The following is a 136,050-nucleotide window of genomic DNA, read 5'->3' on the forward strand; positions in this document are numbered from 1 at the left end:
TTGGTAATCAGAAATGTTGAAAATTATTTGACCAAATGTTAAGCAGAAGGTATATCTCAGGCAAGATAAGGTATGGCGTAATGCTTGCTGAAGCTCTTTATTTGGCTTAAGGTGGGTCAAGTAATATTATATTTATTCTCCTAAGCTACTAGATGACTAAAAAATGCAAAATATTATTCAAAATATTGTTTTTATCGTTGGAGTAGCTGCATTAAGCATCACGCCTTACCTTATCCTGCGTTGGACTTAACATTTGGTCAATGTATTTCCCCACGAAGGCACGAACGTTTACACTGCAGTTTGCGAATGTTGCCTTATATTAACAATTGAACTCACCCACTTGTGTAGTTTAGTAACTGCGAACTTTGGTTCGTGACTTTGCGATTTACAAGTTACATTTTTATTAGTTTTTGGTGTACTGTTTAAGCTAGTATATCGTGGTAGCCAACTAGAAAGACAATAAGTGTGTTGTCTCCTCCTTAACTTACTTTTTTAACTGTCAAGAGCCACACGTAATAAATTGAAAACAACTTCTGCAAGTACTGTGTAGTGATCACTAAAAGATTACATAAAAGGCAGCTTGTGAATTGTGACCCATGGATATTCAAGCCTGTAGCTCTGCACAGTATGAACATGTAAAATTGCTTACTGCAGCTTACTACTTTTACAAACCATTATTAATATGTAATATAAAGCATTGTTTTATAATCTGAGTAAAAGAATTCAGTACATATAAATAATGATTTTTCACTCCTCCATCAAAGTGAAAAAATTGATAAAGAACACTTTTAGAAACTAAGATAAGACAAACTAAGCACACCACTCTAAAATAAGCATGTGCATGTTTCTTAGAAATAAGCACATTGGTGTGTTCTAAAACACTGTACCCAAAAATAAGCACAAAGGCAACCCTGCTTATCCCCCATATCAGTTTTATTTTGGCGAATATTAAATATAAATATATTATAACATATAATGAATTGCTGTAAATGGCACAAACATCCATTCCGATTTATATACTAAGTTGCATAGTTGATAGTTCCAGGTTTGTACAGTGCCTTTAGGGTGATAATATTTCTTTAAAGGGTAAACATGATAATAAATATTTTCAAAAAAAGTTGAAAAGTTTACCATATGGTTTGAATTATCCCGCAGCTTTTTCACTATGGAATTTGAAAGTTGATGTCCACTGAAGTCTTTATCAGTTTACAAACAATAAACACAACGATGGTTACAAAACCTTAGTTCCTTAATTTGAATGAATCACACAAAGTTATCAACACTAATAGCAATAAACACAGAACAAATATTAAACTAAATTTACACCGCAACAGAGTAGATGTTACCACTAACACAGGCGCATCTCAAATGAAGGGCAAACAAGACACGTTTAAACGAGACACGTACATGCTCTAGGCAAAGCGCGCCACTAGGAGCAGTGTTTAAATAAAATAAAACACTAAGGTTAACAGAATTAACACAAAAAACAGTCATTGCACAATATTTTTTATTTCTGTCTGAAATAGTGAGGTTTGAAATCTCAAAATTATAACAAGCCTTATTGGGGGCCTTAATGCTAATAATGTTGCTACGATGCTGCCAAATTGCAGAAAAGGTTTTTTGTTAAATGTTTTCGATAGACAAAATTATAAAGTATTGTTTCATGTACATTTGGAGGGATGGGTGGTTAGATTGTATCTTTTTTAACTAATATATATATTTTAATCCAGGTGGTATTGCAAAATTTACTATGGTTAAGACAGTAATTGCATCAGAGAATTGTTCAACCTATATTGCAACCTATAAAGAGAAAGAAGTTGCATCTCTAGGGATTCTTTTGGGAAATGTAAAGTGTTGTTTTATTTTAATAAATTTAAAAAATGTAATAATGAGTAGTTATTCATACATATGTTAGATTTTTTGTTTCTTTTTATAGGGGGATTGTGTTGTCAAGTTTGTAAAATCAGAATTAAACTCTGAAGTTTCATCAACTAAAACAGATATAACAGTAAGTTTCATTTTGTTTATGCTAGCAATAGAAAAAACATTTGATTAGAAAAGAACGATAGCAAATTCATATGTGATATATTTGGCTTATAAATAATATTTATATTGCAATGTAAAATTGAACATAGGCATAGCTCCTATAAAAGTAATTTGGTTTTACTTAGTTCAAATAAAACTAATTTGGGCGCTTTTGAGTTCACATATAGCTACGTATCTTGCATAAAACTAATTTGTGCACTTTTTGTCCTTATCTCATATAAAAACTCATTTTGGCACTGTTTTGGTTATAAGTAGTTTGAATAAACTAATTTGGTCACTTTTTGGTCATACATAGCTCGGATAAAACTAATTTGGCAATTTTTGGTCTGTACATAACTCAGATAAAACATGATGAAGTAGAAATAGGCTGCTGCGTTTAGGAGACAAGAAAATAAGTGCCAAAAATTTTGTACAAATGCGGAACACTGTTGTGATATATTTATTACCTTGTTTGATTGACTTTGAACAAAAGATGCCCGTTTATATAAATAACCTGTTTTGTTGCCTAGGTTGATGAGTCTCTGGTGTGTGCTAACGCTCTTGAACTAAATGACATATTGCCAGGAGGAATATTTGTTGTTGGTTTATATGCAATTTCTAGTTCTATTGCAAAAACTTCAAATGATCTTCATAAGGTTTTACTTTCATAAGTTGATTGGTATTTATGTGACATTTCTACCTTATTTTGTTGTTTTTTCAGTGTATTTATGCTGCACACAAATGTATTTGTAATCAAAACCAAAAAATTGGTGTAGTATACCCAAGCAGTATTTCTGTTCTTTGGACTGCTCTCCACTTTGACATTGTTTCAGGAAAATTACTGTTCGGCAAGCAACTTGACATATTTAACAGAATTGTAAGTTAACATTATACTTAGAAATGATATTTGTAACTTTAAAGGTCAAAAGAATTAACAATATTTTCTGTCTAACTGCATTGTTTGCAAAGGTATACATATTTTATGACAATTCAACCAGCAGATATAACACCATACAATCATGGTTTACTTGTTTCCTAAGATTAAAAGCTATGATTATTCAAAGCATTTCAAAGCATTTTTTAACAGTTCTATTTTAATGCAAGTTAAATCATTCGAAATTACACAATATGAAATTGCTAGGGATGTTCAAAGTAGAATTCCAGGGTATTCTGGTACTTTGTTGTTTCAAACGTAGAATAACGATCCAGAATATCGATTCCTAGTATGTTTTTTTTTTAATTTACCCTCAATTTTGTTTTGAGAAGGGATTAATCCTAATATACCTTGCAGGGCCCACAGTCACAGTATTGTATCTCAAAACAATTTGCTCACATGTGTATATTGTAATAACAAATAATCTCCCAAATGTTCAACATTCATGTCCAGGTTATTGCCAAAACCTAATATTTTGCCAATATAGCGAGTACAATGCAAGACTACACAATATACTCATCAGAAATTTGCATAACCTCGCTGAATATTGGCCTAAAGTTGAACTTAAGTAACCTTGTAGCGCATTTTGTCCAAGGCCAGCATGTTTTACTAAGGAATGTTACTTTGGCAAGTAACTCTGCACCTAGCATTACATGTTAGTCGCTTTCCCAAAAAAGCTTGACACATAACTTATAGGTGAAGGGTATTGTGAGAGGCAAAATAAATTGTCAAACATAAAACGCTGACATTGCACAACAAGGCTATATTAAAAGCAGGTACTATAAATGTCTTTATAAGTATAGCTGATTTAAGTTATGCAAAATATTTATTTTCGGGACTTATGTTGTTTTTGCCGCTGTTCTTTTTTTTTTGCTTGGTATGTTTAAGACCGATTTATGTCCGAAGCTAGACATTGTAGAATGTTAAAACTTTCAGTGGCATAGAATGGCATGTAGTTGCGTATAACAGGTTTAGGAATCTGCACCCCTAGGGACCTTTAATTGGGGGGAAAAACAATAGTGTGACATCATCGTTTTAATTCTTTACAGCTATCTATTCCCATCTAGCAATGTAATACTTCCAATGCAAGATTCGTTCATATTCGCTTGTTTGTTCTGCTGGGGAAGCAACAAAGCGACTGGCAGCATGCCGCGCGCTTTAAGTAGTGCATGTGACTTCCCTTTTAGAAAGAGCCTTCTCTAAGTATAATAATTTATTTCTTCCAAACTTATCAACACGAGGCCTGTGCAACTTATTGTACAAGGACCGCAGCAAACAAAAAAAACAATTTAGCAGGTCGCCTACTGAAGTTGAATGCACTTTAAGGGATGACTTAGCATGGTGTTATACAACAATAAACTTTCGATTTAAAAGGTGGCGTATTAGGCACATAAAAAAGTTTTTATGCACGTGTTTGTTTTGCTGGATGTTAATTGTCTTTGTCTGATTAACTTTTTATAACGTCATTACAAATCACTATGTTATGATGTCTTACCCATCACTAATATATGACGTCATTATTCAATAATGATAAACGGAAAATATGGGAATTCCTTAAGTTAAAAGTTCCGGACCCCCTTTTTGATTTTCTCGATGCGCCCCTGCCCCCGACCTTTTTATGATTTAGTGCTTATCTTAATTTTTAATTAAATTTTTTTTTTCAAGAACCCAGCCAAGCCTGTTGAATTAAGATTTCAATCTCCCTGTACCAGATGGAGTGTGCTAAACTCTTACATAGATGTTAATGTAAAGCTTTACATTGGTGACATTAGTGGTTCACCAGAAAATCAACTAAAGGTGATTATTTTGTCAATTCATTTCTTTAAGCTTATAACACTGTTTTGGGTTTGTTTAAAGGAGTTTATTCAATCTTTTTGCAAACGTATTTTGGCCAGTATTGTTGAGATAGATGGAAAACTATTGATAGATAGTGATGTTTTAGATCCTGAGATCATCAATAAGGGTTCCAAAGGACGTAAACAAAAACCTAACAAACTTATAAAATGTGGAAAAACCTTTTCTTGCAAATTTTATCTTCAACATGAGGTAAACAGTTTCTCTTCAAATTTTTATTTTTTTGTGGATTCATATCTGTTTTTTTAATTTCTTTCTCGTAGAATAAAACAAAGAAAAATATGTCTCTTTCTATTAAAAAAAAAGATTTTTATGTGGAAATGGTTGGTTCTATTTTCGTTTGTGCATATGCTCCATTAAAAGCGACTGTCGGTGATGCTATTCAAGTAAAGTTTTACAGTTTAAATAAAAACATTTATATTAGTTTTAACAACATATTATAGTTACTTAAAGCAGATGCAATCAAAAACCTGCACCACAGATGTGGCTTGTTGGCAGACTATTTGCATTCTCACAATCAAACCCTACAGTCGAAATGTGAGTATTGAAATTAAGATTGATTAACCAGGTATTTATATGGGCCAAAAATTTATTTTCGGGACATATCTCATTTTTGCAGTTAAATGTTTAAGACTGATTTTTGTCCGAAGCTGTATAGAAAAAGTATACATCATAGAATTCTCAAATTTTGAGACAAGATGTAGAGTGGTATGTAGGTGTGCATAAGAATTTAACGAGTCTGCACCCTAGGGGCCTTCGATTGGAAGACAAAAAACCTAAAATATTGTGATGTCATCGTTTTAGCTCTCTGTAGCTATCGACTCCCATCTAGCTGTAGAAAAACTTCAATATAGAATTCGGTCATATTGGCTCCCTTTGATCAGCTCGCGAAGCGACAAAGCGACTGGACGCCTGCTGCAATTCATTGGCAAAAGTGTAGTATACCATAGGCGTAAAACCAGGGGTCGGCAACCTTTTGCTAGTTGCGGGCAAAATCAAATTCAACAAGTTCTCGGCGGGCCGTACTGAATTTCCACTAGCAATTTTGTTATAAAAACGTGTGACTTTCAAGCACTAAGAATTAGGGTCGGAACTAAATGTTCTATACTTTTATGCAAAAGTTTAATTGAATATAAATGTCCATTTTACACTGAAAAATATCAACGCGCGAAGTGCTAAAAAAATTGCGTATGGTTTTAATTGGCAAACTTTTAATTGACAGAAAAACGTGAGGCATTGCGCACACACAAAATAAAATATAAACTTAATTGTGATACCCTTTTTGTTAATGTTTATCATAAATGACGGAATACATCAGAAAGAGATTAACTGGTGAAACTTTCATTCTACATACAGTTTGCACTTCGATAGTTTTCATGCGCACTGTCCTTTTGTCTGAGACTACCTAAAAAAAAATGTATCTTAAAGTGGAAAAAGATTCGCGCTAAGCGCAAATTTTTTTGCATTTTTGTATGGTTAATATAGTTAAAAATATATGGCCTTTGTGTACAGTTGGAAAATGGGGTCGTGGGCCGGATGATTTAAACTGGCGGGCTGGATCCGGCCTGCGGGCCTTAGGTTGCCGACCCCTGCGTTAAACCATCTTAAGAGAATGATCATATTTGCTTTTTAAACATGATAGCTGGCCAAAATTTAATAACATAGCCATACGCATTATCAATGTAAATTCTATTTAATCAAATATATGTTTCGATCATTCCCCAAATACCCTTGCTGTTAGGAAAATAAAATAAAATAAAGAAAAAAAATAAATGAAAAAAAAATTAAACATAAAATAAAGACAAATCCTTGGAAATATACCCCCGGCAAAATATACAACAAACGCACCCCGGTTTAATTTTAATCTGTTTTGGCTGATGGGATTAAATAAACACCACGCAAAAATAGACAGCAACAAAGATACAATTTATGAAAAAATAGTTTTCATATGAACAACTTTTTCAAAAATAAGTTTGTTTAGTTTTTAGAAAGATATGTTTTTATAATCATTTTTTTGAACTTTAGGCCCTAAAAATAAAAATGACTAACCAAGTGAAAAATATCATTTCTTTTAAATTATTTTATTTCTCCTTTAAAACAAACGCATTTGTGTTGCTTAACATAATGAGGATCAGAACAATTTTCAGTTGCATAAATCTGGCAGCAAAAAACAGTCAATTCAAATTTATAAGTTTTTTGCTTCATATCAAATGGTTTCTATAGTAATGCGACTCAGTGAACGATATTTTTTTCTATTACTTTTTTTGAAAGCCCAGCCAAGGCTATTAAATTAAGATTTTAATCTTTGTTTTGGTCAGTATTACTGAGATATTTAAAGAACTAGTGATAGATAGTGATGCTTTAGATATCCTGAGATCATAAAAATATAAAATGTTAAAATTAGGAATCATAGCTGTGGCAATTTCTTGAAGGATTCTACAGAATTCTATTTATAATTAATATAAAAATAAAATACTTAAAAGTCATAGTTTTTATATCAAAATTGTTTGTGGAAATTTATTACAGCCCGCCTAGAACTTGCAGAGTTTGGTCTGGGCTGCGAATAACATAAGGTTGCCTATAATTTTTGCTTGGACTGTATAAAACTACTTGCGCTCTTGAAAGCTTATTGTTACACATTTTATGCGACCATAGGCTAGCTGCATGACTCCAAACTGGAAATTCTGCCAAATTAATCTAGTGTTTGCAATTGTTTAAATTTCATGAAAAAATATGGTTGTTATATCGTAATTAGCACCCTCCCAAACTTTAGGTTTAACAAGATAAACACATATATGATTTTTTGTGTTTGTTGCAAACTTATATAATGTTTATGGGGAACCAAACAGCTGTTCTGATAATTCTCTTTTAAATAAAAACTTTGTGCATTCAAAATTTCCCGCCTCCTTGGATGAATTTAGATTAGATTTATTTTGCCTATTCGCAACTGAGTTTGACTAAACACGGCATGTTTTTAAAGGTTACCTTTTTTTATGACGTAAATTTGTGACAGCATCTTTCTTTTTCCATGTCGCCTTCAAAAAAAGCCTGTTTTCTTTCCTGGTTTAAAGTTATATATGATTCTTAATAAGATATACATCATTTAAATTTATTCTCTTCTATTTTATTTTTTATGTACTATGTTTTTGATGCAATGAAATAAATATCTAAACTGAAGTTAGTGGAAAACTTTTCCAAGAGGGTCGGAGAGAAAATAGAGAAAACCGCACCAGTCTAACAAAACAATAATGTTTTTTTTGCTTAATTTTTTTGGCGTTTCTGTTTTCAAGGTCAAAGCATGAAAAACACTTCAAAAACAGTACATTTCAAAAATGTTGCAATCTAAATAAATAGCATCAGTAAATATTATTATTTTTTACCACACCCTGCCACTGTGACATGCATAGAAGTAACTGAACCCCGAGGACTACAGCATGTGTTAGTTATGTAAAGATTTTGAATCAGGAAACAGGTAAAATACTTGATAGCAGATGTTGTTTCTTGTTGCAAGATGTTAAAGCTTTAGATTTTAACCAAAGAATTTGGCAATATTTGATGTTTTATGTTACATTTGTACTGTTCGCTTAAGAAAACAGTGTATTTTGGTGATCAATGCAGCACTGTTCTCTATCATATTTTTTTTAACAGATACTTTGCCAAAAAGAGTCTGTTTTAATCATGACAACATTCAAATATATGACTACATGTTTCCTTGGGAGAACATAGAACATTGCATTGCAAATGTATCAGTAAGTAATTATAAACTGTCTTAAGTACTTGGTGTCGTATCCAGGGGTGTTTGGGGATCTGGCCTCCCTTTTTATAAGTGCCAATATAATTTTTTGGTTTGTTTTTGGCAAGGTGTAAATCGCTATGCGAAGCGGTAATATTTTTTAATGTGATTGGTTAAGCTAATGCGAACCAAGATCAATTGGTTAAGCTAATGCGAACCAAGATGCCGTCATTCGTTTCTTTGCACATTTGTTGACCGTAGACACAGGACATTTTTTCTCTGTAGAGCGCCTTTCTTGATTCATTCAGGTTGGCCGATCTTCAAGTGTGAATTTGACACATCAGCGCACAGAATAGTTTATTCCAGACTCACAATGGCGTTTTACAACTTTAGCATTATTTTAAAAAGTGGTCCATTTTTATGAAATAACAGTTTGTACCCGATTCTCAATTAGCATATTCTAATACAGGGGCGGGCAACTTCTCCAGTCAGCGAGCCCAAAATTTCAGAAAAATTCAGAAAAAGATTTCTGAATCGCTACATTAACTGTGTATTTATCCACCTATATAAGGAATAAATCTTATGTTGTTGTACTCTTTGAACAGGGCAACACTTTCATTGCACAGCAAACATACTGCTTCCTTGCCAACTTGAGTAAAAAAAGTACTTGAGCATCCAATCCTTGTTAAATTTGCGACATTCCTTGTCAACTTTTTTTGGCAAAATCCAAGAAAAAATATTTATTATAATTTCTAAATCTAATTTTAATCCAAAACAAAGATTCAACAACGCAAAACTAAAAAAGACCTAACAATCACTATTATTTGGCATAGTAAGCAAGTAGTGGGAGATTGCAGACACATCATCATGTAAGACTGGAAACTGTCTGCGAGCCGCTCAAAATCCTGCCGGGGACCCTATGTTTCCCGCCCCAGTTCTAATACCACTAATTAGTGTGCAATTGGTGCATTTTTTCCCTCAACCATGGCTTGTATTTTAGATGACTTGGCACACAGCAACAGTGCAGATGTTGCAATAATTAGGGTATATTAACACCTGCAAAAACGCCTTTGTTTTATATTGCAGGTGGCGAAAGGCATGTTTTTAATTAGCAATGTCCCATACATGTAACTTAAGAAATTGTGCTGCTGATAGTGGAATTATGAACGTACCAATTTAGGTGTCCAACTAAGGTTAGCGACTCCTTGCTAAGAGTTTACGCAGCTTCCTTTGCATCTATTTTAAAGGCTCGCTTTAAAATTACTGGGTGTAATTTCTTTTTATGATTAGGTTTTTTTTCCTAATTTATCATTATGTTACTATTTTACGTCATTAGGCACTATGCTCAGATGGAAAATGGTTTAACTCAATAAGTTAAAAATTCTATACCCCTTTTTGAACATTTGGATACGCCCCTGTATGTACTGTAAGTTCTATTTAAACTCAAAAAACAAAAAAAATACAAATCTTTATTCTCTTATCAATTGTAGGAAATTTTTGACACTTCTATATCTGATGTAAATTGCACTTTGGAAAGGTTTGCAGCAATTGCAAACAAAACTAACTCAAGCAGAAATACTCCTAAAAAAATTAATAATTGTAAAACAGAAGAAGCTGAAAAAAATCAAAAATATAATCCAATCTTTTTTCGTAAGTTTCACTTTTTTTGCCTTAACAACAGTGCACAATTGCTGTCATATATTTTTTAATATTGTTTGATGTTTCAGGTACAGTCGTTGCTGTTGTCATTGCCATGTTAGCATTTCTGCTGTCATATTTGTCTATGTTTGATTAACTGTTTTTCGTGCAATATTCATGGTGTGATTTTATGCAGTGAAAATAGAAAATAGAATTAATTATAAAAATGCCCATATTGCATCTTGGTGTATGACTGGGTACAGTGTTTCATGTTTGGGTTGTTAAATTAAAGTTTTTTGCATATGTATACAAGATATGTAAAAGGTGCAACAGAAAATATGTATGTCTCCTCCACAACCTTTTTTATTTAGATAAACAATTATTTTATTTGTGCGTTGTTGTTTTTTTGTCGATTTTTAATCTGCAAAATTAATTTACATCATTTTGCTGCCTGCCATCTGTTGCAGTAACTGGGTGCTTTATGAAGTAGTGAGTTGAATGTATGCTGGGCATTTAATATGAAAATTGACCTTACTGCTAAAAATATCTACATATTTAAATTTAAGAATTTTTTGTTCAATTTTCGCTAAACTAACCTTGTTGAAAAAATGAAATTACCTTGTTGCACAAATGATCCAAATGATTTTAAAACATTCAGAGGGTCTTTGTTTACAGTGTAAGGTGTTCACCAGTAATTTTAATGTAAGTCTTTAAAGAAACAAAATTAAAGTTTTAAGCCAAAAAATGGAGGTTTACTACCATTTATATATATATATGTATTGTGCCACAGGTATTGTTAAGATATTTTAGCATGTGAGAAACATTGTTTTATTGCATTTTGAAGAAATGGTAATAATAGATGTTGGTGGTGTTATTTGTACAGTTTCTAACATAATAGTAAAAAAGCTATATATCTTTAAATTAAAATGCCTGAAACAAGCCCTGCCTTTCAAACCCTAAAGAATATTTTGCAAACCAACAAATATGATGACCTCCAAAAGTATTGTTTGTCAAAGGAACTTGAAAATTGTGTAAGGCAAAAATGTGATGTAATCCAATAATCTTTAAAGAATTTTTTTGTAATATTTAATCTAACAGGTAGCGAGTGAAGGTTGGGAAATGATCACACTTTTAATAGAACATTTTAAAAAAAATAAGACAAGCAGAGAAGTTCTACCTATTTTCAGAAAGTTATTTACCAGAATTGCTAAAATAGGAAATTCCAAAGAACTTGTACTTTGTATCTTGGAACAATATGATCCTTTGGTAGAACTTGCTATAGTGGAGTTACTATTTCCTGCATTAGGAGCAGGTATGATCACAACTTGATATATTTTTTAAATAAAAACTAATTATAGACAACATTAACAGTTTCTCAGCACCTGATTGTGTCAGACAAGAAAAACCATTGCTACAACCTGAACATGATATTTTCATCATTGTTATATTACCTTGAAAGCATAAATTTACCAACCAGTGAAAATTTTGAACCTCAAAATAAATGCAGCCAAGGTTTTGAGGAAATGAACAATTCTCGGTATGGGAAATAATTGCAATCAAATTACTAAAACTGTAATAAGTTTTGTTTTAGGTTTATGTTCAACTGTGTGGAAGTTGCTACACCATTGCTACAAATTCAAAGGAAACAGCTTGAAGATAAATTGATAAGCGAAACACATTTAAATGCTGTTAAGCAGGAATTCATGGCTGTAAGACACGAGTAGGGGTGTGCAAAGTAGAGATTCGTATCCAATTTTGCCGTTAACTACTGTGCTTGCTTTATAAATGTAACCAATGCGGCTTGAGGGTTTTTACAGCTGTCCAATTACTTGCAGATAACCTTCGCTTTATTTATAAAGTGTCAATCAAATGTTATCCGCAAGCGGCTAATGTGTAATGCAGGTGCAGAGATTCTGGAATTTCCTTAAAGGCGTTAAGTTGCAAAAGTAGCTTCCTATCGAAAAACGTGTAAAATGTCCTACGAGGTTTCTTTAGGTCAATGCTCAACAAGTTTATGCGAGATTTAGGCCTGTGGCTGTGCCAAACTATTTATCTTCTTTTTAAGAAGTGCAACGTCGGCGTGTTTTCCAGCGATCAATTACTTAACTATAACCATTGTGCCTAATCATTAAGTATCAATCAAATGTTATTGGGTGAGTGGCATAACGTGTAATGCTGACCAGTCAGGTCTATAAATTGCCATTTTTCTGCGTTAAGTTGCAAAAGTAAAGTTCCATTGAAAAACATGCTGGCCTTGAACAATATACTCTACAGGTTTACTCATGGTCAACTTTTGGTCAATATTCAGAGAGGTTTCTCACAGCGTAATTGTTAAGTAATAGCAACTATTAATAGCAGTAGTAACTTTGTATTTTTGCAGCATATTATACAACTGGCTTATTGACATATCATGTTTGTAATAAAGTAAAATTAAAACACAGCAATGTCTTTTAAAACGAACTTTATGAAAGAATTTATGAAGAGTTTATTTTGTTACATTTCACTTACTTTATGGGCAAAAATTAGGTTGGGGCAACAACCTGTTTTTTTATAATGTTTCAAATGTTTTTTATGTAGTTGTGCAAATATTTAAGTAACTGCTTCAAATAGCAGTTGTTTAGAATGCTAATCATTTGGTATTTAAGCATAGATTTATACATATATATATACCCACTTTTGTCACTAAGGGGTATAAATATTTATGAATATTTCACCAAAAAAACTAAACAATTATTTAAAAATAACCGATTATTCTACAATAACTTGGGATTCTACTTTGAACATCCCTAGACACGAGTTTACCTTGGTCAAACAAAATTCTAACATATTTAATTTAAACAGTTTTGCTGCGGGTTGTTGGAAAGAGTTCTTCACCTCAATGTTTCTGTTGAAATAGACACCAGCAAAGTTGAGGAGAAACATTTGACTCATGAATGTGACAGTGCAGCTGGTTTGTAGTATAATATTGTGCAAAACCGAAACTTTTAATTGGTAAAGCTTTATTTTGAAGATGAAAGAAAACCATCTGATGTGGCAGCTTATATTGCATCCCTTTCAATATCACTAACCTCATCATGGAACCTTATTCAAGACATCACCTGGAAGAAATTAATCTCTCTTGAATACAAATCAATAATTGAAAAAGTTGAGCATGGACGGGCATGTTTGCTCTATCTTCTTGCAACTAACCCATCATTAACATGCCTAGTTCCGCAAGTTGGTATTTTTTGTGTTGCTGTTAAACATATATATATAGGTATACTAAATAGGGGATTTAACTGCTTCAATATTTATGTACATATATGCTTCATGTAAAACTTTGTAAGGCAATATTTACAATGTGGCGTTTTAGCATTGTTATAGCGACATAGGTATAACTGTTTAATGAATTTTGTTTTTTGTGAAACAACGTAACAAAGAGCTTTTATCAAACTTAAAAAATGTAGTCTACATTGCGCATTAGCTAAACTGCATCCACACAACTCAAATTATAAACCAACGGTTGGTTTTGCTAAGTTTTGATTCGGTAAAACAATAGGCTTGTTACAAAGTGTCAGTCTTCCTTATTATATGAAGTGACATCACAATGCTCCATACTGAATCATGTGTGTCCTATATCACATTATGTTGTGCCATCTCTGTGTAGTTGTGCTAATTTCTCCAGTCAAACTGGGGTTGGCATTCCAGAGTAATCAAAATTCATAACAATACTAACACTCACGATAGCCACGGACTCCAGCAAAAAGACTGAAATTAGAATAACATCATCGTCAACATAAAGCACAGTTCTGAATAGGGTCTAAAATCGCCCAAAATAATGAAAATCATCGGATTAACAACCTTTTGCCTACCCCATAAGCCCACCCATAGTTTCATTACTAACTCCCTAATATTAATTTCAACCCAAACTTAGGGTGCACAAATGTTAATACCAAAACGGCTGATGCTAGACTGGTAGCTCTAATCATCCCATACTCTCTCCTTAATGTTTTAGGTGTTATTTGCTCCAGGTTCTCAAACTATAAGTCATAAAAAACATAAGAAACATAACATTAGTTTGCAAAACATTTATGCGTTGTTGCATCATTGTCACAATAATTGGTATACACGGGAAGTAAATTGTTCTAGGTTCCCTGTTTCTGAGGTTGTTTATTGTACTGTTAAAGACTTTAACTTTTTGTTAGCAAATAAGAAATATCGTCTTTGCTTAAACCACAATGGGGAATTCATTAGTTTTCACTCTTTTGCTTTACACTTACCATTAAGTTTTCGGCTGTTTGATTTACAGATTTAAAAATAAAGTAAAACCCAGAGAACTTGTATTTGTCTGAGCTTCCACCAAGCTATTAGCTCACAATGTTAATATGTTAGGGTTGAAACAATGCATATAAGTAACAAAAAAGGAATAATTTAGCATCTTTACTATGCTGTCCAAGCTTTTAAGTGTTCAGCAGAAAAGTCTAAATAAAAAGGCACATACACACAGAAAGTATGGAATTGTCTGAAGGACAAGTTTAATGTTTAAATGGTTTTCCAATACCTGCCATAAACTATTTATTACTATTTAATTTTTATTTTCATTTCTGAAACCTGGGTGTCATTATAACACTCCAGGGGGCCAAGAGATAGTTAAAATTTTAACCTCATGTTCAGTTGAAGTCGACTGTTACAAGTTAGTTTATTGTGATATCACAGTTAACCAATTGGAAAAAAAGCTAATAAGATTGCTGCTAATTGTATTATTTATATTTTATGAAGGGTGCATAACCCCAAAAGGGTTGAGAACCACTTGTTTAAAGCAATATTTAGTAGGATTTTGAACGTAAGTCCTTTTGAAATGAAGTAAGTCCAAGTCAAGTCCGTCATAAAAATAAAACCTTTACTGAACTAGTAGAAAATTATGAGCAATAACTCAAGTAAAAGATATCATAAACGCAACATATAGTAATCAATTTGGTTTACATGCAAAACTAAAGATAAATAACACAATTATAAGAATGCTCGACTGAAGTCACGTCATTGACTTAAGTCATTTCTAGCGTTAAAAGACTAATTATAATACCACAATATCAGGGTTAAGATTTCGCACTCACCTGCTTGCCAATTCTAGTGCAATTTGCCCACAATAAAATTCCAATTAAGTTATAAAAGAAAACCCCAAAACTATTTCAGGTAACCAAAGGATTCTATTGACCCCAGATAAGAACCCCTGCTTTGGAGGGTTCTACACCATGATAGCATTTTTAATAACAATCTGTGTTAATGTAACCTAAGTAATTGTGTTAGTCAGGTGCAGATTCAAAGCAGTACAAGCTTGGTTGCAGTTATACCCACTTTTGTAAGATAGTTTTGGGTGGAGTTGTGTGTAGGAACAGGGTGCAGCAATGCTGTGTTATTCCTTGACTTATCTCCTTTTAAAATATATAGCTCAGTTTGTAGAATGGCCGACCTTTATGGCGGAGGTTGTGTATTTACACATCACCTTAAGCCAGGTGGGAAACGTTGATAGCAAGGGGGATTTGCTGATGCAGCTTTAATATGCATGGCTGGAATAAAATTTTTGCTGAAATTTTTGCAGCTGAAATAACATTGTTTCTTAAATTTACATAGATAAAAATGATTTACTATCCTAAAAACCGTAAGCGCGACAGAATTTTTGTGCATTAAGGGTTTACGCAACTGATCGCATTTTATGGGGATTTGACACGAAGTGCACGCCAAAAGCCATCTCTTAAAGTGCAACTGCACTGAATATTAATACAGGCCTAACTTTTTAACCTGGAATTGTGCTAGATTTCCAAGCCTTTCCTTGCTTGTTCGAAAATCCTTAATTGAATGAATGATTCAGGTTTTCCCTAAACATAATTATACTGAACATATAATAATTCTACCAAACAAATTCTTAGATAAATTGCTCGCTTAGAATCTAAAATATATGATTTTTTCTGAAGGTTATTGATGCCAAGTTTGCATTTATTTACCACTTACCATCCATTTGTCTACTGATGAAATCTAATAATCCATTGATTGTTCATAAAGGTAATCTGTTGTACTGTTTTCTGTTTAACAGAGGTTACATGTTGTTTGTGACTTTAAATAGGTCTGCAGCTATGTAGATTTGTTGTCAACCGCCTTGAGCCACTAAGTTTAATAAGCAGAGTTATAGAGGACCATCTGAAAATAAATGGAATGAAAACACCATCAAAAACCTTACTACAAGTTGCTATCAGGGTTGCTACAAATTGTCAGTCAAAAACACTTCGCCAAAGAGCAGCTCAGTTTCTCACATGGTATTCTATACTTTAAGTTACCTGACAATTAGTTTCCTATATAAATAACATTTTTGGATTTGTTCAGTTTTATGGAAAAATTTGTATGGAATGACCGTTTTAGTTTGTTACATTGGCTTCTTGAAACAGAAAATCATGCTGGTGTTGTTGGATACATGATTACCTATGTGAAGGACAAATTGTCAGAGCTGTTGCAGGTGGGAATCATAAACCTAGTTAAATTACCATAAATGTAAAATGCACTAATTGTATTTCTAATTAGTGTTTGTGCAAAATTGTTCATTTGTAAAGTGAAATGCAAAGTTGATCCTGATCATGTTTTTATTAAAAACTGTTTTAGTGTTCTCTTAATACTGTACAGTTTATAGGTAACACAAGCAGGGTGACCAGTTGCAAAAATTAAAAAATGCCAAACTTTCTCAAAACAGGCCGAATATAAAAACAACCAAAGTTTTCAGCTAGCAATTTAACAACATCATCAATTTTTTTTAATGATAACATTAGTGAACAAAAATTTTAATTTAGCAATTGTAATAAATTATTTATATTTATTAAAAAATACTTAGAACCAAAGTTTAATTAAGCATTTATACTACTTTATCTATGTTTGGTCTGGTTGCCCAAAATATATAACATTAAATTTGAATCACAGCAACATGTCTTCTATGAACCTAAAAACACCTTCTAAAAGTTGTGTCTTATCCTGTTTCTTGGTTTTGTCTTTATTGCTTTAAGTAAAGAAAATATTATTTTATTGACTGCTTTTCTAATGATAACAAAAGTTAAAGCATGTAAAGCCAAATCTTTGAAAAATGGATGCTGTGATATGCATAACCAAAACTTTTCAGTGTTATTAACTGGCATTCCCTCTGCTTTAAAAACTATTTCATTTTCCAAAGTTGATTTGATTTAAAATACATTTTGGACTATTTTTTGTTAGATTTTTAAATATGGGTTGTGCAGATGGCAACTTTTTTTTTATTGTACTGCGACTTACACCAACATTTGATAGCACCTACCCTAAATCTTAACTACCCCGGGAGCTCTATCCAAACCTTTATCTCGAATAAACTTTTCACATTCTTCCATAAACTTGACTCCAAAATCTGTATTTTATTGATAATTCACTAGAATATTATACAACGCTTCCCCTTACAAGCCGTCTTGTTTAATACATTGTTTGAAATGGTAGTGGAGCAACCCTACCTTGATCAGGGTCTACATTAGAATTCATGATTTCAAATAACTTCTTAGATGCATCACATTGAATAGTTCATTTGGTAAACCATTTTAGAACGTCTAAGTGAAGAAAAGCAATATTACAGGGTAGCACATTTATCTTATGTTTAATGCAAGAGCCAGAAAAGTGACAAATGCATGTGATTTATACACTTTGGTGAAACAGCTTGTAATCTTGTCCAACTCAAATTGTGACATCCTAACATAACAAATGCACCATCACAAGCAAAGCCTTAATTGGCTTAAAACTGCTTCTGCATTACTTTTAAATAAAGGAACCAATCCTAACAGCTTAGTGTTTATATCTTGCTTTCACTAAAGTAACACATCAAAACACTTAAATAATTTTGTACAGAAATGTCAGCAGATTTATCTACTATAAGAGCCAACTACTTATTTTGATATCTTCTTCCATGTTTTCTTTAAGGCAGGGCTTATAACATTTGTAATCGGACCTACTCATTTCTATGAGGTGACATGTTTTCCCAAACACTTCCACTGCCCTGTTAAGAAACTATTTCCTCAAGGTGATTTTCTGATTTTAAGAGGCATTGCTGCAGCTAAAAGGAGTTTTGCTTTTTTGACGCCATTATCTAACTCAGGGTGGTCCAAACCTATGCCCGCGGGCCACATGTGGCCCGCAACAACTGTTGAACTATTGCAATGTGTACCTTAAGGGTTTACTGAAAGAAAAATAAGTGACCAACAAACAGCAAGCATGTTCGAATTGTTTGGTTATAATTACATATTTTCGATAAATAAACCAGTTTACTATCGCTCATCAACTTCGGATCCAGGGGGCGTCAAGAACTCCTAATTTTTGGTATGTGGAACCGCTTTGAAAGTCGCAGTACGTCCTATATGAAACTTTTTATAACGGCTGATTTACGAACTTATAATTTATAGTTGCTTTTTTTGTTTTCCGTCTTTTTAATATGGACAAAACATAAAAAGTATGACCATATATTAATAATATTTTTGCAAGATAAAATATATCGCGCTTCTGAAAAGCACTGTTTTACAAGTTTTCACTGCAACTAAAGGCTAACACCCTGACCTTTTCCATGTTTGATCTAGTTGAAAAAACATTCTACGCTTATCAAATGCAGTCTTCTAAATTAAGAGTTTTGTTAAATACGCAATTTTTTCGCACTTTGCGTGCATCATTTGGGCACAAGTTCGACGAAAAGAGCAAGTTTATGGAGCTTATATGTCATCCAACGTAACTCTTTGACGATCCTTTGTGGTGTCATTTTTTAATATTTCATGCCCCGACCAAACAAAAATTTTTGATCCGCCCCTGGCACGCAGTGTAGCACTTTTTCCGCGATGCTGTCAACCTTGGACCACCCTGATCTAACTTATTAAATTTTGGTGTACTGAATTTGTATTAACTGTTGATCTTGCTTTGGAACATGTTTTTTATGCTTTACTGTTTTTTCGTGGTCAGCTATGTCACTAAGCTTTCCAATCAAAGTACAATGACCAAAAGCTCTAAAAATGCCCTGTCATTTTTTAGGCTTTGTAAATAAATTTAAAAAAATTGTATATAAGAAAACTTGTTAGACCAATTTAGTTACACTGTGACTTAGGAAAACGTCAGAAACCAATGATCTCACATAAAAGTAATGGGCGACTTTATGCTAAAAAGGCCTGTCTTAAACACATAAACAGGTGTTGCATGCCACATGTTACATTTGTCTGATCTAAATCTTTAAGATAAGAAAGCACAACACCATTTTAATTTTCGGATTATATGGTTAAACAAGTTGTTTAAAAAACAAAGCCAATAGGAAAGAAGGATCCATGACTTCATCGCCTTTTTGGCAATATGTAATAATTTTTTTTCTTTTTAAAGGATTCCAAATGCTATCCAGAAAACATATTTTTAAAATCTAAAACTTTTAATGACATGTTGTGGATTTGCTTGAGGTTACCACTTGCCTCAGAAACTGACCTTCTTGTGGAGTACGATCGAATTATGTCAAGCCTGAATCTTTTGCGCTTTGTTTTTATATGTGACACCAAAAATCAGGTAAGTGGTAATATTGTGATCAGTGGCCTGCATTGCAGTAACACAGGAGCAAGATATGTGGACATTAAAACATTGCAATGAACGTATTATAATAATGGTCTTGAGCAAGCAAAATGCCCAAGGCTTTAGAATTAAATACTTTGGACAAATGACTTCGTCTAAACTTAAATCATTGTAATAACTTGGGTTTGAAATTAGGTGTTTTCATTAAATATTTTTTAATAAAATTGAGTTATTTATTTCAATTTTTGCATGTAAAACTATTCGCTTGTTATATATAGCGTTTTTGTTATTTTTAGTTGATTACTGCTCACAATCAGAGAGTTTACCAAATTTTATAATTTAGTGTTTATTTTTATGTCAATTACATAACTTGAAAATGACATATTTAACACTGCCAAAGGATTATCATAAAGTGGGCATGTTTGGATGTTCTATACCAAGACACTATTCCTAATAGTTAAGACATATTTCAACTACTTGATCATATTGATTCCCTGGAATCTCATTTAAAGAACACCTATCTGAAAATATTTAATATTAGATTTTTTTACAAAATAATCAATTAGGTTTTAAATGATTAATCTTTTTTTAATCCAGACGCAGATATGGCAAAAAACAAAGGAGATTAGAAAACTGTTTCTCGATCCTGTAAGGACAGACATTAATCTTTCCAGAATGCATTTCCGTGATGAACTAAAAAAACAATCGCTTGCACAAAAAGGTTTTGTTTCATTCTTGAATATAAGTAATTTAAACGAGTATGCAAAATGGACTTTGTTGTAGGAAAATCTGGTGATGGAATCGTTGAACCTGAATTTACAATAAATGGTTTAGGCCTGACGCATCTTTCCCCTGGTGATAGGACTCAGGTAAATAAAGTTAATCAATGTGCAATATCGTGTCATGTGGAATTGAGAAGACATGAATGCAAGGTTGTGGTATACCACTCTTTGGGTTCTTTTAATCCTAAAGGTCGGGCATGGGGAACCACTGACCCATGGCTCATCACATGGGGGCGCAAACGACTTGTTTTGATTTATTTAATATTAAGTTTTGCTTACACTGAGGAGTCTAGAGACCTCCCATTTGTCCACGGAATGTTTAATATCCGGTGCACATTTATTAGCACCAAGCCGGTCAAGCGCTTTTCGCCGCAGATCGCTAACGTTTTAATTAGCCTCAATCTCGTTAGACCGTACATATTAGTAAACGGTAGGACTAAGTATCACAACCAATGTTTTTTTAGGGTGTATTAATGAACTGAAACGGTCTCTAAAATTTCTTTCTCTGTCTCTAGAAATATTTCCTAATTTTGTCATACGCGCGTTGTACGATTCTTTTACGCGTTTTCCGATGCAAATTTCGCCACCGTAATTTCCTTAAGCGCAATCAAACTGAATTTCTTGAGAACTGACTTCTGCGGTTTAGCGCACGTGTTAAACTAAGCATGACATCTATCTAATATAGGCTTACGTGTTTTAAGACATCTTGTTACGTCATAACTTTGTGAGCGCGACTTAAAAAAAATATTGTTGCCAAGTTGGTAAGACTTTTTGTTCAGTGGCTTCTTGTAGTTTAATCACGCTATTAGGACGAGTTTGCAAAATATCGCGTTTATTACCACGTAGTGCAACTTTTAAGGGCGATATATTAAACAGTGTGTTTATCCGCGCAAAATTTGGGGCAGTAATTGTTTAAAAAAATATATATTTATAGGGTTAACAAAATGTAAATTTGCTTCGGAATTTTAGTGTACGAAGCGGTATTTAATTTACATCACCACGACAACGCCGGTAGTTCTTCATCTAGGTATTTATATGAAACATATTCTAGGTCTCAACTGCTAATATGGAATTTTAGCGTGTTGTCACTCGAGCTAATTTAAAAACACTTAGTTATAACGCTTTTGGTCGTATTTCCCGTGTTAGTCATCCAATCGTTTACCTCGCGCAATTCCGACTTTGTTGAAAAACATGTACCGCTGCCTGTTTAACATTATTATAAAGGTCATCTTCATAAAAGTAATCTTTATTGTGAACAGTGCCTTTAAAGCTATATATTATGTACGTACTCGGGAGAGGTTGTTTTACTACCTAAAAACATATCGAATTTATTATTTTTTTCCTTTAGATGTTACAAAGTGCCATCCACAGTTTTGATATGATGGAATCAGTTTGTGCAAGAGTTGAAGAACTAATCGACAATCGGTCAACTTAAGAGATTGTGGTTAATATTTATCGGACCGTAACAAGCTCGTCACAGCGCCACAAGAAATCCGTACAAACAGTTCATAACGGTGCGAATACGGAAGGTTAACAATTATGGAAAGCGAGTGTTCCACATAGAAGCCTTTCGTTTGACTAGTTGTTATTGTGATATGCAACGAAGTCCGGTGAACTCGGCCTTGCATAGGATTGAACGGGATAATAGCCGTTGATGTCCAAACCGTCTTCATGTATCAGAAATCGTGGGTCCTGTTCAAGCTCGTACTCGTTTTGCAAGTAACTAAAAAAGAGTCGCGATTCTTATTCACTATGACGAAAGTTCTGCATAGGCTAAATCCGATTAACAAACCTTGGCTGTTGCATCATGCGAGCCGCTATTTCACTGCGGAGAATTTCTTCATCAATATATTCTTGATTTAAACCACCATTTTCAATAAGAACCTCATCGTCGAAGTCTGATAGTAAAATTTGTATGTTTTAACTTTAACCTAAAATAAAATTCGAAGCCTAATCAAATTACTTGGTTCATAAAGGAGCATTCCGTCATCATGCAGGTAGGGAGGAAGATCGTCATACATGTTTTCAGCGTCGTCCTGCTGTTGGCTTTCAACCATCTCAATCCACTGAGAGTTGTGCCAACGGAACTTTTCCTGCTGAATGCGCTTAGCCCAGTCGCTGTCGTATTCCTGATAAGAAAATAAACGGTGGTCGGCAACGTTGGGTCTAATACCTTTATCCGCATACAAAAAACTATGCCGTTTAATTTACTGTTGTTTAAAAATCTTTTACTGTTTGTTTAAAAAAAATAATGTTTGGCATGTCCGGGACAGGCTCAAATCAATATCGTCAATCTGGGAGTGACAATTAGGATATGTTTGAATAATCTCTCTAATTTGACAAACGTGTTTTGCTGTGATTTTCACTTTACCAAATCGCGCTTTGACCGAGGAATTCTCTCGATATAGCTAAATTGTTTACGTACTTCCATATCGCCGGGAGAAGCATCCGCCTTACTATAATTAGCCAATAAAAATACCTTGGGTTTTTCCTCCTTTGCAAATCGAATTTGCTTTACTTCACGTGTTTACTCACTATAACTCTTACCATAATTATATCCAAAGTGTTATCACAGACTTTACGTATCTCGGAATTTCGATCATGCATCAAATCGATGAGGTATGCAGGAACCTATCGAAAAATTATTTGAAACCATACTAGCATATAGATTTCACAATACAACGAACTTTACCTGGGTTTTAGAAATTATAACATTTCTCGTTTCTTCGTGCCAAATCATCTGATAAAAAACATAAGCGATCTGTAGAACCAACTCGTCATCTTCTTGCTTGGCTTTAAAAACAAGGCATGGCATGAATGTTGTAATATGAGTGTTTCAAGCTTACAGGGGGGGGGGGTGAAACAGGGGCGTAGTCAGAAAATCAAAAACGGGGGTCCTGAATTTTTAACTTTGGGAATTCCCCTATTTTCATCTGACGTTGATGAATAATGACGTCATAAAACAGTGGCAGTATGACGTCATAGAATGGTAATTGCAAGACGTGATAAAAAACGTCCAGCAAAAGCGACCACGTGCGTCGTCGACAATCCTGTCAGGCGCCAGCTGCGAAATCACGGTGTGCAATCGTTAACTTCAGGCAAAATGAGCGCTAAATTACAAGCACGTCTTTCACCACCTGCAATACTAAATGAAGATATATTGGGGATAATCTTCGCCTGCTCTTTGATATTATCGATTCCTCCGATTTTTTGCCAAATTCCGAGTTCCATACTATCTTTGGACATTTACAAAGCGTTTGACATTGTTGGTTGGGATTTTATTTACGCAGCATTAGGAAATTTAGGCTTCGGACATAACCTAATAAACTGGATAAAATGTTGTTATGCGGAACCTACCTGTAAAATAACCAACAACAACGTGTCCGGCAAGGAGACCCATTATCTCCGACGCTTTTTTTGCTATGTATCGAATGTCTAGCAACGGCGTTGCGAAAAGACGAATTTGTAGGAATACAACTGAATAACGACGAGTTTAAAGTATCTCTACTTGCTGATGATACGTTAGTCTTTTTAAGAGGCGAACAGAAAGATTTCGAACGAATATTTGGTGTGCTAGATAAATTTGGAGACATGTCCGGACGTAAAATTAATATGCAAAAATCGCTTGCATTCCATGTAGGAGCCAATCGCTCTTCGACAGAAAAACCTTACGCGAACAAGGCCTCGAGTGGCCAGAACACTCATTTAAGTACTTAGGTGTAAAAATTGCACTAAAAAACCCAAAGGAACTGTTTCCGCTTATCTTTGGTGAAGTTGTATCCTAAAAAGCTTAGTGATTCCCACACTAATTTACAAAATTAGTGTTCCTCCGGTCAACCTGCCCGAAGCATGGATGCGTAAATTAAAACGAAATTATTTCAGTTTATATGAGGGTCTAGGTGGGAGAGAGTTAAGCGAACAAAAATATGCGCAAATACCGAACACGGAGGAGCAAGTATGTTGGACGTTGCCGCATATATTATGTCGCTGAATATTAAATGGGTGTCAAAACTTTTTGACGACGAGTACAATGCACCGTGGAAAACGCTTGAAAATGGCGTTTAACAGACAAAGAACTCGCATCGAGGCAATGTGCTAAACTAATACCTTTACGCACTTCTAGAAAGGCAATATTAGACTGTAGGAAGTATATGACAATAACACAATTGCAAACACTCAAGGCCCGTCCTTTATGGGTAAACAAAAACGTCCGACTCAAGACAGAAACGTTTTATGCAAAGCCACTTATCAATGCGGGAGTTTTGACCACAATGATCTACTAAACGACTCGGGACACTATATGACCTATGACCAACTGGCAGTTAAGTACAAATTCCACCCAACCAATATAGATTTTAAAAGCTTTATTAAAATGATCGCTGCTCTCCCACCTGAGTGGAACCACTCCACGGCAGGATCTCCACCCGATACTAAACTAGTCAACACTTTAAGGCAGATACTTCAGGTATATAACTCATCAAAAACTTTATACAATGAGATAAAAACATACACTACTGATCGTCCCCATAAAGAACAACGCAAGTGGGAACGGGATTTAAATCTGGTACCGAACACAACTCCTTGGGACAGGTTATATGAAAACACTCGTAAAGCCACAATTGAAACTAAACTGCGATCCTTTCAAATTAAACTTAATCTTCGTGCGTTTGTGAACAATGATGCGCTATTCTCTTTTGATATAACTGAAACCAACCGGTGTGTTTTTTGCAATTTAAATGTTGAAACAATTTCTCATGTGTTTTTCTATTGCGAACATGTTGTAAAGTTTTGGAAAGAAGTCACTGCTTGGATTTCAGCAAAACTTTTTATATCCCTACAAACCGTTCCAGTAACTGTTCTGTTCGGTACTGTAAATGAGGATGATTTGCTAAACTTTACTGATTTGTGATTTATCGATGTAAATACGCCAAAACTTTTCCTTCTTTATTAATGTTTAAGAACATGGTAAAAACAGTGAAAAAATCAGAATACCATATTGCGCTAGGAAATAAGAATCTTGCTGCTTTTCGAGTTAAATTGTCCAGTCTGTAAACGCATACCTGTCGCTTCTTATTAAGTGCTATCCATCTTTTATCTCTCGTGCGTCATTTTCTTCCGCCGTGCAACTTATTATTGCGTAATAATAAAAAATAACTAAATAAAAAATACTAAACGAAGATCGTTTTTTCTTGGTGTTATTATGCCACGATTAGCGTAACATCTGCGCCGAGCTGTGTGCCAAGTCAGCTAAATTACAAGCTGCGGTTGAGGGGAAATAAGTTGTGTCCATTGCACACTTAACACGTGGTCTTAGACTTAGAGTATGCTTAAAGAGCATAATTTTGCGTTAACCATCATTACTTAAAAATGGAGACTTTGAAACGCGCACGACAGTCACCATTATACCTCCTTTTAAGAATCTGCTTCAGTTAAACAAATGTCGATGTTACACCAACATCGGGTATTAGCGCAGAGACCGAACAGCGAGGAACATACTGCGCCTAACTCGACATTTTTTAGCGAGAAAAAAACAAAGAAGGTTGGACTTAGCGTTGTCAATTGTCGAATACACACTTGCTAATCAGTCAACCTAAACAAATAACGAAAGAGAAAAACTATCCAGCGTTTACGGTCGACCAAACAAGAGACGAAAAACGGCGTTTTTTCGCTCGATTTTGGGTTTCGCATTAGATTAAGACGCGCGACCCAATTACTTGAAAAGCAGGCTTTAAACAGTTTGTTAAACCATGACAAAAACGAACAAAAAACGATAATATCACTTACAAAAAGGGGGGTAAGAACTCCCGCCCCCTGGATACGCCACTGGGGGCAATGGGTAATGTATAATATTTTCAACCTTTATAAGTAATACATATTACACTTATAAATAATACTAATAATCGCATTTTGAAATTCCAGGGGGGGCAAGTGCCCCCCCCTTGCGGGCGCCCATGCTTACAGGTTGGCCTACAGTCAGTCCTGCAATACGTCCGACTAAAGCAGCAAAATTCCGCATGAACTAACAAATCTAAGAACGCAGATTTAATTAGTGTGAGTTAAATCGTGAATTCAGTCGGTCAGGAGTGTAGAGAGTTTCTTCTACAAAGTTTATCTTCAGTATGAAAATATTCTGATACACTTCTCTTCAATAACATACTTGGTGGCCTATTTATTTTTAGAAGATTTCGTCCCAAAAGGACTTCTGAGGAAAACAGTTGAATATCGAACTATCCGCAGTATCGTCATCTCTTTATGTGAAAAATATTTCCAATGCGAGCATTATGATCGTCTTTCATTAAATTATCTTTATTTTGCCTTGATTACTGCTAAATAACATGCGCAAAACAATGTTGATGGACGCAGCAAATTAGTTACAAACTCTTTATCACACTAAACTCGTCTTTTCTTTCATCAAACGATTAATATTTTGAACAGGCACCTAGCGTTCTATTCTAGTCATTTATAAATTAGTATGGTCTTACGTTCAGATTTAAATTCGTTTCTTTTCTACTCCTCGTGGTGGAGTACATTTTTCCAGAATTGTTGTTTATTTACAATTATTCTATTTGTTTTGTTTTTTAGAATTTGCAAAAATCTTAGACGTAATTCAAACGGGGCTAAAAAGGTATTTACGGTCAAAAATTCCACAGTTAACCGCCATATAAAACAACCATGGTTACCGTTTAATAGATTGATGAGGTCTTTAATTATTTCCGACTCTGCTAAAACAGCAGCACAATTGCCATCAATGGAAACAGTCCCTAGAAGAATCACAGCAGCAAGAACGAGGTCATCCTCGGCTTCATCTAACACATTAAACAATTAGATTTTATAAGTGAATAATTATTCCATTACACAAATCAAAGCTTTTTTACCTGGCTTAAGAACCTTCTGAATAAAAGGAATTAGCTTGCATTCATGCAATATTTGTTCGAAGTTAATATTGGGTAGATTAATATTGGCCAAAGTTCCCACACATTCCAGCACCAGGTCATCGTTTTTTTCTTTTTTTATATTATTAGCAAATTTTCCAATAAAATTCTGATGAAAAAACATTGCAATTTTGTAATTTAAAGCTGTTTTATTGTAGCTATCCTGTTAATTACCTAACACATAATTCAGCCAAAAATGTCATATTATTTTATGAAAATCACCACAAATAGGTTTTTAGTTGGTCCAGTATGATCTGACATGTTGCGGATCATCTTTAGGAGTAAAACATCTTTGTATTTGAATGCTCTTTTTACAAGATAGGTCAGCGCCATACCTTTCTGACATTCACATATCATCTACACCATAAAAAGAAAAATAGAGGTAAAATATATAATTTGGAGCAGCATATATTATTTTGACAGCTAGGTACATTTTAACAAACATTTGCATACAAAATTATAATTATGCAAACATGTGCCTATTAGTTAAAAAAACAAGACATTTCAAATAATGCAATTTAGCAATAATAAATACAGCTAAACCTACATTAAATGATATGTGTATTACCTTCAGCAATAAAATTGACTTACTTGAGTGTTTCGCTTTTTTGTTGCAATATTGATACAAAGTGATGCCTGTTCAATAGGTATGGCACCTTCTGGAGCATTAAATACCATATCCAACAACTAGAAAAAATAGAGCCACAGCATTGCAAATTAGAGTTTAAGTTCATTAATATAAACATGTATACCTGTGGAATACAATCTGTGTATGAAAACATTGATCTTGCTTTATCATCTAAACTGAGTTGATAGAGCAGGTTGAGAGAAATAGTACTATGAGCTTCATTTGGCGATCCTAACAATGTTAATTAGGTATATATGAAACAACCACTGAATACGGAAGTTGGTGTGCTAAGATCAGTGCTCCGAAACCAGTGTGCAGCAGGGTAAAAATACTTTTTTTAAAGGCACTGTCTTTCCTTATATTAAAAATGTTTTTTTTTTACCTAAGGAAAACTCAACTACCAATCGATTGGCAGGTCAAAACAATATTCTACAACATGGTTTCCAACCTTTGTACACAAGTGGAACCAGAAAGATATTATCCATAGCTCAAAACCAAGTAAAATAATAGTCATTTTTGTTATTATTCGCATCGGTTCGCAGTATTTTTTTTTCTTGGTTAACGTTTAACAAATCTATCTTGTTTGTCAAAATTTTGCACCTTCAGGGCATACATGTTTATAAACATTGTATTAGTTCTTGACTGCATTGTATATTTTTGTTGGGGTCAAGTGTTCGACTGTAAACCTACCAAGTTTATACTAAAACGATGATAGATAAATGGAAAAATATGCAGTGCAACAGAGAGCGAAGTGACATTCTATTATTAAATGCATTCCAGGAAAAAAATTGACTGATTTTATTTCTTGATCTTCTCATTTTGCAGTTTTTATGGCTCTCTTAAAAAGTCTCAACTAGCTCAAAATCATAGCACTTGCCTCGATTACCCTCCATGGTGTAGATCAGAGGATATAAACATAACATTAAAAAAAAACTCGAAAATTATATTTTGCGTGTTTAAGCCTAAATTGTCTTTCGGAACACCTACCAAGAACAAAAAAATAAGGGTATTGAACCATGTAGTTTTAATTCTTTAAAATTGATTAAATTTCTTTGGTTTACTTAAAGCAAGCAAACAATGATTTTGAAAACTTATGTGATTGGTTAGCTATACCACAAACAGCTTAAACAACATGCTAGTGTAACTTCTGGGTATAAAACAAATGCAAAATAAGTTTTAAATAAATAAAAATTTACCATGCTTATCAAACTATTATTCTAAATTAGCTTACAACTAGTATTTTTAAACCAGTGGTGGGGAACCACTGATATATTTTTTAAATAACCCAATAATAACAGGATAAAACTAACTTACGGAGCATGTTAGCTACCCGAGGCAGAAACCCAGCATTCATCATCTTTTGTCGCAGTTGGGTGTCAAAGGATAAATTGAGCAAAAGAAGCATTGCAAGCCCCATTAAATCAGCACTTTCACAAGGAACAAAAGGAACCAGCAACGATATAATGTTCATGTTTGCCTTAATAAATCAAGTTTAATTAAAAAACTAAGATTTTTGTCTCTTTCTCTGGGATGACAAAATCACTGACCAGCAATATGCATTACATTTTTGATGACCAACTTTCCTCTCAAATATACAAAAATATGATAAAACATCACGAAAGAATAACGGTTTATTAAATTATTGTTATACGTGGGGCTGAGGAGCCAATGTAACAAGCATTCAGCAAAATTTCGCATTTAATTAACATGCAATAAATGTCTCACCTACGCAATAAATTGTTTGCCATCCCCGCTATATGTTAACTTAGAAGACTAGTTCTAAACCAGGGTTCAATCTAACTCTTAGGTTTGCTAAAGCTCCTTCAGGAAATGGCCCAAATATCCTTTAAAACAGGGCTTCCCAAACTTTTTCGCTCGCGACCCCTTTCAATCTCCTAAAATTTTTCGCGACCCTTCACGGTTAAAATGATAAACAGTGCGAAATATGCATTTGTGATAATTATTGAAAGGCAGAAACTGAAAACAAGCTACAGATGCTCAAAGCTTACTACATTACGATTACACGATGGTATAAACCAAACTATCTAACAACCTATTCTTGAGATTAAAGTAGTTGCAAAAACTGGGTGCAACCCCAGGTTCCAGCAAATGGTGCGAACTAGCTGAATCCCATCACTGCTATATAACAGCCACATTGAAAAGCAGCGTTTTTTACTTGTACTTATGACGTAGCAATTCAATTTTCAGACAAACAATCACAAAAGAAAAAACAATAATTATAAAAAATTAACACAATGTATAACTTTTACTTGAGAACTTAACCATTGTACATTATGAAAAAAACAAACACGTGAGCTACTTGGATCTCAAAATTCGGTGTATCAGATAAGATGCAAAAATCTGTTGACAGTAACGAGTAATGCTGCTAACCGGTTCGCTGATCTCATAAAATTTCGTGGGACGGTTCTACAGAACCGGTGCGAACCGGCTGAATCCCACCACTGGAACTAGTGTTTTCTTTTATGACAAACGCGATTCATGATATATGTGTACTTATTCTAAACAAAATAAATCTACTTTGCTATTACAAACACTTTGTGATTACTAGGGATGCTCAAAGTAGAATATCGAATCCTTGGATTCGAATCCAGATGGGATTCGAATCCAATTCTGCCGTTTATTTCGGGTAATTGGAACCGATATAATTTAATGTTTTACCGCCGATTGTCGCGCCTAATTGCACAAACGCGTGTGGTAAGTTGGCCTGTCGCCGCGGCGACCAATCTATAGTGCTTGCTTTAAATGTAACCTCGTAGTGCAGTGTCAGCGTTTTTTCGGGCGACCAATTAACGTTCGTCTAATAATTAAGTGTCAATCAAGCGTTATTGGGCGAGCGACTAACGTGTAATGTCTGGTGTGGAGTTCGCAAATTCCCTAAATGTGTTAAGTTGCAAAATAACATAGCGTTGCAAAACGTGCTGGCCGTCCACAAAATGCGCTATGGGGTTACTTAAGGTCAACTTTAGGCCAATATTCAGTGAAGTTATGCAGTTATGCACAACGTAATTGTCAAGAATTCGTTATGTCAATAATAACTTTGTATTCTTTGCAGTACATCATTTGACTGCATAACAGATCATGTTAGTCAAAAGAGATTTTTTTTATAATGTACACGTGTTAGCAAATTGTTTGTGGCCCTGTAGGGTAGATTAAGATTAATCCCTTCCCCAAACAAAATTGAGGATAAATAATTTAATAAAAATATACTAGGATTCGCTATTCTGGATTCGTTATTCTAGATTCGAAACCTATTATTCTAGAATACCTTGGGATTCTACTTTGAACATCCCTAGTGATTACCACAGAACCTGTGTTTGCATCAGGTAAACCCTACAATTTTATAGTTGAATTCTTTAAAAAAGTTACAATCAAGATTATTTAAAACTCAAATCACAAAACAACTCTTAAAAAATTTACAACATTTAAATCCAATATAAGTATTTGACCGGTTAAATAAAGTGTGGTCAATTGACCGTATTTGACCGGTCAATTGACCGGTCAATTGACAGGCTTGCCAACCCTAGTTTAAACTGTGTTTTTAGTAACATTGCTAGCCTCCCGACCCGCAGAGTTATTGCGTCATAAACCGAGTTGACGAAACAAAAAGTTATGCATCCAGCTGTGCCACGTGATAACGTTCGTCCGCTGTCAATTACGAAGTCCCACTATTTAGTAACAGAGCTCAACCTATTTACGTAGAATATGTTTTGCGTAACTACACCAGTTTTAGCAACCGTGTTTCGAATTAAACTTCTGAAAACTTGGTATACCCTCTGCGACCCCTGAAGTTCGTTACGCGACCCCGCAAGGGGTCGCGACCCCCAGTTTGGGAAGCCCTGCTTTAAAACATTAACACACAGCCTAATTAAATTTATTTCAATTTTTTTGAATTTCGCATTTAATTAACATGCATTAAATGTCTCGCCTACGCAATAAATTGTTTTCCATCCCCGCTATATGTTAACTTAGAAGACTGGTTCTAAACCAGGGTTCAATCTAACTTTTAGGTTTGCTAAAGCTCCTTCAGGAAATGGCCCAAATATCCTTTAAAACATTAACACACAGCCTAATTAAATTTATTTCAATTTTTGGCCCAGCACAATGTTAGTTACTAGCCCTTAGTTTGAGACTGACTATTGGTATAATTTTGTTATCGACTCATGTCTTTAAAGGCTCGATTCTCACAACTGATCACAGAAATACTTTTGTCAACGCGAGTTTGGTAGGTTAACAAAGGTTATTAACAACTGACTTATAGAAACTGTTGTTTTTGTGGTTTGTTTGTAAAATCAGAGAGTCACTTAGTCTTCAGACTTAATCCTACATCGAATTGAAAACACTTAATTTGAATAAATTAATTATATTTTACCACCGCAAACTTATAACATCTAAAGAATCCCAATCATTTTGGTTAGTGTAGTTTTTGTAAAATGTTTAATAATAAGTGATACACTACCCAAAGAAAAAAATGTGTTGGCCATACTAATTTTGCCTCAGAGGTTGCTGTTTTGGGGTATAGACATATGGGAAATAGATAAAACATGACCTTTAACACCTACCATTTCATCTTTATTTTCCATAAATATGCTTAGTTTTTTTAAGAATGATAGGATGAGAATAAGAAGGTCAGTGTTTTTTCGAATTTCAAGTGCCTTCATTAGAATCTTAACAATGCCACGGTTCTTCATCTTAGCCTCAACTTTAATATCTTCCGCCAAATTAAGCAACAGATAAAATGCAACTAAAATAAAAAAAAATAATAATTTACTAATTCTAGTTTCTTATGCAAAGTAAAAAATGATTAATAAAGTAACATTTTTTAATTTTGAGTTATAGATTTAAAAGAATTCTATTGTTTTTACCTCGCAATAATTGATTTTGCTTTTTAATAAGACCTTGATATTTCTTTTGTGCCTTCTCAAATTCCTTTTCAGCACTTTCACTTGGGTGGTCTTTGAGGGTCTGCTTACGTTTTTCAACATCCTCTTTCCAAGTTTCATGTTGTATAAGCTCATGTTCAGCTATGGTCATTGAAAGTGCCCCAATCTATTATTTCACAACGATTTTTCAAGGTAATAGTAATATGTTTAATGAAATACAATAACATTCCATTACAAACATTTATTTTGTACTTGCCTTGTAATGTGCAATTATATGGTGGAATTGGGCAAAGGCAGAAAAACAAAAGAAAATATACATAATGTTTGTAGAAAGTTCAACACTTTTTCTCCAATCTTCTCGCAACACTCTAGTTAATGCACCAAGCACTGTGTCTGCAATTAAAAACATTCATAAAAAGCATGTGAAAGTATAGCCCAAACAGAAAAGTCAACTCAATACATAACAACAAGAACTATTGATTAATATATATATATATATATATTTTAACTTTATTTTAACAAATTTTGACTAAAAAGGAATGCATTAATTTAAACAATGTATTGTTATATGAAGTACTTCGTTTATATTTTTTGCATATCAAAAAAAAAAAGCTATAAAAAAGAAAAAATACACTGCTAATACTGCTCCATGCACTTGTCCAAATCTAAGATAAAAAAATAAACCTAATTTTGGTGGCTCATGTATACTTTGTATTAGCTCAATAAAGAAATAATACAGTTAAAATGTTGCTAGATGTTATTGAAAACACCACTTCAATAAACTTTTAAAGTGACTGATAATTCGAAACCAATCACAAACCAACCAAATCTGTTGATCGAAGATGCAAGCAAGGCAGGCTAAAAAAACAACTGGGACTGTCACTCTAACTAGGGCGATTTTTTTTGTTGACTAAAAAAGTAAGAAATTTTTACCTATTAGAAATACGTTGAGTTGTTTGAAGTACTGCATTAGTGTCTAGGCATCGTCAACCACATGTTTTACTGATTACCGGTCAAACACAAATCAGTTATTTTTTATGGTTTGTGCAAAACTTTTAAAAATGCTTAGTTGATATTTTTGTCATTTTAAAAAGACAAACAATTATTAAAAGGCCAAAGAAAAATTTTCAATACATTTGTCCAAATCAGAGATAAACAATTAACCTAATATGATAACCAGGCCTGGGCGGTTAATTCTCTAAGCTTGCATACACCGTAGGCCAGGGGTCGGCAACCTTTCTTATGTAGTGTGCCAGTTTATGAATAATGTCAAAATATCAACAACTTGCATGCCAAACATTCTCTTTGTTTGGTTTTGCACTGGTAACCAGGACTGTGGAGTCGGTTGAGAACAACCTGAGTTCGACAACGACCAAATGTGCAATTTCATCGAGTCCCAAGACAGACTCAGACTGTACAACCTGTATTGCATGGTAAATGTGCCACCATATTCTATTCCACCTTAACAATTTGCAGTTATCAGTTTCGAAATGCGGTACTGCGCATCGCACACATCAAACTCAGGTAGTTTTACCTAGTCTTACTCGAGTCCGATTCCGCAGCCTTGCCGTGATCTCACGTCTAAATTACGAATGATCTGAAATCTAATTTATGTATCTTGGGAGACGCCATCAAACCTAATTTCATAAGTTAAATTCTGTTAAGATACCCTAACCCTGCTGTAAAAAAAACGAACTAAAAACAATACTTTGCCCCTATTTTGGAATATACTTTGACGCTTTTCAGCCGATACCTAGAAGTCTTAACTATTAGTTTCGCTTTTAGCTTGGTTTCTCAGTCGCAAAAAACACACCCGTTTACTTTTAATGTAGAACGCTCTGCTTTTACGCAGTAAACATCACGTCAATTTTTTTTTGCGACGTAATACATACGGTTAGTCATAAACAACAAGTTTAACGCCCAGAAAAAAAGTGTTAAAAACAACAGTTAAGACACTAATTTGTGACAGGAATTTGAAATGTGTGCAACCATTTAGTTAGCTAGTGTTAGTGATGTAATGGTTGCACTTTCTTAAGGTGGTATAACATGCGCGTTAAATCATTTGGCGTGCCCTGAAAAATCGGCACGCATGCTAGAGGTTGCCGACCCCTGCCGTAGGCCTATATTGCTCTTTAATGAAGCTATACAATGCAGTTAAAATGTCATTGAATACAAATCAAAACTATTTGTTTTAATTTTGTAAATGATTCATGTGCATTTTTAATCAATTTTAACATGAAATACTTTTGACAAAATTCTGACTTTTTTTGACAAGTCAGAAAATAATCGCCCTAATGATAACACCATTGCTTGCTACCATTGACGCAAAGTTTGAGGTATGTGTCAAGAACATTCCTAATGAAAACTTGGGGTGCTCAGACCCCCTAAAACAGGGGTTCCTAACCTGTGGTGCGCATACCACTAGTGGTACGCGAAGGGTGTTCAGGTGGTATGCGAGTAGCTTCCGTTTTTTCACAATACCCTGGATTCACAACTTTTATATTTTGTTTATCTGGTTTTGTTTACGTAAAAAAAATTCCCCTGAAGCCTATTCTTATTGTTACGTAACTATTCCTGTTGTTTCGAAAAACAACGCGATCTTCAAAGTATAGGACATGTTAATTGTCTGCAAGGAGCACAGTTGCTTTGTGAAGCCGTACAACACAGTGGGACAGTGGGCGTTATTTATGTCAAATAATTGCTCTTAATAGAAGCTTAAGCTACAAATATCGTTAAATATGCCTCTAGCTGTAAGCAAAACTGGATAACAATGATTTGATTGAATTAGTAGTTTAGTAAGGAGTGGTACGAGAATGTAAAAAGGTTGGGAATCCCTGGCCTAAAACAATGACAAATCTTCTGCAAAATACTTCATATTTATGTTGATGCGTATGATTTGAGGTAATATTTCCACATAAATTCTGACAACTTTTTTTTACTTGAATTAAAACAAGAAAGCATATTTAGCTAAAAATTTTTAGTGTCGCTTTCATAAGCAAAACTCGGCTTGTATACTTCTTGCATCCAGTTAGTACAAGAAACTTAAGTGGGATCGATAGGATTTTTTTTTGGCCCAGTTTCAAGTTGATGAATATTTTCCTTCCGGCCTTATGCACAACTCAACATAACCTGTACCAGATTGTTCAGGCTGAACATAGCTTAAGACACTTGTAAAAAGTGGCAAATATATATAAATTGGGCTCAATATAAGTGAAAAATGTTTGCAGTTACTTTTTTGAAGTTGCAAAAAATACAGTTTTTTTTATACCAATCGCCTGGTGTCCGGCCCCTAGATCAGCATTAATTATAAGAGATTGTTTTGACTAAACATAGCTCAAGTCGCTCGTAAAAAGTAGCATATAGAAATAAAATGGGCCCAATAACTGCAAAATGAACAAAAATAAATAGATTAGACCTTAAATCGCAAAATCATGAACTATATTTTTGAGTTACTTAACTAGACATGTGTAGTTTTAAAAATAAGATAGAACAGCATTAAAGCTAAATTAACAACCCAATGTTAAGGCAAATATTGTAGCAGAGCTTGCATTACCCGGTTTACAACCACTAATCTTAACCCTCAATCGTAAGGTGTATATTTATATTATAATCTAAAAATATTTGCACTTTCACCAATCGATCATACTCATCTAAGATGAATATAATTATACAAATCTGATTGACACACAGAGATGGTTTTAGAAACATTTGAACAAAATGCCTGATTCTGTTTTTTTTTTTAACTTTACTTCGTTAGTTGTATTTTTTAGGTATATATTTATAAAACAAAGAAGATCATTATTAACATACTGTGCTGAATTAACTCCTCAATATTGTCTGGATTTCTTGTTAATTGCAAAAGTAGAGCAGATGCTTTAATTTTAGAAGGAACTCCCTCATACAGCAGCTCAACATATTCATCAATGTTGTTTACGCTAGCCAGTTCACCATCAAGCAAGGCCGTGTCATTCATACAGTCTGGAGTTGGGTCCAGCAAACCACGGAGGGGTTTTTTTGTCAGAGATTTTTCATTTGGTACTGAAATAAATTAAAAAGTTGCACTGCATTAAAGTGAATTAAGTTGTTCTGTTGATTAGAAAATATTTTGTTCATTTTGATTTCATCTTTTGTATTGTTAACAAGAATTAAAATTCATCAAATGTCTGGGTGTTTCTTTCTTAATAATGAAGTTTGGTAGGTGAAAAAAAAATAAACAAAGTTCAATTGAAATAACTTAAGAAACCTACATTTGGCTACTTCTTTCCTGTTCTGCAAATAATATAACAGCTGTTCAACTTCAGGAAGTTTAGCAGGATGAATCAGCTTGCATTGCTCCAGAATTTCTTGAGCAAGAGCTGATATATCAGTGCTACCGTTTAAGCTCTGGAGGCGAATTCTGCAGCATATAAAAAAGTAAATATAAAATTGTTTCACACAAATAATCTTGTTGCATTATTAAAATTGTTGTAAACACAGAAAAAATTATTAAAAATGTCATAACAATACAAAAATTTACAGGGTTTTATCATCTTTCCATTTTACCTAAACATAGCAAAATATTTTGAACACTACATGTAGTAACAGTAATTAGTTTGGAAATCATATCTAAAAAAATAATTTGTCAAACATTTACATCAAAAAAGTTAGTTGCATACTATCCTGTCACCACCTTTGCTTCCCTGTCTATCAATGCAAGAAGTAAAATATGAAAAAAAGTTAAACAACCAAAAATCGTTAAGACTTGATATCTACACATTTCACATTTCATGACTGGGTGTAACTGATGTGTCCTTCATATCACTGATGATGGCATGAGCATTTGCCGAAACGTTTGGATAATAAAGCATGTCGCTTTTTATGTCTATTTGGGCCGTTATTTTCACCATTAATCATATCATTGTGTTTTGGTATATATACCAGCTACTGCCAATTTGTAAAAATTATAATATACAGTATGCATCTATATTTGCACATTTGTCACTAAAATATATTGTACATCAAATTACTAGCTAGGTATGTAGTTGCTTTAAAACTGTTTGCTGCTCTTAACATTTTTTGCACTTTCTAAAATTCTTGATAATAATTAATATAGCTTGAAAAATATGTCCAAATAACTTCAACAATTTTCTTCCAACCACTATCTTACACTTTCTTAATCTTTCCTTTAGCTGAAACACCACAGAGCTTTTCTTCATCATAGTTACAGTCAGAAAAATAGCAACAAATAATAATTGATTTCTCTGTGGGATGAACATCAAGCTGATAACAGTTGTAAACTCTGTACCTGTAATAAAAGTCAAATGTTTGTTAACTTACACTTTTTGACATTCTTTTTTTTCACCCAACATCGGATCTCCCATTTCACCAAGGATTGTTGCTTCCACTTCATAATTTACAATGATGGCTTTCTCTGTTGGGTGTACATCAATGTTGCCACCTTTTACCTTACTGTTTTATAAAAAAAATATAAAAAACATAATTCTTTTCTCTTTAGAATTATAATTTATGTTATCCATTGGATATTATTATGTGTAAATCTGTTGAGCATTAAAAAAAAAAATTATATTTATCTGTGCGTATATGCATTTGGAATTGGATGTTGGTGTTACGCCCCACCACGACTTGTGTACTGGGGCCTGGCCCCTAACCCCATAGAGTTGCCCGGAAGGGCGCAACAGTGTGAGTTATATTTGGTTGGCGAAGGTTTCTGGCTAGATATGTCTGTCAAAACCACAAACTAAAATTCCAATCAAAAGTATATTGTTATAATGTGAATTAAAAGATTGTCAAATAAGTGGCTTGTTTTGCACAAGTGGCTGGTTTTGCAGAGCGTGAGAACACCGCCAGCAAGACTGACTGTTTATAGATTAAGAGATTGAAAGTTAAATGACAGGTTTGAAATGAGGCACGTGGCGCAATATGGAAAACATTATATCATGAAATATTATATTATCCAAGAAATAATACATTTGATTATGCAAAAGCTAGAACGCGCTAATCTAAAACCCTATTTATCAATTCGCAATATGACTTAATGATAATACGACTCTAAGATTTGGCTTATGGCAATTAATTAATTTGGGTGTTAAATGTGTTGATAAACACGTAACAGTTGGGTTACATCAGGGGTCGGAAACCTAGAGCTCACGAGCCATATATGGCTCTTTTTGTGTCGCTTTTTGGATGAAAGAATCTTTGGATGAAAAAATGTTGCTTGCAGCAAAATCTAAGCTATTATTTCACTAACGCTTTCCTAATTTATTTCCTTACAAACAGGATTAGCGCGAAGCACCAAAAATTTGTTACACATAGTAGTAAATTTTCGGTGCTTCGCGCTAATCCTGTTTGTTGTTCGAGACTACTATCCCATCCCGTTTAAATCTCTTAGTATCCAAAAGGTTCTATTCTTTCAACGGAACTCTGTAATCAAAGTTGTGCTAACTTAGCTAATTCATTTTTGGTGCAAAATATGTTCTGTCCTTTAAATGAGAACAAAATAAACGGCCCTGATCAATTTACTATTTTTCCAACCTATAACTAGATGTAAAAAGTGTTATGCAGCTCTCATGGAATAAAAAACAAGAATATTTGGCTTTTATGGCTCCCTTAGCTAAAAAAAGTTCCCGACCTCTGGTTTACATCCAGGCTACGTTTTAAAAATTTTAATATACACAGTGTAGTTACTACACTATTTTACATTACTAATGATCAGTATTAAAAAATACTGCTATCAAATCGCAAATTAAAAACTACTTTTAAAAAAAAATAAAAAATAAAACGCTGATAATCACCACCTATTCTAAATATCAGTGTTGCACACTAGCCACTTTACAATAAACTGATTCTAATTCCAACCAAGTTGAAAACTTGCGAAAAGTCCATTTAAACAAATTAATTTGTTTGTTTTGATGTACGCAACTATACTTTTAATACCTTTACTTTACCCCTTGCAAGTAATATTTAGCAAAGCAAATACCAAAATTAACATTTAAAAGTGATCTGTTTTAGGTGAACAAAGTTAGGGAAAATAAGACACTAAGTCAACAAATTATTTTATTAAAACAGTCAAACGTCATATTAAAACATGTTACCTTTGAACCATTAAAAATTGTGACTTAAGTCGTTTAAATGCTTCTAAACATTGCGAAAACCTATAAATCAGTTGTGTTAGTATCAGTAATGGTTAGATATACCCAATAAGTATGAACTTGGCCAACATTAACAGAAAAATTTAGGTATTATTAAAGTAGAACATTACTCTCAGTTTATGTCGAATTATTATAACCACTTGGCAGAGATAGATTTGTGGTTTATATCTAGGTAATTGAAAGTCTGAATATATATATGCTTGCAAAAAATCTTGGAATTCCGTTAGGGGTTATGATTATAGAATATCTTCTGGAGCTTATTTAGTTTGCAGATTTGTATGCCTTTACCTCATCAGAATTCTGCTTTAAAATTTACCAGTATATAAATCTAACTAATCTCTTTTAAACATGCCAAAATAATTGATTAGAGTCAGATAAGTATTGATTTAAACCAAAGAGTCTCTAACAATTAATTTTTTGTTATTGCATCTACATAATAAAAGAGAAAGTTTGTGAGATGTGTGCGTGGCAACATGTTCGTCCAGTCATTTTCCAATATATTTGTGTTACATCACAATGGAAATGTTACGTCACACTCAATGCGATTAACAACATGGTACAATGTTGCCAAGATTGTGTTTAAGCATGTATCCCAAGCCCAGTGTTAGTTAGTTAATTTAATATAGGTATATTTAGAAGTTTTTGTGGACCCCCGGTTGAAAACCACTGTTATAAACTGTGCTAACAAACGTGTGCAACGTTCCAAGTAAGACTTAAGTTTAACAATGCCAAATTTAGGCAGAGTTCGCAAAATATTGCGTTTGTTGTCACAGTAAGTGAAGATAGTCCAAGTTTAATTTACCTGCCAGGAAGAAAAAAAAAACTAAGTATATTTTAAAGATAGTCCAAGTTTTAAACGCAATTACCTGCCGGGAAATAAAAAAATAAAACTAAGTATATTTCCTTAGTAAAGTAAAATTTTAATGTTTCCAACTAACATTATTATGTTTAGGAACTTATTGATGCCTGTTACCGCGTAAAATTTAGGTAGAGTTCGCAAATTTACGAAGAATTTTATTTTTATTTTTAAGCCGTTTGTTAGCGATAGTGATTGAGGCCAAAGCCTAATGACTTCTTACAATGTGTTTTCCCACGCAATACTTAGCAGAGTTCACTTAGCAGAGTTCGCGAAAAAAGCTTTATTGCAGCAGTTAACAGTAAGCATTTATTTTTTCAATGAGGATTTTTCTCACGCACCGGTACGTATTTTTTTCTCAGCACCGGTACGTATTTCCTTAAATAAGACGCTATCAATCAAGTCTAAGTAATTGCTGCTGCAACCTACAGTTTTACGTTTGGGAGTCATTCTCAATTGACAAATGTCACATGTTTTCGTTACTTAAAATATGTATTACATGCTTAGCCAAATGTTGTGCGCTATAGTCGAATATTTAGTTGTACCATTTCATAAACATCACACAGCATTGCAGTTTGGTTGCATGTCAGATCCAAGGGGCGCGCGTGCGACTTCTCGCAAAACTTCTTGACGAAAAGGGTAAAACGTTTTTAAACATTTATCAGGCAATAATCTACGTGACCGTTAAAATCAAGTCAAGTACGTTGCCTTGGTAAAAGTAAAATTTCCTGTGGCCCTTGACACGGGGTTCAGGCTTTCCACTAAGACTGCCCGGCAAAACCTCGCCTTACTGTATATATACCCTACTTAAACGCCGGGTGGGCCATTCCGTGTCAATTCACACAGTCAAGAAATTCAACCTCTCCGATTTTCCTTAAATTTTACACACCTTTTTACTAACCTGTATAATAAACACCTGCAAAATTTGAGCATAATTTGTTGAGAAATGCGAGAGTTATGAAGCTTTTAGTTTGGGGGGGTCTGCCGAGGGGGCGCAATTTTTCTATTTTGGACCATGTTTGACGCCCTATTACTGCTAAACTAAATAAGGTAACAACCCAATTTTTATACAGGTGATAGTACTTCTACCAAATATTAAAAAAACAACATAATTTACATTGTTACTCTAAAAGGTCAAAGGTCATAGACATCCAAAGTTGGCCTTTCCGAGCACTCGGCTAAAATTTTTCCTAATTTTAAAACCTCGCCAAGACGCCATTTTTGATTGGATTTGGCTAAAAATGGGTTGAAATGTTGTTTATAGAATTCTCTCTGAACTGCAAAAATTTCAGTACAAAATATTAAAGGGGTTGGGAGATATTTATTGTAAAACATGGGTTGAAATAAAAAAAAGAAAAAAGTGGGGTCCTTTTAATATCCCGGTTACCCATGACCCCAGTGAAAATTGGCACTGAAATTTTGTCCACATATTTACTAAGATATGACAAGTCTACCATGCAAAATTAATTCATGGTTCTCAATGTTTTCTGATAGAAATTCTGTGTCAAATTTGGACAAAAACACGAAAAATTACAAATGAAAAAAAATTAAAATGTATTTGTAATTGTGTTTTTACCAATTGTTACCTCACAAAACACAAGTGTTATACTTGCGACTGTAATGTACAACTTAATAACTGAGTATTTTTATATTTTTTGGCCAGATTACTGTATAATTTACAAAAAGTCATGCATTTCTTGCCATGCACACTGCCCCATTTGTTGTGCTATGTAAAACCTGAAATGGCAATGAATTTATAACTAGAAGCAAACTATAACTCAATTTTATACAATTCAAAATTGTGAAATAATAATTTGATTGTGACATAGATGCTGACATAATTACATTTGGCAAGAGTTTCGCCAAATTAAGCCAATGGGGTTGCGGACCAAAAGTTTGAGAACCCCTAAAATAGAGGTGGTCAATTTTTTAGTTTAAATACAATATATTGTTAAATGTTATAAACAGTTAGACGGTCGCACCAGTTTTTTATCTTTTATAATAAGTTTAAGCAATAGGCTCATATTAATAGAATAAAATTGACTGAGCATCTAAAAGCCTGGATGACTTTATTAAATCAGTGTGTGTCCCCTTTCTTGCTTTGAAGACCCATTGCTTCATTAGAAATTCATAAAAAATATACTCGAAACAAAATAAACAGAATTTAGCTGATGATGAAGTTGTAATATTATTTGATTTTTTGAGTTGTCCAAGATGCCGTGTAGGGGTTCCATTTGTACATCAGTAAATGTGATGGGATTGGTGGAACTACTAAAAGATTTTTTTGCATGTGCAAGTCTTCAAGCAGCAACCAACAACCAAATTTTTACACCACAAGATCTTTTCCAATGGGCACAAGATCTCAGTTCTGGGATTTAATATATTTTGGCTTTTCCTCAACTATTATTAAGACCTCAACACAAAATTTGAATTGGAAAAGATATGCATGGTGTAAAACAACAACAGGCAAAAGATCACACCATAGCTTCATTCCACAATCATGTCAGTCTTTAAAAATGCGTTGACTGTCAGATGATATTTCATTTGTCCTTGTGGATGTGAAACAAGGTCAATTACAACTGCCGAAAAATGATACAAATGTAGGCCAATATATGGCTTGCAGATTTCATTCTGATTGGTACAATTTGGTTGTTGGTTGCTGCTTGAAGACTTACACATGCAGCTAATCTTTTGATGGTTCCACCAATTCTATTACATGGAATTTTGCCATGAGAATTAGCAAAGAAATGCCACTCAGTTTCAGTTTCAGTTTCAAAATCCATTAAATGATTGTAAAAATACTTTTTTGTGGGTTTTGTATTGTAAAGCAGCACCATCATTAAAAAATATCTTTTTTTTTGGAGAACCAAGTGATTTGATAATTATTGGAATTATTTGGTCAATGAATACATGCACTGTGCTTGTTAAACGTTCCAAATAATCTGATATTGCAAGCGCAAGCTTTTTGACGTTAAAGCTCCATATTTTTTGTAGTATATTACAAAAGGGCGAAAGATTGTTGAGTGATTACTATTGAACCGCTCCACGACATCTTGGACAATAAATGAGTAGTTCTCAGCAAAATCGAGTAATATTACGACTTCATCAACAGCTAAATTACGTTTAATTTGTTTCAAGTAACTTGATTGTGATTAACTAATGAAGTGATGAGTCTTCGAAGAAAAAGGTGTCACACAATGATTCAATAAACTCATCTCGGCTTTTCAGATGCTCAGTTAAGTTTGTTCGATCACTATGAGGCTATTGCTTGAACCTTATTATGAAAGATATAACTCTGATGTCTTCATCTAACTGTTTATAACATTAAACAATATATTGTATAAACTAAAAATTTGATAACCTCCATTTAGGGGTTCTCAAACTTTTTGTGCCGCACCCCTATTAGCTTAATTTTTCAAAATCTTGCCCCTCCCATTTTGGCAATGTAATTATGTCAGCATCTATATCACAATCAAGTTGTTTATTATTTCACAATTTTAAATAGTATAAAAGTGAGTTTTAGTTTGCTAGTGTAAATTCTTTGCCATTACAGAAAATAAGGTTTTACATAGCACAACAAATGTGTCAGCGTGCCTGGCGAGAAATGCAATTTTTATAAAATTATACAGTAATATGGCAAAAAATAGAAAAATATTCCAGTTATTAAGTTGTACACTTGTACATTACAGTTATCAAGTATAACACTTGTGTTTTATGAGGTAACAATTGGTAAAAACACAATTACAAATACATTTTAATTTTTTTTTATTTGTAATTGTTCATGTTTTTGTCCAAATTTGACACAGAATTTCTATCAGAAAACATTGAGAACCATGAATTAATTTTGCATGTTAGACTTGTCATATCTTAGTAAATATGTGGACAAAATTTCAGTGCAAATTTTCACTGGGGTCATGGGTAACCGGGATATTAAAAGGACCCCACGTTTTGCTTTTTTTCATTTCAACCCATGTTTCACAATAAATATCTCCCAACCCCTTTAATATTTTGTACTGAAATTTTCGCAGTTTAGAGAGAATTCTATAAACAACATTTCAACCCATTTTTAGCCAATTGCAATCAAAAATGGGGTCGTGGCGAGGTTTCGAAATTAGGGAAATTTTAGCCGAGTGCTCGGAATGGCCAACTTTGGATGTCTATGACCTTCGACCTGTTAGAGTGACAATGTAAACTATGTTGTTTTTTTAATATTTGGTAGAAGTACTATCATCTGTAAAAAAATTGGGCTGTTACCTTATTTAGTTTAGCAGTAATAGGGCGTCAAACATGGTCCAAAATAGAAAAATTGCGCCCCCTCGCCAGACCCCCCCAAACTAAAAGCTTCATAACTCTGGCGTTTGTCGACAAATTACACTCAAATTTTGCAGGTGTTAATTATATAGAATAGTGAAAAGGTGTGTAAAATTTAAGGGAAATCGGAGAGGTTGAATTTCTTGACTGTGTGAATTGACACGGAATGGCCCAGGTGTTTTGTCTAGTTTTAAATAAATCACAATGATTTATTGCTTTACTGTGTATATATGTAGCATTAAATAACATTGCTTTTATACAAGGTAAATTTACTCCATTGCACAATGTACAAGGACAACTATTTTTAGCCAAATCATTGGAACAGAATAAAGACTGGTTGGTTTTCTAGTGTAGCTATTTCTAAACTATTTCAGTTTCGTTCATTCCTGCCACAGAATGCTGCATTCCATTCACGAAAATGAGAAAACAATACAACCATTATATCCCAACTATACATTACAATATTTTATGATACTTTGAATGTACAAGATTCATCTGAGCTGTGTGTTGTGATTTAAGAACTTCCCCCATACCTGGTTAGGAGAAAAAAATCTTTAAAAGCAACAACCAATTGCAAAATTTATTTTAATAAACAGCAATGTTTAACACAAAATTTATAAATGAAAACTGAATTCAAAATAAACCATTCGCTATAAAAATTCTGACTTTATATTGATTTAAAATCTGGTCAGCAACTGGGTTTGTTGTGTATTTGGTTCAGCAATTATTGTTGCCTAAACAAACATGCAAGTACAACAGCTGCACCGAATTGTTGGATATGTAAACTTCAAATAAAAAACATGACAAAATTTGAATAGGTATATGACTAAGTTGCATTTTTGTTATTTTGAGACATGAAATTTATTACGGTTATGAGTTTTATCACATACTGTACATTTTGGTGCCGGTCAAGAATCCTACCACTTATTTGTTTTTACAGTAATGAAACGGGTTGTCAAAAATAAAGTTGCAAGGAAGAAATACATATGGGAGAATAAATATAATAATAGTATTACTTAACAGCAAAATAATCTAGCAAAGCTAGCAATTCAGGTCACACACTGACCTGAATTGCTAGCTTTGCTAGATTATTTTGCTGTTACTGATCAGGAATTAAGGTCGACATTTATCTTGCAAGGGTCAAGGTGATTTCTATTATTCACATATTCAGTGCAACAATAGTATTACTTGACCCATTTAAACCCAAACACTAACTCGCACCATGGCCCTAATAACGTTAGAAATGCAAACCGGATAAAAATGTGGTAGGATTGATGGCCTTTTATTTCTTGGCAAAAACTAGCAACACTGATCAAGATATTATAATCACAGAGTGTATTGTATTACAATTATATGAAAATTTATTTTCTTGAACATGTAACTATAAAATATAATTAAAAATGATTTACCGCTTGAGATAACGAGCATCTTCAGTTTGCATCATCATTTTAAATCACTAAAAACAAGCCTGCCTTTGTTAAAAAAAAGAATGCTAAGTGACACTACCATAAATAGCTCATTGGCTACTGCTAAATGATAAAACAAAATAACATGTGTTGTTAATTTGGCATGAATTAATAATATTACACATTAAAACTATGACCAAGTTGTTGAACTTTAGATTGTAAAAAAATCGAAGGTTACCAAGTAGGTTTAACAGTTTATGCTAGCTAACAGTGAAAACACACAAGGCCAGTTTGCTGTATTAGTTAATAAAATTTTAAACTAGATGTTTATACTAAATAATTCTCAGTGGTCACATCGGTCAACACTACACACTATTAGAATAGTGTCTTTCCGTCACTCGTCACACTAGGCTGAAAAGCGTATAGCCGTGGGCCTATGCCTACACTTGGTCGGATCATCGCGAAATCTCCCAATAATGTTTGTTTTCTTGTTAACTGCAGCGGTTGGTCAATATAATTATTGATTTGAACAAATAGAATACTATAATGTATTTGTTTTAACTTGAGTGAGCATAACCAGAAACATAATGGGTCTGGGAAAATATATTATATATATATATATATACATGTATGCTTTTAGTAGTTTGTCAATTGGGCGGTTCTCTGTCGTTTGTGTTGCCATATTTGGTCTAAAATTAGCAGTAGGGGTGGTGCGTGACCCATGGAACATGCGAATATCGCGCCACCTGTTGGCTAAACAGAACAAAATTTTGGTTTTGGTTAAGAGATTTTGTGTACATAACTTCGTCAAAAAAGTTCTACAGCGTACTTTGGGAAATGGTTGATTTATTACAATTTTTCACTTTTCTAGGTGAAAAATGTACTTGTTAGCTTGATATTCGTAAGGCGTTTTGATAGTCGTTAGATACAGTGAATTTTTTTTGTGAAGAGAGGAAATATCTACATATTGAAGGTTAAGTTTGATTTATTTGGTTCAGCGTACTGGCTAGCCACGAGTAATTTTCTTAGAAATGGCGTTTAGAGGACCAAAGGAACAGTCTGTTCCTCAATCATTTTGTGATCATATTCTTAGATTTTAAGGAAAGTAGTAGCCTATGTCAACTTTTAAGACCGGAACATCTAATAAGGGGTTGTTCTCTGAGGACCAGGACTGCGGACTCGGGACTCGAGTCCGACGTGAGCATGCGCAGTACCTTTGTTAAACTGTTATGGTCGCCAACTGTAAATTGTAAAGGCTGAATAGCATATGGTTGATATTTTCAAACCATTTATTGTAAGTGGATGAATTATATGACACCCCTTTGAGTGGATAGCTGAATATCCGCCGAATTTAGTTACCGGTACGTAAATTGGCGGAATACAGGCTGTTGAGTCAGAGTCGAACTCAGGACTGAACGAAATCGCACATTTTTGTCCATGTAGGTACCCATAGCTGTAAGCTTTCCAAAGAAAACAACCTAGAGTGTTTTTAGTTGATATTCGAAAGATATTGCGGAAAAACAAATCCGTTCCATGGGTCCCGAACCTCCCCTAGAGCAAATAGCAATAGAAAATGTTTATCACGCTAAATCGTAAGCATATACCAGTGTTTCTCAAACTATTTTTATTGGGACGCCTTTGAAATATTTGAATTGGTGCATTTTTGCGTAACAATAATTTTCAATGCACATGGCAGGTTAGGTCTAGGATATAATAATACTTTTAAGCATTCTATTTCCGTAATTGAGGGAAGAGCAAAATGTACTCATTATGCGACGCCCTTGAAAAATTAAAACGACGCACAGTTTGACAACCGCTGGCGTATGCCGGTAGGCGTACTTAGGATACGACACACCAAAGCATGTCTGCCGAATGACTTGTCCAGTAGCGAGTGAAAGCGATTTTGTCCAACCCCCACCGATTAGGCGCACGAAACTTAAACTAGTCAAACTCAAGCTATATTGTACTGCATTGAGTTAGAGGCAAATGAAATGGAAACCTTATCAGTAATGAAGCTATAAAAACCCATCACGCGATTAATACAGCAACGCAAGTACTGGGGTACATCCGCTGGCCTATATAAAAAAAACAGTTGTGCCTGACACATGTTATGCAATTTACGACTCTCTGTGGTCGCTTTACATTCAGAAAGTGACTAAACAGATCTAATAATTTTTATTATTGCACTGTTGTCATTCATGACAAGCATGTTAGGATTTAAAGTCTACACGTGGCGCCGTGCCGAATGCCAATTTTGAATGCCTATGTTTTCTTCCTGTTAAGTTGAGGGATTACCAGTGTTGTAAACAAGTTATTTTCAACTAACTTAAGACAGTTTTTATCAACCTTTTTTTGCGGCGACCCAAATATTAAGTGTAAGTATGAGGACTAAGGTTTGGCGACCCAATTGTTTTTCTGTGTAAGCGAACAAGAAATAGCTTCTAGAATTTCGAAACTATACGTTATTTGTATTGGTTCTTTAATTTTCCTAATTGTGAAATTTTGCTCAGAAACAATCTCAACAATCACTGCAGTCATCGACCCAAGTGGGTCGCGACCCATCGCTGAGAAGCACTGACTTAAGACCTAGTCAAGCCGCTGTTAAAAAATAAGTCACTTGTAAATGGTAGGCTAAACTCGTCCAAATATGAGCCAACCAAAAATAACAAAAACGCAATAACCAACAAGCAATTGTTTTATTTGCAATATTCGAGTAGGTATTATCTCAAATTGTGTCCAAATTCATTTGAAAAACAATGACATAAGTGCACTTAAGTCAAAAGAAGACGCTACCACAATGCCATGTGCGTGTTCTCTTTTATTGCATTGGCTCCCAGACACGGCATTCTGATTCACATGTCATAGAATCGAAGCCCGCAGTTCGAGTCTAAGCTATGACCTTCGATAGGTCAAGGCAGGGCTTTGGAGCCGGAGCCCCGGAGCCGTGCATTTTTAACGGAGCCGGAGCTGGAGCCGGAGCCCCGGAGCCGTGCATTTTTAACGGAGCCGGAGCTCTACGTGAAATTTAAATGGAGCCGGAGCAGGAGCTGGAGCCAGTTGTTTAAAAAATAGCTCCGGCTCCGATGTATTTCATAAGATGCTATGCTACTAGCCTTCCACTAATAGCTGAATTCACATAATTTAACAGCAACCGTTCACAAAATTAAGAATTGTTGCCTCTTTGGCGCACCTTTTTTAACTAACCATTGTTGTGTTTCGTTTGTGAATATTTTAAAACGCTAGATATTGCAAATTAAGCGTCCAGCCTTAAACTTCAGTTCTTGTCGTAATGGAGCCGGAGCTGGAGCCGGAGCAGTGGTGTCAATAAGCTCGGGAGCTGGAGCTGGTGCTAACCTATGACAAAAGAGAGCTCCGGAGCTGGAGCCGGAGCCGTTTAACATTTACGCCTGCTCCAAAGCCCTGGGTCAAGGGTCACATTGGATGGACGAGTGGCATTGGGTGTGCGAAATCGCTCCCAGCGCGACTTCATTTGCTGGTTTGGTGTATTGGGCAGCTTTGGCGGTTCTTCATGATTTTATTGTCAATGGGGGAGATCCCTATAATTTTTATTATCCTTACAAAATACTCTTTAACAGCTTTTGTCAGAGTAACTTTCGTATTTAGTTCCTATGATATTGAGAACACCCACACGCGTTTGTACGTCGTTACATCCATCGCCCTTCTCTCACCAAACATTACGATGGCCCATACAAAGTCGTTCAGGCGTCCAACAAAAGGCGTTACTCTCGATGTTGAAGGTCATTTACAAATATCGTCGGCTGCCAAAAACCGACTCACGCCGATTTGACAAAGCCTGTTGCAGTCACGCTGCCTCAAGCCAGAAAACGATTAAGACGCAAGTACTGTACGTTCACACCCCGCAACGCCACGAGGCTTGATACATGTCCCCTTCCGGGGTGGGTCTGCGGCGTTCATTGTTGCGTGTTTGTTTACGATCAGCGAAGCGTCCAATTTACTTTTTATCTTATTAGAGTGGTTGTGTTTTGTAAGCGAGTGCTGTGTTGCGCTTGGGCTTTTCTAAGACTCGTCATCTCTAACAAAGCACCACGGACAGTTTTCAATTCGATAAAACAACAGTTAAGACCCGAAACAAGTAAACAAGTGTACGATTCCCAGTAATCGACTTTCAAAATGACCACAAAGCCATGGAACAATACCTCTCCGTTCCATCTCGTTTTAGTATGTCTCCGTTCCACCTCGTTTTAACATCAGCGTCATCATGCGATATATACAAGAAAATTGATCCATTTGCTGGAAAAGACCTGCCTCAACTTTCCATCCGTGTTGCAAAACAGTTGTGGACATAACGACACAAGCAGCAAATCTTATTTCTTTTGCGTCCCTTGAAGAAAAATAGCCCAAAGATTCTGCAAACATCCACTTTTGGTCTTCCATGTACAAAGTGTATCCCACAGTTCCAAAATTAGTTATTCAAAACAGGATTCCATTTGGAACAAATGGACTGCGTGAGAGTTGATTTAGCGGATTCAGGCCGACATACGTCTATGCCTAGGCCAGGGGTGTCCAACAAGCGGCACGCGTGCCAAATGTGGCACTCGACCAAATAAAAAAAATGACACGCAAGCCTCCCTAAATAACTTAATTTGCTATTCAGCCAATTGTAAAAAATACCTAATTTTTTAATATTCAAAATATAAAACAATCGCCGCAATCACGACAACTAGCACTTACTTCTAATACTATAACATTATATTGTAGTGGAGGTTAGCATTCACGTAACTATAAAGTTTGGTGTGAATAAACAAAAATCAAGTTAGCTCACCGACGGACATTTAGATGCAGTAATGCGCACTGCCTACCTACACGTTTATTTGTAAAAAAAAGGTTTTATAATTAGAAAGAATTTTATTACTAGACTTTGGCACGGGAAGAAGTTATAGGATAAAAATTGGCACGCCGGCATGTTAGAGTTGGACACCCCTGACCTGGGCCCTAGACAAAATAACGCCTCGATCGTAAAAAACTCCGCTGACATTAATAGGGCGACTATTTTTACTTTTACATGTTTTTCTTTCGCTTTTCATTAGTTTTGCATACTCCCCAGTACGTTAATATCTGAAAAAACTTTCTGCTTTTGTTGTGCCGTTTGTTTGCAACGCAATCTTGTATGGCTTTTTAAATATTTCGACCTTAGGGAACTACTGATGCAGAACCAAATCGCCGGATGTTGGGTTCTAAAATTAAAAGCTAACTAATGGAGTCCTTACAGCTGGGGTTCTACATTCGTCGATTCACAGCGCTACAATTTTTCTTAAACCTCCTTCACAAGGTACATTTTGGCTTCAAAGCTGTCTTGTAACTGTTCCCATGATAACCACGTAAAATCCATAAACAAGTTTACGTACTATAATTAAGCTAGATAGACGGACCAGCGTAAAAAATGAATCAAGATTCTATTTCGAATCAAAAACAAAATAGAATCACGTTTATAATATACAACAAGTAACAAATTTGATGGGATTACTATAATGACTAGCACAATAAAGAGCTTGCTAAGGCTATCACCAAACTACCATATAGGTATGAAAGCTTGTTTATAAAAGTATTCTCTTTTTTAAAAACAGTTCAGGGTGTGTTTCTTCTGCTTCAATGTTCAACGCCCTTCAACTGAAAAAATAAGTGAACAGATGTTTTTAGTACAACATGATTAAATATAAAACACATAGAATTGTTGAATAAAGGTCTTTGTCCTAAATTATAATTCTATTCTTGTGCAGTTTAGTTAACTTGGTTCAAATCTAGCAAACCAGGGCTAGTGAAGTTAAAAAACTTACTATAATCTGATATGTCGATTGTGTCTGGTAACTCTGTGACGTTTACTTCAAACCGGTCTTGAACATCATTTAAAATTTTTGCATCAGTTTCATCGGAGACAAAGGTAATGGCAAGGCCTTTGGTACCAAATCTTCCAGCTCGTGCAACCTAGAATAGATGAATGGTATTTGTTATAAACACAATAATAATAATTAAATGTTTAAAAATTTAAAAGTTGTCTCATAACAGTTGAATTGCATTCAACACAAATTTCAGAATGTGAACAGCAAGTTTATAATCATAGACAAAATACCTTTTATCAAGTTTTATTAGAACAAATTCTCACCCTGTGTAGGTAAGTATCAGAGTCTTCAGGCATATCGTAGTTGAACACAATGTTAACTCGCTCAATATCCATTCCTCTTCCAAACAGGTTAGTAGCAACCAATATTCGGCGATCAAAATTCTAATTTCAAACAAACCGATATTAATAAAATATATCTGTATTACCGAGAGTTTCAAAACTGCAAGTATATGGAAAAAAAGTTTATATCTTAAAACAGTTCCGCAGCACCAGTGGCGATTCAAGAAATTTAAGGGGGGGGGGCTAATTTTAACTTAGGGAATTCCCCAATTTTCCGTCGATCGTTAACGAATAACGACTTTAAAAAAAAAATAATCAGACACCGCCAATTAACATCTAGCAAAATCGAACTTTAAGGACACAAAGCACGTGCATCGTTAACCTCAGGCGAAAAACTAAACCAATCTGATAAATATGTGTGATTGATTTTGGTAGAATCAGGTTGTCACCTGCAAAACTAACCAAATGAAGATCGGTTTTCCCCGGGTGTTATTATGCCACGATTAGCGCAACATCTGCGTTGAGCAGCTGCGTTTGAGAGAAAATAGGTTGTGTCAATTACACACTAAAGACGTGGTTTTAGGATATGCCGACAGAGAATAGTTTTGCGGTAACAATCATTACATAAAAAAGGGCACTTTGAAAGTCACAGTTAGCCATCTCTTAAGACAGTGGTTCCCAAACTGTGGTATGCGAGAGTCTTTCTGGTGGTACGTGACTAACTTTAGCATACATGTAAATTTGCGAAAACCTTTAAAAGTAGTATTGTCCTCTGTATATTGGTATTTAAATCATATTATTATTGAACTACTATAATTTCTTCTAAAATAGAGGAATAGCGAGAGAACTAAATTTTGTTAAAAATTTAGGAACATGTCTAAACGAAAGTACATCAGGGTCACATAAAGTACGGGTTTATAGCTATTGAACACAATGGAGAAGCTCTTTCACAATGTGTATTTGTATGAAATATGTTATCATGCTTGAACCGAGTGATCAAACTAGTAAATTTCGTCAAAACATCTGCCCTTAGGTGGTACGCGAGAAAAAAAGTTTGGGAATCACTGTCTTAAGAGAATCACTCTTTAAGAGAAGCTTTAGTTAAAAATGCAGTTTTTACACCAACATCAGATATAGACGTTTTTAACGATAAGACGACTTTACTTTGCGTTGTCATTTGTCGAATAAACACCCTTGTTATGTTAACCAGCCAACCTGAACGAATGACGAAAGAAAAAAAAGGCCTGCGTTTAGGTCAACCAAACAAAAGACGAAAATCAACGTTTTGAGTTTGATTTTGGTTTAACATTAGCTCAAGACGCGTGACCCAATTACAATAAAAACATTAGCGCTTCAGTAAGTTTGGTAAACCCTGACAAAATTAGCTTTTGTGCTAGTTACTAGAAAAGAGAGAGAAAAAAAATATGGTTACCAAACATATGGCTTGATTGCAAGCAATAAAAAAACAATATTTTCCAAATTATAAAATGAGTCCAAGCCAAACTCAAGGGAGGGGTATTTATTTGGCCCCAATTAACTGCCCTGTTGAATTCAAGAACCATGAAGATAAGATGAAAAAAAAACAGAGTTAAAATGCATTGCATGTGCAGTAGAAAGAATATGCACTTGAACACCAAAACACATCTACATTTAGATACAAAAATAGAATTAAATGGTGAAACACACAAACCTTAAAGAGTTGGTATCTGCTGAGTCGCTCCTCCTGATTCATTGCTCTGTGTATGTCAATGGCAGGAAAGTTTTGTTCCTTGAGCAGCTCACCAAGAGCAATGCACCTTTGGACAGACTTCACGAAGATTACAACCTACCGAAAAATAATTTAGCTTCAGAACTATTATTCTAAAATTATTAACCATAATAACCTATAGTTTGTCAGTGGTTCCCCACCTAGTTTTTGGACCAGTAAAATTTCAAAACTAATTGTGCAGATCGGTGTACGTTTAACTTGGTTCTATTTTTTTTTAGTTTAACTTTAAAGCAGTTGGGCACAACACTTGCAGCAAAGTAGACCATTAACTCTATGCGACATCACAATACTGCAAATTACAGAACTGTCCAAGTTCTAAATTAGATGGACAAGCCTTCAACATCCTGAATTTTGCAATAAAGATATAAAATTGTAATAAGTTTGGCGGTCCAGCAGTAAGGTTGACGCGAACCAGTGGTTGAGAACCACTGGTTTATATTATACCTGATTAAATTCTAGGGCGTCAAGCAGATCAAACAGCTTTCTATTTTTCTCGTTGTCCTTCAGCTTAATGTAGTGTTGTTGCAGACCATGGAGAGTTAACTTCGCTTCATCATCAACATACACTTCCATGGGCTGAAATTAAAACTTTTACCATGAAAGAAAAATTAAGATATTTCATGTCAAGAGAGTTTTCTAAGCCAAGCTATAATGCAGTTATTCTCATTGTAGCGTTGCTGCTAGTTTCACTTCACATAGGCTTTTTTAACTGTTTACCATTGCTTTACCTATGTGTCTCAAAATCAATTAAGTTAACCAAGCAAACATTACTCTTGTTTGGGCAATTATTTCATACAAGAACAGAATACATATTGGAAGGGGTCAAATGAAATCTGAAATACAATTCAAATAAAGCGTGATTCTACATATATATAAAATGTAAATAGCAATTGGTAAAAGTAGGAATAGGTTAGGGTACATGACAAGTTGTATTTATTTAATAAAATGTTGTAAACAAATATCTAGGCATAGTTATGCCTAAAAACGTTTTAAAGGAAAATAAACCATGGTATTTAATCGCTTGGTGGGTCAGACCCAGCCCACGGGCTGCTCTCACAGCATATTCTAAGTTGTTTTCATACACATTGAATAACTCTACTAAATATGAATAACAAATGAAACCAGTTTTTAATAATAACATCAAACGGTGAAGCTTTCTTGAGTAGAACCCACACTGAAATGATTCAAAGATTCCAGTTTGAGTAATCAAGGTAAAACTCAGTTGCATGGCGAAATATCTTCTGGTATCATGGACCATCCAAAGATAACAATCCAGAGAAGGGTGGGATGGAAAAGGGGTAAGGAAAGAAATAACTAATGGATAGGTTGTTGGGCAGCGAGAAGTATAGTGGGTAAAACAAAGAATGGGGGTTGTTGGTTGAGTGAGGAATATAAGGGATTTATAAAACATGGTAAGTAGGTAGTATAGAAAGTTTGCAAAGATAATCATTTCTGTAGGTCCTTGGCCCCCCTGGACAACCCATTAGGACCCCCCAGGGTTGCATGGCTGAAGATAACAAGACACTTTCATTTCAGAAAACCATTTTTCAAGAAATTGCTTCAAGCAGCAGGAATTTTAATTACATCTTGCATGAATTTTTTGCAAACTGGGCGAATATCTTTGCTAAGTGTTGCACTGAACATCATCACTTGTTTCTCATGTGGAGTTAGACGGAATATGTCTTGAACATCCCGGCGCATATCTGAGAAATAAATGAAATCCAAAGTTTAAAATTAAATATGGGTTCAACTCATTTTTAAATTAGGCTTGTTTATAAAAAAATTGTGATCAAGTCTGCACATGGTTTGTTCTAAGATATAAGATTAGCTTTGGAATCCTAGGATTCCTACCACAAAAGGTAATGCTAAAAAAGAAATAATCTAAGTGCAGCCTGTTAGTCAATGATATAATAATAAGCATTTTGTTGAGCCCTTGACTCAAGTCTATAATATAGGTTTTGTATGAATTCCTTGTGGTCATACAGTGATATATTCTGTGTATGATGGATAAGGTTTCAATAATAATTTTCGAAACATTAAGCACACAATAGGTATTGTGCCAATTCACACATCCAGTATCATGTGACTCTAGCTTCGTAAAAAAAGAAAAAAAAGACAACACCAACCCAGCTGCTCAAGCATTTTGTCACATTCATCCAAAATGAAATGCTTTATATTCTTTAGATTTAGAGAATTGGATCTAATCAGAGCAAGTAGCCGCCCTGGTGTTCCAACCACAATGTGTGGGCAGTTACTCTTTAGGGTTGCCTGGTCCTTTGTGATTGGAAGTCCACCAAAAAACACCGCAATCTAAAAGCAAACCACCATACTTTTAATCTACAGCCATTCTGGCAAAAAAAAAAAAGACTTCGGAAAAACAAATGCTAGAGAATAGTTCAAATTGTACAACACATGTTGTTTATAAAACAGTTCTATTCTATTAAGTAAAAATAGCTGTACCTTAATGGTTGACATGTATTTTGAGAAGCGTTCATATTCTTTGCTGATTTGAAAGGCAAGTTCCCGTGTGTGGCACATAACCAATACAGAAACCTACAAATAAAAACAGATGATTAAACAAAAAATTACGCCCAAAAAACACAATAAGTTTAAAAACATTTTTACAGAAAATATTGAAGATGTCCAGCATTACCTGTCCATCAACAGGTTCCAACTGCTGAAGAGTTGCCAACACAAAAACTGCAGTTTTCCCCATGCCAGACTTTGCTTGGCAAAGAACATCCATTCCAAGCACAGCTTGGGGTATGCACTCATTTTGAACTATAAACCAAGGGTTTATCTTTAAATTTGGTGGCAAGTTTTCACAAACTAGATGTTTAAATCAATTTTTTTAGATGAATAGTCCCAAGAATTGAAAATACAGAAATGTGGTGTTAACTCTTTCAGTTCAGTAAATTCCTAGTATCTCTACTGCAGTATTTCAATGTTAATCTTGCTGCACACAATCAAAAATCAAACTGCCATACCTTCTGAAGGATGTTCAAAACCACAATCAACAATAGCCCGCAGTAACTCTGGTTTTAGAAGAAAATCTCTAAATCCAGAACTGTGAATAGATACATATGTTCCCTTGACATCTTTTTTTTGTTCCTTTCCTTTTTCTGCACCCAATTCATTTGTGGTTTCATGCTCCTCTTCTTCATAATCCAATAATTCTTCTGCATCAGTCATAGTTAAATATTTGGTTCTGAAAAAATGTAAATTGGAATAAAATCAGATAACTTAACCATGGATAAATCAGCAGACACTGCAAACTTTTAAATTACTTTACATTTAGACAAAAAAATCTTAATTTTGTGCTAATATTAAACGTTCACTTAATGAAAAATAAATCACATTTAACATCATCACCTGTACAACATTTTTACAAATTGATTTTTAATTGTTTATATCTCCATTGAAGGCGTCTGTTAAAATATTAAATTGTACTTAGTCTAGGTCACCTTTTAGCATGTACATTTCTGGTTCATTATAGAATGACCATGACGTAGAAAGTAGAGATTGACCGATATCACTTTATTGGACAGATACTGATGCTTGATTTTTACAATTTTTTTTTAATGGTACTTGATACAGATTTTTTTTTATATAACTGGGAAATGCTAAAAACTTGAATTAATTAAAAATAAAATCTCAATTATGTTTTAGTTTGATTACCTTTATTAATTATTATACTATTACCCTATTGACTTGACGTGATGCCAAAACTGAAATTTTTTTCATCAAAAATGGGTAAGTTGTTGGGTTGTACAGGAAAGATTATATAATATTTTGGGGTTTCAAATTTTCAATTTAGGGAATTCCCCGTTAATGACAGCGATTGTAATGATGTCATATGCCTTTCATGGCGCAACGGTGAAGAAGCGATGATCTATTTCCAAAGACATCGTCAAAACGTAAACAAAGCGGACGTAGAAAGATCATTCGCGCAAAGCGCGAAAAATTTTTTGCACTTTCAACGTTAAACGGCCAAAAAGTGTTTGAAATGGACTTTTGTATAGTTTGTCAAAAAGGGGGTGGGCGGATCCAGCCCGCAGGACGTAGGTTGCCGACCCCTGTCTCACACCGACATTTGATATTAACGCGGACAGCAAAATTCGAGAAACATCAGCACCGCCTAACTCGACGTTTTTAGCGAGAAAAAGGCGGAGACCGCTTGATTTATTGTTGCTGATTGTCGAACACACACTTGCTGATCAGCCAACCCTAACGAATAACGAAAGGCGAAAGAGAAAAACTATCTGGCGTTTACGATCGACCAAACAAAAAAAGAAAAACGGCGTTTTTCCTTTGATTTTAATTTCGCATTAGCTTAAGACGCGTGACCTAATTACATTAAAGACATTGCCGCTTAGAACGGTGTGTAAAACCCTTACAAAAAAGGGGGGGGGGGTCCGAACCCCCAAAACCCTCCCCCTGGATATGCCACTGCATTAAGCGGTTATTGTTTTGAGAAAATACTTGAAAGTTTGTTCATTTTTTTATTACACTGACAGCGTACTCCTATTTGACAAGAATAATCACAATTCGAGAAGGGGTGGATTAGACTCATAGCCACAAAATCGTTTTGTTTCAGGCAAAACAAAGTGAAACATATATAGTCAAAATGTATTTGAAATTGACTCTTGTCTAGTTTGTGAAAGGGGTGGCGGGCTGTAGGTTGCAGACTCCTGTCCTAGGTAATTGGCTAGATTCCATATATTTTGTATTAAAATCTATTGTTTGTTTTTGCTACTTTAACTATGAATCAGTTTAAATAAAAACTCTCAAGACCGAGCTCTGAGCAACATGACCTGGTAAACGACCAGTTATAATAGTTTACATCAAAATATTGTGTTTCATAGCTTATGAATTATAGCTAATTACTAGATTGTAACTAGTCTGGCTAAAACACTGTAAAAAACCTTCTCAGGCAATAAAAAACTAGTATAAGTTAGTATAATCATAAAGATGCAAAGCTGACCACTCTGATAAAACTGTATGAAATCCTTGTGGCCATGCAGAGATACAATCAATACATGATGGATAAGGTTTCAAATATACTTTTGAGACAATTAGCACACAACAGAAACAACGTCTATTTTCAGAACCACTATTATGTGACTCTTTGTCTCTTTACCAACTGGCCCTTGCTTGCAAAATGATCAAGTCTACATTTCCGTTTTTTTAAAAGAAATTTGTGTACACACTTCTATTTCTCACAAAAGCTAAATTGTGACAGGTTTTCCAAATTAAGATGGACACTCAAGATCTTGGCGTTAAGTGCCATAAAATGCAGACTGACAAATGCATGTTATTTCTTATGTTTTCCTTTAACTATTTCAACAGCTTTCCTCCTAAGTTTGATCAATGAATGTTTTTTATGTTTCCCTTTTTCACTATGTCAACAGCTTGGCGCTGGTCTAGAATCCTACCACATTTGTTTTAACACTTAGAAAAAAAGTTGCCATTTGTCATAAATATGTAGGAATAATACTTGGCCCACCCAAACTCTCACCCTAACCCAAATTTGTTAGCAATAGAAACTCTGGACGAAACTGTGGTAGGATTCTAAAGTAGCGCCCCCAACAGCTTTCCTAAGTTTTAAACAGGGCTGGGGAGCCACCGTAAAATAGCATTAGCTCCGGCTCCAGCTCCGGAGCCATCAGGCAATTATTAAATGGCTCCGGCTCCAGCTCCGGAGTAGTAAAACTCATATCCCTTGGCTCCGGCTCCAGCTCCGGAGCCATCAAACATACACCCAATGACTCCGGCTCCAGCTCCGGTGCCACCAGTCACTTATTCAATGGCAAGTTTTAAAAATTGCTTTTGTCTCACTAACGTTGGAGATGGAACAAAATATAATTTCTTAGCTTTAACACCACAAATTGAAAAATGGCTCCAGCTACACAAAAATAATAAAAATGGCTCCAGCTCCGGCTCCAGCTCCACAAAAATAATAAAAATGGCTCCGGCTCCGGCTCCAGCTCCACAAAAATAATAACAATGGCTCCGGCTCCGGCTCCAGAGAAAATGCTTAGCTCCGGGCTCCGGGCTCCGGGCTCCAGCTCCGGCTCCGGCTCCCCAGCCCTGGTTTTAAATGATAATTTTTTTATAGAGCTATTATATTGGCCTTCAAATTTTTACCAGCATAACTTCAGATTGGAAAGTTCGCTTAATGGGGAGATAAAATCTAAATGGAAGAGGTCATGCGGACGACAACCCGAAATTCTACTGTAAACTGCCAGGTGTGCCGCAGGCAAAAGAAAAAATATTTCAATATATATATCTTTTTACTTTACTATTAGGCTTTTGGCAAAGTATTATGATTACTATATTAATTCTTCCATACTTATTTCTTCCTGTTATTTAATTTGACAACTTGTTTTGTTACAGTATAAATTAGTGGTAGGATTCTAAACTAGCGCCCAGGATTGTTTGCCCCTTTTAAGGGTTAGGGAAGTTAAAAGGTTATATACCGGCCTTTTTCCAATTTAGAAGTCTAATTTAGGCTTTATTTCGACATTAATATTGTTCTAAATCCAGCCTTCAGGCTGGGCAGGTCCTTTAAGATTTTTAATTATGAAGCCGTAATTAGGGTGTTGGTTAGAGTTTTGTCGTTGGCCGGTCAAGTAATATTAGATTTATTATTACTAATAATCAGGGTTACCATCTGCTCAGCCAAAAACATAAGCACGCTACTAAAGATCAGTGACAGATCCAGGACTCCGGGGGTTAAATCCAAGGTTTCAGAAATAACATTATAAAATAAAAACTTGAAAAACAGCTATTTTTGTATGCGCACTAGCTTAATCGCGCGAAGCGCAAAAAAGTGAGTTTTTTAGGTTAAAATTGGCATGTTAACCATCCTTATTTAATGCAAGCTTTGTTAATTTTTTCATGCCAGAGCGCACCAGTTATACACCTTTTAAACCAAGGGTCTTAAACACGCGGCCCGCGAGAACATTTTGTGCGGCCCGTGTAGAAATTTTGGATTTCCAAGTAGTTAACAATATTTAAGTGCCACATATCTTTTTTTATCAGATTTGAAAGTTAAAATTCACTCTAAAATTGCTTCAAAAAACTGAAACTATACTCACCAAACTTCACTGTCATATCACTTTCAAACGCTACCATTTAGGCGGTTAAAAGAACTACTATTACGTCACATTGCCTATTCAACTCTGTAAAGTTGTCACAATAACGCTGGAAAGTGCGTCAGTCAGGTGTTAGTGTAATTGGTCATCTCATAATGTATAAATTAATTGTCGAGTTGTAGGCTTTGATTGTTCTACCCTTGTATTGAAATAAATTTCTATAGCTTAAAAAGCTAAATTACACTTGTCTTTTGCTTCAAAAATGATAAAAAATAACAGACGGAAGAAAAGTTTTTCAAGATAAGTGGGAGGAGTTATATTTTGTCACTGCGGTCAGAGGTACTAGTTATTGCCTTATTTGCCGGCAGAAGATCGCTGTTATGAAGAAGTATAACAAGGGTTTGCACTTCGAAACCATGCACCGCAATAAATAATATGCTTACCAGGGCAAAGTAAAAAAATAAAAAGTTAAACCAGCATTTTGCAAACAAAGAATTTTCTTTGCCAATATTAGGCAGTCCACATCTGCAAGCAACTCTAAGATATGTTTCTGCTGACAATTTAAAGCCTAATATAGAGATCCTTGTCCTTGAAAAACGCTGCCAGAACAAATAACTATAGCCTAAAATCAGCCTACATGTGTTTATATTTTATTGTGTTTTGTGAATTGCGGCCCTTGGGCATTTGACACGTCCTCATTTGGCCGTCAGAGCAATTTGAGTTTGAGACCCTTGTTTTAAACGGTGGTGCATGGCAGCATGAAACGCCTAATTCCGACCCTGCCTGGTAGTTAAGTTTGGTTCACTTGGCAGAGTTTGGCTTGTAATAAAATTATTCATTGAATGATTTACTGTAATGCATCTAGCAATTTTTTGTTTTTTCCATAGCCTCTGGGCTGATTAGCATTTTGACTGTACTGACACAAAAAGAAACTAATATAAGACAACCTACGCACACAACTCTAAAATAAGCACGTTTTTTAGAAATAAGCAAATTTGTTTTTTTTTAAGACACTGCGCCCGAAAATAAGCACAAATCTCAGAAATAAGCACGGTATGGTAACCCTGCTAATAATGCTTGATCCACCTAAACGCTAATATTTATACCATCGCCATACCGGCGTAGGCAATAGAGTGCATCAAAAAATCATGAAGTAAAGCCAAAACAATTTAAAGTGCACTTTGTCACCTTTGTTGCACCCGTATTTCGGCGACGGTAACCCGGACCCTAACAATATGCGTTCAATGTAAGTGGTTAATAACTAAAATAACGAAGGTTGAAACAGTATGTTAAAAGTTGTAAAAATAAAAAACTATAAACGCTTTGCATGAAAATTAAATTCGAACAAATGGAAACGTGACATACTTATTTCTTCGAAGATGGTAACCTTCAAAGTTCAAACCAAGGTAACAATAGAAGCAGTATCTTTGCCTTAAACTACAATTGCTACGAAATATTTTAAAGTTCAATCATTAAGCATGTGTTTTTTACTGCGAACAGAAACAAGGAATGTTCACACTTACCGTTTAACGAAGATAACTTTTCAAGAGGTTGTGAGAAGTCGACCTGCTGCCAGCTTGAAACACGTCAAAAGAACATACGGGAGTGCAATGAATCACGTGATAAAAACACCCGCCTGCCGTCACGGTTAAATGTTTTTTTGAAATATTAAGGACATAGAACAATAAATTTAAACTTTTAGGCTTGTAAGTTAAAAAAAAAATTTAGAAAACAAGAAATATTTAGACATTTCTAATATAATGGTTTAATTCAAAAAACCCTAATTTACCTATAATTTTGCCATCCTATGCGGGGATGAAAGTAAAAAATGTTTAGCATCAAAGCGCATAATAATTTTAGAGATAATTCCACAAAGTTACTTAAACAGGCAAACCTAAAAAAAAACTTTGTCGCAATTGTCGGTATGGACTGTGCCAAAATATGCAACTAAAATCTTAGGCCAAATACAAAAAAGGTAGCGACAATTGTAACTCTAGTATAAGGGCAAGGCTAATCTGGTCTGGAGAAAGCAGGGAGTCGAGCCGTTTGAAGTTTTCGGTTTAGGTTCGGTTCGTGTTCAAAGATTTTTTTCGAAATCCGATTCAGTTTAGGTTTCGGTTTGGACAATTCAAAATTTCCGGTCAGCTTCGGTTCGACTATAGTAACTGTACTGTAGTTATTTCAAAACCGGTTTATAAAGTTCCGGTTACTACAACATAGGTTTGACAAAATGCCAGAAAACAAATGCATAAAGTTTCGGTTCCGGTTCGATTCCTGGGGAAAAGCCGCCATTTGAAGTTTTAAAATTGCCCCTAGCTAGGCCATTCCATGACAATTTACCCGGCTATGTGTTGGAAATTTTCAGATTGTTAAAATTGCTTCTTTCTGAAAAAAAAAACGACGTAGGCCTATGTGTAGGCTATTACCCCAATCTGTAAAAATATTTGGCTTAGTTTGTCGGTTAACCGATGCCGGACGAACGTTTATAACAAGAGAGAGACGGAGCAACGTGCGCGAGCGAGAGCGCGTCTCAATCGAGCTGTGTCACACTCACAACAATATTGAATTAAAAGAAAGTATTTTTCTCCTAGACAGGAATAATGATTTCGAGTATAGCGCTCCGTTGAGGCGCGTTTTCCCTTGGGAGTTTGCCAGCGCTACAGCCACTTAGTTCATTGATTTTCATCCTTTCATTTTCTCGTGGACCAGTGGCATAGACAGCCGAAAATTTTGGAGGGGCAAAAATTTGAACTTTTTTTGGTTTAGCTTTTGTCATTGTATGAACTGCCGTATCGAACACAAATAAAAATTATAGCACACCGTAGCTTCATATTTGCGTGCGAGTTCGTTCGAGAACAACAGGTGTTTCTAAGAACAATTGTTTTATGACGTAACTTTGTGACGTCATTTTAACGCGTACTCGCTTTATGTGGTGGGCCTTCAATAGCTTGGAAAAGGGTACTTTGGGCCGCGACAGAAAAGTTTTCCGACCACTGGTAAGAGATTCCCTCAAACGGTCTCGAAAAACAATTAGGATTCGCGCGAAGTGCCTAAAATTGGCTACTGTGTAATAACAAAGAAAATATAAAGTAAGGAAAGCGGCCGTGGCCGCCTGCAGTTTTATTCCAATCATGCTAAGAAATGATAGCTAAGATTTATCTGCAAGCAAGATTCTTTTATCAAAAGAGCCATATGCTTTCACAAAAAGAGCCATAATATTATATGGCTCGCGAGCGACAGGTTCCCAACCCCTGCTGTGGTGGCTAGAAAATAGCAAGCAGCAAACATAGCGCATTTGGACGTAATAATAAGGCACGCACACTTTCAGTCATCAACTTCAACTTTAAGGATGGTTAGAGGCCGTTTGCGTCAGCGCCTGTTTATTAAACCTGTACAAGGACAACATGGCACCGAGAATACCATATCACTAGGGCGCTAATTTTTTTACTTGAGAAATAATAAATTTTGATCTAAAATGGACTCCAGCCATAAGGCCGAGATAAGAACAACTCCAACGTCAGAATAAAACACAATTCGGAATAAGGCCAAAATAGGATTAGTACAAGTCCTAAATCCTTCGGAATAAGGCCTAAAAGGTCAGAATCAGGCCTAAACAACACTTTAAGTAACCCCAAATCCCACCCTAAGTACATGACTAACTCCTCCAGGGCTGCGGAGTCGTACTCGGGACTCGGGACTCGAGGAGTCGGTTTGTTTTGCTGGAGTCGGACTCGGGACTCGAGTAAGACGACGTAAGTCCGAGTCCGACGTGCGCTTGCGCAGTACCAAATTTTAAAACTGATATTGCTGCCAACTGTAAATTGTAAAGAATAGCAAATGGTGGATATTTTCAAACTATCTATTGTGAGTGAATGAATTATACGACACCCCTACAAGTGGATTGCTGAATATCCCCGTTATTTTAGTTGTGTAAATTAGCGGGATACAGGATGTAAAGTAAGGGCCGGACCCGGGACTCGATAAAATCGCACATTTGACTGGAGTCGGACTCCCTCTACCCACAGGTTCGGGCGTTATTTGGGCTATTTAGGCCTTTTTACGATGAATTTAGACCTCATTCCGATGAATATAGGCCTTATTCCGGTGACTTATCCCGATGAATTTAGGCCTTGTTGCGATGAATTTAGGACTAATTCCGATGAATTTAGGTCTTATTCAGACGATTTTAATCTTATGTTGTACTGGATATTCCTGCGTGTTTGGCTGAATTATGTCGCTGGTCTTAATACTATGGTTATATAGATTTTCTTGCTTAAGGTATTATTGCTTTTTAGAACTTATTGTGTGTTTCCCCTAAAATAATATTATTTTGACAAATCGCAATATTGTATGAAGTACTGATTAATGCCTATTAATGATGGCGCCGTCAGGCATTTGTTTTTGAGGTTTTATTTACGATCGGTCGAACACAAATTAGTTAGTTTTTCGGGGAGATGCAAAACTTAATGCTTTAGTTTTTGTTAATTTTGTAAACGATTTTTGTGAAATTTTATTCGTTTTTTGCTTAAAGATATTGTTTTTTGGACCTAGCGTGTAAATAACTATTTTGGACGTATAGCGTGGTGATAACTTTTTTACAAGTCAAAAAAACAATCGCACTGATCATCACACAAGTTTATAGCAATTACATACGGACCGTATGCCTGAACCTTAGCGTATATACTTTCTTTGGGCATCAGGACACTTTTAGGTCTATTTTAATGACTTTTTGCAGTGGGTTTAACTATACGCAAAATTTAGGCAGTGTTTACAAAATATAGCGTTAATGTCAGTGATTTGAACAGTAAACAAATTTTATTTTTAAATGGGATGTTTCTTAGGTTGGACGCAGTATGGATTACATATTTGCTTCAATTTTATGCAGTTCGAACAATTGCTGCTACGGCTTAAGGTTTTACATTTGTTAGTAATTCCCGATCAATTTATTTCACGGGTTGTAGTTATTGTAAAAGATATGTAAATTTTAACTGCTTAGTCAACAGTTGTATTTAGTCTTTTCAAATAAACACACAACATTGCAATTTGGTTGCAAGTTAACTTGCCAAATATTTTTCATGGGCTATAACATGCGGATTCAGCAAACTTGCACAAAAATTCACCTTATAAATTAAGGCTACTATTTAAGTAAACCTATTTAAGACACAAAACACAACACTGGTCGTTAGGTTATATGTTACTTTTCATTGTATACTGTTTTAAACAAATGCAAAAAATTATAGCAAATTTAGTTTAGGGAGACGAGGAAGTAGATTTTTACAGCCATGCAGATAAATGCGATAAATTAAAACAAGTCATTCGATTAAACTCCGCTTCCACACAAACTGTGAGACGTCACTCTAACTGTAAAGAAGCATTTAGATTTTAGTTCATTGCTTTTTGCAATGTAGGCTAGGCCAATAACGCCTTCCTGTCATCCCGAAATGCATGAAAACACTTCACAGTATGGTAAATGGTGAAAGTAAGTCGGAATGGTCTGGAACAGCGTTCAGGTAAAAACATGCAGGTGTCAAAAAAAAAATTCAGTTACATAATTGTTCACTACGTCTAACGATAGGCTTGCCACACGTCCCGGTTTAGCCGGGACAGTCCCGGTTTTAAGGCCTTAATTGTCACGGTGTCCCGCCCGGTTAACCAATATGTCCCGGACTTTTCAATTTGAGATTTACAAAGAAAAAGTAAAAAATGTAAAAACTCTTGAATTAGCCATTTACCAATTCTTACTAAGTAATACTTTTTTCTTTGTAATTTTTTTAGGCTGTCAAGCAAATTTTTTTTAATCCAACTATTTTTCGACTGCGCAAAATTCAGATAGAATTTGCAAAATTTTGCATATAATGCGGCAGTTAATCAAGACCAATTTTCGGTTTCAAACGAGATTTTACTTACGTTGGACGCAATATGGTACAGCGATTACGTATCTGCTTAAAGGTTTTACGTTTGTGAGTTGGTCCAAAATTGCTTGTTGGTTAGCCTACATACTTTGTTTTATTGTATAAAAAAACTGTTTAAAGATAGTAATTTAATCTCACAAGACTAAGAATTGAATATGTTTCTTTAAAAATTGCTTTTTGGTTACATACTTTGTTGCATTGTATAAAAAATTTTAATAGCAATTATAGCTGCGTGGAAATAAAATCAAATTAGGTATATTGCCTTAACTAAAGTTAATTTCTTTTAGGTTTAAGAACTTCTTGAAGTACCGCGCAAAATTTAAGTAGAGTTCGCAAATCGTCGCATTTAAAGCGGCGGTTTTAATCGTAACCAATTTTCAGTTTCAAACGAGATTTTATTTACGTTGGACGCAGTATGGTACCAGGATTACTTATTTGCTGAATATCACACAATGCGAACAATGGCTCCTATACAACTATAGGTTTTACGTAAGTGAGTGGTTCCCTATTGATATATGTCACTGGTTTTCGTTACGTAAAATATGTTTGACGTGCTTAGCCGTTAGGTATTAAGTCGTTTCATTTCAAATAAGCACACATTGTTTGCAATTTTGTTTCAACTAAATGTAAAAGTTTAGTTTGCGAAGACGAACAATTACATGTTTCACAGTAACGCAGATAAATGCGATAATTTATAAGTAACACGCCATCCGATTGAATGCTGCTTTCACACAGGCTAAAGAATGTGACTCCATTTGTGGGGAAGCATTTAGTTAACCCATTTTACGTACAATAAGCAAAAAATAGTCAAGGGACGACCAACATATATGCTCTATAACAATTAACGATTAGAGAAATTAAAATGTTTTATTTAGAAAAAATTAAAATGTTTACCACTTTACACACTTTTTAGCACTTAAGCCAGGATATGACGCAATCCGTAACATTAGTTTTAAGTAACATGGTAAATTACTCTTTTAAATCAGCGGCAATAACACTCGGATCAAGCAAATGGCGCAGAGTAGAACATAATTATGTAATAGTTTTAAGAGGCCAGCTTGATGGAATCTTACATTTTGTTTAACCTATGCTTGAGAATGATTTGGTCCGGGGAATACGAATTTGTTATGGAGATAGAGCCTTTGCCAACATGTACGGCCTAAAATTGTTGCTGCTTTCACGAGGGCCGCATCCTACTTTAATTGTAGAAAGTATTTACTGGACTCATTTTATTCACAATACAGAGCATTACTTTCGGTTACAATTTAAATTACTTGACAAACCACCCTTAAAAATACCCCCTGACAAAATATAAAATAACCTCAACCCCGTTAAGTTAATTAGTTGCATTAAATTATTTTATATTAGGTCTACATAAAGTTTATTTGCTGTTTTCAATGTGCGTCCCGGATTTACGTTTCTAAAAAATGGCAAGCCTATAACGGTAACCTAAGGTTTAAAATATTACTTCTTTCAGACGTCCAGTTATTACGTAACTTTGTAACGTCAACTCCGAAAATTTGCAGGCGTTGCGTAAGGAAAATTTTTTTTTTTTTTAGGTAAAAAAAAAGTATACCTTCACCCCCGCATAACATGTTTTGACATTTCGATGTAGCGCAGTTGTCGGCAAACTGTGGGCAGCGGCCCAAATGATATTTTTAAATAGTTTGTTTTTATTATGTATAGCTGTGGGCCGCCGGATCGCCGTACAAATTGTGGAACTGTATTTTAACAGTGGTTGTGGAGTTTTTCCCTCCGATCATTGTTGCAACACACGACCTCGAGACAGTTTCCTTATGACATTGCCCTAATGAGTACTTTTAATATTGAATAAATATAAGAAATGGCAATTGAGGATTTTATTACTTTGTTTTATATATTTAAACCGTAAGGCCATAAATATTTAACTAATTTATAGCAGTATTTGGTTGATGACGCTTTTATGATGTCATAACTTGGACTAATAGATTTGGTCGAATCTTTTTGTTTCTGTCAGCATATTATTTAGTGTTATATTAGAGCAGGCACATATTATATTAGGGCAGGCACTTAAATAAGAATGGCCAATTTGGCCATATAAAACTAAAACCTTGGAAAACACAACATTGATTTGCTATTGATGATACAAAATAGCGTCGTTATGACGTCACAGGTTTCAATTATGTAAATCAACGGTAGAAAAGTACGACTGTTAAATTTGAAAATAGTGCAACTTTTAAATTTCAATGTGTAAAACGTCATAATATGTCTTCTGAATGAGATCTTGCTTAACATTTCTTCTTGAACCATGCGTTATTACAATACTTGCTCTGAACACGACAATAGTGGAGAATCCTATGCTTATAGCGTGAGACAACGCCAAAACGTATGGGATGAGCAGGATGAGTTAAAAAACACTAATAACCAGCGTACAGACAACCTACGATGCTTTGCAAAATACGACGGACGTAACATGCTATAGATTTATAGATAGCAATTAACCTTTCTTGTTGAGCGTTGCACAAAGTCGGGCAATGAAACGCACCCAGGCCGGTTTAACGAAAGCGGCAAAAAATAATAGGACGACCTTTAAAACTAAAAACATTTTTGTTGGGCACCAACAAATTGTTAGGAGGCACGAGCTCCAAACCAAATAATTATTAATTTTTTGCATAGTGATTTCTGCTTTGCATACGCATGTATACGGTGCAAGTTGTATTTTGAGCCAAATCCGCAAAATTATAATATTTTTACAATATGCTCATTGTATCGAAAGTATTTAAAACAATTTGAACGCTTCATTTTAAACAAGATGAACGCCACGAACAATTTCTTTCGCTTCGCCCACGCACTTTTTACGTGGTTGCTATGCAGCCTTACAGCTGTGAATTCAATAGCATTAACAGCATGTTTGTGAAAAAAATAATACTGCCGAATTTACCCCAATAAACGCATTTTTTGCGTTTCGCGGGATTAAGACGCAACTTTAGTAGCATATTCGCGTGCGAGTTCGCTAAAAAACAGCAGGTTTATTTTGTACTTTAATTGTTTTATGGCGCCACATTACAGTGTGACTTCGCAATTTTTATATATGGTTGATTGGTTGTGCATACAAAAAGTTGAACTCGCTCAAAATGATCTACTGTATATGCTCGGAAGCCTTTCAAAATTTTATATCAAAGGTGTTTAATCAACAACAACAGAAATGTTTTTGGTATGATAGCCTACTATATTATTATGGGAGATGGGATAAGGCAGGGATGTCCAACCTTTTAACAGAATGGGCCGCAAATTGCCACTTTAAAATTTTCGATGGGCCGCAAAACCTATTAAATTAAAGAGGTGACGTCATAAAATAACTTATAAACATCCGCCCTTCGAGAGTGAACTTGTGCGCAAATATGCAAGTGAATGTGAGCCTTATCGCGCGAAGCGCTACAAATTAAGTTTACATGCCGTATCATGCCATGGTACGACACCTAGCTTTTGACGGATGTATTTCCTTAAAACGTTCCGCAAACACACATTTAGAAAAACACACAACTTGCTTAACAATGAAGGCTGCACAAGCGTTCGATGGTTGTTAAAATGCGGCATAACAAAAAAAAGTTTTGATGATAGTCGAAACAATTGTTTGAAATAAAGGCTACTAAAAGTGAGAATAGGTGGTGGGCCTCACGTAAACATTAGGCGGGCCGCAAAGGCTATGGGTCATAGGTAGGCTTGCCATTTTTTAGAAACGTAAATCCGGGACGCAGTTTGAAAACTGCAAATAAATTTAATGTAGACCTTATACAAAATAATTTAATGCAAAAAATTAACTTAACGGGGTTGCGGTTGTTTTATATTTTGTCAGGGGGTATTTTTCAGGGCCCTAGTTTTAAGGGTGGTTAAGTAATTTAAATTGTAGCCAAAAGTAATATCTGTATTGTGAATCAATGAGTTGGGTAAGTACTTTCTACAATTAAAGTAGGATGCGGCCCTCGTGAAAGCAGCAATAATTTTAGGCCGTAGGATACATGTTGGCAAACGCACTGTGTCCACAACAAATTCGTATTCCCCGGACCAAATCATTCTTAAGCATAAGTTAAACAAAATGCAAGATTCCATCATGCTGGCCTGTTAAAACTATTACATTTAGGTTGTATTCTGCGTCATTTGCTTGAGGCGCGTGTTATTGCCGATGATTTAAAAAGGTTATTTATCATGTTACTTAAAAGTAATGTTTGGCTTGACTGCTAACTAATGTGTAAAGTCGTAAACATTTTAATTTTTTCTAAATAAAACATTTTAATTTCTCTAATTGTCAATTGTTATAAAGCATATATGTTGGTCGTCCCTTGACTATTTTTTTTGCTTATTGTGCCTGAAATGGGTTAACTAAATGACAAATGGAGTCATATTCTTTAGCCTGCGTGGAAACAGCATTTAATCGGATGACGTGTTATAATTCGTCGCATTTATCTGCGTGACTGTGAAACTTCTAATTGTTCGTCATTCGCAACTAAAATTTTACATTTGTTGAAACAAAAATGCAATTAATCTGTGCTTATTTGAAATGAAACGACTAAATACCCATCGGCTAAGCACGTCAAACATCTTTCACGTAACAAACACCAGTGACATATATATCGATGTGGAACCACTCACTAAAATAAAACCTTAAGCTGTATAGCAGCCATTTCGCATTCAGCGAATACGTTATCCTGGTACCATGCTGCGTACAACTTAAGTCAAATCTCGTTTGAAACTGAAAATTGGTTACCATTAAAACCGCCGCTTTAAATGCAAAATTTTGCGAACTCTACCTAAATTTTGCGCGGTAACAGACATCAAGAAGTTTTTAAACATTTAAGTCTTAAGTTGAGGCAAATCAATATGTTATGACTTTAATTTGATTTGTAATGCTGAAAACTCGCGACATCAATGCAGAATTACTAGCAAACGTTAAACTTTAGGTTGTAACAGCAATTGTTTAGACTTAATAATACCGGCACCAAACTGCGTCATACGTGAAAAAAATCCTTGAAAATAAAAATTGCTTAACGGCGCTCGCTTACCTTCCTCAAAAAGATCTTCCAGCACCCACCGGATAATATCCATTTATTTTTTTTACTCACCACACAAAAAATGAATCTAGCCCCAGCAACCTACCCCAGAAAAATATTTCTTAACACCCGCTGGAAAATAATTAATTTATGTTAAAAAAATTTGCTTGGCAGCCTTACCAACCAAAAATAAAAAGTGTTACGTAATTTTGAGAAAGAATTGCTTAATGGCTAACTCAAGAGTTTTACATTTTTAATTTTTTTCTTAAATTTGAAAAATCCGGGACAAATTGGTTAACCGGGCGGGACAAGGCCTTAAAACCGGGACTGTCCCGGCTAAACCGGGACGTATGGCAAGCCTAGTCATAGGCACAACTGAAAGAAGGTAATGTGATAAAAAAATTAAGAACCACTGCTATAGACGAAAATGTCCTAAGGAACATAGCAAACAACAAAGCGCGGGAATTGGATGGACTTCTTTGTTTTTTCAGAGACTGATGATGCCGGATTGGCGAAATATATTTCTCTATTAATTACTAGAACTTATGAATGACTGATTTTGACTCAGACAAGAAAGTCTAAAGTATATTTCTACCATTTGAAGTCATGGTCGTCAATAACGTGTATCAGGGCGAGGAGATAGCCTATCTTCTTTTTTTTCATATTCAGTTTGCATAAGATGGACTTCGAGCCAGATTATACCAATGCTTTAGCGGACTTTGAACAAATGTTAATTAGTAAAACCCAATGAAGTTTGAATCGCCATTATTCCTAGATAAGGGATGTCAAGCCCGAGGCTCACCAAATGTTTCGGTGCGACCCACCACTTATTCTCACTTCATGTAGCATTTGCTAGAAATATTATTAGGCCACAATATACCATCAAATCGTGTAGAACGTGCATATTATGAAAAAGTATTTATCTTCTTTACACTTTTTTTGAGACTACAGTCTTATGCCGCATCTGAATCCTGAACACTCATCATACACCGTGCAGTGTAGTTTTGAGCGAGCCTTGTTAAAGTGGGTGTGTGGAGCTCTGTGACTGTTTACCTATTGTACACTTATCCACGTGTTGTTAAGAATTTCAAAACTTAATGGCTGATTGTACATCTCACATTAGAGTAATTTGAACAATTTGATCGCCGTTCTTTTGATCATATGTGGTTAAATTAAAAAAGGAACATAGCAAAAAAAGAAAAAAATTAATGTTCAATGAAGAGAAAAGTATTTTTAACTGAATTATAATATATATTTTTCCTATGAACTGAAAAATTGCCTCATGCAAGGAATACAATATCAAAGGTTATTACGGTTCGGAACATAAAACAATCGATAAAAACAAAACTAAAATAATTGTCGAAGTCAATTCGATCATACCAAAAATCTTCTCAAAACTGGAAATGTACAAGAAAGAGGCCGTTATCCCGTAGCTGAGACAAAGAAACCAGTTATTGATGAAGAAATAATAAGTAATGGATTCCTATTTTTTTATTTATTGTCGAGAAAGGGAGAATTCAATAAAAGGTTTAATATAGGTTTTGCGGTCTATTGAAATATTTAAAGTGGCAATGTGGCACATTAGCCTTCTTTGAAAAGTTGGACTTCGCTCCCTAGAGTGGGGGCCTCAGAGTTAATGCTACCGGATGCGATTCCAAACTAAACTATGATGAAATTTTGAACAGAATGACAACCTATTAAAGCTTACTACAGATTTTGTTAGATAGTTATTTTTTAGGCATGACGATCACGGGCCGCGGACAGGATAGAAAATTTTGAGTCGAACAATTTTCTTAAAGGAATGAAACATAAATAACTTACAAGAAGCCCGAAATTTAAATTTTGTACTCACATAAACAGGCAAAGATATTGCACAAGAAACGCATTTTTATAAACTTTTGTTTAGTAAACTCAGCGCCAGAGGATATTGCACAACAGCACTCCTGCTAAAGGGAAGTCTGTATAATTTTATTGGCACATTAAGTCTTATACGTTATACATGCCTACTGAAACATATTAGTTTGGTTAATTTTTCGCAAATAACACCAAAAAGCATAATTACACTTGAATAAATATCAAATAGTAAAGTTATAAAGTCATATTTCGCATACTTGCTACAGCATTGGCGAGTCTGTGTGGAGCACTAGCAGCCGCTGCACGAAAGCTATCATCATCCGTTTCACTCAAAAGTTTCCGAAGTTTTAGCAGTTGCTTAGAAACCGACAGCCCTAAAGAATCAATAACGTTTCCCATATAGTCCAGGTCAGCCACAAGCTGACGTGCAGCATCTACACCGAGCGATTCGATTTGTGTAACGGCTTCAATATAGGTTTCCTCGGTAGCTCGTACTATTGCACCCAGCCACTGGTCGGACATGCTGTATAACTCAGCTTCGCTTAATTCATCTTCACCAGGTTTGGGTGGAAATGGTAGCTTTCCAGATCGCAATGCCGTCTCTAATGCCCGATCCTCTGTTTTCTCCTCGCTATCGAATACGGAAAACGGTTCGAGGTGTTGAGGGAGGGTCATGAGATATTGACCAATGTGTGTGGCATGCTCGCTTGGTGACACGCTAAACATGGGCATTTCACTATGTGAAACGATTGCGTCGCCTTCCTCTGGTCTGGCAGCCAAAAGCGGTACGGACGACAACTGGCGTTTGACGTGAGTAAATGCCACATCAAAAGTAAGATTGTGAGCTTGCTGATTTAAATCTGCGATGAGCTTTTTGGTGTTGAGAAATATATGAACGCCTCCGTCGTCTTGGACGCTACATAGAAGCTCCTGGAAGAGTCTGTAGCGCTGCGGATCAACACGGTTCAGGTAGTTGTATCGATCCCATGGACGAAGTGCCGTATCTGGTTGGCTTTTTTTGTCACCGCACAATAAACTGCTTCCTTCATAAGTGCTTGATTGTAAAGCGGAAACAAACAACCCTTGAAATTCATCAAAACGTACTAAAATCTTTCCACATATAGCAATAATGCGCACACATCGCTGGAAGACTGTCCAGTTCTCGTCATCTATCACATCCGACGATTCGAAATTCTGGACACAAATTTAAAAGAATTACAAAATAATCATAACTTTAATTTAGGGTGACAGATACCACTAGTCAATACAGTGGGGTATCCAGGGGTTGGGTGGTTGGGGGTTTGGACCCACCCCCCTTTTTGTAAATGACATTATCTTTTTGTTGATTTATGTTAAGGTTTAACCTTCTGTCCGAAGCGGCAATGTTTTTTTTAATGTAACAGCGCGCTACCCGCGCGTCTTAAGATAATGCGAAACTAAAATCAAACGCAAAACGCCCTTATTCGTTTCTTGTTTGGTCGACCTTACTAAGTGTGTATTCGACAATTAACAACGCTAAGTCAAGCCTTCTTCCTTTATTTATTGCTAAAAACGTCGAGTTTGAGTTAGGCGCAGCAAATGTTCCTCGCTGTTCGCTATTTGCGCTAATATCCGATGCAATAGCATTTTTTAACTGAAGCAGATTCTCTTAAAAGGTGGTTCTAACTGTGACTGACGATTTATATGTAATGATAGTTATCGCAAAATTGTTTCTATAAGCATACTCTTAGACCACGTGTTTAGTCAATTGACGCAACTTATTTTCCCTAAACGCAGCTTTTATTTTAGCTAACTTGGCAAACAGCTCGGCGAAGATATTGCGCTAATCGTAAGATAATAACACCAGAGAAAGCGAAAAGACGTGCTTGTAATTTAGTGTAGTCATTAAACTTAAAAAAAAATTATTCACACATATTTCACGGTCTTGGTTTAGTTTTTCGCCCAAAGTTTACGATTGCACACTAAGCGGTTTGCAGCTGGAACCCAGGAGTGTTGACTAGGGTGGAGTGAAAAAAATAAAAATCACTAATTCAAAAAAAGTCCCCTCTCAATAGTTGCCTTTGGTCCTAAAACTAAGTTTAAAAATGTCTTTGTGAAGTTGCCTTGAATACTCGGGTGACAACCCTGACGCAAAGGTCATGTAGGGGTCAAATCCCATAAAAATGCCATAACTCTTTACCTGTGGTGCTAGAGAGTTAGTTTTGGTGCCAAAAGAAGCAGAATGTGCACTTTCCTATCTGTCCTAAAAGAACTATTTGTCCTAATTTCATTAGATATATGGTTATTTTCATAAAATGTCATTTTTGGTTCAAATATGAATAAGACATAGGATTATGCACCGTTTTACATCACAATAACATAATCACAACACAATAAATCAGCATAATGAGTATAAAATATCTCTAACCAATGAAACATACATTTGAGAGGTTTTAGATGAAGCACCAGCACAGGATGGTAACAGCAAACAAATATAAAATTGGGTTTCATAATATTAAAATAGCGTAGACGTTCTGCCAGTTTTATGCAGGGAGAAAATGGCATCAGCATGAGGACCTAAGATTGGAATTGATTTTTGGTATTGTATCCGGGGCTGGGGAGCCACCGTAAAATAGCATTAGCTCCCGCTCCAGCTCCGGAGCCATCAGGCACTTATTAAATGGCTCCGGAGTAGTAAAACTCATATTTAGCTCCAGCTCCGGCTCCATATCCGGTGCCACCAGTCACTTATTCAATGACAAGTTTTAAAAATTGCTTTTGGCTAACTAACGTTGGAGATGGAACAAAATATAATTTCTTAGCTTTAGCATCACAAACTGAAAAATGGCTCCAGCTCCACAAAAATAATAAAAAGGGCTCCAGGTCCAGCTCCAGCTCCACAAAAATAATAAAAATGGCTCCCGCTCCAGTTCCACAAAAGAAATAAAAATGGCTCTGGCTCCAGAGAAAATGCTTAGCTCCGGGCTCCAGCTCCGGCTCCCCAGCCCTGATTGTATCGCTTCATCAGTTTTCGTGACCGAATCTTTAGCCTGGTCAGGCCGTCACGTCTTTCGAAGCCAGCTATTGCTGATTAAGATTCGGTTACAAGCTTCAAAACTTTTTCATGCTAAATCTTACTACTAACTTGTGGACTTAAATTCTGACCAAACCAATGAACCACCAGCAATTCGACACCTGACCAACCTCAACGTTGAAAAAATCAGAGAAGAAAGGTTCATTATGCGCCACCCATGCCACAATCAAGCTGTGGAGCGCCACATAAAGCTGGTAACCGAAGCTTCATCAGCAGTAGCTGGCTTCGACAGACGTGACGGCCTGACCAAGCTAAAGATTCGTTCACGAAAACTGATGAAGCGATAAAATACCAAAAATCAATTCCAATCTTAGGTCCTCATGCTGATGCAATTTTCTCCCTGCATAAAACTGGCAGAACGTCTACGCCGGTCATGTTCAAATGGCGGATCGGGATCCGGTTCCGGATCTTTTCAGCGTTTTGTGCGGATCTTCTAATGTAGTCTTAAAAAACAAACTTTCCACAGTGTTTTTATGTGAACCAATTGTCAGTGTTAATGAATTTTGCAAAAAATCAGCATAGAAAGAAACTCCCAAATGCTAATCTTTGTAAGCGTTTGAGGATATCAGTCAGCAACAGAAAATCCAAGTTCGATGCTATTGTAAGACATAAAATGTCTGAAACAGGGGTTGGCAACCTACAACCAGCGGGCCGGATGCGCCCCGCCAATTGAATTCATTCGACCCGCCGCCTCTTTGACAAACTAGATACGAGTCCATTTCAAATACTTTTTGACTATTTTAACTACGTAACTGCGAAAAAATGTCCAGCTTCGCGCGAATCATCTCTCTACGAGTCTACGCCCGGTTTGTTTTCGTTTTGATGCGGTCTTTTCAACTAGATCAGCGCTTCGTTACCGTTAATGGAAAACTTATTCAAAAATATTGGACATATGTATTTTTTAACATTTTATATTTCTGGCAATGCAATAAAAACTTGAAAGAAATTTAAAAGAAATGCAGTTATACCTAAAAAAAATCGCGCTCGCCCTGACTTAGAAAGGTTAACAAACACTAAACGAGATTAAGTATTAAAGTTATCGCGTTTACATAAATAAAGCACCATAAAAATTAAAGCGTGTCCAATATGTTTACTATTCCTATTTGGTGGATCATCATGTTGTCAGGTTTGGCTGTGTTGGATCATGGCAGAAATCATCTGAACACCCCTGGTCTACGCTATTTTAATATTATGAAACCCAATTTTATATTTGTTTGCTGTTACCATCCTGTGCTGGTCTTCATCTAAAACCTCTCAAATGTGTGTTTCATTGGTTACAGATATTTTATACTCATTATACTGATTTATTGTGTTGTGAATATGTTATTGTGATGTAAAACGGTGCATAATCCTATGTCTTATTCATATTTGAACCAAAAATGACATTTTATGAAAATAACCATATATCTAATGAAATTAGGACAAATAGTTCTTTTAGGACAGATAGGAAAGTGCACATTCTGCTTCTTTTGGCATCAAAACTAACTTTCTAGCACCACAGGTTAAAGAGTTATGGCATTTTTCTGGGATTTGACCCCTGCATGACCTTTGCGTCAGGGTTGTCACCTGAGTATTCGAGGCAACTTCCAAAAAATATTTTTAAACTTAGTTTTGGGACCAAAGGCAACTATTGAGAGGGGACTTTTTTTGAATTAGTGATTTTTATTTTTTTCACTCCACCCTAGTGTTGACGACGCAAGTGTTCGCTTGGCGCCTAAAGATTCGCTTTTGCTGGACGGTAATTTGCCCTTTCTGATTAGTTGTTTTCCATTTATAACGTCATTAAAATCACTATTTTATGACTTCATACCAGTCAATCTTTTATGGTGCATTATTCATTAACGTCAGACGGAAAATAGGGGAATTCCCTAAGTCCCCCCCGCCTGGCCCCCTTTGAATTTTTGTATACGCCCCTTAATCAATAATTATACATTTGATATGAAAGCGTTTACATTAAGAACCATATAAACAAAACATGTAGAATGTATATTAGCATAACGATAAGTTATGCTACTTAGTTTCAACAGCACCTGCCCTTTTTTGAAACCAAATGATGCAGCAATAGTTCTTAGCTGGCGAGAAAATCGGTTGCAATATTCTCTGAAGTACTTTTCAAGTGCTGACAGCAAATCACATGAGCCGAGGTAACCTTAAATATAATAGCATTGTAGATTGGTAGTGGTTTATCTTGGTTTGTTTTTAAAATATGAATTCACAGAAATTCCAATTATATATTAGTGCAAATAAAACGTGTTTTGGTTTAGGCTGCTTTTCTCCAAATTAATCATGTTCACATAGTCAAGCCAATATTTGTAAATAAAAAAATAAGAACTTAGATTAAATTAAATTGTGACTATTCTGTTAAATTAAATCGTGACCATTATGTAAAATTAAATCGAAAAACAATGCTTTAAATTTCATAAAATTCCTGTTTTCTAAAATGCAATTTTATAAACCGCAAGAAACAGCGACTTAATTGAACATGTATGCGAAAAAAGAGGTTTTGCAGATAAAATATTTATCTTTATTAAAATCTATCATTAATTAGGAAGCAATAAAACTTTACAAATACTTAACGTTGCCCTACCAGGTTGCTATACCCAGCGCATGGGTAAAAGGCTTACTGATTATCTCAAGGTTCTATGCTTATATCTTTTCAGACATCAATAGGTATTTTTCAGACAATATTTCACTTGTTTTTTTTACTTTAAGACAATTACTATGTTCAATTACTCAAAGAGTGTAAAATATATGTTTGTCTAAAATGATGTTGTACCTGTTAGTTTTCCACATCTGTGTAAGGCAGAGGTCGCTTCATCAAACAGCTTTTTGACTGATCCATCCAGCAACTGGACTAAATCAATGACATCATGGGCATCCAATATTATGTTGGCCAGCGAAGAAAGGAGGGTTTCAGTTTCCAATGCCTCATAATCCAAAAACGGGGCAATGTAAGGATGCCAAACAGCATCTGACAACTTACTTAGCAAGCGATTCTCAAGGTGCTCCTCATGATTATCTCTTGATAAAATTTGTTTCAAATTTTGCACAAATGAGTCTGTAGCCATGTATAGTCTTGATAACATGAGAAGCTTTTCTGGTGGTAGTACAGTAAGGCAGTTGGTAATTATGATCCCAGGACCGTTTTCAACAGAAAGCATGGTTTCTAGAATTAACTGTGAAATAATAGAGGCAGAAGTCTCTTTGCCAAAAACATGCATGCACCACAGAATTTCAATATGCCAAACTGAAAGCAAAAGTTCATAAAACTCTGACAAAAGTGCAGCATCATCTTGTTCAGTTGATTTGGATCCATTTACTTCACCATTTACAATCTCTTGCCACTTTGAAGAAATTTGGGCACGGTGACATTTAAGGTAATAGTTCCGCAGTTCAGTTGACCTGGAAAGTTAAATTAAAACGTAACTAACTTATAAAAATTATTTATAACTATTAAAAAATATTCATTTTTATAACCTGTCTAAGTTGGTAAAAATAGTGTAGTATCGCTTAGATTCCTCTGTTTTGTGATGCATAAACGCAGCAACCACATGTGGACTAATACTCGATTCCAATCTGTTTTTAAGAGCTTCCAAATGCATTACCTAAACAATAAAATCTTTAATTTTAAATAAAGCTTATATTGTTGTGAGTATAGCGCTTTTATGCATGAATTAGGGAACTGAAAAAAAGGTTCATAATTTTGCGATTTGCAAACTTTTGGGCTACTAATTTATATTTGCTAATTTTTACGACCGATTCGGGCTTGTTTAGTCAGAACAATAAGTATAGTTGATGTAGAACTGGGCACCGTGCCTGCCCTTGCACAAGCTGTGGTTTTTGCCAAAGTTTAACAATGAAATGCAAAGAATTTTCACGCTTCGCAATAATCTTTGATGTTCTAGTTTTGTGTTATCCTGTTTTTTTTTTTGAATCAGCTCGATAAAAGTCAATGTATCTTGCTCGAGTAATTTGTTGTGTGACCAATGGGAAATGTCTCCTGAATTAAAGTTTAGCCAACTCAAGCCAAATAAACCCAAGTTTTTCAAGCTCCGCGCAATTCAAAATCATAGATTTTGGTATTTTTATATTGTCTCACTGATATGCAATCCAAAAAACACCTAAATGATTTTGGTATGATAAGAACAGAACAAAAAAGGGTAAGGACAACTGCTTTGTGGTCATCTACATGGATTTATACCTTGTCTTCATAATCAGGACTGTGGCGTAGAACCTGCAAACTTGCCCTCATGCTTTGAAGTTGATTTGCAATTGCTTCTACATCCCCTGACCTGCCAAACATAGTATATACAATGATCAGGCATTGCACTTCAGGATCAAGGGATTTTATCTGTTTAACACATAATGATATGTACATAGAAAAATTATGGCAAAAATAAGATAACAAGCTGCTGGTTATTCGAGACAGTTTTCTGTTTTGTTTGGAGCGCTGCATCATTAAGTTATTGAGACAATTCTGTAATACCTTCTAGCATCCTTAGACCTACCAAGAAAGTTGAGACAAACCAAATAAACACACCTTAATACAAATTCTAATGAGGTTATAACAGTATGATATAATTAATACCTGTATGATAAGGGGAATGCAATAACTGTATGATAAGGGAAATGTAATAATCGTATGATTTATGCCAAATTTTAATGTTGGGAAAATACATACCTAAAGACATCTTCAACTGCAGAAGCAAGATTTGACCAATTATCTGCCTCTTTCAATGCAGCACAAGCATCTTCAACCCTTGACCTTACATTGTCAACTCTTACAAGAACTTGCATTGAGTGGGATGTTCTTTGTTCAACACTTTTGATTTCATCTTTTACCTTTATTGACAACAATTATTACAGCAAAAAAACATAACACTAAATTATATGGTCATTAATATGGCTTGTAATTTACCTAAAACATAAATCCTTAAATAAAATGTGGGTCTCTTTGGTTGCTAAGCAAAGTAAAGAAAACTGAATATACTATATATTTTTTTTAAATTTTGGTTATACAAAAAACCTTTAATGTTTAGATAATGTAACATCATTTCATTTTAACTATAACACCCCTTTTTATTAAGTATTTGCTTTGCCCACTTTTAAAAGCTTTTAATACTCTTCTCACCACGATAAAACAGTTTTATCATAAATAAATCTAATAGACAAAAGTAAAAGATATAATGCAACGCCATTTAGTTATTTTAAAAAAGACACTCAATTTAGACCAGTGGTTCTTAAACTTTTTGAGACACGCCCCCGTTTACAATTTTAACTCGCGCCCCACCTTGTTTCCAAATCAACAAACATAAAGCAGAACAATTTATTTCTAGGTAGGTTGCATTAATGAGAAGAATGTAACTGTTCTTTTATATCAAATGTTTAATTCAAGGATTCTTAACAGGGAAATATCACTTTGCCTAATGTTTAGTCATAACTTATACAAAGTTTGTCATTTACTTTTTCTTATATATCTATATGGTAAACGAAAAATTAAATTAAAATGATTTACATTCAAATTGCCACTTGCAGTAGTTGTTTAAATTGTAATGCATAACTAAATAAAAAATAAAACAAAAACATAAAACATGATATAAAACCGGTTGTTGCCAAATTAATTTTTGCCCCAATAGTAAATGAAAGTGCAACATAATAACCTCTTATTCAATTTGTTTTAAGGTATTGTTATGTATTAGTTTTACTTTACAGCAAACTTGATATGTTGCTTAGGCAGTCAAATAATATGCTACATACAATACTAGTTACTACTGCAAGTAAAGCGTTAATATTACTTAATAATTAGGTTTTCGTAACCTCCTTAATATTGGCCTCAAGTTAACCTTGAGTAACCCTATAGCCCACTTTGTTCAAGGTCAGCAAGTTATATGATGGAATGTTACTTATGCAACTTAACGCATTTAAAAAAATTGCAAAATCTCTGGCACCTGACATATTAATCGCTCACCCAATAACACTTGATTGACACATTATTATCAGACAAGGTTACCGGTAAGTAACTGGTAGCTTGATGCCACACTACATAGCTAGATTTAAAGCAAACATTATAAATGTGTCGCCACAGCTGCAGGTCTTTATATAAACTTACGGATGTACAAGGAGGCGCAACACTTACGGATGTACAAGGAGGCGCAACCTTATGCGTTAAAACATTATATTATATTGGTTCCAATTACCCGCTATAAACAGAAAAATTGAGACAAATATCCAGTTTGGATTCAAATCTAAGGATCCGATCTTTGAACATACTTATGACCCAGGAACATCCAAGCACAAGAAGAGAAAAGGATGTTTTTTGTTAACAAATTTTTCTAATGGAATTAAAATTAAAATAAAATTGTTTGGCTGTACAACAGACAGAGCTCAATTTATTTACACAACTGTTCAAGTGGCTCTGTAAAAATTGAAGCTCCGAACACACTTGTCCTCTCTACTACACAGAATTTTGCTGGCTCTCCCGAGAAACTGTACCTAGGCGCATTGTCAAACGGCATGATGAATTGCATCAATTTTGCAAGGAGATTTTAAAACAGATTTGAAGAGTTAAGAGTTCATTTTCAGGTTGGTCCACTTAGCAGATATTTCTGAAGTCGTGAACACATTTAACCTGTGCTTGCAAGCGACCAATCAAACTGTAACAAAATTTATCTTAAATCTTGAAAAATTTTGTTTCTTAACCTGTAGATTTTGAATGTTGAGAGCAGAAGCTATAGAATGTCTAACCACATGAATTCCCTTGATAACAAACCTAATAATGATTTTTTTTAAGAATTTGGCTGTCATCATTGGTTTTTCACAACTAAAGATTGAATTGGTATTTTTCTTTTCGGAATTCACATGTTGTATTTACACTAGTAACCTGGTTGTGAGTGATCAAATAGAAGAAACGGAACCTTTTTGTTGCACCAGAAGACAATTTTGATGTGGTCAGCAAAATGATTTCTTGAATTGACAAACTTGTCAAGCCAAAACAACTTTCACCGATCTCAGTACTATTGTGTTTCGTTTTTTTATTAGTATTTTTTTTTTGAGAGTTGTTTTACCTGACGTATTCATTTAACAGAATTTGACCTCCCCAGAAAACAAAGAAACATAAAGTAAGAAAAAAAAACCTATTTCAATACAAGGTTGTTGGCAAGTCTGTTTGTTTCACCAACAAAATTAGGTATGCCAATATACTTAATTGAAAATACAACTGAAAAAGTGTATGTCTTACCTCAAAGCAAATGTTTAGGAAGAAGTTACAATGGTTGGTTGACCTTTGACATGTCTTTGTACTACCTGAGTAAATACTTTCACAACTACCATTGTATACTGCTAGAATAGTCATAGGTTTAATTAAAAAAACATCCTAGTTTGCAACTTGAACCTGTCCACTCTTGCAAATTTATGTGGTACGTACAAACTTAGTGATTATGAATTGTATATTCAGTGTAATATGCGCCATATAAGTAAAACATTTGTTACACTACAGTTACAAAGTTAGTAAAGACTGCCATAAGCAAAGTAGTGTCAAAGTGCAAGTTTTTCATCAAAGTTTCCTTCTAATGTTAACGACAGAAACAGTAAAAAATTAGAGCACGTTTTCTGATGAGAATGATAAGGTATGTCTTTGAATTCTTAGTATGTTTTTAGCAAACCTTTCCGTTTCACCTAAACTCGGCATTTTAAAAACAAAACAGAGGTAGTATTATGGCAGTTTGCGCTTAAGAATCAGCAGGAAAACCAAAGCAATTGATGGAAAAATAAATGAAAAAAAATCGATTTTAAACACTACGTGAAAGAAGTTATTGTTATTGAGGATTGTAGTTGTCTTCACACACATGTAATCCTACATATTTTTGAGAGCCTGAATATGTGTAAAAACTGAACATTCTGTACTATTGGGTGGAATTAATTTTGTTGTGACATTCTAAAAAAGCTACTAAAGTGAACACCTTATCTATGTAAAAGTGTGGGAGTGAGAAAAGCAACATGCGCACTTTCAGATTGTACTTTCGCATCCCCCTATGTATATATTTGTCGATTTAAAATGAAAATTTTACACCTTCGGTGCAACTCTTTAATCGCTATTTTTCTTATTAGTTGCTTTGTTTATTATATGTATAACTTATTTCAACTCTTGGCGACTATTGAGTAATTATTCCTCATGTTCACACAGGATGATCAAAACAATTTGTATAACACGATAAAAGCTAGCTGAATGCTAAAAATAGTATAAGATGCACCACTCATGATATCTTTAAATTTGGATTTTTAGGACCTCTCTTTTTGGTGACATGAAAACCATAATTCTCCACATGTTTGATAGAATTCTAGGAATAAAAAAACTGTATATTTGCCCAGATTGGTCTTTTACGCTTGCACACAAACATGATTAATGATTATGCATTGATTTAGGTTAAGGTTGGGGTTAGTGTTTGGGTGCTTGTGCTAGTTTTAAATTTCAATTCCCTAGTTTGCATAATTTTCATGCACTATTACAAAATCAATTTAAATTACTTAGTAAATTTATAGCCTCTTCCCAGTCTGCATTCTGTGGCAGGTGCACACAAGAGTTTTTAAAATCAATCTGTATGCACACTTGAATGGGGATCTCGCACACCTAAATTTGAACTAAGGAAGAGGCTATTTGTCTGGCTCACCGGTTTACCGAATTGTGAAATTTTTTCGCGAATTTTGAAGTTAAACGGGTGAAAAAACTTTGGCGCTGGTTTAAAACCTTACCACAACTAACATTATTTGGGTTAGGGTGCAGGTTAGCGTTTGGGATTAAGTAGTTTAAGCAATATTTTTAAATAATAAATATAATAATAGTTTACCCACCCTCACCCAAACAATAACCGACATCCCAACCCAAACTAGTCAAATAGTCGTTTACCGAACTATTAGTTTCAAACTTTTGTGATCGGCTCATTCTTCCATATATTTCCATATAATATTTACCAACTTCAATTTTTTTGAAGTTATAGAACGGGATGCCGGGCGAATAGCCTCTTCCAATTAAAAAAAAGGCTGAATTGTGCTAGATCCATGAACTTCAGGTGTGCATAGATCCCTGATTGCACAGCAAAACTTGGTGTTGCACACCCAAAATATTAGTGTGAGTACTCTGGCTTAAATAAGTTGCTGAAATGGGTGGAGTTATCGCTTGGGTTTGGGTGGGTCAAGCATTATTATTATATTTATTCTTCTATATCTATGTCTTTCTTTTAATTTTACCTTGGGAAATTGTTCGTTAAACTGTAAAAAAGTGGTAGAATTCAAGACTAGTGCCATGCTACTGTACTGATGTGACAACAAAGTATACCTGCTGCATTTGCTGCCACAGGAAAGTTGCCTCTTGCTTAAGTGTCTCCACATCTCTAAGAACTCGAGGCAATGCAGCCACAGTTTGCTGTGACGTGTCTTCTAGGGACTTATTCACTTCTTGAATGTATCTTTGCAGCTTTGTGACCAATGTCGCGGTGTAAGCTTCTCTTTGTTTTTCATCTTGTTGTGCAGAAAATACATTGTTAACCCAATCTTTCACATTAAACGATTCATCCGAAAATTTTGAAAAATCCATAATGTAAAAAAAATCAATCCTTTAATATTGAAATTGTATAAAACTTGCTGTTCAGTAAAAATATTATATGATTGTTAGTTAGGGACGTTCAAATTTCAATATTTATTAAAAATTATGGTTTCTGCCCACTGATCTCTTGTTAGTGCATCCAAAACTGGGGGCTAGGGGGGCGCCAGGCAATTTTTAGGAAGGTGCAAGCATTACCTCACTATTAAATTTTTTTAATATTTTGTAGTGATTTTATTGGTTTCCTTCTTTGGGTTGGGCACCACTCCTACAGCTGTACAAACTCTGGTTTAGTCATCTTTAACATTTAAACTGCCCCCAAAAAACTTTTAAACATTTAAACTGCAAAAAAGCATCTTCTGTAATGTAATATAGTTTTGTTCACTTTTTTTTAGCACGAAGTCTCTTGTGTCAAAATCAGCTCAATAAAAATCAATGTGTCAAGCACGGGCAATTTGTTGAGTGCCCAATGCGAAAAATGTCTCCTAAATTACAGTTTAGCCAATTCAACCAACTACAACACTTTTTTCGCTATTCACGCAACCAACAGTGCAGTTCACTATTTTCATGTTGTCTCAGTGATCTTTCATTGAAAAATACCAAACTGCTTTTCGTAGGAGGGACGCGAGGCTTAGGAAATTTACCAAAGGGGTGCGCGGCTGAAAAAAAAAGGGTTAAGAACGACTGATCTAAAGCAGTGGTCTCCAACCCGTGGGTCGCGACCCCGAGTGGGGTCGCCTAAAATATTTGTGGGGTCGACATAAATCAACATATTTATGCAGTTTTAGTAAAATTTATGTATTTCGTTTTATTTACAATGACATCTCGCTAAAAACGTGTGTGAGTGCGTGAGACAAGCTTTTGTTTGTTCTACATAAAATCGCTGTTTTTAGCTCGCAAGAGCTGCCAAATTAATGTAATGCAATAAACGTACCTCACATTGCCTAGTTATGTTATTAAAATACTCATTCCGTGTTCAACCACATGGCTTTGTAAAGCTGGGTTCAGCGCAATGAGCATAATATTTAAAAGAAAACATGGTAATAACTAATAGCTAAGAAGTAAAGCGTGACATGCGGTTATGCTTGCAAAGTGGAGACGCGTTTGCACATACTAGTGGATACTGTGCAGGTGAACCATGGCACCGAATGCCATTTACTGGTGAAACAAATTGAAATTTTTGTGATCGTTCATTTGTTAAATTCAAATTTCTATGTTAACTAAAACTGGCGCTGGTCTAGAATCCTACCACATTATTAAATCGAAGCACAATATTTGGGTAAGGGTGCGAGTTAGCGTTTGGGTGTTGTTGGGTCAAGTATTATTATATTCATTATTTAATAATATTACTTGACCCACCCTCACCCAAACACTAACCGACACCCTAACCTACATATTGTGCATTGCTTAATAATTATTTCAACAATGTGGTAGGATTCTAGACCAGCGCCCTAAAACTTCCCAAAGGCAATTATTATGATGCACATGTGTATCCACAGTTCTCTGGAATTGCGTATAAACCACACTCCACAGTTCTCTGGAATCACCAGAAGCTACACAGCACCAAAGCGCTAGCACAAAAACGATAAAGTAAAAATAAACGTATTTACGACCAAAATTTTGAAAAAAAAATTATACCACAATACTAATACAGGCCTGTACTTTCTGAATATAAAAAAAAATATAAAAATTATGAAAAATATTAATATTCAATATTAATATTCGTCATAAATGACAAGATGAAAAAATTTCCGCACCGTTTAATTAACAAATTGTTGTAGACCTTGATTGCACCTTTCCAGTGATACCACACTCGATGCCACTAGTATGGGGCATAAGGGTTTAAATCGACGATAACCGATATTAATATTCATAACATATCGCGATAATTTTTAAACGTCTGTAGCATCCTCAATTCGAGATGGAATCGAGCGAAATTTCGCCACGGCGCTTTAGACTATCCTACCTGGCCAAAGAAAGAAAAATTTTCAAAAAATTCAAAGATTAAAAAATTCCATATTTATCACTGAATATGAACAATATCGCGATTTTTGCTCCCAGCAAAGCACCCCCCAAAAAAGATTAAATTTTCAATTCCGCACCGTTTAATTAACAAATTGTTGTAGACCTTGATTGCACCTTTCCAGTGATACCACACTCGATGCCACTAGTATGGGGCATAAGGGTTTAAATCGACGATAACCGATATTAATATTCATAACATATCGCGATAATTTTTAAACGTCTGTAGCATCCTCAATTCGAGATGGAATCGAGCGAAATTTCGCCACGGCGCTTTAGACTATCCTACCTGGCCAAAGAAAGAAAAATTTTCAAAAAATTCAAAGATTAAAAAATTCCATATTTATCACTGAATATGAACAATATCGCGATTTTTGCTCCCAGCAAAGCACCCCCCAAAAAAGATTAAATTTTCAATTCCGCACCGTTTAATTAACAAATTGTTGTAGACCTTGATCGCACCTTTCCAGTGATACCACACTCGATGCCACTAGTATGGGGCATAAGGGTCTAAATCGACGATAACCGATATTAATATTCATAACATATCGCGATAATTTTTAAACGTCTGTAGCATCCTCAATTCGAGATGGAATCGAGCGAAATTTCGCCACGGCGCTTTAGACTATCCTACCTGGCCAAAGAAAGAAAAATTTTCAAAAAATTCAAAGATTATAAAATTCCATATTTATCACTGAATATGAACAATATCGCGATTTTTGCTCCCAGCAAAGCACCCCCCAAAAAAGATTAAATTTTCAATTCCGCACCGTTTAATTAACAAATTGTTGTAGACCTTGATCGCACCTTTCCAGTGATACCACACTCGATGCCACTAGTATGGGGCATAAGGGTCTAAATCGACGATAGTTTTAACTATCTTCAAAAATGCAAACCGATCGGTTGTGATTCGATTCCATCTCGAATTGAGGATGCTACAGACGTTTAAAAATTATCGCGATATGTTATGAATATTAATATCGGTTATCGTCGATTTAAACCCTTATGCCCCATACTAGTGGCATCGAGTGTGGTATCACTGGAAAGGTGCAATCAAGGTCTACAACAATTTGTAAATTGAACGGTGCGGAAATTTTTTCATCTTGTCATTTATGACGAATATTAATATTGAATATTAATATTTTTCATAATTTTTATATTTTTTTTTTATATTCAGAAAGTACAGGCCTGTATTAGTATTGTGGTATAATTTTTTTTTCAAAATTTTGGTCGTAAATACGTTTATTTTTACTTTATCGTTTTTGTGCTAGCGCTTTGGTGCTGTGTAGCTTCTGGTCTTTTAGACTTGAGGTCTTGGACAATGCACGGCGCTCTTTCACTATTGTACGTGCAAAGTTATGCAAAAAAAAATGATAATACCGCATACCACAACGCATATTGTTTGGGTAAGGGTTAGCGTTTGGGTAAGGGTGGGTCAAGTAATATTTTGTTTATTATTAATAATAACTTGACCCACCCTCAACCAAACGCTAACCCGCACCCTAACCAAAACAATATGCGTTGTGGTAAGCGGCATTTGAAGAAAAAAATTTGGCGCTGGTCTAGAATCCTACCACAGTTCTAAAATCAACGCACAAAATTTGAGTTAGGGTGCGGGTTAGCGTTCGGGTGTGGGTGGGTCAAGTATTATTATATTCTTTGTTTAATAATAATACTTGACCCACCTTAACCCAAACGCTAACCCGCACCCTAACCCAAATGGTGTTTCGTTGTGGTAGGATTCTAGACCAGCGCCAAAAATTTTTTTATTAATTTTTACGTACAATAGTGAAAGAGCGCCCAATGCACTAATTTGACTTGACAAATCTGCATAAGAAGATTAAGTTTAATAATGCTTGACCCACCCCAACCCAAACGCTAACCAGCACCCTAACCCAAATAATGTGGGTTGATTTAATAATTCCATAAACGCTTTTAGGTTATTATATCTTTGGTCTTACAACTCCAATTCGTGACGTAACAAACTAACAATCCTATAAAAATTTGGGAATTTCCCCTTATCAAAATCTGCCTAACCATAATTATTCATGATGTTGTCTAATTAGGCCCAAAACCCACTTGTGCCTTCTTATATCCTTAGTATTTTCTTCGGGCAGACCAGAACAGCCTTCCCTGGTCTATTCGCTCGCCTCTATTCTGCGACTTTCTGTGAAGAAAAATATTAAACAAGCTACAGTATACTACACAGTACAATAGGTAGCCGGCAATACACGTAAGACGCCCCGCAACCTGCGGCCGTTAATTAAAACTTTTGCAGCCGTGCACATGTTTAGGAAAATAGAAGTGTTGGAAAACTTACGTTTCCTGCAAACTTTATGTCCACCTTATGCGGAAATTCTAATTTTGAAACTATGAAATTTAGGCAGGGTTTTAAGTTATAGACCCGGTAGACTTTAGCACTAATCTCTTAGAGATCAGTGGACTTTAGCCTCCAAATGCTGGTCATCAAATTTGGGAGCATTTGTGCCCTGCGCAAGGGCGATATCAGCGTGCAATTTATCCAAATGGGAGAGACGTACTGCTTACTAGGCATGGGCCCCGTGACGAGCCAGTAGCGTATTTCTGGGAAGAAATCCCGGAATCAACTCCTAGTAAACGAATATGAGATTTAAGGCATTTTATAGTGCTTCTGCTTAAAATTTATTTTGAACTATCTTGTTTACCTGCATGAAGGTCATGGCCAAATCGGCAGTAGGCTAGCGATTTTAGCTGCATAAACCCGAGACACTATATAGGCTACATAGCAGAGGCGTAGCTAGGGGGGTGCGGTGGGGTACATATGCCCCTGGGCGCCAAGGCACAGGGGCGCCAAAATGAGGCTTTCAAAAGCCAAAATAAGGCTGCATTAAGATTTTAATCGTTTTTTCGCATAAAGTAAGGTTTATTATGTAAATGTAATAGAAAATGTGATTAAACATGGAGGAGGGGCGCCAATTTTATAGTTTGCCCCCGGGCGCAAAATACCCTGGCTACGCCTCTGCTACATAGATTAAGCTTAATTAAGACGTGGTCGTGCAAGCGTAACACCTTGCCCAAAGACGTTTCTGCTTATACCGAAAGCACAGGTATCTAAATCGCTGTATTTTACGGTCCTCAATAACCGCTTTTCTCCTTCGTAACCACGTTTCCTTCTTTAAAAAGCTCTATATTTTAATTATCTTTCTAAAAGTAGACCTATCTTTTAATTTGGGGTGCTTAATTAGTATACAAATGTAGATAGTTTTAAAGGCTTTATTACATTATTTGAAAACTTCCTGTTGCAAATTAGGCAGAGCGGACTATGGGTGATTTAAATCACAACTGAAAATAAAACCATACATCAAGTACGGCTAGCTGATTATATTAGCGATGGAAAAAAGTTTATATTATTATTGTGGGACATTGTTTATTACCATTGTTTTTAAGCACGTTTAAACAAAAAAAATATGATATTTTGGCCAATTTTTTTTTTTTATGTACGAGGAGTTAGATTTTGCAATAAAAAAGCTCTTTTGGATGTTGTGAACATGCTATGTAACTCCTATGACCACAGCACAGTGGTATATTTTAAACATTACGAGTGCTTGATACTAAAGTAATTTGAATGCAGGATTCGTCACTATACAAGCACCTATACCGAAACACGCAAATCGCAACGCCTCCTCATAAAGTTGGTGACCACTTTGCACAAGGAGAGGCGATGTGCAAAAGTAATTATGAGAAACCCTAAAAAAAACAAGTTCTGATCAACAAGGGGTTGTGTCCAGGGGCGCCCGCAGAAAATTTTCCAGGGGGGGGCAATCAGGGGCGCAATCAGAAAATCAAAAAGGGGTGGACCTGAATTTTCAACTTAGGGAATTCCCTTATTTTTCGTCTGACATTAATGAATAATCACGTCATAAAACAGTAACAGTATGACGTCATATTATGGTGATCGCAAAAAACTAATCAGAAACAGCCAAATACGACCAGCAAAAGCGAGCACGTGCGTCGTCGACAATCCTGTCAGGCGCCAGCTGCGAAACCACGGTGTGCAATCGTTAACTACACGAAAAAAAAAAACCAAGACCGTGAAATATGTGTGATTACTTGGTAGAATCATAATTCGGCTATCAGCAGCGCAGTTTTCAGGTTCTATGAACGGAACGAGCGTTAAATTACAAGCACGTCTTTCACCACATGGAATACTAAACGAAGATCGTTTTTTTTCGGTTGTTATTATGCCACGATTACCGTAACATCTGCGCCGAGCTGTGTGCTAAGTCAGCTAGCTGCGGTTGAGGGGAAATAAGTTGTGTCCATTGCACACTTAGCACGTGGGCTTAGACTTAGAGTATGCTTAAATAGCATCATTTTTCGTTAACCATCATTACTTTAAAATGGAGGCTTTAAAACGCGCACGACAGTCACCATTATACCTCCTTTTAAGAAACTGCTTAAGTTAAACAAATGTCGATGCTACACCAACATCGGATATTAGCGCAGAGACCGAACAGCGAGGAACATACTGCGTATAACTCGACGTTGTTTAGCGAGAAAAAAAGAAAGAAGGTTTGACTTAGCGTTGTCAATTGTCGAATACACACTTGCTAATCAGTCAACCTAAACAAATAACGAAAGAGAAAAACTATCCAGCGTTTACGGTCGACCAAACAAGAGACGAAAAACGGCGTTTTTTCGCTCGATTTTGGGTTTCGCATTAGATTAAGACGCGCGACCCAATTACTTGAAAAGCAGGCTTCAAACAGTTTGTTAAACCATGACAAAAACGAACAAAAAACGATAATATCACTTACAAAAAGGGGGGGGGGGGTAAGAACTTCCTCCCCCTGGATACGCCACTGGGGCAATGGATAATGTATAATACTTTTAACCTTCATAAGTAATACATATTACACTTATAAATAATAATAATAATCGCATTTTGAAATTCCAGGGGGGGGGGGGGGGCAAGTGCCCCCCTTGCCCCCCTGCGGCCGCCCATGGTTGTGTCTTTGCAATCCCTGAGCGGCTTGTCAGTTGGTGAATAGCGGGAGACTGGAAGGTAATTTAAGACTCGCCGAAAAAACAGTAACGGGTTGTTTCCAGCAACGAGGCCAAAAAGTCTACACTTTTAAACACCGCGATATCCCAAAGCCACACAAACGCAGCTCATCAAAAATAGTCCTTTTTGTAACAAACATTTCCTTCTATACAAAAACGGCGATATAACTTGCACCTCGACAAGCAGTCAAAAAAGAAAGACCGCATCAAAGTTTTCAAAGATTGTACATTTTTCACGCTTTAGGCTAAATTTAAAATTAATTTGATATCAAATCAGCAGTGATACAAACACCGATCTGACCAATTGACGTCACGTTTCACATAACTTTGTGTCGCCATTTCTGAAAGTTTCATGTCCCTCCTCCAGCCACAAACAAAAATCCTGATACTGCTCGACGATATCATTTATTTGGCTTTTACCAATAAGGTCATTTGAGAGCGCATTTACTTATGGCAAGTCGTGACGCATTGAGAATTGGGTTAACCATAAGATGTGATGGTAGCATTTGCATTAAATTGGACCTACATCTGTGTAAATTGATTAGGTGTGGTATCTTTATGTTTTCTGTAAACACGTGTTAATCGCACCGTCAATTTGACAAGCTTTTCATTTGCATAATCTACCGAGTATAAGAACGCTATAGTTCTGCCTGATAGATAACCGCTCACTTTAAAATTGCTTCAGTATAGCCTACATCGCTTTGCAACTCCCAGTTTATCTAGTTATTTATTTATACGCTTCTAAAATTCACGAATTGAGTCTAAAATTGAAGAGGTATTGGTAAACATTTTATCGCAAAATTTTGATCAAGAAAAGATCTCAGAAAATTTGTAGCTATACAACTGGTATTTTTATCGAACACAAGTGAGCAATTTTATACCATGGTAGGCCTACGCAAAATTTCCTTAATGACCATTACTGACTAATAAACACCTGTAAAAATGGTTTTCCAACAGAATTCGTGTGGATATTAAAAGAGCTGTTGTAAAGTCAAATATTATAACGCCTTTGTTAAAGCGACTTTAAAAGATTACCAAACTATTTTTTTTTTCTAAGCCGCCCGAAATATTTAGGCACGTGGTCGATACGGATACGACTACACTTGTTTGGTCAAGTACGGTTAACCTATTGCCAGTGTTGTAAACAAGTCATTTTGAAATGACTTAAGTCCCAGTCAAGTCATTCGTAAAATAACTTAAGTATACAAGTCAAGTCTTTTTGAATAAATAACAAGTCAAGTCCCAGTCCAAGTCATCGGTTGCCCAAGTCAAGTCCCAGTCAATTCATAATTAGAGCAAGTCAACTTCAAGTCCAGCCCTTGTCAAAAAAATAAAACTTTAAATTGTGAAAACCGGCAAACTCCTCCGATTATTATGCAAACTCAAGTCAAAAATAACATAAAAACAGCATATAACAAGCAAATTCTTTTAAGAGCAAACATTGGGCTAAATAACTCAATTTTATAATTAATTGCAAATGACTTAAGTCAAGTCAAGTCATTTGCCAAAAGACTTAAGTCAAGTCAAGTCATTTAAAAACAGTGACTTAAGTGCACTTAAGTCAAGACATTGACTTAAGTCATTACAACACTGCCTATTGCGTCTTTAAATGAGCATAAATAGATTATTATAGCATATAGCATATTTGCTTGACATCTTCGTTACACATAATTACTACAACTGATATATCTGGTACATCAGTGAGCAATATTACTGCACATAATATAGACTTGATAGGGAAGGGTTGAATCGGGGCAAGGGATATTCCTAAGTTCTAAAATAAATCTAATCCAAAAATGTTAGAAAAAACATTGTAGATTTTTATAAAACAACAATTTAACATTTTTTAGATATTCAAATCTGTTTATTCGCGCAGCTGAAATATTAGAATCTTGTTTCGGACACTTGTAGTTAACAATAAAAGGTTCGGTTGCTTTTCAATCACAATTAGGATACCAACCACTTATATTTAATTGGACTATAAGACACTTTTTATCTATTTGTTCTTCGCTTGTGTACTAAATTAGAAAAAATATATATTTAATTTAACTTGAGAAATGCCAATTAAAGATGTCCGATAATATTGGGTCGGATCCGATACCCAAAATCAAGTAATTGGGATCGATACTCGTCCAATACTAGGGTGTTAATATGTTCGTCAAATTTAGTAGCATACCGGCAACAAAATTTGATTCACCCTGCATTGAAAATTTTTTTTTTCTTTTATACAATTAAAAGCACTTACTTACAAAACCCGCTTATTTGTTTATTTGCGTGTAAAGTAGGATTTTTGTATTAATATTAACAATATATTTGTAGTAAAATAAGGACATAAATATTTTGTTATTAACGTTAGTTGGCGAAGGTCTATTAAAGTTTGAGAAACGGTGTCATTTACTTTACATCTCATGACGAGAGACTATATTATTTCCTTGTGCCTTGCAACCAGGAAGTTATACGAAGTCTCATGACCGGGAACGACTGTTTATGGTGTTATTGGGTAGATTTTATTTTGTTTGTTTGGAGTTAGACAGTAGGGCCAAAAAGTATAACTTATGCAAATCGTCTTTGCAAACTTGAGTTTATTAGATAAAGTTAGGGACGAAAAAACAAAGCACGTTTGGTACTTTCAAATCGTGCTGACGTTACTTCCGGCAATACGTCATTCAGTCCCAATTGCTTGCTGTAATAATGACTGGTTGTTCCTGTGCCATAACGTCTGGTAAAGGAGTGGTCATAAACCGCACTAAGTTTATTGATGTCACTATAGTGTCACCTGTGAGTGGGCGAATTACACTTCAGTGCTATGCTGGTTTACGTACTAGAGATGTAACGCGGTTGTTGTTTTAGAGTTGTCATTTAATTAACATATGCTTGATAGAACTGCAGATCGCAAAAGCTTTAAAACATTATACACAGTGGAACATTTTCAGAGACCGATGTCAAACTTTACAGCAGCTGTGTAGATCAAACATGTTAAGATGTAAGCAAGCGACCGGTAAGCCAGAGGTACACAAACAACTGTCAGTATCAGCATTTTTTGTATTTACCAGCAGGTTGGTAGATTATAGCTAATATTTCGGTAAGAGAGCTTCATGCAATGGGGAATGTTTGTGGTGGCAGAAAAGAAGTTCGTCTTGTGCTCATAGGATTGGACCTTGCTGGAAAGACTTCTGTGCTTAACAAGCTCAAACAAGGCGAAGCAGGGTCTACCACGCCTACAGTAGGATTTAATTTTGAAACAATTTCCTTCAAAGGAACGGATTTCAACATCTGGGATACAGGTGGTCAAGATAAAATTAGAGATTTATGGAAGCACTATTACGAAGAAGTGGATGGCATACTTTTCGTAGTTGATTCTACGGATGAGTTACGCATTGACGAGGCGAAGGACGCTCTACATAAAGCGCTGCACGACATTAACCTTCAAACTGCATTTGTGTGCGTTCTTGCCAACAAGAGGGACCTTACAAATTGCCTTAGTATAGACACGATTAAATCACGAATGCTGCTTGAGAATTTGCCTTCAGCCCGCACATGGGCACTTAAGGAGGTTAGCGCACTTAAAGGAACCGGCCTGGATGATGTGCTTGAATGGACCGCTATGCAAAAAAAATAAATGACGCATATACGTTATGTTTTATATGAAGTTCCAAATTGTGGTAATGTGATTTATAAGATAGCTTAACAAAGTATATCGTATCGAATTGTATTTGAATTCAGAAAATCTGAAAAAAATAATAGATATTCTACACTTATCATTAATATTCGCATTAACCATCCTTACAATGTTGTTGGGAGTTGGTTTTCTCCACACGAGCCGAATGTTTTACAGTTGTGTTTGTTTGTGCATTAAACAAAACTTTAAATAACGATTTCTGGCAAAACACGAAAGAAATCGTTCAGACGAGTGCTCCTCAACCGTGAGCCGCGGTGTAATCGAAAGTTTTTTAATTGCGCTTTTCCCAAGGTACCTACTGTCTAATTATACTTAATGGAATTACATGGGAAACGTTCACCAAGTCAGACATTTTGACCATATGCAATATACCGCGCAACGTTTGAATTTTCCTGAAAATTAGCAACCTAAAAACGTATGTTATGTATAATCGTCAAAAGTGGTGATAATAATTTTAGAATAAACTCAACCAACATAAGTGTAGCGCGTCCAAACTAGACACCAGAGGAGGCCAAGCTTTTGTTTCAGTGGGCCAATTTTTTTGACTTCTACTGAAGATATTTAGCAGAAACTTTTGTTTTTAATGATAGTTGTCAGCTAAACACAACACAATAAAATGAATAACATATATTTTATGTTAGTTACTCAAATTCCTGTTATTTTTTGAGAAGAGAGTTAGGCCTATTGTTAATTATCTTGTTCAAAACTATTTCTTTTGTCCAGTTGTTTACTGTAAGTGCGCCACTTATAATCGTGCATTGCATCATGGGCTGGCCACATTCTATATACACTACTGGGTTTTAACCATTTTACCACGGAACACTGAGGAAACGATTCAAAATCTTAAAACCCATGTTTTATTATTATAAAATTTTAGGCTCTTCGTCCTTTTTTATGTTTTGCTAAATATCAATAAAAATCATTAATTTCCTCCGCCATCGTAAGTTATAACTGACGCACAAAATTTTGAATTGTTGTTTTGACGTATTAACATTGAACAAGCAAAGTAACAACCAGATTGCACCGCGGTACAAATCAAAAGGGGCCATTAACCAGGCCACCAAGCACGTGTCGTTTAAGTTATTGCCGGAACCGAACTACGGTACCTAAAATAAAACGATGTGGGCGGGAGGATTCTGTCGTATTTAACACAAGGGTTTATTTTTATTTTTAAAAGAGTTGTTCGATGATCAGTTGGTCAAACATCAGCTAAGCGATTTTTATTTTCACTGGTTTACTAACTACTTTAGAAAAATGTTTCCGATCTCAAATAACATATTTCAAGCTATTTGGAAAACAGTCGCAGTTCAGAGCAATGCAATTCTATTGTTGAGCGTTGTAAAACAGGACAGCGGTCCACAACAGGACCACGCTTAAAGAGTTCATTCATTATAACGACACAGGGCGGGAATAAACACAATCATCACACAACACCGGAGGGGAAATGGGGCTTATTTATGAATACGAGGGGTGCGCGATAAGTCCGATCTTAACCGGCTTGCTCTTTACAAGCGGCTATAAGATATATGTAAAAGGTGGACTTGTATTGCACGAATAGAATAGCTTTATATACACATTGTCTATGGCACTTGTTTCTTAGTGGAGCAAGGTAGCGATATTATTTTTGGTCTGATGAGTGAGTGAAATATTACACAAAACGCTAGAAATAACAGCATAAGCAGGTTGACCACCAACTAGCACCATACAAAACGAATCTAAAGTTTAATAACGCGAGTCGCTCTATCCAACCGAGACAGTAGCATACAGTGTCACGCAATGGTATTTTCAAAGCCTTTCACTAGTAGCTGTGACTTCACAATTCGAGGAAGCGATAATAAATTACATTTATATTAGTAAACTTTGGATGTGCGGCGAGTAAGGCACGTCCGGTTTGTCGCTAAACGCGTTGGTGGTGTGTTTCTGGCAGCGAATCGATTTTACTTGCGACGACCCCATGCAGGGGCAGAACTTGTTTTGCCTCCATCACCGGAAGCGCCCCCAAGACTTGGGAAGTCTTCCATATTGTTGGTGTCAACCTTCATGAAAATCATTGTAGTTGATGGTAAACTGTATAGTGTATAACCGTATATATTTCTTTATTATTGTAAAATTAGGCTAGAACATGCTCAAAATTTACAACAAAATACACTTGATAATATGGCCAAAGCCGGTCTAGCACAGTAGTAACTAGCTGGTTGCTTACAGATTGGTGCCAGGGTGCGTTGCGAACCACGAATGGTTGTTGTTGGTTTCTGGAGTGCTGGGTGTTCTGGCGACCAGGAGCACTGTACCTCTTTGTTTCCTCTTTTTCGTCCATATCTTGCATCTAATGGATAAAGCAAAAAAAAAAAAATCAGCAAGTTTTTCCCCACAAAAAAATGTTTTTGGAAAAAGTAGTTACAATCTCGCCTTTCGTTTTTAACATAAATGACTTACATATTCCTCTTCGAGATTCAAGATGTGTTCAACACACTCTTCCACTTTCTCCTGGCTTCCAGTAACAGTCACAATATCCTCATCCTTCGGGAATCGTATATCCACTCCGAAGTCCTCCATGATTTTGCGAATCGAACGTCCCTTGGCTCCAATAAGACGTGGATGTACCTTACGGTCGATGTGGATGTCCTGGCTGACGTGCGAGTCTAGATCCGACACGATCGACAGGATTTCTTGTTTCGCTTTCTCTGCATTGCTTTCGTATCCGATAATCTTGATTTCATTCTGAGTGGAAAATTGTAACAGTCGCCAAGTGAAAAATAAAGCGGAAATTTAATGAAACTTAAAAAAAATACTTTTTTTCAAAAATTGATTACGAACATTTTTGGCTACCTTATTTTCACTCTCTCGTAGTGGAAACTGAATGTTGACCTTGTGCTTGGTTCTAATCTCAGTTATTCTTGCTCCTCGTCTTCCAATGATCTGAGGATGGTATTCCACTGGAACGTCGATCATCATTGTAAAGTTACGCAGAGCCTGATAAGTAAAACGTTTGATAAATTTAGAATTCTATCCATTTTAACCACAAACATAATCGAGTAGTAAAAACAACTCGATTATGTTTCTAAAAATAAGGACATGTGTAAAATATAAATACTAACAAATCGATTTATTCGAAAACGAAACTAAAACACATCACTTACCCTGTCTTCTTCGTCGGCTTCGATTTCCTTCACTCTTTCTTCCAACCCAACTTTAGCTTTTTCGATTTTCTCTACTGAACCAGTCAACTGTATAGGTGAACAAACAAAAAGGTCAAACATAACGTTTTACGTAGAAATGATTAAAATTTAAATGTATTTTTGGGTCAGTTTGTATAGCCTTAAATAATATTAATAATATTAAAGCCCATTATATGACATGGAATGTTTAAGCAAAGCAAAGTTAGAAGAGTTAAAAAGTGCGTACAGCAATCGAGTTCTTTTGTTCGTCAGCGGGTGGAATACTGATGGTAATGTCAAAGGTGTCCATCAGTGCTTTAATGCCGCTTCCTTTTTGGCCAATGATGAAACGATGGAACTTGAACGGAACTTCATATTCCTCAGTTACTGGGACGAGGGCCTGGATGGGAAAAATATTATAAAACGAATTCGAAAATATATAAAAAATGTTAGCAAACACCTACCATTAGAGCTTCTTTAGCCTCTTGACACCGGTCTTTATGCCCAATAATAAGGATGACCTTGTTGTTACCGTTTTCAACGGGAGAAGGAGCGCCTTCTTCGCTTTCTGGTTGCTCTTGTTGCTGCCGATCAGCTAAAAATATTCATAAACTTTATTTACTAGCTTCACGTAGCAAATTGACATAACTTAGTAAGTTTACACAAAATTCGAATGAAACAAACTGTTATGTTACAGTGTAACATTGTTACACTCAAAGAAGATTCACATAGTTTTTCAAGGAATAAAAATAAATGCTACGACGATCTACGCTTTGGAAAACGTAACACTTTACGAATTCGTCGAGTTTTAACATGTTGGCCAAAAATTAGCAACATGCTGATTATTGACAAATATATATGACAGCAGGCTGGCGACTAAGTCGGCCCAAGAATTAGCCAGAAATCCCAAGAAATTGGTCAACGAACAATATTAGTTTTTATTTATCAAAGATCGATTTTGCATCTTATGAACAACTTAAAAATACTATTCGTTGTTTTTACACATTGTTAATCTCATATATTTTTGAGAACGCGAATATGTTACAACATTCCGTACTGGAATTGGTGGGAATTAAATTTGTTAATTTTAGATCCGTTAGTCCTATTTCGGCCTTATTTCGCACTGTGTTTAAGTTAATGTTATTCTAATTTGGAACTTATTGCTGTGGTCCGAACCACTACTCCAGGAGTCGGTTAAAACAACCAGAGTCCGTCGAGTCCCGAATTCCGCTCCACTTTAGGCCTGTATTATACCCATTTACGTAAGAAAAATAAGGAGGATATTCACCTAACCACTCACAGTGGAGTATCATATACCTTACACTCACAAAACCTGGTTGGTAATTATTCTACTAAACTATTCCATCTTTACAATTTACATTTTTCAGGCTTAAGTTTTGAAAGTTGGTACTGCGCGTGCACACGTCTAACTCGGGACACGAGTAGTTTTACTCGAACCCATAGTCCCCGGTCCGTTTTCATCAAACCGACTCCGTCAAGTACCGAGTCCGACTCTCCAGCCCTGGTCCAAACAAGTTAAAGGCGATTTGGGGCCTTAAAAATAGGGCCTTCATGTGGTGGTAAGTTGTATAGTTGGAGCTAATTTATTTTTACCTGGCTTGAGCTATTGCTCAAAATACCGAAACTTTAACTAAAATCAAGGAATCTCTACTTTAATGAAAAAGCATAGAACACTGAAAGGTCTATCTTTCCGGGGAACGGCGGTGTATATCGCTATAGAGTAGGTTTATACTTGCCATTGTTACGGTCAGGAAACTTGACCTGGACGTTGTACTTTGACGTAACAGCCTGAACGTTCCGTCCTTTCTGTCCAATCACAGTGCGATGATACTTTTCGTCTATGTCGCATTCTATTGTCACTTGGTTTTCCTGCAAGTCAGGCGTTAAAATTTTTATTAGAAAAAATCTATTGGAAAATGGTATTTTCCCTCTATATTACACCAAAAACTATTTTAAATAAGAGAGAAAGCTGTCGCGACAAAAAGAATAGTGTAATGTTAAGTTATATGAGTAGACAATAAGCAAAACGCTGTGATTGCAAAACAAGCCAACAAACAACCTTTTGCCACCACATTCTATGCGTAAGATAAGAAACGTCGCTGCTTAAATTATATGGTCATTAAGACATCACCGTTAATGTAATCGAGTGTAACTTACTAAGTCATCAACAATCTCTTCCAACTTTTTCTTGGCGCCGTTAACGCACTCGGATGGACCCTTAATCTTTACCAACTCTGATTCCTGGTCAAGTCGGGGGAAGGAAATCGTTACACCACCAAACTCGTCGCTGACGTCACGAAGTAGGTGGGCACGCCTTGCCATGAAATGCTTGTGCAGCTTCTGGTCAATGTTTAGTTCGATCTCCGTGATGTTTTCCTTAAAAACGGTAGGTTCATAGTTAAAAAACTCAAAATAAAGCAACTTAATCAAGAAAATTGAAATAAGTGCATTGGCTATCTACATTATTTACAAATAAACAAAGGGCGTGATTAAAGAGAAACAGATCGAACATAAATATATTCTTACGAGACTCTTTATTTTTTCTTCTAAAATCTTCTGGGCCTTCTTGGCATCTTCTTGCTTCCCGATGATGACAATTGTTTCTTTTTCAGTGTCATTTGCAGCTGGAAAGATAATGCGAGCCCCCGTATCGTCACGAACCTAATATAGCAATTATATGCAATAAAGTAACTGCAAATTTAAAGGTTTGTAAGGGAACACAATAAAATTTAATGATTATCCAATTAAAGGTTTTTAAATGTTGTGTGTAAGTTTTTTTTTTGATACGTTGGCTTACACTTATAATAGGGACTACCAATTACCTACATCGAGTTTTACATAGTATTTAGCTAGCAACGCCAGTACTTGATTTCGACTGAATTAAAAAAAATATCAATTAAAACCATACTTGTTTAATGCTGCTTCCACCGCGCCCGATCAGATAACGGTGAAGTTCCGGCTTGCACTTAACTTCAACAGTGAAGCTTGATAATTCCTGAAAATATTAGCAACGTTTTTTTACTTGAGAATCGTAAAACTAAATAAGACCAGTTATCAGTAACAGGTAGTTTAATATGTACCTTCTGTTTCGCCAATGACGTGAGCTGTTCTTTTGCTTTCTCAACGTCGACGGCCAAACCGCGGATCGTAACTTTATCGCTGCCGGAGTTCTCCGTGGGAAAGTGGATCTGAACTCCTCCGCACTCATCCATTACGGATCGCACCAAACGTCCCTTGCTTCCAATCAAAGCGTTGTGGATCTTGGAGCTAATGCTCACAGAGTCTTCAACTATGTTTGCCTGTGTTAGAGAAAACGAATCACATGTTTCGAAAAAAACAAAATATCTAAGGTTGGAATGATAATGAATACAGTGATTCAAAAAATGTTTAGTGTCGTTTCTGTCGAATAGACTAAAAATAGGATGTTGAGGCTTTCCAATCAATTATTGGATGTTTAAACGAAGAAAAATTTGCATTAGAAAAAAATTCAAACAACGTAAGAGTAGTAATACTTTTTGCTATTCAGTATTTAAACATATAATACAATATTGTTTCGAAATAACCTTGTAATATGTCATATTACTACTTTGGGGGTCATTACCGACCGGTTAAGAACGAACCACTAATATATTGCATAAATTCTTAAAACAGAAATGAAACAATAAAAACTGATTTTAGGAAAATCCTCGAGTACTGACAAACAACAAAACTAAATCAAACAAATTTAGGTATCACATGTCATTTATTTATTCAAAATAACGAAGAATTTGGAGTCCATTTTTGTTGTTGCTTATTAACACTAGATTTACCAAAAAAATAGCAAATGAGATAAAGACCTGACAAAAGAAAATGGCCTAAATAATTTTATGAGTAAAACACATTGTTTGCATCAATTAAGGTTAATTCCATCGCGTTTTTTTCAAAGTCTTTGCATTCCAGGGCGCGCCATTAGTGCTGGTGCACAACACATCACCTATTAAGACCCTAGTTGTGCTATCCAACCTAGTTAATTTGTCGCCAAAACTTTTCTCTCCTTCTCAACGACAAGTTTTACGTAATGTTTTGGACAGTTACAAGATAAAATGATACTAAAAAGTGAAACAAGGTGTAAGGGCTGATTAATAAAAATAGGTTAAAAGCCGCATTTTTTAACGTGCGAAAGTGAACATCAGTTTGAGAAAGCTGTAATAGGTTGTTATTGGCTTCCGAAAAGAACGTAACAATATAAAGGGCAAAATATCTACTAAATAGGGATGTTCAAAGTAGAATCCCAAGGTATTCTAGAATAATAGATTTCGAATCTAGAATAACGAATCCAGAATAGCGAATCCTAGTATATTTTTATTAAATTATTTAACCTCGATTTTGTTTGGGGAAGGGATTAATCTTAATCTACCCTACAGGGCCCACAATCACAGCAATAAATCGCCCAAACAATTTTCTAACATGTGTACATTATAATTAAAAAACTCTCTCATATGTTTAACATTCTTAACAACTGTCATCTGAAGCCGTTCTGTAAACTGTAATATGTCAACTGTCCAGGTTGTGTCCAAAACTTATATTTTTGCCAATAGTGAGAAAATGCAACACTGTACACAGAAGTCTTAAGCAATTCGGTCCTGATTTTGAAAGCATTGTTAAGTCTTATTACTTCTTTTTGGACTAACATGATTTGTTATGCAGTCAAATGATGTACTGCAAAGAATACAAAGTTATTATTAACATAACGAATTCTTGACAATTACGTTGTGCATAACTGCATAACTTCCCTGAATATTGGCCTAAAGTTGACCTGAAGTAACCCCATAGCGCATTTTGTGGACGGCCAGCACGTTTTGCAACGCTATGTTACTTTTGCAACTTAACGCATTTAGGGAAATTGCGAACTCCACACCTGACATTACACGTTAGCGCTCGCCCAATAACGCTTAATTGACACTTAATTATTAGACGAACGTTATCGCGAGACGCGGTAATTGGTCGCCCGAAAAAACGCTGACACTGCACTACGAGGTTACATTTAAAGCAAGCACTATAAATTGGTCGCCGCGGCGACAGGCCAACTTACCACACGCGTTTGTGCAATTAGGCGCAACAATCCGCGGTAAAACATTAAATTATATCGGTTCCAATTACCCGAAATAAACGGCAGAATTGGATTCGAATCCAGATGGGATTCGATATTCTACTTTGAGCATCCCTACTACTAAATAAGAAATAAATGTTCCAAATACAGTATATTAAACAAAAACACGGGGTTGGCGATTGGGCTAACCGAAATCACCGGGAAAAAATAACTTCTTTTAAGGGCAGCTCAAAAAATAGCCTAGTATAAGATTTCTAACTCTAGACTCCAGCCATTTTCGCTCTGCTGTATTAAACAGGTTTAGTGGCAGTATTGCATGCATAAAAAATGAAGTTCTGAGTATTCGGATGAGATGGAATTGGGAGTCGTTATTGTTATTAATAGCAGACTATGTCAGATAAAGTTTATGTTTTCCTGAAGTTCGACTAAACGGCCATTGTATTTACTTGTTCTTTTTCGATGTCTCTGATCAGTTTCCTTGCCCGTTCACAGTCAACCTTCTTCCCAACAACAGTAATAACTTCGTTTTGCGAATTTTCAGTAGGAAGATCAATCTATAACAACCAAACAAAGGTTTAAAATTGTCACTTTTCTATGGTGCAAAAGCAGTAAAGAAAAAAAACGACTAGTACCAAACATAACTAAAAATATTTTGTGTAATTTAGATAAATGCCGTTTTAAATTACTAACGGGACAACTTATAGCACAATATAGTAATATTACTTGTTTTTATATCTTTATAACTATTCTGGCATGGAATCTATTCTAAAAAACAAAAAAAAAAAAACATTATAAAGTTCCCATACACGAATTAGAAGGCTAAATACAAAAGGGATGTGGGTCGGGACTATTAACAAAAATATAATTTTCGTCCTCTTTTAAAGTATTTTCTACCTGTGTATTGGTCTCCTCTCTAATTTTTCGAATGTTCGCTCCTCCTTTACCAATCACATTCTTATGATATTGCTTGAAGATAGGAACATCTATCTTGTAATTCTTTTCAACCTACAACAAAAAACATTAATTTTGTAGCGAAAACGAATAATGGTCAATTGTTTTGTTTTAATATTAGAGAAATTGAAACCAGTTGCCAGTCATTGAGTTAAACTGCAATCTCCATTTCCTAGCGAAAATATACATATTTTAATTTTAATGCTAACCATGTCATCATTGAGCTGTTTCAGATACTTGTAGCACTTTTCAACATTGTTCTTGGGTCCTCGAAGAGAAACTACGTCACTTTTAAGACTCGCTTCAGGAAAAGTGATATTTACCTAATAACAAAAACATTTAGAAAGAGCATCAGCATCCATAGCCTTTCAGCAATTTACTGTGACATTTTAAGGGGTCAAACAAAACTGGTATACAACTTACATCCGGAAAAAGTTCCCTTATTTCCTTGATCTTATCTCCCTTCTGACCAATGATGGTTTTGTGGAAACGATGATCTATCATCACATCTTTGTTGCGTTCGTTTTCCTTAATAAGAAATACCGAATTACAAGGCGTAGCAATTTTAGACACAATACTTAAACTTAAAATAACGTAATCTGCAACTCACCATCCGTTCTCCCATCATGGCAAGTTGCTTCTTGGCTTCCTTTACGCCTTCAGGGTCACCTTCGATACGAATAAGTGAACTCTTCTCTGTGTCAGATGGAATTCGAATGTTCACCTAAGAACGGCAAAGTGAAACATTATTTAGTGTTTAAAAATGATCAAGATAATGGAAAAATAATAATAATTTATGTCAACAGTATGGTGCTTACCTTGTATTGATCCCGGAGTTTGTTAATAGATTGACCGCCCTTGCCGATAATATTACGGTGGTACTTCGGGTCAATGTTCAATTCAGCAAAATCCATTCGACTTTTCTACATATCATATTTACAATAATAAAAAAGATAAAAGCTTGTTCTAAATTAAACGTGTATTACTTTATACTACAAAGAATTTGTTTTCGTTTATAATTGCCAAAAAATAGCACTTTTTGCAGTAAAGTTTAATTACTATTTCTAGACAAATATTACATGTGACGTTGTCATAGTATTTCTTTCATACTATCGCTTTAATCACAAAAAAGTTCCATAGGATTTTACATAGCTTACTAAAATAATGCAAAACGGCACTTACCAGTTCAGAAATATGCGATGTTAGAAGTTGTTCAGCTTGTTCGACCTCAACAGGTGGACCTTCAACTACAATCTTGTTGTCATCCGCTTGGAATTCAACGTTGACCTACAAACATTAAAATTATTGGTCATGGACTGTGAGAGCTGTTGGAATTTCTGACTGTAGCCATGGCCGAAATACTTAATCATTTACTTTTGATAAGTTAGAAGTCAAGTTCTTTATGTTGGCCCCTTTCTTGCCGATGATAAACCGATGTAGCCATGCAGCGGCAGCCACCTCACGAATAACCACGCTGTTTGCCTAGTAGAAAAACAGATTATGAGTTTGAGGAGATTACCATCAAAACTAGTCCAAATAGTTTATTTACCTTGGCATAAACAGTAGTAAGCGCCTGGCCAAGTTTTTCCTGTTCTCCACGCAAAACAACAGTTTCTGACATGGAATCAGGTGGTGGTAATTCTACTGACACTTCAGTTTCCGCAAGAATGTCCTGAAGTTTTAAGAGTGAAGCAAAACATTAATGGTGATCATAATTGCTTTGATAGAAATTTGGCAAAACATTTTGTATAAAAAAATTATTTACCTCACACTATAACCTCACAATTTTATTGAAACAAAATTCTAAAGCGTTACCTGCAAAGTTTGTCCCCTTGGACCTATGATGTACTTGTGTTGTGCCTTGGCCACTTCAATGCTGATAGTCTTGCTGTGTTGTTTCTAGATAAGAAATTGCAATTTACAGAAATATATCACAGCATGACAGTCAACAGTTGCGTTCAGAGATTTATAGTTTAAATATAAAGTGTATCTTGGAAAACAAATTCCCTTTTTTAATGATGTAAGTATCACGAAATAAAAAAAATTGGCTATATTGTGAAGCAAACTCCCAAGGAAACATGTGGTGCACGGTCACCAAGAAGTTCTCCAATTTTTTTTCAATAATAATTCATGACAAAGCACACCAGGAATCCTATCGGCCACGATGTTTAAATCCCAGTTGGGTAAAGTTCGTCCAGGAGACATTTATTTTATAGTGTTACATGGGAACAGTGATAATTAAATTAATGCTTGCAAGCCTTTACTATACAGTACGAAGGTCACTAAACTTTTTACAATCCACAAGATTACTCAGGAAATTAAAACATACAGGAATTATTACTAACAAAACAGTAAATAACTTTTGTGACCTTTTCTTTACTGACAAAAAACTAAAAATTCTGACTGTGAAAGACCGACCTCAATAATACTATATTTTAATTTGGTTACCTTTTTTTGATAGATTGCAAGAACCCTGCTTACAGCAGCAGCTACTCCATCCTTCTCACCAGCAACTACTACTTCATCCTTTTGGACACCAGGTGGGGGAATGTGAATTCGTACACCATGGTCCTAGTTAACAACACTAATTAAAACTAAAATTTGAAAAAAAAAACACTTTATAATAACAAAATAAAAACCTTCATAATTTGAGCAGCTACTTCATTCCTTGGCCCACTTACAAAAGGGTGGTAAATCTTCTCAATCTGAAGTCTCTCCATAGCTAATTTTGCCTATAAAAAATACCAATTATTTCCAGCTTGGCAAAACGGCTTTAATAAGACGAAATTTACCTGTTCATCAGAGATAAGCTGGATTTCATGTTTGGCCTTGTGTATTCCTTCTTGAGTGCCAGAGATAGTAATTGTTGTGCTTTGGTCTTCTGTCCTTGGAATCATGATCTTAGTTGCAGTCTCTAGTTCAAGTTTCTGTAAGTTCTTGCCAGCTTTTCCTAGGATGATTCGGTGGTGCTCTTTTGGGATATTAACAGTAACACGAGCCTGAAAGTTTTAAAGAATTACAGTAAAATGAAATGTAATTATAATGTATTACAAATAACAACAGCCTTGTAATAAATATTTATACCCTTGAACAAATTTATGCAATATTTTGCATTATTACCTGTGTTTGAAGTCTGTTAAAAATTTCTCTTCTAGCCCTCATAACATGATCATTACGTCCAGATACCAATAAAGACAGTGAACCATCACGACAAGTTGAAACTTCAATAGAAGTATTAGTTATCTTCATGATTTCTAAGCAAACTTTATTCTGTTCATTTTGAGATTGGCCAAATTGAGAATGCTTGAATGCACGCTCTTCCATGGGAATGTGGAAAATCTAAATAATGTTGCAAATCAGAAAATAAATGTCGGTAAACAAGCATATAAAAGGGCATTCTTATATTGCCAGTAACTTACAAATGATATGCATTTTGGGAATAAAGAAAAACACCTACCTGAGTTACATTGGTTGATTTAATTCTTTGAATTTTAGGATTAAGCCACTCGTTGTCAGCTGATGTTGTAGCCACACTACTCTCATGCTCATTTGACAAAGGGGGGAAGGCCTCTGAATAGTTTGGTGTAGTTTCACCTACATGGTTCTCTGTAAAATTTAAACTAGGGATAACAACACTAAAAGTATACATTGAATAACTAGTACAAGGATTGGTCACCAACCTGGCTTACCATTAGAATGGGAAACCTCAGTTGAATTCATGGTCAATGTTCGTTCCGTTCCTGCACAATTGTATCCTGCGTACCAAAGCACTTAATAGCATTTTACGTTAAGGCACTTGATTAAATAGGTTAAACATATAGCCAAATCTGTGGTACTCCATATGACAATTACTTAACTGAAATCTATTATGTGGCACTTAAAATCAGAACTTATTAAAATAAAAAAAAAACACTTATCAGTTATTTATGGATAAACTACTTTTTAATAGTTTTATTATGTGGTTGCGGGCCACATGATAGGTATATAAATTCATTGTACTGGATTTTAAATTTGGTGTGTCTAAGATATTTATCTTGGCTCATTGTTGAATTACAGGACCTCTAGTCTATGCCCTCCTAAACTATACTTTTAGCCAAGTTTAACTAAATACAATTTTTTTAAGCCTAATGCTAACTTTTATCTAAAAAACTATTCTGCCCAAAGGGGATGTGCATTATGGCAGCATCTCGCGTGGTGTGACAAATAAACTTGTAATGCATTTATTTCGAGTACTAATTGAGTCTCTTTTATGTGCTTCATATGTCTTGTATCCTTTTAATTTAAGTTTTGTCAATTTAAAATAAATTAACACTTTTTTTTGCACAAAGCGATTAGAATGCCTTTTTGCGCACAAGAACAACACATGTTTTGAAGATTATTTATAGACGTAACTTTGTGACATTATTTTAAATTATGGCATGATCCCAACCTAAACAAAAATCCTAGATCCTCCCCTGTTTTCGCAGTGGGCCTTCAATAGCCCCTGAAAGAATTTTTAAAGGTATACTTACTGAAAAGGTACAAGAGTGCTTTCCTTAAGTCTGTCCGGGAAATAAAGTCCTCTGTAAATTCAGTTTGACAGTTGTCAAAAATTTCTACTTGACTATACAACATAAACAGTACAATGGGTTATAACTCTAGCAAAAGGAATGGCGCTGGTCTAGAATCCTACCAGAACGAAACATTATGTGGGTTAGGGTGCGGGTTAGCATTAGAGTTAAGGGGGGTTAAGTATTATTATTAAATAATGAATACAAAAGTACTTGACCCACCGGCGCTGGTCTAGAATCCTACCACAACAAAGCACCATTTGGATTAGGGTACAGGTTAGCGTTTGGGTTAAGGTGGGTCAAGTATTATTATTAAATTTGGAATATAATAATACTTGACCCACCCACACTCAAACGCTAACCCGCATCCTAACTCAAATTTTTTGCGTTGATTTTAGAACTGTGGTAGGATTCTAGACCAGCGCCGACCCACCTACACCCAAACACTAACTCGCACCCTAACTCATTTTTTTTTGCGATGATCTTATAACTGTGGTTCTAGACCAGCGCCAAAGGAATGTCTTGATGGGCTGTTCACTACCCAACTGATACAAAACTAAGAAATATACACCAGGTATCCCTTCATGATGTCTGTAGATTACGCACATTGGAGATATTTCCACAAGCAACACATAAACGTCCATACTAAATCTGTACTTCCAGACGAGCTTGGCAGCTTTATGTGAAGAACGTCCGCGCAACTCAGACTATCAACGTCAGCACCGTGACGTAAACAAATTGCCGTGCTTCACTAATTTCAACGCTCGATGAACTTTCTGAGCGCCTGACTTGTTAAACGCAAAAGGTGTTCTTCCGCCAATAAATACTTCTTCTTGCAAAATCATATAACTCAATTTATTTCATTCAACCATACACTTTATATGTAAACAAAACAAAATTGTGCTTAAAAACTTTTAAAAGTTTAATTATATACTTAACATTCGGAAGAATGCAAAACTGTTTTTGTAGAAGTGCACTTGCAACGTGTAAGCGGATGTGACGTCGAGTTCTGGATATCAAAGCAAGTTTGGAATGTTGAGTAACAAATGTATCCCGCAAATCTCACTTAACATTTCGGCACATAATGAAAATGGACTTTTATTAGTACATGGTCAATTTTAATAACACAGAACCGGACAATGTGGGCAGTTCAAATAACGTCATAAAACATAGAAAAAAACTTCACAGTATAAAAGTAATAGCGTTATTACTTGAAGAGCAGAGTTTTAGATTGATTATACAAAACAACTTCACACAACATTTGTAATTTTTCACTGACAGCACCAACTACTATATGATACTACACAAGGAATAAAATGTCAAGAAAATAGAGTTGTTTGGAAGAAGGTGCATTCTCGTAGCATAATCTAAACAGAATGATTTAAGTTCAGGTTTTCAAGTCGCGTCGTCAATGGAAATGCATCATTTTCACGACTAAGCAAGTTTATTTTTCCAGATTTTAACAAATTTTCTTTTTCTGCATTGTAATCTTTTTTGTTTTCGTTTTCCGGAAATTGTGCCTTTGGTTCTATGAAAAAAAAACTTCAATTATTAATAGTTAATATAATGGTTTGGTTGAAAGTCAACCAATACAAAATGCCAACTTTTTTTTAAAGGTATACTGTTTATTTTTACATCTGCAGCAAGGGCCAACATCTTGACCGGCGGACATATTTTAAGCTGACCACAACAAAAAGTTCGCAGGTAAATCACGTTGTAACAAAAATTCTGTGATCATGGCCCTATGATAACCAATTCTTCGAGCATGACGTTTGATGACCAAGTTTAGTTTGCGTTCTTTTCATTTTAACACACAAATGCAAAATTTTACACCTTTCTCAAGCTTATTTCGTGCCTCCTATGTAACAATTTTTTAAGTTAATTTGCCCATGTTTAGCTTTTTAGACTGCATAAATGCGTAATTGTTTTTGTAATTTTAAAGATCAGTACCTAGTCAACTCGATATTTCAATTGTTAACTTAGTCATTTATTCTTTTTTAACCTCTTTATTTTATTTATTTATTTTGCAATGAAGAGTTATTTAATGTAAAAGTAAAAAATGGGAAGTACTAAAGAAATCCATCTGCCCAAAAACACCGTTAGACCCTAAAAAAGTATTTAAAGAAATTCGCATAATTTAGTCGACTTATATTTGGGTTATATACGGTTTCAGAGGTAGGGAATATGTCACAGCAAGCAGGTTTATTTATTGTTAGGTAAACAAGGGTGGTTGTTCCGACACCGGTGACAGTGTGACGAATCGTCGGGATGCCACCCACCAATTAAAAACTGATTAAACTACGATAGGTAGTCGTTGTTTACTGAAAACCCATTGTTGTTTACCGAAAACTCTCTAATACAATAAAATATTGCCGTTGGCAATTTACCCGAGGTGGTGGCAGAATAAAATAATAATGTACTGATAATTGCGTCCAGTAATAAAATTGACAATTAAAAACGAAAATGGTAAAAAAAAGAAAAAAAAAGTGTTCGTTAGGAATTTAAACGAAATTGTTAACATTAGCAGTCAATATTTAAAATTAAATGACAAATGTTTAAACAAAATGATATTTACCGAGCTGAAACACTTCTTCCCAGGTATAGGAGTGGGCTGATGAAAGCGACTGGTTTAGCCAAGGTTCATCCAGCAAGCTTACCATAAGGCACCTGTGTTCGGGAACAGGTTCCAACAACCATCTGATTATTGACATAAGATCTGTAACCAAAAGGCAACTTAAACAGGACCCAAAACTAATCAAACTGAAGTTCATACAGTACCAACAACAAATTATATACGTAGCCAAATTCACACAAAGCTAGAGGGCACTTTTGGTTCTAATGCTAGGTAAAATTGATAGTGTAACCTTTCATTTAAACCAATTTTTTTCTAATTAAACTCGACCGATTATAATTATTCGAGGTTTACAGTGGTACTGTTCTCAGTTTCTATTTTTTCTCAAAAAATGATTAAGATCATGTAGGTAGAATAAGGCATTTCGTAGCGCATGGTAAGCAACCATTTTGACTCGCGTATTTTCTTGTAGTATTTAGATGGATAGTTCAGAGAAACAATTTGCCTAAAATACTGTCAGAAATCTTCCAGAACAGAAGTCGGCAACCTTTTCTAGTCGCGGGCCAAAATGAAGCTAGGCTAATTTCGCGGCCATACTATCAATTTCCTTTCAACTGATTCTAACTACTTTGGGGTCAGGAATCCGAATATAAAGCAGATTTGCCTATCACGTCAGGTTTTGTTAGTATTAAACACTTTATTTCACAACCCAACATTACGGTTTGCGTATGTGTTGAAGTACTCATTCGTTTTGGAAAAGTAATATAACGAAATTTAGCCACATTAGAGCACACCTGACAGATGGTAACTCGTTTTACCGACATCAGATCAAACTTGCGTGTTATAACTGTAGGCCAACAAATCAGAATTACCTTATCCTTGATTTATTAGTTTTGATCTTGTAAATTAAAGACCGGACTGGATTTTTTCTATTTTGTGCATTGTGGAAATTCAAAATTAGCACATGCTGTATTTTGTTTACTTGACCAGTAAACCCACACACAAGTCATTAGTTAGCTGTTGGGAAAATGAGGCAGTTAGCTGTTAAGGAAGCAGGATAGCACATGAGAGGGTTGATACCAAAACTAACCAGGAATGATGCGTGGCAAGTTTATACACAACTTTCTTGGAAGCAAGAAAGTGGTTGCAAGACTTGCTCTACAATCTCTGGGTAGCAATATGAGCATTAAGCTAAACTTTTTGAATAGCCATGCCGATATATTTCCCGAAAATCTTCAGTAATGAGGGGGCGACGTTTTCACCAGGACATTAAAACAATACCAAGGGAAAACGCTACAGTGAATTTAACATTTAAACAAATGAAATGTCTAGGTACAAACGGCTATGCTTTCATGTGCGTTTAAAAGTGCAGTGAAGTACTACAAAACTTTTTGCCGATTATTACGATGTAAATTAAAATTTTCTCGCGCATCTTTCTGTTTTTATTGTGGTTTGACGTTTTTCAGAAAATCTATTTAATTTAGCCCAAAGACCATGTAATCTATTGTGTTAATGCAGAGTTAATTGATAAACTCTACAAACTGCAATTTCTGGCAAATTAAACTATAAATGCCTTTTATCGATTAATATGCGTATCTGTTTTACCTGTATAATCAGGGTTACCATCTGCTCAGACCAAAAAATAAGCACGCTACTAAAGACCAGGGGCAGATCCAGGATTCCGGGGGTGAAATCCAAGCTTTCAGAATAACGTTATAAAATAAGATAAAGACTTGAAAACAGCTATTTTTGTATGCGCAAAACGTAGCTTAATCCACCGAAGCTCGAAAAAATGCGTTTACTTAGTTAAAATTGGTAAGTTAACCACCCCTATTTAATGCAAGCTTTGTATTTTTTTTTTTACTTTTTTGCGCCAGAACGCACATGTACACCTTTTAAACCAGGGGTCGGCAACCTTTTTCTAGTCGCGGGCCAAACTAAACTCAGCATGTTTTCGACGGGCCTTAATATATTTCCATTTCGATATAGCTACCAAGCGCACGTCGCCTTTCGTCGGAGAAGCCCTCTCAAAAATGCAAATATACCTAAAGGGCAAGGAAATACGACTCGCGCAAAGCATTTTTCGATTTAACATAGTTGAAAACATAAGGCATGGCCGATTGGCCGTGTTCACTGTCCAGTTTGTGAAACAGATCGCGGGCGGGATGGAATTTACTGGCGGACCTGATCAGGCCCGCGGGCCGTAGGTTGCCGACCCCTGTTTTAAACCGTGGTGCATGGCAGCATGAAACGCCTGAAGCTGACCTGCCTGGTAGTTAAGTTTAGTTCACTTGGTGGAGTTTGGCTTGTAATAAAATTATTTATTGAATGATTTACTGTAATGCTTCTAGCAATTTGTTTTGTAGTATCATATCGTGTTTTCATAGCCTCTGGGCTGGTTTCACAATCACAACAACAGCAATGATCGCAGCTCTTTTCCTTTCGACTTCGTAATTGCTAAAGCAAGCTACCACAATTCTATAGGCTGCAATGTACTTTTTTGATTTAGAATAAACTATCACAACTCATTACTGTTATAATCTGGGTTAAAGAACTTGGTAAATATAAATAAATGAAGTCTCTCACTCCTCCGTCAATGTTAAAATAATTGATAAAGAACACTTTTAGAAACTAAAATAAGACAAACTAAGCACACACCTCTAAAATAAGCACGTTTCTTAGAAATAAGCACATTTGTGTTTTCTAAGACATGGCACCCCAAAATAAGCACAAATCTTAGAAATAAGCACGGTATGGCAACCCTGTGTATACTGATAACGTATTTCCTTTATTTTGAAAGTTTTGCCAATTTAAACCAAATAAAAATTTAGACCGGTTTAAGCTGGATTTCGTTCGAAGTGTTTTTTACGCTTATTTGTTATGTGAGACCTAACGTTATTACGTAAATGGACTGTTGAAATTCGCCTCGGATGCCAACAGAGAATCACTGACTACATGCTGAGAAGATTAACTCAAAACGAAAATATCAGCTATTTCAAAGTCAAATAAGATTCGTTAAAACAGAAGAACCCGTTTAGAAAATAAGTCACGGGCCGGATGACTTACACTGGCGGGCCAGGGGTTGCCAAGCCTATCCTAAAAATAAGGTGTAAAAAAAGCAGACACATATATATTCAAAGTGAGGTGGTCTACATATATTATTTTCTTTGCTTGATTTTGATTTTACATAACTTTATTTGTTTATCATGAATTTTTCTGAGAAGATTTGTTATTTCCCCGGATTTTTTCAATAGCGCCCTGTAATTTAAAGTTTTTTATTTGAGCATTACAAATGCCTATTGCTCTTGACATTGAACGCAAATAGTTAAATTTTGCTGTAACTATTTTTTTCAAAATTTTGACTTTATAGAAGATATTGAACCTCTTTTTAGCAGAATTTGAAATACACGATTCTAATGAACGGTGTACGATAATAATGTATGACAGCTATGCATAGAAAAAACAACGCACCGTCGGACAGCACCGAAGGTGGCGTGAGTTTTGCTTCAACCGTTTCCTCGATGTTTTGAAAGGGGTTTTCCCCGAACACCAGTGTGTAAAGGGTTACACCGAGTGCCCACATGTCTAACTCTGGTCCATCGTACCTAGATGTTTTTACTTTATTAAGCTTTTCACCCTTAATAGTCTTACACAAAAAAACTACATTCAATACATACTGGACAGCTTAGCACAGAAGAAACGGTGAAGGTGAATTGATAAGTAAAACTAGATATGACGAAAAGGGCTTTAGAGTATAGATTAATAAGACTCACGTGCTTCCTAAGAGAACCTCTGGGGAGCAATATTCGAGAGTCCCACAGAATGTCGCAAAAGTCTGACCAGGTTTAAAGAAGGCAGCGCTGCCAAAATCTGAATAAGTTGGTCATCAGATTTGTTGTTTCGAAGGAAATAAATAAAAAGTAGCAACATTTTACGTTTACACACCTATAAGTTTACAAGTGAAGTTTCGGTCAATTATGACATTTTCGTCCTTGATATCTCGGTGGACGACTCCTTGTCTATGGAGAAAATTAACACCGCAGGCAATCTGGTCAAATAAAACAATGAAGTAAGTCTGTATGCTTTGTAGATTATTATAGTTGACGTAATTGAATAATACGATATAATTTCGGTCCGTGAGTTACATAACAACATGTAAGGTGTCGTTAGTCGCAATGAGAATAGTCTAATAACGTAGATAGTGATTTATTTCCTGCACAATAAATACGGTAAACCTGTCGAAAAATCAGGCTGGCCAAAGCTTCGTCCATCCGCGGAGCTCTGTCGATAAATTCAAACAAGTCAAACTCGCCGTGTTTGTGCATGATCATGCAGAAGAAGCGATCGTTTTCAAAGAATTCGCTGACGTGGACGATATTTTCATGATGAAACCTACAAAGTAAATTGTAAAAAAACTTTTAGCGATATAAGCACCCAATTCAAACCCAGAAAAATCAGAGTGCTGCGATTGGATACATGCACGTTGGAAATAAAATAAAACATAATTTATCCAAACTCTTGGCAAATTAAAGTGTCAAATCTAACGTTAATTCCGATTTTATTGGTACAGTTAAAGAATAGTCAATTACTGTTCTAAAATTAAAGTTCTTGCTTTTAAACATGTTACCATTGAGTAGAATATTCGCACTTTTCGCGTCACAAGGTATAATTTAGGTATAAATATCATCATTATTTATCCAGCGTATTAAATGTTATTTGGCATGCAGCTTACAGTATTTCGCACCTTGATAAAGGTCCTATTGAAATACGTTTTACGTTTAACAGCAATTGCACTTATCCCATCACTGAATTAACGGGTTTCTCACACAAGGTCGACCTCAAATTAATATTTATTGGGTAGGGTTGCACATTTATAGAATGTTTAAGATTTTATACTTCCAATAAAATTAACAGATTTACTTTGAAGAATTTTAACCTCGTGCTAACAAACCCTCATCCAACTATGCTAGCTTCTTTGCCAAATATGAGGTTTTAGAGGAGTGCGCTAAACTGGACCTACTTGGTGAGAAGAGCAATCTCAAGCGGTATGATAGAATCACTTTCGTAGTCGTCAACCCAACATTCGTCCAGAACTTTCTCTTTTCGGATAAATTTCACAATCATCTATAGAATGAACAAATGCATAGTTCCACATATAGTTTCCAAGAAACGTAACTTTCAAAATCTGATAACACTCGATTTTGTTTTGAAATATGAAGGTACAGCGTATAAGGTTTGGTTTGGGTGACCGCTAAGTAGTTTTAAGAGACCGCAAGTGTTTCATTTAAATACCAAAAAGTTGCAAGTCCAAAATTTTGAAACCGCTGGAGAAATTTCAAAACACCTTAAAAAAAACATTGTTCCCAACTTAAGTGTTCATAAATTTGGTCTACATTTATAGGTCTAACGCTATAATATAAGTGCTATTTGAACAAGTAATACCTCCAAATAAAACTTGAAACGTTTAATTCGTGTTAAAATTAGTCACAGACCGCTAATTAGGGCCCTTTAAACCAAATTTGATTGCAACTTAATCGGTGATATTCAAACACGCTAAATATGCTAAGAATTTGACAACTGTATGTGAGTTGTTTATTCCGCACAAAAAACTTATTGATACAAGATCTCCTAGCTATACCAAGCAATTATAAGTTGACATTTCAAGTGAAGTGAAACAATATTTTACCTCCTTTCCATCTTTTTTTCTAATGGCTGTTTTCACGAAGCCGTAAGCGCCGTTGCCAATCACTTGCGAAACCTCATATTTGTTTCCGAACTCTCCTTGTATCGCGTGCCACTCATCATCACCATCTAGTGGTGGAGGTAAATCTTCTATTTGACGCTGAGCCTCCTGCTTAATAGCAGCACCAAGCGACTAGAAACATATTAAAATTAGATATATTAAGAACTATTTGGTGAACAACAAACTTTGTAGCACTTTGCGCTGTTCTCTTTTTTTGCGTCAGATTAATAAAAAAAGGATTAGCTACGATTCTACATTTTATCACATTTTGCGACACCTGCAACAGGTTTGATAGTCACTCAGCCTTGCCTGGAACCAAAGTCAATCAAGTAAAACACTTAACCTTAGACCTAACTAAAATTAATTTTAAAAACAAGGTACTCGATTTTTATTTGAGTATTTACGAAGTCAAGCGCTCCTCCAGCAGCTGACGCGTTAAGTGACGGAAGCGTCGAGTTAAAACTGCTACAAAGATGTGATGACGTGTAGCTTGGGTACTCGTGGTCCTTCTGTTTCATCCATATGAAATACTTGACAGCAACAACGTCTCGCTCGACGTTCTTGACAGCAACAACATCATACTCGACATCTGCAGGACATAAGTTCTTATGTAACCTTTTAAATAAACACGTTGGATGTATGAATTAAAAACATATTTTTTAAGAAAACAAAACGTGCGCCTAATTTATGCTTTACTATATTTTGTGAAAATGTTTTCGTAAAGTTCTCGCATATTACTTACCGAGAAGAGTACCGTTTTTGTGATGAGCCTGGCCTTCGAAATGACCTTCGAGTGGTGCAACGGCAGTCACATTTAACCTTGACATGGTGCGTTTCTCGAATGGAGTCGATGTAACAGCAAACTGGCCAAGAGTGCCATTAACGTTTGACGCTGAATTCTCATCTGACTGGTAGTCAGAAAACGGGGGTGACCTTGAAGAGCGATCAAGGTCGTCTGGTTGGTTGCTGGATGCTGGTTGGTTGCCCGATGTTGAATGACAAGCAGAGTCCTGACTAATTTCTGAGCAACATTGTTTAACAAATAATATTATATATTTCCATAACACTATACCAATTTCAATAAAAATATAAAAGCCATAATATTTCATAAAAGCGACATTTCGCAATTTACAGACGTTTCAGCAATAACTCATGCCATCATCAGTGTGAAAATCAAGTGAAGATAAAAGCGATAAAACGTAAAAAGAAAGGAAAAAAAAGGACAAAAAACTATACCAATGTTTTATTAAAACAAAATTCGGATAAAACTTATTTACCCAAAAATTTTCGAAGGCACCAGGACTTGAGTTTTTATACCAGCGATGTTTAGTTTTATATCCGGCTTGCGATCTTTATTTTTTACAGTTTTTCAGCATGGCCCGATTGATATTGACTACAAGCGATGGCTTATTTTGAAGAGTATGCCTTGTAGTTTATTTGGTGTTAGCGAGAAAGTTCGAAAATTAGGAGTTAAATTTTTTAACTTTTTTTTCTAAAAGTGTGATTGCTGGAAAGATGTAATCTAAGGATTGCTCAAGAATTAGCGAGAAAGTTCGAAAATTAGGTGTTAATATGGAAGAATATTAATATTCATAAAATGAATATTAATATTTTTTCTCTAAAATTGTGATTGCTGGAAAGATGTAACCAATATAAGGATTGTGTAGAAATTTCAACTCTGTATCGTCACAACACATCAACGAACCACAACCACCAAGTCAAAGTGGAGAATGAATTAACTTATACCGGTTGTTCACACGAAATATGAAGGGCAAACTATAATTTCAGGTTTTGAATCACCATGATACGATGTTCTACTTTTAAACTTCACTATATACAGTATTTACATAAACTGTTGTTTGCTTTTGCGAAAGATTGAATGCAACCTTTTCTTAATCTTATTTTGTTTTACGGAAGCCGTTTTACAAATCTGAGCGACTCGCGACCTGTGAAAGTACATCAGCGAAAATCCAAACATATAACAGAAGTCCGATGTAAAGCTGAATAAACTGTCAAAAGACTTGAGTCATTCTAGACAATTCGATTACGCTGTGACCCGTGTATTGTGTACTATATATAACCTTAACATGAATAGGTTTATAAATATATACTAAAAAGCCTAGAGTTCACCTACCTTCAAGCAAATCGGAGCTGCCATTTAACAGCGAATTAATTCGGTCTAACGCAGACTTTCTTTGGTGGTTCATAGTCAGCTCGACCCATGAACTGTCACCCAAACTTTCGTTGACGTCAACATTTTCCTTTTTTTCAACGTGAACAGGAGATTGGTTGCTATTGGTAACCTGAAGGAAGCTCTCAGTGTCGTGTTCAAGCAGTTCAAAGGTGCCACAACTGAAAAATCAGCATACCCAACTTTTTATAAATTATGGTTAGGATAATGCTCGGAATTCCAACCGCATGCACGACTTGCACGTGGTAAAAAGTCGTACGCATCCAAAAGCCAGTACAAATCAAAACAGGCTCTAGTTGCAGGAGGGAAGATGTTTCGCTGTTAAAATGATGTTACAAAAACTCACTTGATATTAAGCAATTTATAGGCCTGATTAAAGTGGACAAAAAACATCCACAAAAAGTCTTGATATTTTTGTTATTTGAAAACGACAACAAACAAGACGCTGATTATTTTAGAAAAATGTTGAGTAACCAGTTGAATACATCGTAAAAATAATTTAAGAATATTAACAAAGACCTAGTTATCCAAATAGGAAACGGGATAACATTAATCGCCAAACAATTGTTTTGAAATCGTTTTGAAAAGGCGCAAAATTCGAACATGGTATACAGATTTTTCTTACGTTGGACACTGTAAGACCTTCATTATGCGTTTGAATGTCACGTTGGTCGATTAATTCCTGCTATCACACGGGGCGTATTCTTAACACACTTTATTTAGGCACCAGGAAACTTATAAAAACAACAAACTAACGAGATAATAATTAGATAGCGACCTAGGCCAAAGCTTAAATGGGTTTCTACAGTGTGTTTAGTGTTCTGTTTAACCAAGCAAAAATTAGGCAAAGTTTGCAAAATATCCACTAACTTGCAGCAGTTTGAACCGTAAGATATTTTCATTTTCAAACAGAATTCTTACGTTGGACATAAAGGCTTTTCATAAAATAAGACAGCGCGCGTTCGCTTACGACTTACGTAAGGACAACAAATCATTTCAGACACAACAAATAGTGACACAAATTGTTTCTTGGTTATATATTAATTTTGCATTTTACACTTGAAGTTTGAAAAAAAAAACAGCGTCAAAAAGTATAAGTACAAATAATTAAATAGCTACGGTCACGCAGATAATTTATACCACAACAGTCGATTAAATGCCGCCCAAGCCCTATCCTTATATATGCAATGGTGATGAAAGAGCAGTGCTCCCCGACCAGTGTGGCACAGCACACTGATTTGCCTCGAAACTATGCTGGGTGTACATTCCGGAGGTGTTTTATTAGCGTTTTTTTTTCCAAGAATGCATTTTAATATTTAGTAGAAATACCATTAAAAAAATTTGACATTAAATGCAATTATTCGAGTGTTACTTTGTAAACTTTTCCTAAAATTTAAAACTTTTTAAAACCTGTGTTACGTTCATTTTCCGGAAGTTTAACTCCGAGATGTTTTTTTTAACAAGCTCAACTAACAAGCGATTAGATCGTCTATACTACAATGATTTCCAAACTTTATACCAACGCGGAAATAGAGCTTACCTAAAAAAATCGAGCCCATGAAACAGCTTAGTAAAATGATAAGCATTTTGCTTATTATTAGTATTTTCTCGGTTCGCATTGTATAAATATTCTAGACATTTAATTTTTCGAATGCTCTAAGCCCTCTAAAAAATTTGTCCGGATTTAATATATTTTAGGTAAAAATCGCAATATCAAAAGATAAAGGAATGTAATTTGTCAAATTTGGTCATATTTTTGTAAGGTTGTCGCTGAAATTGTTTTAGCTCTGTCAGTGCGCCGCAATTTGCAAATAGACTAAGGTTGCGGCACACGGTTATATCATTGTTATTGCGTTGAAGCATTTAGTCATTTCAGACACAATCAGAGGCAAACAATCCTTCGCTGTTTTGTAGGCTGTATGATTTTCCGATTACCGAGAAATACACAAAACGCATCACACTCACTTGCTATGAAATTTATATTTGCCGAAAATTTAGAGCCAGTGCAACGTTTAGGTATAAGTGAAACTGTTATGTCATTTAAAAAATCTCAATAATTGGCCCTCTAACAAATTGTTACGCTATCCCTATCATCATTTTTAGGTTACATGTTAAATCCTACATTTATTTTATTTTAATCATCACGAACCAGCAGACTTACACGGACAACGTGTTACAAAGTAAGATGCAATGGTGATCAAGATCCCAGTCTAACAAATTTGTTACGCTATCCCTATCATCATTTTTAGGTTACATGTTAAATCCTACATTTATTTTATTTTAATCATCACGAACCAGCAGACTTACACGGACAACGTGTTACAAAGTAAGATGCAATGGTGATCAAGATCCCAGATCATGATGGATTCTTACATTTTGTTTAATTACGCAAATTTGCAGATTTCCCAAATTATCGCGAATATTGCAGCGGTAATTAATATTGGTCGGACAACGTCGGTAGTCCTTTACCAGTTAGAAAACTGGTGTATGTTTAACCTGGACAACGGGTATTTCGTTTGATAATGATTATAAATCAATAAGTCGGTTAATTCAATTAGCAAGTAAGGTTTAAACGTCAAATTAGTCGACTTTTTCACTAATGAATCAGGTATGACGGTAATTCGCAGACGACTGGCCGACATTTTTTATCGAGTATAATTTCTTTCAAAAAGCGCCTAAGTGGCGAGTGTAAATTTTAGCTTAAAATTAACACAGTAATTGTTATGTAATGCCATATTTATTGGCTTAATTTTTAATCGGACAACAAAAAATAAAATTACTTTTAATTGACATACAATGTAGAAAGCTCTGTAAGAAGTTTGCAAAAGTGACATTAAAATACTGACAGTCAAAACAGACTAACCTTGGGGATCCATCGTCTGATTGTGGTCCAATTAGTGTTTCAGAAAAATCTTCTTTTCTAAAAAAAAAAATTTTCCGTAATTTGCAGCAATGTGACGTAACATGAAGTTAATGGTGTACTTTGGACTTCATCGTACGTCACAATGCTGCAAGTGTGGTGCTCAACTGTTGGTCTCTAAACTTTAAGACCAGTTGTATGTAAAAGTTAAGAAGACTTTTATTTACATACTTTTGTCGTAATTACATTTGGGGTTGATTTTGATTTTTAAGGTCCACCGGTCCGTAAAATTTGTTTTATAATTGGACAGGTTCGCAAGGTAAAAAGGTTGAGAACCACTGCTTTAAAGAGTATAATTGTGTACAGAACATAGATATACATAAGCGGAAGCTTATAAGAATTGATCAACTTTTAATTACCCTAGAAGCATTTAAAAAAATATTCACTTCGAATCAAGGGTGGATGCACTTGACAACGACGAATCCACTTGACACGTGAATCGTAAAAAAATAATGCGTTTATTTGACTAAAAATTGCAAACCTTTTACTTTAGAACAGCGGTTCCCAAACTTTTCTAAATATTTTGTCTGGTGGACCTTGTGCAATTATTTTTATATTTGGCCGCCCTATAAAAATTCAAGGGTCCGTTCAGTTGATCCCAGTTTCTTGTAGTACACTAGTGCAGTCACGATTCTTTCTAATGTCACAACTTTCTAACTAATACGAATGATAGCAGGTATTACAGCATAATATATGCTGAGTCAAACACGCTATATTACTAACTAAAGACTAATAATGATGACAGATAATAATGTTTAAAACATATATCAATGTTCAAAAACATTCGCTAATGCCTAATGTTTAAAAAATCTCTCTTGAGGTCTGAACTCTGAGATGACTCCCTCAAAACGCAAATATACTAGAAAGTAAAATTGTTTTTTGGGGTTGCCGAACCCTGTACTAAAACATACACATTTAGCAATATCAGATTATTGCCATCACCATGTACAAACAACCATTTTTAGACAAAGTTATTACTTGTCCTGTGGAAGACTTGAGTATCTCATTTCTATTCCTGGTAGTAATTTCCTGATGTTCTAAAATAAAACAAAGTGAAAAACTCAAAATACATTTATTTGTTTTAAATTACCACTTTACCAGTAACTAACATTTTAGTCATACATGTGAGTGTGACAATACAACTGAGAGTGGATGATGCCCTTGCACAGTCTTTCATTAATCGATAAGCATTTCAAATTGCATATAGTAGCATAAATATTTCCAATGGCAAATATGATTGAGGTACAAAAGTTAGTGTAAATTTATTTACAACTTGGCAAAATATGTATAAAATTAGGTGACCAAAAAATAGTACTTATACAGCTAAACTCCTGCTCTTTATTAACAATAAAATTGCTTATACTGGTATGTAGAAACAAAAGATAGTTAGTTAAAAAACACTTGCCATTGAGGTCAATTCGTCGGTGCAATATCCAAGCATTGCAAGAGAAAAGTTGTTGTTGATTCTATCAACACACCCAGAGCTGTCCACTGATAAAAGTCCATTAATACTAGTGAAATACCACACTGCAGCAGAGTATGTCATCTCTTTGAAAGAATAAATTTGTGATAAATTTAACAAACTAAATTTATATCGGGAAACATCATTGGAGTGATGTATAAAAAAATGCACAAATATGCTGCATGCAAATGTATTCACAAATTCGAAATGTCCAAACCTCTTGCCGCAGTTTTCTCTTGACTCCGAATATAGACAGAAACAGGAAAATTTGTTCCATCAATAGACAAGCCTGTTGTGTGTTGTTTTCTTATACTCTGCAAATAAAATAGTAAAAATAAATAAAAGGTAAAAACGTTATTTTCATTCACATGTTTTTCTAATAGCTCTTAACGTTATGTAAAATCAACATGAATAATGCAAACCTTGTTTATTCTTTGCCCTGTTTGTGGCAGTTTGTAAGATGGAAAAAATTGGTGAATGTCATTACCAACCATCGATGCTGAAGATGAATACCCGTGAATTAATGGAAAGTTTACATCACAACTTAATAGTTGCCCCTGGAATAATTTGGGTGTTAAATTCTTATACAAATTGATTATTCTGTTAAATTTATTTTATAAAAACTTTACCTCTTCATTAAATACCACTTCTGCAACTACCCTAATAACAGGTTGTAGAACTACAATGCAGCGTAACTTGTCTGCTTGTCCTTTAACTTTTTTAATCCACACAGACACAGGAATTTCCTTTCCATCTTTAGTTATAGCTTCCATCTTTATAATGTGATATATAGTTATATTTAAACATAATAATAAAGGGTTTACAGGCAATAACCAATAACCATAACTTACAACTTTCCCACATGTTATAACAACATTTCCTCTGGCCCTACAAATGTCAGTCATAAGTGCTTCCTTGTCATCATTTAAACCCATTCGAAGAAGTTCAGACAACTTTTTTCCAATTAAAGCTTGTGGTGAGTAGCCAAGCAAACGACATGCTTGCCGATTAACAGTAAGAACCTGTACATTTGTATAAAAATGTATTTATATATACAAATATTGATAACTTAAGTTGGAAAAGAATATGTTTTAATAACATGACAAAAAGTTTAAACGTTTCAAAAAAATATATAACGTAGCTTAGATCAGTGGTTCTTATCCTTTTTTCTAACGCTCCCCCTTTTGGATATCAAAGGTATCATTACAAATTCAATTTGGTATTTATCGGTTATATAATAGAAAGGCAACATGAAACTACAAAATTATCTTTATTGCAAGAAATTTTGCGTTATATTTGGTTAAGTTGGGTAAAATTTCATTTAGGACAAATGACACATTGAGCACAAAATAATTACACATTGCTGTGCTCTATATATATTACATGTTATCAAGATTATATTTTTGCCTTTTATCAAAATGTGTTACGGCATTACTGATTTTTAAAGTTCTAGGCCCCTTTAAATTTTGCTGTCTAGGTCGACTTAAAACTGTTTCCTGCTTTCAAGGGGTGATTTGGGCTGTGTGTGGTGGAACAATGAAGTAATGTTCACAGGAATCTTAAGTTGTGCAAAGGGGTTTGGACCTACCCCCCACCACAGTTAATAAGAATCATCGCTTTGGACTCAGACGCGCTTAAACATAAAATACATTAGAGTAGGAAATTAACCAACATCACTTTTTTGGACCAGTATCGAGTTTTTATATTTATACCTTGAATATGGCAGTAATTTAATTGAATTAAAAAACAATGCAGATAACATTCAGTTTTTTTGATCTATATTTAATAATAAAGTTCTTTTTTGTATATTAACTCCACATGATTGTTTTCGAGGCAAACTACATAAAGTTTTGATAGTAAAATATGGTCAAACTTATCAGCCTTAATAACAGATACAAATTTCTGTAAGGGCGGAATATAAGGCAGTATTACCGGTCTATCTCTATATTAGAGTATAAATCTTTTTTTTTATAAAAAGAAAAAGCCTATTTTTGAAAGTACTAAACCTTACTTTAAAGGTTTCAGCATCCATTGTTAAAACACTTTTGCTGAGAGCGCCATCAATTTCAGCATCTTCATTGTTTATTAACTTTTTTAATGACTTTGTAATGGACTGTCTTGACTCAGGTCTGTAATTATTTATTTCCAAAATGGTGAAGAAGTCAAATTATATAAATGTTAGAAATTAAATAAAATAGCCTACAATGTAATTCATAACAAAAAACTACTGCTGTACCAAGTAGTATATAAGTGCCATATACATTTATTTAGGCAAGGTTAAGTGCATGTTTTGTACTCAGCCATTTAAGAGTTTACTGTAATTATTTATTTCCAAAATGGTGAAGAAGTCAAATTATATAAATGTTAGAAATTAAATAAAATAGCCTACAATGTAATTCATAACAAAAAACTACTGCTGTACCAAGTAGTATATAAGTGCCATATACATTTATTTAGGCAAGGTTAAGTGCATGTTTTGTACTCAGCCATTTAAGAGTTTACTGTAATTATTTATTTCCAAAATGGTGAAGAAGTCAAATTATATAAATGTTAGAAATTAAATAAAATAGCCTACAATGTAATTCATAACAAAAAACTACTGCTGTACCAAGTAGTATATAAGTGCCATATACATTTATTTAGGCAAGGTTAAGTGCATGTTTTGTACTCAGCCATTTAAGAGTTTTATTAAAAAGTTAGTTTATTTTGGTTAAATTCAAAATATAAACTGCTTTTTCTAAACCAAATGTGATTATTGTTATCTCAAAGAAAATCAATATAACTGCTTGCCAAAAAATAACTGTCTTTGCAGTTAATTCTAAGCAAACTATTTATTTAGTATCATCATCTGTTCACAGAAGTTCCCAGAATATAAACTTCTTTCAAATACCCACTTTTCAGCCTAAAGTTTAGACAAAAAAAAGAAAATTATGAAATGTATTGCCCTTCTAGCCGACTCAAGGGCAGCTGGTTCAGCATACCAATGCAAAATATTTTACGTTTAAGGCCAATCTTTGCCTCAGTGACCTTGCCATCATGAAAACCACAATATCCGATCTGTTGGACAACATATGCTTTTCCCCTTTTTCACTAAATAAATTTGCAATTAAAAAAATCAACAAAAATAGGAATAATACATGTTGATTAATAGTTAAATTAATAATATATATATATTGGTTTATTAAATATATATTTGGTTATTGATTCATATTTGCAAGATATAAACTTTATGAATTAATTGAACCTAATATCAAATGATTTGTTTGAGCCATTGAATGATTGATTGTGATTGTAGGATGTTGAGATTGCATCTTGGGAATAACTGCAACTGTTTAATTCATCTCCTGCAACGTAAAGTAGAATTGGTTTAGATACACTAAAACTACAAAATAAAATGACTACATACAAGGTATAAAATTAAGCATCTAATTTTTTGACTGAAGTCATAATTAGTTTAAAACGTGAAAACTTGAAAATGTTGATAAGGTAAATCAGGCAAAAACAACAAAATTATACCAGTAAAGACTTTTAGACTTTTTAATAAAGAATGCTTTTTTGACTCCTTTCTTCCTTTGACATTTGGAAATGACTGATTATGCTCAAACGACTTTTGGAGAAACATATTTAGAAGTTTAAAATTTAAGTAGAAATCACTTTATTGTTTGTTCTATATGCAAGTTGAACAAAAAAACAACTAAGATGTTCTGTAGCATCAAAATTTGCAAATCATGTTAGAATATTTAGACTTCTTTATGTAAAATAAATTTTGCAGAAAAATAATACTTTTCACAGCTTCCTGTGAAATCCTTCCATACTTGCCAGATGGGATTGTGACTACCTTCTACCCTAATAAACCATGGTGCATTTTTTAAAACTTATATATAAATATAACAAAAAATGTCTGTTAAAAATACCCACTTCAGTAGTTTTAGCCTACTACAATGATCGCAGGTGCCCCTAAAACATAGGAATAAAGCAGCTGAATTATACACTTTTGTTTGCTGCTTCATACAGGCGAGTCTGGAAAGTATGGCAGGTCTCGACAAGATCTCGCGGATGCACGGCCAAAAAAATTCAGGTGACCTGGTGCAATAAAGGCACACTTTTAAATTTCCGGGTGCACTTTATGATTTTGCACTCTATATTGCATATAATGCACTGTAGACGTATGCCGCACAAGCGTTTTACATATTTGGGGTGCAGTTCAGATTCTTTTTTGGGTTTACTTTTAAAAGGTTGTAAAAAACTTGCGGGTGCACACTGCACTTGTGATACTTTGCACAGTGGCATACAGGTATTTCATATATAGTTAAGGAATATTAAGCAATTCAATATAGAAGATTTTGACTGCCTAATTACTACGTCATCACGCATAATGATAAACATCAAAATGCTGTCATTATAACTGCACTTTAAAACATTTTTCTCATTATTAATTTTTCTACTTTTGTGTAACTTAAATGCCTCCGTTAAAACAAATTTCGCCATAAACTAAGTTTCCTTGTGTTTGTCTTGAACCTGGATAGTCCGCAACTCTGAAAACCAAATCAACTATTTATTTGTTCATTAGCATCGCCAACTAGTCGTACAATACCTCCGGCAAACTTGAGCCAGACTAACACTCTTTTTGACCTGCAGGACCAGGTGCGAACAAGATTGTGATTGCGAATCCTACTGCTCTACAATGTGTTTTTATCAGTTTACCCGAAGACTGGCAAATAAACATGACAAGTTGTACCTTTATAGCATAATGGTTGGAAATTTTAGTCAGTCATAGTTAAGTATATCTTTATTTATTTTCAACATGGTAAGAAAGCTGTGATTCTATCTATATTAGTATATATATATATACTGTTAAGGCAGACTGCAAAAAAAACAGGAAACAAGGAGAAATACACTATCTAAACAGGGGTGCTTTTTCACTTCTGCATGTAGAAAGTTATGCAAAAAAAAAGAATACCGCATATATCACAACAAACATTATTTGGGTTAGGGTGCGGGTTAGCGTTTGGGTGAGGGTGGGTCAAATAACACTTGGCCTGCCCTCACCCAAACACTAACCAGCACCCTAACCCAAATAATGTGCGTTATGGTATGCGGTATTTTTTTTTGCATAACTTTCTATGGCAGAAGTGAAAGAGCGCCTGACAAGACTTACGTTAAGCTTAATAACCTATAAGTTAGCTACACATAGGAAATCTAAACACCAACATCACAATTCATATAAATAAAACATCCACAATCACCCCAGCAAAGCAAAAAGAAAACAGTTTCAGATTACCAACAAAACATTTTTAAACAACACAAGACAGTGTAACAACAAAGCACTATATGTTTTATTTGGTGCATTCGCCATAGCGGACTGGCACTTTTCTCTGTCATGCAGAGCGACAAGGCTCCTCAGAACAAGTTCCTGGAAGAGGTGACACTGGATCTAGTGGAGGTACAGGAGACTCTGGAGCTGGCAATTCAATTTCGGGAGAATGTGGTTGCTCTTCAACATCAGAGTACTCTACTTGGGGAGAAATAATGTCATTAATTTGTTCAACTCCGGGTGAACCAGGGCAAGGCACAAGATCAGATGTGGATACTGTATTTTCTTTTCCAATTGGATGGCGAATGTGTGCATATGAAGGATTAGCCTCCAGCAAAACTACCGGGTCAGACAAAGGTTCTCCTTTTGTTCTCACAAAACGTCTTAAGAGGACAACGCCTTTTGAAAGCAACCATGAGGGCAAATAAGTTCCTGCCATTGCCCTTCTAGGAAAACTGAACAATCGCTCCTGCGGTGTTTCATTAGTTGCTAGGCATAGCAAAGATCTAACAGAGTGCAGTGCTTCTGGCAAAACTTCTTCCCATTGGTCCATGGACAATGACCTGTCATGCAATAATAATTTTATGGTTCGCCAAATAGTTTGGTTTGTTCTTTCACATTGTCCATTACCTTGTGGATGATATGGTGATGATTTGCTTGTACCTATTCCTCGAGATGTTAGAAAGTCCTTTGTCTATCTACTTATAAAAGATGTACCTTGGTCATTATGAACATAACCAGGGAAGCCAAAAATACAAAACAAAGATGACAGACAATCAATGACAGTAGAGGATGCCACGTTTTGACAAGGAAACACAAAGGGATATCGACTGAATTCATCTACGACTACAAGCAAGTATGGGTTTGGTCTACTCACAGGGCCTTTAAAATCCATACTTATCCCATGGCCTGATTGCTTTAACAAGTGTTTGTGGTTCAGGGTGATAAAAGCGAGGCTTGACAATTAACATCAGCACAGGTTTGGCACGATTTGCCCATCTGCTTCACTTCTTCGCTTGGATATATATGGTAAATTTTGACTTTTAACAAAATGATATAGTCGAGCAAAACCAGGGTTCCCTAATCTTCTGTGAAGGTCACACAATTTCTGTGGTGAACGCAGCAAAGTTAAACACACTCGAGAAACCGCATCAGGCGCAACATTTTTAGTCCCTGGCTTGTGACAGATATCATAATGAAATTGACTTAACTCTAGTCGCCATGAGAAAATCTTAGTATTCTTAATCTTGCCGCGTTTTTTTGATCAAGCATAAATGAGACAAACTTCTGGTCTGTAACAAGACAAAAAGAACGCCCCTTTAGGAAATGGGTCCACTTTCAAACCGCCTCGATAATTGCAGTTGCCTCCTTTTCCACAGCAGGATAATTTCGTTCACAGCTATTTAGTGTCCTGGTCATAAAAGCTACTGGGCGGCCACCTTGGGAAAGTATGGCGGCTATTGCATAATCAGATGCATCTGTTTCAACCTCAAAGGGGACTCCATCACGAATTGCACCTAGACTAGCTTTGGTAAGCTCAGTTTTTAAATCATAGAAAGACTGAAGAGCGTCCTTACATAGGGGAAGTTATTTTGATTGTAGTAATGGCCCAGATTTCATTAAAAAGTTTTCTATCCAACGAGCATAATATGCGAACATACCTGTTATGCGCTTTAGTTCTTTCAGTGTTTATGGTGGTGATAATTCAAGAAGTGGCTGCAAGCGCTGGGGATCAGGACGAATTTTTCCATTTGAGATTCGATACCCTAACAAATCTAAAGTGGTATACCTGAACTTGGATTTTTCTTCATTCAACGTTAGATTACACTTAGTAGCTGCTTCAAGTAATTTTCTTACGTTTTCATCGTGTTCTTGAAAACTAGCACCTGTTACAGTAATATCATTAAGGTAGGCATACACCTTAGACAAATTATTTTTTCGCAATGAATTCATCAATAGCTCGCTGAAACTCGATTTGTCACAACCAAAAGGAAGACGTTTATATTGGTATAAGGAACCATTTGCTTCAAAAGCAGTGTATAAACGTTCATCTTTCTTAATTGGGATCTGATGGTATGCTGCTTTTAGGTCTAGAGAACTGAAATACTTGTCTTGTGCAATTTTATTCACAAGATGTTCAATATTTGGTAACGGATAGGCATCAAGATGGGTATACTGATTGATTGTGGTTGAGTAATCAATCACCATTCTTTCCTTGGTGCCATGTGAAACAACCAATACTTGAGCTCTCCAAGGTGACCGTGCTGGTTCTATTATATTTGCCTCCAGCAGTCTCTGTACTTCCGCCTTGATAAATTTTTGGTCATCCTTGCTGTAATGGCGAGATCTAGAGGCTATAGGTTTGCACTCTGGGCTAAGGAACTCAAACAAGAGAGGTGGCTGTAATTTTGCAGCAGCAACAGCTAAGAGACCATCAGATTTCTGAAAATTAACTTGCAAAGCAGCCTCTTGTCCTCCCATAAGAAAGGTTACCTTTGAATACAGCTGGGCCCAGAGATGCGTTTGGGTTAGGGTGGTTCAATATTGAATATAATAAAGACCCACCCACACCCAAACTCGCACCGTAACCCATAAATATTGTGCGTTGATTTAGTAATTATGGTAGGATTCTAGACCAGCGCCAAAACATGTTGCATACAATCAAAATAAAACTATCATTTATTGGAAAAAACATAAAATATGTACAGAACTTACTGCCTTCATAGAAATAATTAAGGACATTGATAATAAAGTTATTTTCAGCCACAAAACTACAAATATCTGTGTGTTCTTTAAACATAAGCATGTGTTATGTTGACAACATGAGACACATACCACGCACCCAAATGTAATTTTGCAGACTGCTACTGGCTCAGCTGTATATATAAACACAGAATTAGTGCATTATTACCATTTTGAAAAAGATAAAGAGATATTCGAAACATTTAAAATGTTACCTAATTCTATATGGGCTTTGGTAGTCTTACTAATGTTCTTTATGGTTATCGAAACAAATGTTGATAGTTTTAAAATCTTTTTTTCGCTTTCAATTTTAAGTCAAATTGCCCGCGTCAAAATTGTGTACAATAACGCCTAAATTAAAGCTGAAAACCTGGTGGCACTGTTGACTCAACTGTAATTATGAAACAAATGAGAAAAAACTTGGAAGATCACGTGTTGAGTTTTATGTTTACATCAGGGGTCGGCAACCTAAGGCCCGCGGGCCGGATCTGGCACGCCAATCTAATTTATCTGACCCGCCACCCCTTAGACCAAAGAGATTATAGATTTTGTGTTTATTGTGCAATTTACGCTGTAACGGCTTATGCCCCAGATTTATTGTCTACTCGCACCAAAGTGTAAATGCTAAATTTGCTGTTCCGCGATTATCTCGGCGGTCAGCAGTTCGATTGTCTGTGGCTAGTTAAGGCCGCTATCCGCTTGTAAACAAGGCCTCATCTCAGTTAACGCGTTGTGCGGTTGACAGCGCTGTGCTGTTCACAGCGCTGTGTTGTTAACAGTGTTGATTGTCCGCCTTCTATAGTTTCAACTGGGTGTTTCGCTTATCAGATAATACAATTAATAATCACCAGAGGTATTGTGGTTGGCTAACGAGTTATACGCACGCAACCTTCAAGCAACCTTAAAACGAGAGTCAGAAGCCTCAATTACTAAATTGGTGCCCCACAACTGGCGACCCGACGTGTCTCCGAACACCAGTTACTGTAGCAATTTTTCGCTACCTTTAAGCGTTAAATTGAGGGTTAAACCGCGTTTATCCGGGTTACCCTAAGGCGGAAAGAAGAGTTCAAGAACATCTGTTTTGCGATTTAGCCGTTTGGTTATTCTCGCAGTACCTTGAACGAGTTGTTTCTTGGCAATTTTTTTAAAACCTGTTCGAATAAGGTTAAGAATTGTCAGAAAAACTACGTCCTGGTATCATCCGCCACAAGTACCATTCCAACGCTCGTTGTCATCAACTTAAGGACAATACCTTTGGTTGGACAAACGAAGTCTTGGACCATAACAAACTTTCTTTTGCACTTGCTGTCATGATTGCGACCTGCAAGGAGCTAGCTTTTGGAGGAACTGATCTCGTCGAAAAATACGTCACGAGACGCTCCATAGCATCAA

General features: G+C 35.3%; 7 protein-coding genes and 1 pseudogene across 11 annotated transcripts; 3 read left to right on the forward strand and 5 right to left on the reverse strand.

The window, feature by feature from the left end:
- The first annotated feature begins 1,734 nt into the window (after positions 1-1,734).
- LOC146148535 (protein odr-4 homolog) lies at positions 1,735-11,067 on the forward strand. Of its 3 annotated transcripts, XM_083387036.1 has the most exons (11): positions 1,735-1,846; positions 1,937-2,008; positions 2,556-2,681; positions 2,747-2,902; positions 4,625-4,756; positions 4,817-5,005; positions 5,077-5,199; positions 5,257-5,350; positions 8,462-8,562; positions 10,037-10,196; positions 10,274-11,067. In XM_083387036.1, the coding sequence occupies exons 1-11, from the start codon at positions 1,751-1,753 to the stop codon at positions 10,339-10,341; spliced, it is 1,317 nt and encodes a 438-aa protein (XP_083243162.1). In that variant the 5' UTR covers positions 1,735-1,750; the 3' UTR covers positions 10,342-11,067. The 3 variants fall into 3 exon arrangements, with proteins under 3 accessions (XP_083243162.1, XP_083243163.1, XP_083243164.1); XM_083387037.1 differs by lacking the exon at positions 8,462-8,562 and having other exon boundaries at positions 5,267-5,350; XM_083387038.1 differs by lacking the exon at positions 8,462-8,562 and having other exon boundaries at positions 5,270-5,350.
- An 11-nt stretch (positions 11,068-11,078) lies between these two features.
- Positions 11,079-22,753, forward strand: LOC146148536 (glomulin-like). Its single transcript, XM_083387035.1, has 13 exons — positions 11,079-11,215; positions 11,283-11,496; positions 11,556-11,721; positions 11,776-11,893; positions 13,026-13,134; positions 13,195-13,400; positions 16,136-16,223; positions 16,285-16,474; positions 16,542-16,671; positions 19,572-19,748; positions 20,349-20,472; positions 20,535-20,620; positions 21,882-22,753. The coding sequence occupies exons 1-13, from the start codon at positions 11,111-11,113 to the stop codon at positions 21,966-21,968; spliced, it is 1,800 nt and encodes a 599-aa protein (XP_083243161.1). The 5' UTR covers positions 11,079-11,110; the 3' UTR covers positions 21,969-22,753.
- Positions 19,349-46,795, reverse strand: LOC146148537 (kinesin-associated protein 3-like). Its single transcript, XM_083387034.1, has 18 exons — positions 46,719-46,795; positions 38,311-38,442; positions 37,242-37,390; positions 36,805-37,032; positions 33,251-33,387; positions 32,977-33,160; positions 32,674-32,855; positions 29,408-29,570; positions 28,218-28,324; positions 28,057-28,152; positions 27,688-27,822; positions 27,409-27,574; positions 27,214-27,339; positions 23,226-23,326; positions 23,081-23,164; positions 22,497-22,662; positions 22,326-22,431; positions 19,349-22,256 (listed from the first exon to the last, which is right to left on the reverse strand). The coding sequence occupies exons 1-18, from the start codon at positions 46,754-46,756 to the stop codon at positions 22,112-22,114; spliced, it is 2,445 nt and encodes an 814-aa protein (XP_083243160.1). The 5' UTR covers positions 46,757-46,795; the 3' UTR covers positions 19,349-22,111.
- Positions 46,796-52,133: 5,338 nt separating this feature from the next.
- On the reverse strand, positions 52,134-63,343 carry LOC146148538 (spliceosome RNA helicase DDX39B-like). The gene is made up of 11 exons (XM_083388594.1): positions 63,264-63,343; positions 57,631-57,851; positions 57,297-57,424; positions 57,104-57,196; positions 56,770-56,953; positions 56,228-56,346; positions 55,088-55,219; positions 54,566-54,700; positions 52,858-52,977; positions 52,532-52,679; positions 52,134-52,364 (listed from the first exon to the last, which is right to left on the reverse strand). Exons 2-11 carry the CDS (start codon positions 57,833-57,835, stop codon positions 52,351-52,353), a joined length of 1,278 nt encoding a protein of 425 aa, XP_083244720.1. The 5' UTR covers positions 57,836-57,851; positions 63,264-63,343; the 3' UTR covers positions 52,134-52,350.
- Positions 63,344-74,626: 11,283 nt separating this feature from the next.
- LOC146148539 (conserved oligomeric Golgi complex subunit 7-like) lies at positions 74,627-87,237 on the reverse strand. Its single transcript, XM_083386743.1, has 7 exons — positions 86,938-87,237; positions 82,288-82,448; positions 81,808-81,898; positions 81,084-81,211; positions 80,383-81,008; positions 79,637-79,755; positions 74,627-75,727 (listed from the first exon to the last, which is right to left on the reverse strand). The coding sequence occupies exons 1-7, from the start codon at positions 87,193-87,195 to the stop codon at positions 74,768-74,770; spliced, it is 2,343 nt and encodes a 780-aa protein (XP_083242869.1). The 5' UTR covers positions 87,196-87,237; the 3' UTR covers positions 74,627-74,767.
- Positions 87,238-97,140: 9,903 nt separating this feature from the next.
- LOC146148540 (ADP-ribosylation factor 5 pseudogene) lies at positions 97,141-97,993 on the forward strand (annotated as a pseudogene).
- Positions 97,994-99,150: 1,157 nt separating this feature from the next.
- On the reverse strand, positions 99,151-111,833 carry LOC146148541 (vigilin-like). 3 transcript variants are annotated; one of them, XM_083388656.1, is made up of 29 exons: positions 111,676-111,833; positions 110,854-110,919; positions 110,622-110,770; positions 110,285-110,503; positions 109,957-110,163; positions 109,804-109,896; positions 109,613-109,735; positions 108,980-109,063; positions 108,714-108,836; positions 108,539-108,646; positions 108,347-108,451; positions 107,983-108,087; positions 107,775-107,888; positions 107,588-107,692; positions 107,374-107,487; positions 107,108-107,218; positions 106,660-106,767; positions 104,205-104,423; positions 104,033-104,119; positions 103,651-103,785; positions 103,282-103,500; positions 102,861-102,993; positions 101,568-101,698; positions 101,351-101,503; positions 101,086-101,172; positions 100,775-100,918; positions 100,382-100,666; positions 100,149-100,271; positions 99,151-99,981 (listed from the first exon to the last, which is right to left on the reverse strand). In XM_083388656.1, the coding sequence occupies exons 1-29, from the start codon at positions 111,776-111,778 to the stop codon at positions 99,883-99,885; spliced, it is 3,852 nt and encodes a 1,283-aa protein (XP_083244782.1). In that variant the 5' UTR covers positions 111,779-111,833; the 3' UTR covers positions 99,151-99,882. The 3 variants fall into 3 exon arrangements, with proteins under 3 accessions (XP_083244782.1, XP_083244783.1, XP_083244781.1); XM_083388657.1 differs by having other exon boundaries at positions 101,568-101,667; positions 102,857-102,993; XM_083388655.1 differs by having other exon boundaries at positions 110,845-110,919.
- Positions 111,834-112,679: 846 nt separating this feature from the next.
- On the reverse strand, positions 112,680-130,936 carry LOC146148542 (PAS domain-containing serine/threonine-protein kinase-like). The gene is made up of 21 exons (XM_083387300.1): positions 130,119-130,936; positions 129,847-129,946; positions 128,614-128,731; positions 127,454-127,624; positions 127,232-127,375; positions 127,025-127,159; positions 126,820-126,916; positions 126,546-126,688; positions 126,119-126,177; positions 125,084-125,140; positions 122,164-122,381; positions 120,772-121,050; positions 120,434-120,618; positions 119,973-120,161; positions 119,307-119,410; positions 118,522-118,678; positions 118,232-118,334; positions 118,060-118,156; positions 117,758-117,891; positions 114,290-114,430; positions 112,680-113,242 (listed from the first exon to the last, which is right to left on the reverse strand). The coding sequence occupies exons 1-21, from the start codon at positions 130,222-130,224 to the stop codon at positions 113,082-113,084; spliced, it is 2,898 nt and encodes a 965-aa protein (XP_083243426.1). The 5' UTR covers positions 130,225-130,936; the 3' UTR covers positions 112,680-113,081.
- Positions 130,937-136,050: the final 5,114 nt, after the last annotated feature.

The sequence above is a fragment of the Ascidiella aspersa genome, chromosome 4, assembly GCF_963924565.1.
Source record: "Ascidiella aspersa chromosome 4, kaAscAspe10.2, whole genome shotgun sequence".
NCBI lineage: Eukaryota > Metazoa > Chordata > Ascidiacea > Phlebobranchia > Ascidiidae > Ascidiella > Ascidiella aspersa.

What these genes read in the sequence shown, in the direction of transcription:
- LOC146148542 (XM_083387300.1), bottom strand. Translation starts at nt 130,224, where the DNA reads ATGTTTCTCCAAAAGTCGTTTGAGCATAATCAGTCATTTCCAAATGTC. An exon ending in AACAAATCATTTGATATTAG is followed by an intron (nt 128,732 to 129,846) that starts GTTCAATTAATT and finishes AAATAATTACAG; the next exon opens with ACCTGAGTCAAGACAGTCCA. An exon ending in TCAGACGATGGATCCCCAAG is followed by an intron (nt 122,382 to 125,083) that starts GTTAGTCTGTTT and finishes CTGATTTTTCAG; the next exon opens with TTGTGGCACCTTTGAACTGC.
- LOC146148541 (XM_083388655.1), bottom strand. Translation starts at nt 111,778, where the DNA reads ATGTTGTATAGTCAAGTAGAAATTTTTGACAACTGTCAAACTGAATTT. An exon ending in CCATTCTAATGGTAAGCCAG is followed by an intron (nt 110,771 to 110,844) that starts GTTGGTGACCAA and finishes TAAATTTTACAG; the next exon opens with AGAACCATGTAGGTGAAACT. An exon ending in TTAACAGACTTCAAACACAG is followed by an intron (nt 110,164 to 110,284) that starts GTAATAATGCAA and finishes TAAAACTTTCAG; the next exon opens with GCTCGTGTTACTGTTAATAT.
- LOC146148535 (XM_083387036.1), top strand. Translation starts at nt 1,751, where the DNA reads ATGGTTAAGACAGTAATTGCATCAGAGAATTGTTCAACCTATATTGCA. An exon ending in CACCAGAAAATCAACTAAAG is followed by an intron (nt 4,757 to 4,816) that starts GTGATTATTTTG and finishes GTTTGTTTAAAG; the next exon opens with GAGTTTATTCAATCTTTTTG. An exon ending in TCAAACCCTACAGTCGAAAT is followed by an intron (nt 5,351 to 8,461) that starts GTGAGTATTGAA and finishes TTTTTTTAACAG; the next exon opens with ATACTTTGCCAAAAAGAGTC.
- LOC146148536 (XM_083387035.1), top strand. Translation starts at nt 11,111, where the DNA reads ATGCCTGAAACAAGCCCTGCCTTTCAAACCCTAAAGAATATTTTGCAA. An exon ending in GCAGCTCAGTTTCTCACATG is followed by an intron (nt 16,475 to 16,541) that starts GTATTCTATACT and finishes GGATTTGTTCAG; the next exon opens with TTTTATGGAAAAATTTGTAT. An exon ending in AATTGTCAGAGCTGTTGCAG is followed by an intron (nt 16,672 to 19,571) that starts GTGGGAATCATA and finishes TTCTTTTTAAAG; the next exon opens with GATTCCAAATGCTATCCAGA.
- LOC146148537 (XM_083387034.1), bottom strand. Translation starts at nt 46,756, where the DNA reads ATGATGATGCAAACTGAAGATGCTCGTTATCTCAAGCG. An exon ending in CCTCATCAATCTATTAAACG is followed by an intron (nt 23,327 to 27,213) that starts GTAACCATGGTT and finishes TTGTTTTTAAAG; the next exon opens with CCAAGCAAGAAGATGACGAG. An exon ending in TTATAATTTCTAAAACCCAG is followed by an intron (nt 23,165 to 23,225) that starts GTAAAGTTCGTT and finishes ATTTTTCGATAG; the next exon opens with GTTCCTGCATACCTCATCGA.
- LOC146148538 (XM_083388594.1), bottom strand. Translation starts at nt 57,835, where the DNA reads ATGACTGATGCAGAAGAATTATTGGATTATGAAGAAGAGGAGCATGAA. An exon ending in ACGCCCTAGAATTTAATCAG is followed by an intron (nt 54,701 to 55,087) that starts GTATAATATAAA and finishes ATTTTTCGGTAG; the next exon opens with GTTGTAATCTTCGTGAAGTC. An exon ending in GCAGATACCAACTCTTTAAG is followed by an intron (nt 52,978 to 54,565) that starts GTTTGTGTGTTT and finishes GTTTGAAATTAG; the next exon opens with AATTTTGATCGCCGAATATT.
- LOC146148539 (XM_083386743.1), bottom strand. Translation starts at nt 87,195, where the DNA reads ATGGATTTTTCAAAATTTTCGGATGAATCGTTTAATGTGAAAGATTGG. An exon ending in ATTTTTACCAACTTAGACAG is followed by an intron (nt 81,009 to 81,083) that starts GTTATAAAAATG and finishes TTAACTTTCCAG; the next exon opens with GTCAACTGAACTGCGGAACT. An exon ending in CAGATGTGGAAAACTAACAG is followed by an intron (nt 79,756 to 80,382) that starts GTACAACATCAT and finishes ATTATATTTAAG; the next exon opens with GTTACCTCGGCTCATGTGAT.